This window comes from Mustela nigripes, chromosome 9, assembly GCF_022355385.1.
Source record: "Mustela nigripes isolate SB6536 chromosome 9, MUSNIG.SB6536, whole genome shotgun sequence".
Lineage (NCBI taxonomy): Eukaryota > Metazoa > Chordata > Mammalia > Carnivora > Mustelidae > Mustela > Mustela nigripes.
The window spans coordinates 34,066,425-34,208,065 of NC_081565.1; the positions used below are offsets into that span (position 1 = coordinate 34,066,425).

A 141,641-nucleotide genomic window follows, 5' to 3' on the forward strand; every position below is an offset into this window, starting at 1 on the left:
TCTTTCCCTTCTTTGAGAGTAGCAGGGTTTGGTGCCCTTCCCCCAGCCGCTTCAGCCTTGTTGGGCAGGAAGCTTGGGGAGAAAACTCCAAGGGGGGCTTAGTGCTCTTTCCACAGTGGCTGTGCTAGTTTTCCCCATGCCTGCACCATGAGGGAGGCTGTCCCCAGTCTTTCCCCGTGAGCACCTAGCAAGACCCCTTGGAGAAGTGAACAGACCTGCCTACTCGCAGAGTTTCCGCACCCTCACTCTAGTTCACACTTGGTCTAGTTCGCTAAGACGCGTGGCTGGATTCTTACTGGTTACTGGGGCACCTGCATCTGCGAAGGCAAGCACGGGCTCACAGCTCGTCTCCCAGGAGGGGCCTGTGGTCCTTGGATTTCAGGCTCGTTGGTTGTCCTGCCACCTCAGTTCTCTGATGGGTTCCAGAAAGTATGTGCTGTTGTACATTATCTGATTCTATCCTTGGAAGTGTGGGAGCAGTGAATGCTCTACCGCCTTTCTCTATCCTAAATAGAAGGCTTCTCTTGAATCACACTTCCGTTCTACTTTATCTCTCCCAGTCTTTTATTCTAGTGTAATCTATCGTTAGTAGCACATGGTTTATCCTAATATGATATATTTTTACTATGAATACACAGTTGCTTAAAATAATACAAGTTTATTCTTTTAATATGCTTATTAAATAGGGCAAGGAAATGCAAGTGGCAGTACATGCCCTTAAATGAGCTGTATGCTGGGTTGTGGTACTTTATTTAAGGGAGGCCTCCCTATACCAATACTCCTAATGTCTTGTAGTTTAGAGTATCGGTGGTTTTTCCACCCCTGGATCATACACCCAAGAAAGATTCAGAGTGGACAAGAGTAGGACTCTGTCTTACAGAGTGGAAGAGAAGGTAGGTTATTCTCGGTGTTTTCTCAGGCACGTGAGTTTCAGCAAAGACACATGTGGGAACTTGATTCCATTCATTGTAGCTGTGCCCTTGGAAACTGGGGAGATCTTCATGTAACCCCAATCCACATAGAGTTTGAAGACCACCAAATCCCTTCTTCTCTGAGGGCCCCTTCCATCCCATCATTCAATTATTCTGCTTGCAAGTTGTGAATACAGGGCACAGGCCAACCTTCAGTCCAGGTTTTCCTAAAAAACAAACAAGCACACAGCTCTGTGGTTGGTAAGGAGCCTGCCGGGCAAAGCTAAGCAGGGCACAGAGCTCACTCTGCTCCTGGGAACACACAAGGTGGGAAGAGGCAGTCCTTGCCTGCGGGCGGAACAGCAGATGGTAAGAAAAGGACTCAAGTGTTCCCCAAGTGGTTTTTTTAAAAAACCTATGACAAGAAAACAAATGACTTTCTCGTTTCTGCTTAGATCGTCATGCTCAGGAATGACATTCACCGCTGCCGAGCGTCAGGCATCTTTCTTCGCTTGGAGGGCGGAGGCTTGATCGCTGGGAACAACATTTACCACAATGCGGAGGCAGGCGTAGACATCCGGAAAAAGTCCAACCCACTCATACTGGTACTCCTCTCTGTCTTCATGCTCTTTTCGGAGTGGTGCTTGGTTCTCAAACCTTTTCTAAAATTATTTAAATAAATGTTGCCATCTTGAGCTTATTTATTTTTAAAGACTTTGAGAGAGTGCAAAAGGGGCGAGGGTCAGAGGGGGATGCAGACTCCCCGCTGAGCAGGGAGCGCAGGGAGCCTGATGCCCGGACTCTGGAACCATGACCTGAGCCGAAGGCAGATGCTCAACTGACTGAGCCACCTGGGGCCCCACTATCTTGAATTTATATTGCTTCCTCTTTTCAAGTGGCTCATACCTTTTTCTCTACGTGTCTTTGTGACTGTGCCTCGCTCTTTCTGTATTAGGAATGGCTTTGAATATGTCACCTCTCTTCAGTCTCCTTGTCAGTAAGAAACAGGACTGGGTAGACAGGGAAATTTCACAGAGCACATTCTCAGCCCTGACAGGCTCTGGTTGGCTTTGAGTTTGATGAAAATAAAGATATATCTGCCCCACCAGACATCTGGATCAAAAGTCAAGCACCAAGTTAGGTCATTTTTCATTATAAGAAGGACATTTAAGATACTTAGTTCTGAAGATTCTTTGTTTCATGGGTACTGTGAGGTCATGTAAGTTTGATTTTACACCATCGCGAAAGCCACTTAAGATGGTAGAATATGGGGCCAGTGATATGAGAGAACAGCCCCTTTTTCTACTCTGGGCTTCCCCGAGAGACACATTTCCTAGGAACTAGGAGATGTGTTCTACTTCTCATGGGCTTGAAAAAATAATAGCCACCCTATGCGTAGTGCTTATTGTTTGCCATATACTGCTCTAAGCACTTTGTATATATTTACTTATTTATGGCTTAATCTTTTCACAACGCCTTGTGGTAGAATTGCTGTTATCCCCACCTTACAAATGAAGATACTGAGGCACAAAGAGACTAAGGATGTTGCCCCAAATCATACAACAAATGACAGAGCTGACAGTTGGTCTGACTCAGGGCTGATGTTCTTGACCCATTGTATCAGACTGCCCTTGCAAAATGCAGATGAAGGAAATTCCTAACTATATTTAAAGACCTGCCTAGCCAGTGTCCTCTTTCAGCCCCTCCTCTCACTGCGCTTCTGCTGTGCAGCTGGCGTCTGATGCACAGCCTTGGCTGAAGAAATTATTGCCACTGTTGCCAGAGAGATGAGAGGAGCTTGCCTCCTAGGGACAGAGGGGACAGGCAGGTTTAGCCAAGGGAAGGGGGTGTTCTGTTTCTGCCCTGGCTTGGAGAAAGAGAAAGGGTGTGGGGGATGGAAATGCCACTGCTTACGCTTCCCTCTCCGAGCTTTCCAACCCTGTGAGGGAGTTCTGTTAGACAGTGGTTGCCTGGGTTGAGTCTGCCAAATCCTTCAGGAGAAAATCTGGAAAGTGAGTAAGAATAGGAGAGCTTACGGTGTGGAACGTTTTCAAGCAAGCTAGAACTATGTTTTTGTGAAATCATTTTGGAAGAGAAACCGCTAACTTCCTGGTTTAAGTACAGGAATGTATTTAGGCTGTAAATTAGCATTTTGTTATCATTTTTTATGATCTAAAATTTTGTCCCTGTGCAGAAGCAGGTAACTGGGAAGCTAAGTCTCATATCTGGCTCTGCTGCACACTGTGTGACCCCGGGCCTGCTTCCCCATTCGTACAAAGAGATATTTGAAATAAATCTAAGGGTCTTTGTAGTGCATACACCCTCTGTGATCTCATGCCCCGTGGAACAGTGAGCTCCCCAGAGCCGCGCCATTCCACAGGCTCCCTGAATGGGAAGTGAGGCATAGGAGCCATGGCTCTCCCCTTTCCTTGAAGGTGGCCCAATTGGGATGACACATGGCCAACATTGTCGTGTAGTGGGGTGCTCCCTTCCCTGAGAGGTGGGCTCCCTGGCCCCGGGGTGGTCCAGGCTGGCCAGATGATGGGAGGAGGCAATGCTGGTGGAGGGTGCTCTGGAGGCTCAGCAGCGTTCAGTGGCATGCTTTGCGGGTACAGAGCAAGGGGCTGGTTGGTGAAGGCGCCTGTGTCCAGATTGTCCCTTACAGCTGTGCATGTGTGCAGGGGCCAGCAGCATGGTCCGTTCACTTAGTCCCACGTTAACAAGGGGTCTTCAGCAGCGCTGTCCTCTCTGTAGTGTGTGTTCACCCTGGCCCAGCTGAGGGGCGGCGCTTGGGCACTCAGCTTCTTGCCGACTTGTCTGATCTGTCTTCTCTGCTGTCTCGTGTTCCCTTGCAGTGTAACCAGATCCACCACGGCCTTCGTTCTGGCATTGTCGTCCTCGGCAATGGGAAAGGTATCATCCGGAACAATCAAATCTTTTCAAATAAGGAGGCTGGCATTTATATCCTGTACCATGGAAATCCAGTCGTGAGGTATGTGTGCTGTACCTGGGCCATCCTCACCCGTGGTCCCTTCTTTCCTCTCCTGTCTCTCTCTTTCCTGCTCCCTGGCTTTCCTCCATTTGAAAACATTTCTGTTTATGAATATGGCTGTCTAGGAGAACAAGCGAAGACCAGACCCCACCCTCATCCCACTGTAGTAACGCAAGTGCTTTCATTTGCGTTCCCTTCCAGTTCATGGTGTAGCCATTCCATTCAGCAGACATTACTGAGCACCTCTGATAATGGTAACGAAGGTGTCCCCCTCCCCCGCAGCTTACTCTAGCATGGGGGACACGTGGGACCAGACATAACTCTAAGATAGAGATGGCATAAAGGTTTGAGCTTTCAGACTGACAAGTCTGTTGGGTTGAAAGTGGCCACCTAGGATGTTTTGTTAAGATCCGGCCTCAGCACAGAAGCATGCTGTGACTGACCAGCGGGGCGAGCTGTAGGTGCGAGGGGCAGGGGCACCGCCGGCACCAGGGAGCTGCCATCCCAGCTCTCGCATGCGGCAGACTGTGACAGATGCTATCAAGGGAATCCTTCTACCTGGGGGTGTGGGTTGGCCTCGTTTCCAGGAGTGCATGAGAGTTGGACTCTGACATCTGGGTAGCACATGGACCGTCACGGAAGTGGGGAGTGGACATTCCTACTAAAGTAAACCACACAAGCAATGAGACCAGATTCAGGGCTTAGCTAACCGTCCACTGTGGCTTGAGAACACGTCTGACACGACGTGTTAGGTCTTGCTTTAGGAAAATAACTGGCTCAGGTGTGCAGCAAATATATTCTGAAGTGGGTTTTTTTCCCTTGATTATTCCATATGCATTCTTCCATATTGTTGTGTGGGCTCCATCAGTTTTAGAAAGTTTCAGAACATTCCATTGTTTTGACATTCCATTATTTTTTGGACCAGTCCTAGTACTGTTAGGCAGCTATTTTCACCACTGTTAAAGCAGCTTCTAAAAACAGTTAGTGGTCCCAGAGCCCTTTTCCCATCTTTGCATGTGTAGGTGTATGTGTTTGTCCGTTGTTATTCCTTTAACACACATTTAAGTGTTTACTCTCTATGTAAGGGGACAGTGACGTAGTGTCTAAGAACAGTCTCTGCTCCATAGAATTTAGTCTCATGCTGAAGACAAACATACGAATAACCAGGAGGGGAGACTCACCAAAATGGGTGCTTCACTAGGCCTTCGTGTAAGTACCAGAGGAACCCGACACAATTCCAGCTAGGCGAGTCGGGGAAGGGCATGAGGGGAGCTGACACTGAGCTGTGGGTAAGTCGGATTTTGTGGCCAGGAAGATGGTATTCTGGGCCCAGCGGCAGTGAAATTTAGCGTGTGTCCTGGAAAAATGGGAACAAATGTGTGTCTTCCACAAGATGCGGGGGCGGGGGGGGTGAGTAGATCAGCCTACAAAACAGGCTCCTCCTGGAACACAGAACCTCAGATATTGAGTAGGATATGCAGCATAATGGCTTTCCAGATCATCCATTTCCTGATCCGTGGAGCCTGTGAACATGTGCTCTTACGTGGTAAAAGAGAGGTTGCAAATGTGTTCATCAAGGACCTTGAAATCAGGAGCGTATCATGGATTATCCAGGTGGGCCCAGAGTAATCCTCAGGATCCTTAGAGGGAAGCAGGAGAATGAGCTGGGAGGAGGAGGTGGGACAACAGAAGCAGAAGTCAGAGGGATGAGGCTTGAGGCCAAGAAAGCTGGGAAAGACGAGAAATGGATTTCCCTAGACCTTCCAAAAGGAACACACATCTGCTGACACCTTGATTTAGCCCTGTAGGACCCATTTTGGACTTCTGACCTCCTAAACAAGAAGGTAATGAATCAGTGTTGTTTTAAGACACTGCATTTGTGGTAATTTGTTATAGCATCCCTACACCAATCTGGGGAGTTTGGACTTGACCTTGTGGGTGCTGGTAACAGTTGAAGAATTTTGAGTAAGGACTGGTTACAGTCAGATTGGTGTCCTGGTTTTTCAGACAGAATCTGTGTGAGGGGCGCCTGGCTGGCAGGATGGTGGGAGAGTGTGATCTCAGTCTTACAGCTGTGAGCTCCAGCCCCACCCTGGGTATAGAGAACACTTAAAAGTAAAAATGAGATCTTTTAAAAAAAATAACAGCAACAATGACAGAATCTTTTTGAGAGAATACGTTTGTTTTTTTGTGATAGAAGGTGGGGGTCTGGGGGAGGGTAAGAATCAAGTTTGAGATCCCTGAAGTGGCCTGGATAAGGCAAACCACAGGAGTTTCTTTGCCTGCGAGAGTTGTGTTACCTCTTATGTTTCTCTTTTTGCTTTGGCTGCAAGGAAGCTCAGGGCTCAGTAGGGCTCATCCTCAGTAAATATCCCATCCTTGGTTCTTAGAACAATCATCTGTCCCCTTTTCCTAAACGTTTTCTGATACCTCTTTTATCTTTATTTTGTCCTCCCTGTGTACACACACATACCTGTTTCTCCAAGTGGCCATGGGGTCTTTCTAAAGGTAAGTGAGAGTTAAAGTGAATAGTGAGAACCCACCGCCCATGCATTTGCTTCTAAGGCACAGCTTGCAGAAATATGGATGAGGCATGCCCTACCCTTTGGGACAGTCTCTGACTATGAATTCCAGAAGCCCACAGTAACCATCTGCTGATTGAATTGTAACCAGATCAAAGTACACTCCAGATCTAAGGGCAAAAATGGCGATGTTTTTAACAGAGGATTTCACTTGTTCAACTCAAATGCATGGTGTGGGCAGTTGACATTTGGCTTACCCAGCATCAACATAATTTGCTGGGTATTTTTCCCAAGGACATAAACCATTTGGATTCTGCCCTCAGAAATGGAAAGCTTAGCTAAATCCTGCTCCATGAAGTTCTGTGGGGTGCCAGGCCCTGTATCAGGCTCTAAAGAGCCAGGTGAATTCTTGGACCGAAATCCAGCCACATGACAGGAGTTGGGAGGGTTGCCTCCCAAGACAGGAGGCAGGTACCCTTCCAGGAAGAAAAGAGGTCACAGCATTCCTGTCAGTAAAAATAACAGAGCAAATGTGTGTTCTCCAAGGATAACCCAACTGTGCTGATGTCTGGGTGTGACCGGCCTTGTTTTAATAGGAAACTCAAGTTGCAGAGACTGGGAAGCAGTGCATGTCCTTCAGATGCTCGGGTTTTTCATTCACAAGGCCTTTCCATGGCTCTGCGATTCTCTGAACAGGAGCGTGTTTTCCTGTATCTTCCTCATGTGGAGCCAGCCCATGAGGTTTCATGTTGGTTACACATTCTTTTTTATTTTTTTATTTTCGCACATTGTCCAGTATTCTTAAAACCCCATTTTTTTAAATCCTGCTTTTCTTCTTTTAAGGCATGTCATCATTTTATGTTGTCATTTGGTGCATAGAGGTGATGGTTAAGGTAACGGGAAAGGTCACGAGTAGCTGTTGGATACAAACAGAAGATGGTAGGGTCTCTATACGCAGAGAACAGATTCAGGCTTTGGACACAAATCATGCCCAGAGAAGCTTAACACAGTCTCCTAGGAATTTTTGATGACACTACCACGACTTGTCGCCTGTGCACCACAATGACCTGTGTTTCAACTGGTGTTTAAATGTGAGTGATAGTCAGGAGAGGCCACAGAAACGTGAATATCATTGTGCTTGTATCGCCTAGTTGTAGCTTTAGTTCTGGATCAGGTTGTCTCTAGGATAACTGACAATTTTTTAAATGCCTGGCTTTTAGGACTTGAGAAAATACTTTATGCCCCTGTGGACTTGAGTCATCTGGGGAAAGCCACAAAAGAAAGAAGTCACCTTAGGGTTGCCTGGGTGGCTCAGTCAGTTAAGCCTCTGCCTTCGGCTCAGATCATGATCCCAGTGGGATCAAGTCCCGCATTACGCTCTCTGCTCAGCGGGAGCCTGCTTCTCCCTCTCCCTCTGCCTGCCACTCTGCCTACTTGTGCTCTCTCTCTGTCAATCAAATAAATAAAACCTTTAATAAAAAAGAGAGAGAAGTCCCCTTGGGCAGGCATTGGCTTTGACACATGACATCGATCTGGCCTTACTCTCTTCTTCTTCTTCCATTTTAGTGGGAACCACATTTTCAAGGGCCGTGCAGCTGGCATAGCAGTGAATGAGAACGGCAAAGGCCTCATCACAGGTAGGAGTGGGAACTGCCTAGAGCTGTAGCCAGCTGAGCAACCAACAGCCAAGCCAACATCCCTGACCTTGCTGCCAGCCAGTCCTTCCCCTTGACAGACTGGCCGCTGCCTCTGGCTAGTGAACGAGCACTCTGGGACGCTGGCCCCATGCACTGGCCCCACTTGTCCCAGAGAGGGGGTATCTGTCTGCTCTTTGTCAGGCCCACTGCTTACAGATCTCCCTGGATGGCTCACATAACACTGTCAGAAACACTTAGGACACACAGACCGAACCCTTCTTCTTGTCTTTTCTATGGACTTGTGCCTGCTCTGGAGCCCCAGCCCCTTTTCCCCGCTGCCGGGCTAACTCCTTCAGGTCTCAGCCTACATGTCCCTTCCTCGAGGAAGCCTGCCCTGCCCTCCCGTTGCGCACACACTCACTGTACCCAGCAGGCATGCTCTGTAGGACATCTTACTTTATTTGTGGTCTGTGTAAGGTCAGTCTCCTCTTCTGTAAGGCAGCAAATTCTCTATGACCAGGATCAGGTCTATGTAGTACATGACCATAGGCTCCGCACAGAGCATAGGCATACCTGGGGCATGAGAGACCGGTCCAGTCCAGTGCAATCCCTCTGACTGCACCCATATGTCCTTCATTCATCAGACATTCATTGAGCACACACTGTATGCAGGAGCTGGGGATACAGCAATGAACAAAACAGAATCTGTGAAACTGCTGCCTTTGGGTTCCTGCTGTCAGGAACTGATATTTTAGGAGGGGAAAACAAACAAAACAACACACACATACACACACAAAAGAAACATATCTGAGTGATAAGTGCTTTAGAGATTAAATCTCTATATAATTAACTCTATATAATTAACTTTATATATTTACATAAATCTATGTTATATATATTTTATTTATAAATATATAATATGTAAGCTATATATAATTTATTGAAATTAATTAAAATAAGGTGATGTGGGTATTTAAGATTGTGTGGTCAGGGCAGGCCTGACCTGAGAAGGTGACATGTAAGCCAGACCTGAGTGATGGGACAAAGCCTAGGGAGAGAATCAGAATTCCATGCAGGGCTGCCTGTGGAACACCGTCAGTATGCCTGGGGAGCAGGGAGATCGCTCGTGTGACTGGGTATGGTGAAGGGGGCAAGGGGTGGGATGGGGTCACAGAGGCAGGAAGGGACCAGTCACACAGGGTCTCCTGGGCCATTGCACTCCAGTCCCAAGAGCCTGAGAGTCTGCCCAGCCATCGTGCCAGGGGCGTCAAGGTCCCAGCACAAGCCCCCCGACTTGTGACTCCCAGAGAAGTGGTGGATGAGGAGAGGAGAAGAAAGCTGTGGTCAGTCCAGAGCTGAGACTGAGAAGGACCAGCTTGTGCCTCCCCAGGCTGGTGGGGGAAATGGCTGGAGTCTGCCTCAGCCCTCCCAGAAACAGCCCCCAGGACAGGCAACCCTGCCTGGCCTTGGTCCAGGGGCTCTAAAGCCAGTTTATTTTTAGTCATTGGTCCTGAAGGCCACTAGATACAGTGGAACCTAGAGATATAAGAGAGCACAAGATAGTTAGAGATGTTGCCCTTGAGGAAAGCCCATAGCGCTTGGGTCCTGAAAAGTCACACAACAGGCAAGATTCAGAGTGGTGACTGCTGACAGTGCAGCCTGGGTGTCCTGGTTCAGAAGGTCCTTTCTCTCAGCTGTCCCAGTCTTCCTGGCCAGTGTGGGTGGCCCTTGGTCTTGATCTCTCTTCTGCCTCTCCTAGAAAACGTCATCCGTGAGAACCAGTGGGGAGGCGTAGACATTCGCCGCGGAGGAGTCCCGGTCCTCAGGAGCAACCTCATCTGCTTTGGCTACTCAGACGGTGTGGTCGTGGGGGATGAAGGCAAAGGACTGATAGAAGGAAACACCATCTATGGTGAGGCACGTTCCCAGGGGGTGGGGTCCGGAGTCCGGCCCAAGCAGGGAGGCAGGAAGCCCAGGTTCCATCTCTAGCTGGTGGATCCTGAGAAAGTCACTGCCTGTCCCTGGGCCTCAAAGATGCCCTGAAGGACAGTGTCAGTCTCAGGCCACAGACACACAGCCCCTCTCAGAATGCAGAAGCCTCTCCTAAGCCCCCTTGTGACGCATGGGGTCAGCCAAGCAGGGAGCTTCATCTTGATTTAAAATAGCAAAAGGTGGGGGTTGTGTGAGGACAGGGCCATGTAGGCTCTGACACGTGGGCATCTACCTCTTACCCTTTGTTCTGCTCCCGAGAACTAGAAATATAATGGGAGAACTAGGATAGCCCTGGAAAGGAAACTGTTCTCACTCATGCTGTGCCTTTGAGCAAACCTTACTCTCTGGACTGCATCTCTAATAGTCACGAGAGCTAACGTGGGTTCTCAGCTAGGTGCTTTAGCTGCACATTCCGTCATCATGACTGCCTGCTGAGGTAGATACGGTTATTAACTCCATTTTAAAGATGAGGAAACCGAGACACAGAGAGGTTTAGTAACCCACTCAAGGTTACGCAGCTAGGAAGGGGTACGGCTGGGACTCAGACAGAGGCCACCTCCCTCTCTCTGCAGGACAGGGTTGTGCTGGATGAACTCTGAGGACCCTTTGGTGCTGTCCCTCTGGGTTTGTGTCTTCCAACCTGGAAGTGTGGCCTACACAGTTCTCAGAGCACTTTTTTTTTTAAGATTTTGTTTATTTATTTGACAGCGATCACAAGTAGGTAGAGAGGCAGGCAAAGCGGGGTGGGGGGGAGTAGGCTCCCTGCTGAGCAGAGGGCCCAATATGGGGCTCGATCCCAGGACTCTGGGATTATGACCTGAGCTGAAGGCAGAGGCTTTAATCCACTGAGCCACCCAGGTGCCCCAAGCACTTTTAAACCCTATGGTATGATCCTGGTTGTGAAACTGACCTGATAGTTATCCCTCTTGTATGAAGGAAAGGCCTCCAGCCATACAGAAGCTTGTCTGAGGCCATTAGCACATCAGGGCCTCCGTCTCCCAGGCCAGTACTTCCCCCCTCGGGGAGACACTGGGTGCTGCCTCTCTGCGGCTCAGTGTCCGTGACCAGCTCCTTTCCCTGTCCCAGCTAATAAGGGCTGTGGCGTGTGGATGATGTCATCCAGCCTGCCCCACGTCACCAGCAACCACGTCAGCTACAACGGCCTGTACGGAGTGGCAGTGTTTAGCCAGAAGGACGGTTCTGGGGAGTTGCCTGGAGGGCACGGGGCGCAGGAGAACTTCAGCGAGGACGGAGATGCCGTCCTTTGGGAGACGGAGCTGGAGAAGGATGAAGACCCCCTGCGCCGGCCGGTCACCACAGCTCTTGTTGAGTCTAACAGTATTAATCACAATGGAGGTGAGTGCCTGCCCGCTCCAGAGCCTTCCGTGCTCCCACCGCCTGCCTTAGGAGGCACTCTTCTCGCTTTGTGGCCTACTTTCAGCCACTCCGCCAGCCCTCGGGACATCATCTTCCCTGAACTTAAATCCATTCTGTCCTGCCCCCAGCTCCACTAACTCATGCTGTTTCTCTTCCCTGAAATTCCCTTTCCCCTTATCCACACATCCCAAAGAACTTGAAGTTCAAAGCCCACTCTGAATGTGCTCTCTCTCCCTTACTCTCGTCCCACCGGCACTTACAGGGCCTCGGATGGGATCTGTTTCTGTGGCTGTTGCAGCAACTAGGACAGGGTATGAATGCGAGACAAGGAGCCAAACCCCACTCCTGTCAGCACCGCTGCCCCACCAAATCCCACACCCGGCATCAGGTTTCTAATCCATTCTGAGATACATTATCCACATTTTAACATCTAAGGACATGCATTTGTAGTTGATGGCATATCATGGTTTAATTGTTGATTTTTCTTTCTTATGTCGAGAATAAGTGTGTTTTAAATCCACTGGTTATCTTAAACTGGATAACAACTGATAAATACTCAGTGTTTATTGAATTGAGAAGCATATGAAGTTGATCTAAGTCCAGGGTTCCCAAACCTGGCTGACCGTCAGGACCACTGTGGCGGCTGATGGAGGCAGTCTTGTTAAAAGGAGGCTCCTGGGCACAGGCGAGCTCTCGCCCTGGGACTAGCAGAGGGCAAGGAGCGTGGGAGCCAACCAAAAATGAGTTCTGTTCCCTCCCAGTTCAGGGCTTTCTCCATGTGGCCCTGCTGTCTGTAGGACAGGCAAAGCCACATAAATTCACAGATCCTTGATTTATGTTCACCCTTCCCACCAGGCCAGGAGAAGCAGCAGGCATGTGGCACCAAGAAGCTGGAACCTGCAGACTCCCGGCCCACTGCACTGCTGGTGTCTCTCTTGCTCTTGTGGTGGGCAGATGTCACCACTGGGGGGGTCCTCTCCTCATCATCCCCAGGTCCCCCTGCCCTGCTATCTCTTCCTGACCAAGTCATGTGGCTCTACACCTGCTGAGTTTTATACTTTTTTTCTAAAAGTATGTAGTGTCTCTAAGTATATACAACCCCAAACACTTTTTTCTTTCCAAAATTTCTAACATATTTTAGATATTTAGCTTGTAAATTTTTCTATTCAAAAATTATGGGATTTCCCTTGTGAAGGAAATGTCCCAAAACAATAGAGAGGCTTAGAAAAACTGAGCAACTGTCCAGCTGGTAGCTCTGTGTGGAGGTGGAATGGGCAGGTGTAACAGGTAGTGTGCACCCCGTCACAGGAGGTATGCACAGCAGTAAGATGGTGACAGGGGACACATGTGAGCAGGGAAGGAGAGCCTGGGTCTTGTGAGCCCCTGAGCTCAGGGAGTCTTGTGTCACCTTTCCCTGTTTACTGAGCACTTAGTTTAGAAGGAACAGAGCTTCCTTGATGTTCCTGGGTTTCCGCCTACTCAGTTTGTCTACATCTTAAAAGATGGAACTCCCAGGGGCTGGTTCTGAGTGTGGGTGCCTCTTCTTCCTCACCTCTCTCCCAGGGTGCACAGCACAGTTGCATGGAGGTTTTTCCTGACTGGTGTTGTCAGGGCTGACCCTACTCCCAACCCCTCTACCCGTAGCCTCAGGCCTCTACGTCCAGAGCAGTGAGGCGCTGCACGTCCTCACCAACGTGATCCATGCTAATGGGGACAGAGGTATCACGGTGGCCCAGAGCAGCCAGCTCACCCGTGTAGCCAACAATAGCATCTCCTGCAACCGCCAGAGTGGGGTCAAGGTCGAGGCCCAGTGCAAGGTGGAGCTCCGGGGCAATGGTATCTATGACAACAGAGGCCATGGCATCATCACCAAGGGTGACAGCAGCGTCGTCATCGAAAATGACATCATTGGCAACCGGGGCAGCGGGCTGCAGCTCTTGCCCAGGTCCGACACAAAGGTGTGTATGTGTACGTGTGTCTGACTCATGGTGGCCGCACAGGGCTCAACCCTAGGACAGTCCTCACACTCTGTCCACTGAGAAGCCCAAAGCATTCGGTACCATCAGGGACATCCTTCCTCCTGCCCAGACACAAGTGAGGCTTCCCACGGGAGGGGGCAGGTGGACTGAGCCCTGAAGGAGGGACAGGAGCTGCCAGCCAAAAGCTGGGGTGGGGGTGCCACTGGGGGCATCTTGTGGTCTCCAGGTCAAGCTTAGAGCTCTTTCAGCCCTTCCACTCACAGAACTGCCTCTCACAGGACTGAGTGTGCAGTAGGTGCTTAATGTGGAGAGCCTATGTACACACTATTTCCTGTATATCCTGCATACCCTTCTCCCCTTCTCTCCTCAGTCCTGCACCTGGGCTATCACTTCCTTCAGGAAGCTTCCCCTAATTCCCCCAGGCTGTCTGAGGTACCCCTTTTCTGGACATCAGGGGTGCTTATGCTCACCCCCACCTCACAGAGCACTTCCCACAATGCTTTGCACCTGCTCTTCTGCCTATCTGTCTCCCCCAGAATTGTCTGCAAAGCACTGCGCTGGGTGCTAGGGTTTCAGTGTTGAGCCGGACTGACTCAGTCCCTGCACTCATGAAATTACCATCCCAAAGCCTTTTTTTTTTTTTTGGCTCTGCAGCTTCTTGAGTAGTGACTTGGGCAAGGAGGAAAGAATTCCTTGGCTCTACATCTGAAAACTGTGGAAACAGAGGAAGAGGGGTTGGGGGAGACACGCTGTGGCCTCAGGTTGCCGATGGTTCTTGCCTCTGGTACAACCTCCCCTCTGTGCCAGGCCTTTGCATGTTGTTCCTTCTTCCTGGAACAGCTGTCCCCTGCTCTGCATCTGGTAAGCTCCGACAGCTTACCTGTTATCCCCTTCAGGAAGCCTTCCCTGATTCTCCCCACTTGGATCTCGATCGCCATTCCCTGAGCTCCCATGGCGCAGTGCTGCCCGAGCATGCTCTTACCACTCCGTTTTAGAACTGCTGTTGCCCTTACCTGGCCCCCTCACCAGTCAGGGAGTCCCCAAGGTATGACAGGCTCTGATGGTCTCTCCCAGGTAATCAAGAACCGGATCCATTCGTTCCGGGCCTACGGCATTGCAGTGCGGGGCCGCGCCAAGGCCCTGGTGCAGGAGAACATCATCTTCCAGGGCAAGACCAGCAAGACCATCTTTCAGCAGATCTCCAACAACAGGGAATGTGTCCTGCAAAACAACAAGTTCTTGGTGTTCAAGAAAAAGTAAGTGTCTGCCGTCTGCGGACACCCATCTTCCAGAACCACAGTGAGGTCACGGGAGGAGCCAGGCCCCGTGACTGTGGCAGCCCCTGCTCCCCTCAGTCCCGCCAGCTCTCAGCCCTGGTCGGGTTATTCAGGCCGATGCTGAGGCCCCGCACCCGCCTCCCTGGGAGGGAAGAGGCTTTAAGAGTCCATGGTATGGGGGTGCAGATCTCAGCTCCGCCGGTCACTGGCTGTGGAACCTTGGGCAAGTTACTCGGCACCTGGAGCCTTAATAAAATCCAGTTATGGGGCACTTGGGTGGCTCAGTGGGTTAAAGCCTCTACCTTTGCTCAGGTCGTGATCCCAGGGTCCTGGGATCGAGTCCCGCATTGGGTTCTCTGCTCAGCGGGGAGCCTGCTTCCCCCTTTCTCTCTGCCAGCCTCTCTGCCTTTCTGTGATCTCTGTCAAATGAATAAATAAAATCTTAAAAAAAAAAAATCCAGTTAGCAATGTCTGCAGTGTAGCACCAAATTGAGAGAAACTCAGGTCACATGACCTAACAGCTGGAGGTAGTCCCGAAATGTTAACTGCTGTGACTGCTGCTGTCACTTATTTTTAATACCTCTGCCTCCATGTAGCACTCTTCACACTCTTCTGCCCTAATCTTCCTTGTCCTTCCCTGCGCCCATTTCAGTGACCTCACCATCCCTCCACTCTGTTCTGGCAGCAAAACCTCTGCGACCAACTTCTCCCTAACATCTCAGTTCAGTCAGTCAGTTACTAGGTCCCCTCCTCTTCCCAACTGCCATCACCCCTGTTCCCGTCTCAGCACCCATCACCCTGACCCTGTGGCCCTGCTGCCAGGGTGCTGTCGCACTGGTCTATGGATGGACCGTGTTCTGCTTGCTTCGCTGCCGTGCTGGTTCAGAAGGCAGCCATTGCTGTAGGCCTCACTCCTGCACTCTGATGGCCCTGGCCTGCAGCGCCAGCTTCCTGCCTTGTGTCCTTGCCCCGCCTCCGCAGGCTGTCCTGTGCATCCTACCAGGTTATTCTGTCTGTCAGCTCTGGTCCTGCCACGTCCATGGTCAGAATCCTCTGATGGAGCCCCTTTTTCCTCTGTTCCTTTCTTAATTATACATTTTCTATAAAAATAGTTTTTGAGGAAACGCCATATATGTATGTTTTATATATTCTTAACTTATGACGTAGGAAAAAAATAGAAGTTCTAATCTTTTTTACCTACGTCCCAGCAGATCATATTGTGGACTCCTTGAGGTCTGCTTCCTCCTGCCCCTTTGGGGACCCCAGGATACAGAAAGCACAGAGCTGTCAGCCAGCCATTATCCCCCAGGCATTGTTGGGCCCTGATTTTTCTTTCCAGGCTTCCTGGCTGCGGCCACACTCCAATGCCAGCAGCTCCTGGAGCACACCTGCAGGCTTCTTGCTCACCCACAGCAGCCAGCTTCCAGCTCTCCATGCCTTTACAGTTCTGCTCATTGCAAATCGTCATAAAAATGCACAGAAGGCATGGTCACTGGCTAAAACAAATACAATATGGTGTTAAGAGGTCATTCCTTGTAACTCAGATGACAGGAAGCCCTGAGCAAAGCTTTCCCCGACCCTTCATAATCTCCATAAGAACTTGGGGGACTGGAAACTCTCCAGCTTCTGTCCCCTGTAGATTTACAGGCTCCAGAATGTCATGGGAAAAAAATCATACAGAATGTGGTCTTTCTGGTCTGGCTTCTCTCACTTACCCTAGTGTACCTGACATGTGCCTATGGTGTCACATGTCACTCTTTTTGTTGCCAAATGGCATTCCATTATGTGGATGTACCACACCATTTATCTGCTCACCAGCTGAAGTTTTGGGTGATTAGGAATAAAGCTTCTGTATATATGCATGTCATATATTTGGGCAGGGGGTTGGTATGAAAAAGAAGAGAAGTCACTGATGTTCTCTACGTCCTGACAGAGATGGGGAAATTCAGGCTTCTAGAGGGAACTGCTCCAGACTTTTGTGCAGAATCGCAAGTATAGCTGGAACTAGAATCCAGGACTTTTGTCTCTTAGCGTCACACGTGTCCCACCACCTACACCTGGATCCAGTGATCCTGAACCAGAGGTGAGATTGTGTGGGGCATTCAGCAAACGCCCCAGGCCCTCAGTTCATGGACTGTCTTTTTGCACCTCCAGGTCTGACACGTGGCGCCTGGTGAACCCACCGGCACGGCCTCACCTTGAGAGCTCTCTCCGAGGCCCCTCTGCAGCCCACAGTGGGCAGAAGGGGACAGCCATGGCGACTAGGATCACAGCCCGCGTGGAAGGTGGTTACCACAGCAACCGCAGCGTCTTCTGCACCATTCTGTAAGGATGGGAGCTGTGGCATGGGGCGGCTGGAGGGCTGTCCAGACTCCCAGAGCAGCAACCCCGTACCCTGCGCTCAGGCTCCGATGGGTGTTCAGCTGAGCTGAGAGGTAAAGGCAACATTGGGATGGAAGAAGCAGCATCTGAGGGGCTCTGGGCCCCGTCTCGGTCCTCCTACTCACCATAGCCCAGAGAAAACAGGCTTCCAGACTTCCTGGGGACTGAGAAAAAGATACAGATTGGTGGGCTTCCTGTCACTTGAGCTCTCATAGAGGTGATGAAGGTTTGGGGAAAATTGATACTAAAGCTGCAGTCAGGTCTTTCTGTGTGACTGACAGGGAAATGTGGTTTTACACACCAAACCCTGACTCGAGTCAAGGAAGAGCAGATTGACTCCTGAGGGAGGAGGTGAGCCTAGTGAGGTGGAAAGAGCCCCAGAATTGTCCCCTTTCCCAGGCCTCTCTTGATCTGTGCTGGGCCACACCCTCCCAGCTGACTGCAGAGGCTGCAGGAGTTGAGTTTGGTTCCCTTCAACTTGAACTGTGATGGTGAGGGAGCCTCTCTGGAAGAGCTGCCCCAGGGATGACAAGGGACATGCTGAAAACACAGGCTTCCTTTGAGCAGCCCAGGCACTGCGCTGGGCGGGGGCGGAGACGCAGGAGACTCCACTCTGCCCTCAGGGAGCTCCCACACTCGGGGATGCTGGCTCGGGGCATGCCGGGCAAGGGTTCAGGTCCTGCGCACACCCTCACCGGCTGCCCCTCTTGGCCCCACACTGGTGGAGATGAAGGTGCCCGGGGCCCCTTGTCTGTGTCCGTGTTCTCACATGGGTAACTGTCTGCCTTTACTGACCCCACTACGGTTCCCCACTCTGTGCCTTGGCCCACACACTGTCCTCTTCTTGGCATGCTCTTCTCGCCGTCTGCACATGTCACGTCCTGCCTAGTCTTTGAGCTTTAGCGGAGACATCACCTCCACAGAGCCCCCTCCCTGCAGCGACCATGCTCTTCCCCGCTGAGGCTCTGTTGCCCTTTCTCTGCCCTCCTCTCAGGTACTGAGCACTTTCTGCCTTGCTTCGGGGTTTTCTAAGTCCATCCCTGTCCCACCTACTTGCCTGTAAACTCCCAGAGAGTAGGATCAGGGTTCCCAGTCCAGGGTTGGGGTAGGGTCAGTAGCCTGAGTCAGATGGGCTTTACTGAACCATACTGTGAATGTGTGAGGGTTCCAGAGCCAGGTGGGCTCAGAAGGCACCTGCCTGAGGATGGGGACTGACTGCAGGACTGGCTCAGAGGGAACAACCCCCCTCCCACTCGGCCTTTCATGCGTGGCCTGCACCAGCCTGCTGGGGGCACTGTTGTGCACCTTGCCAGTGGCTTCCCAGGCTGGTTCTGCCAGGCCCTCGGTGCTGCTCTCCTGGGTGGGGTGGGGGGGGGGTGGCTGGAGGGAGCCAGAAGCACTGGCTTCCCCCTGAGGACTGTGGGCACCGATCCCCGCACTGTCCCAGCACGGTCCTTTGCACTTCTCTGGTGGCCCCAATGTGAGTCGCTGTACAAAATGCTGCCTTTGTTATTTTGTAATGACTCTTCTGTAAACTTATGCTTATGAAAATCTCTGCAACCAAAATAAAGTTCTATATTTTAAAAGAAACCCTCTCGGGGACTTTTCTTGGTCTGGGTATGTGCTAGAGTTCCTGAGCGGCTGGGTGCAGGCACCTGCTCGGCCTTCCTGAGGCGCTGCTCCTGTGGCTGAAGGAGACCGAGGCCCACAGTCTCCTGTCCCTTCAGCTCGTGCCCACGCTTCTGGGTCCCAGGATCTGGATGGCCACGTGTCAGGGATGGCACCGTGCCCCCCTGCGCCGTGGACTGTGTGGAGATGAGCAGAAACAGTACCTGGAGGAGAGGACTTGACAGCGTACAGAACGTTCTGAGATCATGAACTCCTTTTTCCCCGTCTCTGCATGCCACCTAAGGGGAAAGGTGGTACTTAATTTAAAAAGAGGATTTGAAGAAAAATATTAACTTTTTTAGAAGAATTTTGGATTTACAGAACAAGTGAGCAGACAGGTAGTACAGAGTCCCCGTATTACCCTCCCCCACCCAGCATTTCCCTGCTTTACCATCTTACAGTCTCACGTGGTGTCTGTCAAAATCAACTGATACGGACTCGTTATTACCTGAAGTTAAAGTACTTGTTCCCTAATGTCCTTTTCCCATCCAGGATCCTAGCCAAGAATTTCTTCGCTGAACTAAAATGTTTACATCACTATTAAATGCAAAGTTACTGTTTTCTAATGCACACATAAAACAAACTATTAAAATGAAAATATAATGCCACAAGCATAAAAACCTTTATGGAGGGCGACTGCCTTCAGCTCCAGTCATGATCCTGGAGTTTCGGGATCGAGTCCAGCATCAGGCTCCCAGCTCCGCGGGGAGTCTGCTCCTCCTCCTGACCTTTTCCTCTCTCATGCTCTCTCTCACTCTCTCTCAATAAGTAAGTAAAATCTTAACAGAAACCTGGCAAGCCAGAAAGGGCTGGCAAGACATATTCAGGGCACTAAGTGAGAAGAACATGCAGCCAAGAATACTTCATCCAGCAAGGCTGACATTCAAAATGGATGGAGATGTAACGAGCTTCCAAGACTGGCAAGGTTTAAAAGAGTATGTGACCACCAGCCAGGCACTACAAGAAATATTAAGGCGGGGGAGTTCTATAAAAGAAGAAAGAACCCAAGAGTGACCAAGGACAAAGATTTACAGAGACAATCTATAGAAACAAGGACTTCACAGGCAACATGACACCAATAAAAACTTCTCTTTCAATCACTCTCACCGTGAACAGCCTAAATGCTCCCATGAAACAGCACAGGGTCGCAGCCTGGATAAAATGACAGGACCCGTCCATATGCTGTCTACAAGAGACCTATTTGGAGCCTAAAGTTACATCCAAACTGAAAGTAAAGGGATGGAGAAACATCTTTTATGTCAACAGGCCTCAAAAGAAAGCTGGGGTAGTGATTCTCATATCAGACAAACTAGATTTTAAGCTAAAGACTATAGTCAGAGATACAGAAGGACACTACATCATTCTTAAAGGGACTCTCCACCAAGAAGATCTAACAATTGTAAATAATGGGAGCCCCCAACTACATAAGCCAATTGTTAATCAAAATAGTCATATTGATATGAATATATTAATTGTAGGAGATCTTAACACATCAGTAACAGATCATCCAAGCAGAAAATCAATCTATAAGTAAATAAAGTCTTTAAAAAAAAAAGAAAAAAAAACCTGCATGGAAACCAGACATTTGGGGGAAATATGTTAGTGCAGTTTATCCTAACCGGCAAAACCTCGTGTATTTTGATGCATTGAAATATCAAATATCGGGGCGCCCGGGTGGCTCAGTGGGTTAAAACCTCTGCCTTCAGCTCAGGTCATGATCTCAGGGTCCTGGGATCAAGCCCCACATTGGGCTCTCTGCTCAGCGGGGAGCCTGCTTCCTCCTCTCTCTGCCTGCCTCTCTGCCTACTTGTGATCTCTGTCTGTCAAATAAATAAATAAAATCTTTAGAAAAAAAAATCAAGTATCAACAGCATGCCAAATGCTGACTGGGTGAGGTCATTGCCCTATTTTTTACCGAAGGAACTAAGGCTCTGAATGGTAATGCTTGTTAAGGCCCAGCAGGTAAAAGTTCACTGCCGAATGTTCAGAGCTTGTAGGCAGGAGAGGGGTGGGTAGAGCTGTTAGCTAAAGCTTTGGCAACAAAAAAAAGAACAGCAGAGACACGCATGGTGCCATCTCCTCCCAAGTGATGTGGTGGTGGGACACCCATCCTTGCTCTTCCCTGGGGTGGGGGGTGGGGAGAGCAGTGTGGGAGCGAGCCTGCCCTGCAGCGGCCTGCACGAGTGGGCGGGGCTAGCCATCCCACACAGCAGCCCACACCTGCCCAAGAGAACCTGTTCTAATTTCTTTTGTCTCCTCAAGTGAGCCAAAATCTATCTCCCTAGCTAAACCATACCCATATTTCAGGATCTTACTTCAGTATCAGTCCATTCCTGATCCCTTCAAATCTCGATAGTCCCCCTCTCCCCATGTTACCCCATGATGGCACTGAACCCTACATACTGCAAAAATCAGTTGATTTGTCTGATCCCCTACCCCATGCCCTGTGAAATCAAGCCCTGTTGATCCTCTACGCCCAGCACAGACCAAGACTCACTAAGTGTTGGATATGTGGGTAGATGGATGAATGAATGGAGGGATGGATGAAGAAATAAACCCACCCCCACTCCCAGCATCTCTACCTTCTGGAGCCTCTGGAGGACCGTCTTCCCTGTGTGACAACCCTCTAAAGATTTGCAGACAGCAGCCGTATGCCTGCTGGGGCTGCCCTGCTCCCGGCCTCCTCTTGTATGTGCCACTTTGCAGACCATCGCACCACCCTGGTCACTGCTCGAGACCCACTCCAGTGCTCTGGCTGTGTCTGGGAGAGCCCAAAGGCAGAGTGGAGGAGTCCTGTCCTGCATCTCAGGATGGACCTCCCAGCTCTCTGGGTAGCAATTACAGATCTGAAGATAGGATTCTCCAAGGGTACTGTGTTTCCCTGGGTCATCTGCTTTCAGACTGCAGTAGTAAGGGTCCCCCTCCACTGGGTTGTCACAGGTGAAGGCTTAATCCTGGCCCAGCACCCAATAGGTCTCAGCTGCCCCCCCCACACACACACACCCAAACCGCTTAAACTGTGGCTTCCCTGGCCTTTCCTGCTGGCCAGTTAGGCCCAAACATTGATGCCTACTGGTGTGAGTGTACGAGCACAACAAAGAGCAACACAGCTTTGTCCAGGTCTCCAAATCCTGTTGAGGCCCCTACCCTAGTGGCCTGAGGAGGTCCTGAGTACAGGGAGTGGTGGACAGGGTGTGGCCAGACTAGATACAAGCCAGCATTGTGTCTTAGAATAGCACATGACCCTACCCGGTCCTCAGCAGCCTGGGGCCCATTCCTTCCAACACAAAGAAAGCCTCCTCTCCAAATGGTACCTCATAGTAGGCTCCTATGGGCCCTGATAGACCTGTTCCAGCCCTAAGCAGTTTCTCCCGATTCGAACATGCTCATCCCATTAGCTCTTTCTCCCTTGTCAAGAATTTTGCAAGGTGCAGTTACGGCCGTGGGGCTCCAGAACCAACCCACTGTGATTAGCATCATTTTTAAGTGAAGTTGAGCCTAGCATGGCCCCCCTGGTGCAGTCTCAGCCACTCACAACACAGCCATCAGCATCTGCTTTGAACACTATGCTTGCCTGAGCACAGCTAAAGATTCCTTCTAATTGTCAGGATGGTGTTTCACTTCCTGGTTTTGGCCCATCGTTTGTGGTATCTTCTCGGCCTCCTGATTCCAGGGTTACAGCAGGAAAAGTACAGGATGGCTGGAATATCTTGGGCCAGAAAGGAAGAACCCTCAAAATGATGGGGATACAGGAGCTAGCTTGAAGGAACTAAGAATGGCCAAGTGTGGTACAGTCTGAACACCAAACTAAATAATAGTACCAACGTTCATAGACTAAAATGAGAATCTAAGTCTATCCTGATCACTGAATGAACAAAAACTATTTTAACAGGAGAGAAAAGAGGGTTTCCTCTGTATAAGAGAAAATAATTTTGCAACCATCCTGGTAATTGATTCACCAAGAATCCTCAATGGAGGCTAAAACTCATGGTGACTTCATGATGGAGAGAACATAACCTAACCAAGTCACAAAAGTTCACACCACAAGTACAGGACAAACAGCACGTGCCTCTACAGGGACACCCCGCCCCTGGAACACAGCAGCAGGTCTAGTTTTCCTGCCAGAAATGTACATCCTGAATCTAAACGCAAGGAAACCCCAGACAAACCCAACTTGAGGGACACCCCACACAATGTGGGGTCACACTAACTGACCTTAGTCTTCAAAACATCAAGGTTGCAACTGTTTTCTAATCAGGACATTATGTAAAAATAAAAGTTTTTTTTTTTATTTTTTTAAAAGATTTTATTTATTTATTTGACAGAGAGAGATCACAAGCAGGCAAGAGGCAGGCAGAGAGAGAGGAAGGGAAGCAGGCTCCCTGCTGAGCAGAGAGCCAGATGCGGGACTCCATCCCAGGACCCTGAGATCATGACCCAAGCCGAAGGCAGCGGCTTAACCCACTGAGCCACCAAGGCGCCCTTGTTTTTGTTTTTTTAAGATTTTGTTTATTTATGTGACAGAGATACAGCAAGAAAGGGAACACAAGCAGGGGGAGTGGGAGAGGGAGAAGCAGGCTTCTCGCTGAGCAGGGAGCCTGATGCAGGGCTTGATCCCAGGATTCTGGGATCATGACCTGAGCCGAAGTCAGATACTTAATGACAGAGCCACCCAGGAATCCCTAGAGGGGACACTTTGAAGAATTTTATCTAATTAGCTCTTTCCAAGTCAGGGCTCCTGTAAATGTGTTATATATAACTTCTCTGACCTCATCACTGTCAACAGCATCAACCCCTGAGAACATGCCCCCTGCATTTGGCAAGGCCCCCTGCGGTGGGCCCACACGAGGATATATTTGCCGTCCTAGACATTGGCCCATCAGTCCCACACCTCTGTGGGAGCGACTGAAGACAGGCTGCCTCCCCACCGGCACAGAGGTGGTTCAGAGTCCTGCTCACACGCTATGATGCCATCATTCCTAGAAATTAAGTCTCACGGTGTCACACCCATCAGAATCTACAAGTATTCACGGAAACACATTCTGCCCTGTGAGCCCACCAGGAGTTCTCTTCCCGGAGACAGATCAGGATATCTCTTTTCCGATGCACACATACTTGATTTTCACCCCCGCTTAAAGGAAAACAGGGTATTTCGATCTCCTGCTCACACCTCTGTTGGAGGGAGACAAAGGATGTATTGATGCCCCTACCCTGGATCAGACACAAATGACACACATCAGAGCAGAGCCTGGAAAACACATGCAGGAGGCATGACCTCGGCTCGGAAGCAGCACACTAACCAATCCCAGAGCACAAAGAAATTCAATGACAACCTGTCCCGAATGAGTTATTCCAAGACTCATCTCCACCAAGTCTTCTTTCACGGTGGGCCCAGCTGCTGTGTGAACTTCCTCCCGTTGCATTGTCGCAAAGAACTGAATTTTCTCTTCCCTTGGGTCCTGGTTCTGGCTCCTCAGTGCTGCAGAGCACAGACCTCGGCCACTCCCACTGCCTCAAAAGCACCCTGAAGATGTCACTTTGAGTGCTAACCCTGTACCTGTCTCTCCAGGCTCGTTCCTGCTCCTCACAGCATCCCTCCAGACACAGACTTCCCTGTCGCCCCAGTGGCAGGTAAGGTTGGGTGACAGTCAGTGTTCACTGCCATCTCCTGAGGGCCCCTTCCTGTCACTAGAGGCTGGGGAGCCACACTGATTACCAGAGTGCCTTGCTTAGGGTTCTAGGTACAAATCGGGTTCCTACCTACATACACAGTCAAGCCTTGAACAACCTGGATCTGAGCTGCACAGGTCCACTCATACGTTTTTTTTTTTTTTTTCAAGAAATACAGTGCAATATTTTAAATGTGCTTTAATATGATTTTCATGATAACATTTTTTCTCTTGCTTACTTTACTGTAACAGTACGCTACATAATACATACATTGTGTGTTCACAATATATGTGTCAATCAGCTGTTTGGGCTTCGAGTCAACAGTAGGATACGAGAAGTTTGGGAGGGACGGCTTTAGACTGCACAGGAGGTGGGCACCCCAAACTTCCACGTTGTTCAAAGGTCAGGTGTATAGTCACGTGACCAGGTGAACCTCAAACATGTAGTCTAAGTGAAAGAAGCCACACAGAGGGCCACATTCTGTGTGATTGTGTTCACATGAAACATCTAGGCAAGTCCACAGGGACAGAACACAGATGACTGGCTGCCAGGGACTCAGGGGAGGTCAGAACAGGGTGTTTCTGCTTGACTGGTACAGGGTTTGCTTTGGGGTGATGAGAACGTTCAGGAACCAGATCGCAGTGATGGTGGCACAACGTTGTGAACGTACTTCATTCCCCTGAATGGTGTATTCTTAAAAAAAAATAAAAAAATAAAAAACCATTTAAGATTTTATTTATTTATTTGACAGAGATCACAAGCAGGTAGAGAGTCAGGCAGAGAGAGAGAGAGGAGGAAGCAGGCTCCCTGCTGAGCAGAGAGCCCGATGTGGGACTCGATCCCAGGACCCTGAGATCATGACCTGAGCCGAAGGTAGAGGCTTAACCCTCTGAACCACCCAGGCACCCTTAAATGGTTTTTTAAAGGTAAAGTTTATATGTATCTATTTTACCAAAAGAATACGTGACCAACCCATGCCAAACACAGCCAAGACAGCCAAAAGATCCACCCTGAAAGGGGCCACACACCTGGCGACTGGGACTCTGGTGATAACAGCTGTCCCCTGCTGCTGCACAGCCACAGAGGATCAGGGAAGGCTCCATCCCAGGGAGGGCCTTTCCAGCTCAGACACCAGCAGATCCCAGAGTCTTTGGTGCGCCCTTGACATTCAGTATGAAGTTCTTTCCCTCCCTGTAGACTTGTCGGTTTTTGCAAACGCCCTCCTCTGGTTCAGAAAAATTCTCTTGACAACCACCTGGATGTAATTCACAAAAGGGTGGAGCTTAACCTCCAAGCCCAGACTTGTTTTTCACTATCCACCGAGTCATCAAACATCCTTACATGCCAACCAATGCTGAGTAGCTTCTGGGCGCATTTGAGAGCGCAGGTCCCCAAATCGAAACCCACAGCAAGTATACTGCCCGGGAAATTCAGACCCAGGGCGCCACTGCTGCTCCAAGGAAGGCAGGATCCCAAATCCATCAGCTGACACACGGTGCAGCCCAGAAACAGAACTGCTTCCAGAACCGGGCCTCACCCTATCCACAGAGCTCCAGCCTCTGCGACCTGCGACATGGGGCTCTGTCCTGGCTGGAGAGGTCTCTCATCCTCCCACAGAGTCAGCTCTGGCCGTGGACTGGGGGCCCTAGGCTCTGCAAGTCTAGTTCTGAGTCTTCAGATTCCCGTCTGCAGCCAGTCAAGGGATTGGGTCCCAAATCTACGCCTTTCGTTCGACTCATCCAGTACCGCCTGCAGCTGGGCCTCGTGCTGGCCGCAGTCGAGGAGACAGGTTCATCAGACAGTCCCCACTGTGACAGAGCCCACGAGACACCCAGATAAGTAACTCCTAGCCAGGACCAGGCAGGGGGTGGGGCCCACAAAACAAGGACATCTAGAATGTTCTGGGGAGCCTACGGAACAGCTCCTGCTCACCAGTGGGATGGCGTGTGTCCTGCCCATCACCACCCAGGGCTTGGGAATGGCTGATGGCTGTCACACAGCCCAGAGCGCCAGGTGCCGCCTGTCCCTCGGGATCCCTTGTGAGGGTTCAACAGGCCACTCTGGTGGGCTTAATTAAGCCCTAATTAAACATTCTGCCCAGAACCCTCTTCTCTCTCCTGTACAACTGCCCGCCTTAGAGCAAACCACACAGGAAACCACATCAGCTGTTGGGCGACGGCAGCCGTTGGCAGCAGTGCCGACAATGGTCAGTGAGTGCCACCCCAGCTCTGAAACCACAGAGCCCAGAAACCGGAGAGCAGCACTCAGGAAGCCTTCTGCCTTCTGGCTCTTCCCACACAGGGAAGTGCACAGTTGGGGTCACCCCTCTCTGAAAGGACAGGGAAACTGCCGTGGCTGGAATTCTGCCAAAAGAAGGGAGGAAAAGCCGAGGCCACAGGAGCTCAGTGAGGCACCATCTCGAAGGACGAGAAACTAAACACTGACTACAGAGAATGGGTAAGTCACCGCTCATCCTGGGGGATGATGCGCCAAAAAACATCAAGAAACTGTAAAACATTCCAGAAACAGCAGTTACTTTAATGTCGGGTGTGAACCACAGGCGAAAAGGCCACATCTATGCTCTGGGTACAACTGTAAAGTGACACTGGGCAGAGCAGGCAGGAGACGTAAAACAACTTTGATCTGGATGCTGGCTATGGGCAGTAAGGACTCATTTTCTTTAAAATCTTCATTATTACTATTTGCACACAATGACACCTGTCTTAGGATCAGAGGGTCTCTGAGAAGAGAATCAAAGCCCCAGGACAGAACATGGGCTCCCAGGGGAATGGCACCGGGTGAGCCGGCGCCCACCAGCAGCCCTGCCCCTTCCCCTTCTACCCCCTCTTCTCCCCTCTGCAGACCTGGATGGGGTCGAAGGTCTGCACCTCGGCTCCATGCTCCATCTGGCAGAGAGCTCTGAGGTCAGATCGGTTCTCCTGGGATGGCCACAAACCAGCCCACCTTGGGGCTCATCTGATCAGAACAGGATGAACATGTTCATGCAGTTCCCCAGCCCGAAATCAGGGCATTGTTGGTCTGAGAGCCACTGTACTATCTCTCCAAACCCAACCACTCTACAGCCCCTGCTGCTGTGACCGCCCCCCCCCCCCACCACATCTCCCGCATTTCCACTTCTGCCACCTCTGCTGCCATCATACGCATTCGGGCTCTTACGTGGTCTCTTACATGGGTCACGGAGCACATGCTCTCCCTGCTTCCGTCTTGTTCTCCTGCCAAACCATTTCCACACCACAGCACAATCTCTTTTTAAACTTTATTTATTTCAGGTGTGCCTAGGTGGCTCAGTGGGTAAAAGCCTCTGCCTTCTGCTCAGGTCATGATCCCAGGGTCTTGGGATGGAACCCCGTATCCGGCTCTCTGCTCAGCAGGGAGCCTGCTTCCCTTCCTCTCTCTCTGCCTGCCTCTCTGCCCACTTGTGATCTCTGTCAAATAAATCTATAAAATCCTTTCAAAAAAGATATAATTATTTCAGAGAGAGAGAGAAAGAGCAAGTGAGCATGAATGAGGGAGGGGCAGAGGAAGAGAGAAAAAGAATCCTCAGGCAGACTGAGCAGGAGCCTGACTCGGGGCTAGATCCCAGGACCCTGAGATTATGACCTGAACCTAAACCAAGAGGTGGCTACTTTAACCAATGAAGCCACCCAGGTGTCCCACACAATTTTTCTAAGATGCAATTCTGCTGCTGCCTCAAACCCTATGATGTCACCCCGTAACTTTTAGGATAACTGATTAGGGTCTGCAGTGCAACTCTGGAGCCAGTCCCGCTGGCTCAGATCGCCAATCTCTCACTTACTAGATCTATTCCTCAACCCCTTGGTACCTCAGTCTTCCCAGCAGGGAACAAGCTTGTTGTGAGGACTGAGTTAATGCGTGGAAACCACTTACCACAGTGCCTGGTGAGAAGGATTCTCTAAATGGTAGCAACTATTTTCACAGATTGGTGCTTTTTTAGAGACCTTCAAGGCTGCCCCACTCGGCTCTCCAGCCTCTTTACTGTCTTCCAGCTCCCTGAGCTCTACCTCCAGGGAGCTCCTGCCCCGTGGACCCTCTTCCCTCTTGTTCTTGCCACTGAGGCTTTGCTCATGTCACTGTCATTGCCAGGAAGTTCTTGCCTCCACAGCTTGTCTGCTTGTCCATAGTTTCCCTCTTCCAAAACTATCTTCAACTATTTATGGATGTTGCTTGCGGGAATGGAACATCCTTGCGAGCAGGGCCTGGGGGGTCTGAGTCACCAGGAGTCTTCAGTATTTAATCAATGTTTCATGAATACTGGCTCAATGACTGAAACCAACCGAGCAGACCAGCCAAAGCCCAGGCCGCAGAAATACCGCCCTTCTGAAACTGGCAACAGAGTCTTCTCTACAAGACAAATCCTAGAAATCATGGCACGTCTGTAACTTCACCACATGTCTGTAACTTCACAACATCCCAGTTTGCTACAACTATTCCCACTGGAACCACCACCAGAAGAAGGCAGATCCTTGGGAAATGAGCGAGGTTCAGGTGCTTTGACAAAATCAGTCCACAACTGAGAGGGAAAACAGCTTTGGAGGCAGAGGAGGAAGGAGCTACATTGCAGGTGCTTGCTGTTTAGATTTTATGTGACCTGACATTACCAGGCCATTACTGAGTAAAATGAATACAAACACTTTTTGTTTGAAAGAAATGTTAGAAACGAAAAATAAGGAAGGATGGAGTTAGTTCTGGAAGTTTCTATAAAGCCTTTTCATCTAGCCATTTCTATTTTCTTGCAGATTCCTCATTATGGAGTTAGAACTGTGTTCCCCTGGACAATAATCTAGGCCCTGGAAGTTTATATCAAAATCTAATGACCACCATAAGAAAAGCAATTACCTCCTAATTAAACATTAAGATGATGGTTCAATGTATCAACATACTGCCGCAAAACAGTTACAAAATAAAAACAAAGCCTCCCCACTTCCCCTTCACCTCCTAACTCATACTCTGATGGCAGATTAATGTTACTAAAAGCATAGGTCTGCTCATGCCTTGCCCTCATTCAAAACCCTTCAATGGCTCCCCATTGCCTTCAGGATAAAGAACAAACTCCTAAGTGCGTGTTTGAAGATCCTTCTCCTTTTGGCACTGACCTACTTGAATAGCCTCATTTCCTTCGAATCACCTTCAAATAACCCCTGGTCCCAACAAAATGTACTGAGAGCCCCTGCCATGCCTTTATCTTTTCCCACCTCTGCCCAGAATGCCCTTTACCCACCCCCCAAACTCCCCATGTCAAACCCCCGCCTCCCTGTGAGACTCACGCCAATGCTACCTCCTCCATGAAGTCTTCCATGATGCCCTCCTCCACCACACCTGCCCACCATCTCTAGGCTTCCACTTTTCACTACAGATGATTCGCATGTATTTATCCCCAGCTGGCTTGTCTTACCGCTATTTCTTTTTTTTTTTTTTTTTTTTTTTTTTTTTTTTTTTTAATTTTTTTTTTTTTTCTGAGAGAGAGAGAGGGAGAGAGAGTGAGCACAGGCAGACAGAATGGCAGGCAGAGGCAGAGGGAGAAGCAGGCTCCCTGCTGAGCAAGGAGCCCGATGTGGGACTCGATCCCAGGACGCTGGGATCATGACCTGAGCCGAAGGCAGCTGCTTAACCAACTGAGCCACCCAGGCGTCCCGTCTTACCGCTATTTCTGAACATACTCTCTACCTCCTGGTAAACTCTAAACCCAAATACAACCTCCCCTCACACCAAACATATGTCATGCAAACGGAAGGCACTAAAGTAACAAATGGCAGAAAACAGTACAATACGGTCAGCAGCAGCCAAATTTATCAGGGTGCTTAGAGGGCTAGCAAGTAGGAAACATACGAACTCCATCCAGTGTTTGGGACGTTTGGTCAACAAACCCATTTCTACTGAAATCTCCTATTTACTATCATTATTTACCCACGGATCTTTCACTCACTCCTGCGGGGTGTGTGCGGGTGAGCGTGTGCTTGTGGGTTGAGCAGAAGGAAGAAAGCAGAGGAGATGAAGGGGAACGATCAGCAAAAACTGGCAGCAGCAAAAAAACAAACAACAAAAAAACCTGGCAGCAGCAAGAGAGAATCTCCTTCTTCAGTGAGGACAGCGCAAAATCTACAAGAGCCCCCCACGTCCCTGCACTAGTGTCAAACACCGGGGTGAGGAGGGGGCGGGTTTAAGTCCTGCCAGGTGTGGGTTCTGACTTTACCAAGGAGCTGAGGAGCTTGTTACAACACAGATGGGCCCCAGGCCTGGAGTTTCTGTGTCTGTAGGTTGGGGTGGGGCTCAGCTTTTGCATTTCTACCAAGCTCCAGGTAATGCTGATCGGGACCACACTTTAAAGATCCTCGTTCTAGGTGGGCAAATGAATCCAGGTAGGAGGACGAACTGTGGTACAAGATACAGGCATTTCTAAAGCTAAATAACTCATTTTTAATCAGATTAAGGCACATGGAAAAGCAAAATCATAACGTGATTTTTCATTCTCACTTGTAATTCAGACACTAAATCCTATAGCATAGACAAGGGAGTTAGGAGACCGGGTTTCGAGTCCTGATTCTGTCACTGGTTATGGGTAACCATGAGCGCTCCTTACCATCTCAGAACATCACTGCCCCACCAAAACCTCAGAGAGGCTCAGTCTGAACGATGTCCAGGGCCAGGTCTTACAACCTATGATTTCATCATTTTGAAACCCTGTTGGCAATTTAGTTCTAAAACAGTATTATGCATTTCTATAAAAAATGCTCAAAGATACCACAATTTGGAAACTGAAAACATGAGAAATAATTAAGTTAAGCTGGAGAAGATAATTGCAATAAATTGTTGTAATTATGAAAACTGAAGGAACCTTCACTTAAACAGGTTTCACAGAATAAGAGCTCAAGAATATACCATGGAAACAGATTTTTAAATCTATAGGAAAAACACTAAAGTTAGTAATATTACTCGCCCATGAAACCAATGAAATCTTGCCCTTCGCAATGATGTGGATGGAGCTACAGAGTATGGGCTAAGTGAAATAAATCAGATAAAGACAAATACCATATAATTCTATTCATATTTAAGAATTAAAGAAGTTTAAGAATTAAAGGAACAAAACAAATAAGCAAAGAAAACAAAAGAAACCAAGAACAGACTCTTAATTATAGACCACAAAATGATGGTTTCCAGAGAGGGTGGAGGGATGGTGACACAGGTGACGGGGATTAAGGAGGGCACAGGGTGTCGAAGGGAAGTGCTGAGTCACTTGGTTGCACACCTGAAGCTCATACAGCACTGTATGGTGACTGGAATCACAAACTTAATTTTTAAAACGCTACAATTTTTATTTATTTTTTTTTTAAAGATTTTATTTATTTATTTGACAGAGAGAGATCACAAGTAGGCAGAGAGGCAGGTAGAGAGAGAGAGGAGGAAGCAGGCTCCCTGCTGAGCAGAGAGCCTGATGCGGGACTCGATCCCAGGACCCTGAGATCATGACCTGAGCAGAAGGCAGCGGCTTAACCCACTGAGCCACCCAGGTGCCCCAAAACGCTACAATTTTTAAAAGCCCAGCTCCCTTACTGAGAATAATCTACAGAAAGCAGGATGTGTTCCAGAAGGAGAACACAACTTACCAGTGGAGCAGAGCTGAGGGGAATCGTCCAAGGAGAGAAATCAGCCGCTGCCCTTCCTGGAGCTGGCACCTCCCCTCTTCCCCACGCTGCTCCTCGGCCTCCCAGCCGGTTCTTTTTAAAGAGAAAAAGCCCCTTCTGGGAGATCATAGCCACAAGGTGAGTATCCAATGACCTTCCCATCGCTTGTCAATGACACCAAGTAAAGCAAATCGCTGGGCCACATGGCCAGGTCGGACGGTCCCCCAGTGACCCGGCACCCCCTCTCCTGCGGATCCTGGGCAGCCCCAGCTGTGCCCCCGACGGGGGTCTGGCTTCTCCCCCTTCAGCAGCACAGCTCCAGAAGCCCTCCAGATGCCACTCTCATCTCCCCACCTCGGCCACCTGAACCGGCCCAGGGAGGAGAGCCTACACGTCGCTGACAGCAACCTGGCTGCCACTGGGCCACGGGCCACAGAGAACGTGACACCTGAGGTGTCCCGAGGTGGCCACGGGCCAGTGCAAGGCTGTAGCGCTGAGTCTGCACCGGCCAGTCTGGTCTGCCGGGTCTGAGTGAATAGCTTGGCATTAAGTCGATAAGCCTCCCGCAGAGGTAGGTCACCCTCAAACACATCATCCCCCCTCAACAGATGGGGGAATGACACCACGAGAAGATTAAATGAACTGCCCAACCTCGCACAACCTGCCACAGGTGGAGCACGTGGCGGTCCCAGCCTGGAGCTGGCTCAGGAATGGAGAAGACTCTGGAGAGAGCCCTTCCAGCCAGAGGAGGCCTTGCACAACAGAGGTCCACGAAGATCGAGAACACTTCCCGTCTCTCTTTTCTCCCGTTTCTCCAGATGCCATGGAGAGAATGACTTTCAACGTAAGGATGGGGTGGAACAAGGTGTGGGTGCTGAGAGGACAGACCAGGCCTGTAGGCCACCAGGAGCCTCAGGGATCAGCACCAGAGGAGGGGGCAGGCCCAGCAGGGTTCCTTCGTTGCCCCTGGTCCTCTGCACCTCCCCCACCCCCGCCAGTTTCACTCCTTTGTCCAATGAATACTTGCATATCTAATGGGGGCAAGTCACTAAGAGAGACACAAGGATGAACCGGACCATCTCTGGTTGTCATGAATGTCCATGATGAGCAGGAAATCACTAAAATACCAAGGAGAGGGGCACCTGGGTGGCTCAGTGGGTTAAAGCCTCTGCCTTCGGCTCAGGTTATGATCCCGGGGTCCTGGAATCAAGCCCCGCATCAGGCTCTCTGCCTGGCAGGGAGCCTGCTTACTCCTCTCTGCCTATTTGTGATAACTGTCAAATAAATAAAATCTTTAAAAAAAAAATACCAAGGAGAGATTAGTAAGGGCCACAGCAGAGGAGCTGGCCATATTTGGTGTTGGAGCTCACATCCGGCTGTGGATACAGTGAGGTGGTGTCAGGGCAGGCTTTGTGGGCAGGGGATAGGCCATGAAGGATAGGACAGGGACACCAGCAGGGCTGGGGAGAAGGGCACAGATAAGTGCACAGAAGTGGAGAAAGCACAAGGCAACCCTGAAGACCAGGAAGAGGAATGTGGGAGACCAAGGGTTGAGGGACTTAGGGTGGGACCGGCAGGTAGAAGCCCAATCACTGAAGGCCTAAAGCATGGGAATAAGGAGATTAAACTTCACCTCCAATGACAGTGCTTAGCACTGCACCTTGCTCACAATAGACCCTCATTAATGCCATGAAGCAAAATGTAGGAAGGCAAGTTCATGTGTGTGAAATGTACAACTGTAGAAGAATATTATATTGACCCAAAATGTCTCGAATCTTATCAGTCAGTGTCTGGTCAGAACCACTCCTGACTTCAGCTCCACTATCTGAAGCGCTTGCTACGTTCTGCCCCAAATGGAGACCATAATACGCCATCAGCTTCTCACCCAAGAACACTGAAAGTTAACGATGAGGTAATGTCTGCACTGCTCTGAGATCTTTGGAGATGTGTGGCAAAAGGCATCACTATTATCAATATTTAAAGAGACTCTACCCAGCTCTCATCTCTTTTTCTGCAGACTATTATGTCTCCAGGATAAGGTGATGCCAGATTGGCCTCCACATAAACCTTTCCAACAGACAGCGCCTGATGCACGTGCCTCTCCCTGAGCCCCTTACCTGGGGCTGATGGGGACCTCGATCCCAATGATGCCAGGCTGGTTTCTAACCTGTTATCCGGGGTTGCCAGAGCACAGGGGTGAAACCAGGCAGAAGAGCAAGACAGATTTTGGAAGGTGCTCTTCCTCAGGATCCCATTTTTTAAGCTCTCAAGAGAGTCCCGTGAAGACTTCAAGGGAGGTCACTTTAGCAAAACCCACATCCTACACCAGTTAACATTTTTAGGTCTGACGCAGTGCCTGAGAGAGGAAGAAGTAAGAATACCTCCACGGGCTCAATTACAAATGGAGTAGAAAGAATAACTTCAAAAGTTCAGGAGAGAAAAAAGAAGTCTATTTCCTTCCCCCAAAACGTCTATAAATACACTCACACGAAGGGACCCAAGACCACTCTTCCTTATGAAAACACTACCTCTCTGGTATTTGCAAGATAAACGATGCGCCCATCTTGCTCTCAATGCCCTGACACTCCCAACAATATCCTCCAGTAGCTTCTCTCTTCTTCTTAAATAAAACTCATTTACTCCTGCGAATTAGGGAAATCACACATGTGCCTGGTAGAAAATCATGAAATTACGGCTGACTCTTGAACAGCATGGGCCCACTGAACAAGTGAAGTTTTTTTTTCCAATAAATAAAAGCACTGTATTTTCCTACCATCTTCTTTTTTCTATCTTACTTTAAGAACACAGGATGTAATCCGTGTAACATTCAAAGTATGTGTTAACTGTTTACCAAAGTTGGGGGTGGGGGTGTCAAAACGACATAAAGATTGACTCTGCGAAGGGATGGCGCCCCTCACCCTGGGTTGTTCGACAGTCAAACGTTCACAGGAGGAAGCAAGATGGAGACCAGCTTCCCGGTCTTTGGGCTGTTTGTGCTGAGCAGCCCAAGAGTGGAAATGGGGTGTTGAAAGTAGGGGAGGTTGCCCTCAGCACTGTGGGGCCCAGTCACCAGCCTCAGGAGGCCCAGCGGCAGTGTGGGGGAACAGTGGGTGTCCACGCCTGCCTGAGGGAGCAGCTGCAGCTGTGCGCCCTCAAACCTCACAGCTCCAGAGGCCGCCGCCTGACTCCCACACGTGCAGCCTTTCATAATCCTATAGCTTTCTGTCCACACATTAAACCCCCTTTGAAGGAGAGCTAGAATAATGTGTTTTCCATCCTTCACTCTGATTCATTTCTCTCAGGAAGGAGCTTTCAGGGCTGCCCCCTGCCTCTGTGTGGCCTGAGCCAGGCAGAGCGACCGAAGGGGCTGATCACATCCTCTGATTTGGCTCCACTTCTGATGGCAGCCTCAAGTTCACGGGGCCCCTTTGGCAGCCCCATGGCGGGGCGGCCCATGCTTAGCTACTAATGCCTAAGGCCTCTTCCCAGCCCAGCTGGGCTGTAACCTCCTCACTATGCACTCCAGGGGCCCTTCACATTTCTCTTTATTAACATTATCCATTAGATGTGCCCCAGGGTGCAGCTGGTAAGATCTGCCAACTCTGACCTCCCCAGGCCCCACCCTCCCACTGAACTGGCTGCCATTCACAATCACAGCCGCACCAAAGAGAGGTCAAGTCCAACAGGGCCATCACTGTACACAGCACAACTTGAGATGCTGCCTTCTGGCTTCATACCCACGCCAAGGCAAGGCTTCTTTTTCTTTTCATTTTAAAAATAAAAATGGAAATGAAAAGAAGTAGTGGCTGTGTGTGGCCAAAATGCTCCATGCAGAAAGCAAGCGTCTAGGTGATTCTCCTCCGCTTGGACTGGCGTTCCGAGGTCTGGGCTGGAGGCAGTGGGATGGACAGGGTGCCCATTTTGTGATCCTCCTCCCTGCCAGCTGCTAGAGACACCCTTCTTTTAGAGATCTTCAGTCTCATGGCTTTCGCGATCTCCATCATCCTAAGGAACAAACACAGAACAAATGGGGGAGAACGTCCTCAGGTCTGCTCAGGGAGGCTTGACAGGAGGGAGCAGCACATCATGCTCCTGGCCACGAAGAATCCCCAACATGGCCCCCAGAGCAAAGCAGAGAAGGAAACAAGATCCAGAGTCATCAGAAAGACAATTTCAATTTGATGTCTCGTCATTAGAAAATATCCATATATGTGATGGAAAACCAGGCTATCCTGACACCATTAACAACTCTGTTTACTTCTGATAACCAGGACCGAGCATTTGCTAGAATTTTGGTAGAGCTTTTACAGGCTCCAAGTACCTTTTTTCTCTTTTATTTTCAAACTCACTGCCTGTGAGAATGCCTTCTATGGACAGCCCTCAGGAGAATCCCGCCAGGGACTGCTACAAGAGTCCAGACAGAGGTGTTCTCAGAGGCTCTCCTGGAACACTGGCAGCCTTGGATGCCAGATGCCCCGAAACCACCGACAGAGGCCAACATACTCGCAGTTCATGATCCTGGAAGTTCGGCCTCCTACTTAGTCTGAATTCCTCCTGGCAGGGCTGGAAAGGGCCCAAAACCACAACTCTGCCAACTCTTCCAGGACCCTCCCAGTCTGTCCCTGCTGCTCAGCAGGGCTGCCGGGTCACAGAAGCTGTGTGACGTCCCTGGCAAATGGCAGACCCACTGTGCTTCCCACACCGCGCCTGGCAGCCCCTTGCATCTGACTCAGAGAAAGTTCTTTTTGCTAAGCTGAGATTGGGTTCTCTTACAACGCCCAGCCCTGGGCTCCACCCCTTGGACCATATAGGCCTCCTCTCCCCAGTGACAGTAATTCCGAGATTGCTTGTGTATACAGGGACAGAATGCTATGGGAAGCCTCAGGCCTGAAGGCCAACTATTCCCCTTCTTGGCTGTGTGAGCCTGGGAAAGTCACCGACTTCTCTAACTGAGGGTTCTCCTGTTGTTTTGTAGGGAAATCACTGAGATCATCACAGACTTAACACTACACCTCACAAGACAAGGCTTACTCCAAAATGTCTGGTTGCTCATCTGTTTACTCACTCGGGCACTGACAACTGTCCCCTGGTCCCAAATCCTGCCCATACAACACATCCCCAGTTCCCTCGATGGCACATCCTGCTTTCCGGTAGTACTAGAAATACATCAAGCCCCCGCAGGGATTATAATTCCGTGCCACTCACCTTCTCTCACTGAGCTTCAAGTCTCTCTGTAACACTGTCAGGTCAATCTGGAAGTTGCTTATGTGCAAGGCAAGTATGATGACATATGCAGTGATCTTTGCCTTCATAGAATCTGAAATCAAGTTCCGCAGGCTGCAAAGGCAGTGGCAGTAAAGGAGAGACATTGCTTGAGATGACTATTCTGAGAGCAAAATAAAAACACCCAAGCCTGTTCTCATACACACGCGATGTCTTCCCATCTTGGGGAGAAGAAAAGAAAGTTGAGCACCATTCGAGGTCCTGTCATGGTGCCCACGCCGTCACACACAGTGGAGCAGTGAGGCAACCCAGCATCCCCTCCAGGTGGGACAAAGAAAGCCACATGTATACTTTCCCCAGGCAGAGTTAGAGTCTTGCAGTTGTAAGGACGGACCCTCAGAGCCTGACCCCACTGCTCAGCTAGGTTGCTGGGAAAACAGTCATCCCAAACCCAGTTGCTGATGTTTCCAAGCACACTCAGAGCAGGAAACACATTCCGAGCCAAGGGCAGGAAAGAGCACCAGATATGCTGCTCTGAGTCCTTTCCCCAAACTCATCACACTGGCCTATGCTTTTCTGCTCCACTGCCTTCCCATGGAACACTGGTTCTGTGGGGTATGAGGAAGGATTCCTCGAAAGAAGTCTCCATGGCAGGACTTCCTAGAGCTGCTCACGGGAACTTCTCCAAGGGGGCACAAAGCATGTAATATGTAGGGTTTCCTCAACTACCTTGACCCCCGGCCCGGGCAAATGGCCATGAGTGCTCCCCTCAGCAGTGTCTGTGGCAAGGAAGCCAATGCATGCTCTAGTGCCCCTGCCCAACCCTTCCGGCCTGCTTTCTCCTCTACAGGCAGAAGCCCCGGAAGTCAAGCCCCGGAAATCAAGCACTGACCTGCCATTGTTGTAGGTCAAGCAAGTAAAGTGCTTCAGCAGTTTGCTGTTGATGATGTGGGGGACTCCAGGTCCCAGGGCACCTGCAACACAAAGGTGAGTTTGTGCATTTCCAAACCCTCGTACCACACCTCCTCCGTGAGCTGGGACAAGAGGACAACAGCTGCGCCACCACAAGGAACAGAACCATGTGGGAAGAGAAGCAGGGGCCCGTGAACCAGGACAGCCACCTGCCAATGCAAATGTGCTCAAGATACTTCAGCCTGCAGGCCGCCTGCGCGTGACAGACATCTGTGACGGGGCAGTGGTGAGAAGGAGGAACAGACTCTGATGAGGCCTGAAGTCACAGAATTCATAAGATGCAACACAGACTGTGGCAAAAGCCCAGGGAGAGGGAAAGAAGGGCGACTGGAACATGCAAATGAGCAACAGCCAAGTACCGACAACATACAACTCTTGGGAGCTCCAGCACTGTAATGAGACAGCACCAGCTTGGGCCTGAAACCACAGGTGGTTTTCCAACTCGGGGGAGATAGGATTGTGGGGCACCCCCCCACGCCTGCTGTGGCCCTCACTGTAGGTGACACAGATCACCAGGGGGAAATGGACTCTCTTCTTTCTCAGTCGGAAATTAGCTGACACAACACAGCCCTTGCCACTGGCCTTCATGTGAACAAAGCCGATTTTTCTCCCCACAGGATTGACATTTGTCCAACCGTCTCTTAAAATTTTCATCTGATTTGACTGGATACATACTTTTCCCAATGCAGAAGAAAGAGCAGTCAATGTGAGCTCTGAACACTCGTACAACCCAGCCTGCCCCCACTTTCAGATGAGGAAAGAGCCAGGGCAATCGTCTCGGCATGCTGGTGGCACCCACAGGAACCCGTTACACAGAACTAAAGATTGGCACAAGCACAGGCATTTTCTTCTCTCATCAGAGCCGGTCTAAGAGACAAGTAACAGGCTGGAAATAACTAGAATAAAATGTCTACTTACTTTTCCGCTTAATCACTTTCTGTGCCCGAAATTTGATGAGCGTGTCCAGAAACCATATGCATCGGGCCTGGCGGTCTCGGCTCTCCTCATCTGATGGCAAAGACTTCAACGCTTCTATGACAAAGGAGCAGTGACTAAAAGAAGGACGGTGCGGGGGGCAAGGGAGGAAAATTAAGACCAGCTGTCAGGAGCCACTCCCGCTCTCACAATGAAAACAGCGGGCATCTGCCACAGCTGATACACAACAGTCGAGGAAGGGACATTCTGCTAATGTTCCTTGTAACATGGCAAGCACAGGGCTAGGGCACTAAAGGGCTAGACAATAAATATTCCAGCCTCTGTGGGCCCTATGGTCTCTACTGCATCTACTCAGAGCTGCCCCTGTAGTGCGAGAGCAGCCATTAATCATACACAAATGAATGGCCACGGCTGTGTTCCAATAGAACTTTATTCGTAGGCAGCAGAACAGACTTGGCACAGTCCGCCAACACAGTTGACTGCCAGACAGTCCACCCCATCCTGATGTTGTGCTTGGGGGCCCAGGCTCTTGAGTTAGACTGCCCGGGTTTGAACCCCCTCTCTGCCATTTAGTGGCTTAGACAAGTCTCTATATTCTATACATCTCTGTACACCATCTCCGCCTAAAAATTTAGGATAAAGATAGTAGCCTCCTCCTAGGATTTTTTGGTGCATTGAACGAGACAATGCAAGGAGAGTGTTTAGAATAGTACTTGGCACACGTAAGAGCTCCTTCAGTGTTAGCCGTTATTTTTATGTACTGTTCCACCACCGGGAGGATCCTGGACTCAGAGGTGAGAAGGCTCTTCAAGGTCATCTTACAGCAGCCTCATTTCACAGATAAGAAAACTGAGGCTCTGAGAGGAAAGATCACGCAGTACCTCCGGCAGAGCTCAGGGACTCTGTTCTCCAGACTCTCACCCGAGAGCTCATTCCTGCACCTGCTGTGCAGCCACAGTTACACGAAGACAACCAAGAACCAGGAATAAGCTTTTCTACACATGTATCTTTGGAACAAAAACCAAAAAAAGCACTCTTGAAAACTTGGGAACCAACTCAGGGTTGACAATTTTTCATTTTCTCAAGATGAAATTATTAAAAGAAAAAAACGCAAAAAGTAAGAAAATTCCACTGTCATTATAAAAGAAAAGCTGCTTGAAGGACTAAAGGAGACAGGGGAGATAATCTGAGTATTTTAAAATACACACTACTTAAATTAGTTAACTTTTTTAAAAGATTTATTTATTTCTTTTAGAGGGCGAGCACGCACACAAACGGGGGAAGGGCAGAGGGAGAGAGAGGGAAAGCAGCAGACTCCCTGGTAAGTGCAGGGTTGGAAGCGGGGGCTTGATCTCACGACCCTGAGATCGTGACCTGAGCTGAAATCAAGAGTCAGACCCTTAGCCAACTGAGCCATCAGGGTGCCCCCATAAATTTGACTTTATGTATAAAGTGTGTAAAGTGACTTGTGTATAAAGTGACTTTATGGGGCGCCTGGGTAGCTCAGTGGGTTAAAGCCTCTGCCTTTGGCTCAGGTCATGATCTCAGGGTCCTGGGATTGAGCCCCGAATTGTGCTCTCTGCTCAGCGGGGAGCCTGCTTCCTCCTCTATCTCTCTGCCTGCTTCTCTGCCTACTTGTGATCTCTGTCAAATAAATAAATAAAATCTTTAAAAAAAAAAAGTGACTTTATGTATGAAGTGTCCACTGGCACCTAGTCACAGGTTGGCACCTGGGCCCTGCCAGGGACAATCACTGTCAACATAACACTGGGGACACCAGGCCAGCTCCGGCTCCAAGCCCCACACCACAAGGCCTCACCACCCTCTGCTCAGCCAAAGGCGCCATGCACTCAGAAGCTACCTCTCTTCCCACTGAATGCCACCCACAGCTTTGGGACAGAGGCCTGAAACATTTTCAAGAAAACACTGGCTCATTCATGTTCAAATGTTGAAAAGACATACACCCCTACCAACGGACATCCCTAAAGATCCGCTTCATGTCTGACTACTGTCGTGTTCTGACATCACTGCCTCAGACACTCCATCTACCCCAGGGTACCTGTTCTCTTCAATCATCTTCAGTATTTCCTCTGAGGAGACATTCCTGAAAGCTTCGGAGGGGCTCTGAAGAGCTTCATACTCCGCAGTGGACAGAACTAGTGACAGGTCAAGATCATAAACTGACCAAAAAGGAAACATCTAACGAGCTTGCTCACCTCAGAGTGGCCCCATGTTAGAGATGGGAAAGTTGAGGCCCAGACTGGGGAAGACCACACAGTATGAGGGGGCTGAGCGCAGGGAATCGGTTCTCCAGACTCCTAGCCCAGAGTCCATTCCCTGCTAGGGCTTTTCTGCCTCCTCAGCTGATTACAAAGCCACTGCAGTTATTTTCCCCGACTAGACTGACCAGTAGGAAAATTCTATGCTCTACCTTTTACAGATCCGTTTGCCCTAGACTTAGGGCTGATGTGAAAGTCTTATTTTGACCACCCACAGAGAGGGCCCCCCTCATCCGCCAAGGCTGAGCTTGAGGGTATCTGGCACTTTGCTGAGGAATGGGCTGGACTCCCAGGGGCTGAGGGCCGGTCCCAGAGCTGGTGAGGAAGTCTAGCTGACTTCCCAGCAATGGCGCCAGGGCGAGTACTTCTGTGAGCGTGATGGGACCAGCAACGTCCTCAGAGAGCCTGTCTGCCCACTCATGTGTGCGCCTCTCAACTTGGGAAATAAAGCAGCATTTCTACTGCAACAAGGATACGGTCTTCAAACTTATACACGTCTTCAGGCTTGGCGGCATCAGCGTGGCAGGGAGGAAGGTAGAGGGAATCATCCTGCAGGTCGTCATGGATGGCGTCATTGACCAGAGCTTTTCAATAAAGGAAGAGATGGTGCTGTATCATGCTGTTTGGGTTCAGGCTCCCCAGTACTCTATAACTCATGTACTCAAGATTAATTGGCCCAGAAACTCCCAATCGGGATGCTTCTGCCAATGCGGCTTGACCAGGCTGACATCCACTCATAACACAAACCTAACCAGGCCCTGGAGAAGGCACACGCAGCACGGCTCCCCTCAAGCAGCCCACACAATAGCTGGCAGGGACAGGTGAGCTAATAAATATTTACAATATAAGAGAAGCTAAAAGTGAGGAAGAGAGCCATCCATGGCTTAACGTCTAGAAAACCCCACAAACTGTGAGTAAAAACGAAAAATCAAAATATAAAACCGTGAACGACCCTATAAGAAAAACCACATAAGGACTAAGTAAGCCAGGGTGCCTGGGTGGCTCAGTCAGTTAAGTATCTGACTTCAGCCTGGGTCATGATCCCAGGGTCCTAGGATTGGGCCTCATATCGGGCTCCCTGCTCAGCAGGAAGCCTGCTTCTCTCTGCCTGCTGCTTCCCCTGCTTGTGCTGTCCCTCTCTCTCTAATAAATAAATGAAATTGTTAAAAAAAAAAAAAAAAAGAATTATTTGGGCATCTGTGTGGCTCAGTCATTGAGTGCCTGCCTTCAGCTCTGGTCATGATCCCAGGGGCCTGGGATCGAGCCCCATACTGGGCTCCCTGCTCAGCAGAAAGCCTGCTTCACCCTCTCCCACTCCCCTTGCTTATGTTCCCTCTCTCACTGTTGTCTCTCTCTGTCAAATAAATTTTAAAAATTTAAGAAAGAAAAAAATTGTATTAAAAAAAGAATTAAGCAAGTCCATATAAACATGGAAAGAGGAATACAGGAACATTCTAATAGTTCATCTGGTAAAATGATGAGAAATGAGTGAATTCTTTTGTTTTTTAAGATGTGTTTTTTTTTAAAAGATATTATTCATTTATTTGACAGAGAGAGATCATAAGTAGGCAGAGAGGCAGGCAGAGAGAGGGAGAAGCAGGCTCCCTGCTGAGCAGAGAGCCCAATGTGGGGCTTGATCCCAGGACCCTGAGATCATGACCTGAGCTGAAAGCGGAGGCTTAACCCACTGAGCCACTCAGGCACCCCATGGGTTTTTTTTTTTTTTTTTAAAGATTCTATCTATTTATTTGACATAGACAACAGCGAGAGAGGGAACAGAAGCAGGGAGAGTGGGAGAGGGCGAAGCAGGCTTCCCATGGAGCAGGGAGACGGATGCTGGGCTCAATCCCAGGACTCTGGGATCATGACCCAAGGTGATGGCAGATGCCCAATGACTGAGCCACCCAGGTGCCCCTGTTTTTATTTTATTTTATTTATTTGGGAGACAGAGCACAGGTAGGGGAAAGGGCAGAGGGAGAGGGAGAAGCAGACTCCCCACTGAGCAGGGACCCATGTGGGGCTCGATACAAGGATCATGGGGTCATGACCTGGGCTTAAATCATGATGCTCAACCAACTGAGCCACCCAGGTGCTCCTTTTTCTTTTCTTTTTAAATGTCCTTTGACAGCTGAGAGTCAACTGAACAAAAAAATTCAAAAGTTTATTTATGCTTTCAAATAAGTAGAGACACATACTTCTATGTTCCAGATAAGAAAATATAATATTGTAAAGAAGATGTTGATTCTCTCCATATTATTCTCAATGGAATTTTGAGGCAATTTGACAAAGTAATTTTTTTTTTTTTAATAAAGATTTTATTTATTTATTTGACAGAGAGAGATCACAAGTAGGTAGAGAGGCAGGCAGAGAGAGAGAGGAGGAGGAAACAGGCTCCCCGCCGAGCAGAGAGCCCGACGCGGGACTTGATCCCAGGACCCTGAGATCATGACCTGAGCCGAAGGCAGCGGCTTAACCCACTGAGCCACCCAGGCGCCCGACAAAGTAATTCTTAAGATCACCTGGGAAAAAAAAGGCATGCTACTCTAACCAATGTTTGTCAAAAATAAGGAGGGATGGAGGAATTTGTCCCATCAGAAAACAAGCTGGAAGATGAGGCTACTGAAATCCAGAGCCTGGTGCTGCCCTAGGAACAGAAAGGACAACTGAACAGAACAGACAGAATGTGCTCAAGTGAAAAGGATGACTTTTTAAATCATCTACCAAAAAAGGAGCTGGGGATAGCTGGCTAATCCTTTGGAAGATATAAAATTAGGTCTGTACCATATGCCAAAAAGACTTCATTAAGATTTAAATGTTAAAAGTAAAATTGTGAAAATACTGAAAGAAAACATAGGGAAATATTTATATAATCTCAGGGTTTAAAAAGATTGTCAAAAACTACTAAAATTCCATTTTATTTTATTTTATTATTTATTTTTAGGTAGGCTCCTCGCCCAGCATAAGAGCCTAGCACAGGGCTTGAACTCACAACCCTGAGATGAAGACCTGAGCTGAGATCAAGAGTCATCCACTTAACGAAATGAATCATCCAGGCACCCCTAAAATCCCGTTTTACTTTACTTATTTTTTTAAAGGTTTTATTTATTTATTTGACAGAGAGAGATCACAAGTAGGCAGAGAGGCAGGCAGAGAGAGAGAGAGGGGGAAGTAGGCTCCCTGCTGAGCAGAGAGCCCGATTCAGAGCTCGATCCCAGGACTAGAGATCATGACCTGAGCCAAAAGCAGAGGCCTAACCACTGAGCCACTCAGGCGCCCCTAAAATCCCATTTTAATAGAAAAACTGCTCTTATGTAAACTTTCTTTTATGTTCTTACAATGCATCTGAGCAATAAATACATTTTTAAATAATGTAATTAAATGCTCAAGCTGCTCATTAGTTTAGGAATAGAAAAAGATCCGCTGATCCCATAGTGAAGCACTGTCTCAGTTCATCATCCTCACACCAGTTTTCTTGCCCCAAACCTCCCTGTGACCACCCCGAGACCGAGGTCTTCTCCCTCTGCACCCTGCCAACTGGAACCCTGGTGCCCAAGACACAGCGCACACACACCCGTCCCTGCACTGGTCTCCTCTACCTGACTGTGACCTCCCTACAGGCAGACGTGTCTTACTATATCCAGAGTCTGTTCCCCAAGGAGGCACGCAGGGAAAGGCAGGAAGGAATCCAGCCCTGATGCCCATTATTTCCATCTGTGGGGCAGGTAAAAGATCTCAAGAGAAGAGGAAGCAGGCTCTGTGGGCAGACTCTTATCCCGAGTCCCAGCCGCTTACCGGTCACACCCTTTGCATCAATAATATTCTCCGCAGCTTTAGCGACTGCACAGTTGAGAGATTCACTGCCAACTTTGTTCATTCTTCTGGAGTTCAAAGCCCGCTTCTGTTTGGTGGTTCCAAAGGCTTCGATACAAGAATCCATCTGTGCAGCGACAAATCTGGTTTGTCTGGGGACAGGCTGGGCACTACTGCTCCTAGCTGTGTGACTGTGGGGAAACTCTCCACCTTTCTGAGCCAGGACTCCCTCACCTGTGAACTGGGGGGACTCATACCTTTCTATCGCAAAGGCTTGTATTAACAGATCCAAGTACTCGCTTTGTAAACTGTCATGGGCTATTTATAAATCAATGGTGTCCATTTGCATGGCGAAAGCCTGGACTAGACTGAGGATTGGTAAATTCCACGCACAGCCTACCATCTTCCAGCCCTACACTCACAGCAGATGTTGCTTATCACTCACTCTCTCCCACTGAGCCTGAGGACAGTCTCACGTCCTTCTCAATACAGTGCTCCAGGCAGTGCTGAAGCCTCAGCTGACTTGCCATCTGGGGTGAGATCACCCACGCTGTAAATCCTGAAGTTTACTTTATTTTAATGTGAGAGCTTCCAGGCTACAACCAGTATTTTCTGCAACTTGCATTAAATCCAAAATCAAGTGTTACACTACACCTATGTCAGCCCAGTGACCCAGTTCTGAACACCGGCATGGAGCTGTGTCTAGCTGCCCCAGACGGAATGACAGTGCTCCGTGAGGCTGAGAGGTCTCTGCAGGTAGACTATCTGGGGAACCACAGACCCAATGAGCTGGGAGCAGCCCTCTGCTCAGCCAGCTCATTTTGCATGGAGAAACACGGTCCTAGAAGGAACGTGCTTCAGCTCCCATGTCTCAGTTCTGTCACACTTACCTTTTCTCTAAAACTTTTGGTCTGACTCTCTTGTGTCAATTCACTCTCAATTGATTCATCTGTCAAAACACAAAACAAGCAAAAACAGAGAGGGGGATAAAAAGCAAGCTGTAAGAACCACGGATTATAACAGTGATTAATATTTACTTCAGGGTGAAACTAAGAAAATCAGATTTCTTTACTGCAGGATTTCCCAGAGTTTAACATGATGGATTCTGTGAACATTTAGTCTGTGCCTTTAGTATACAGTTAGAGGATATGGAGAATAAATTAAGGAGTCAAATGAAAGGTCATCTAATCCAACCTCTTCGTTTTACAAATAAGGAAAAAGCCTCCCAATGAAATGATGTGTCCCAGGTCAGTTCACTAGGCAGTGGCCTAGACAGGATTAGAAATCAAGTCCTCAGCTCTTTCCAGTAAATAGTTTTGCCTTCCTTACAAAAGACCTAAAGGCAGATATAAATGTGAGGTATGTGTTACTTACATGAAGCTCTCTCTGATCTCCCATAAACTACTCACACAGGGGCAGGACACAGTAGTGGATAGGAGCATAAGCTCTAGAGTGACCTTATCTGAATTGCACTGCCAGTTCATATATATGAGATATACATATATATATAATATAATATAATTATAACTTAACATAATGTAATTATAATATACATTATATTAATATTAATAATGTATAATTACAGTTGTATAATTATATTATTACTAATATATAATTATACTATTTGTACTAAGATATTATAATTATAACATAAGTTATATTATATTGTATTATAACATACATATATATATCAGCAGTATGTCCCCTTCAAACTGTGCCAGTTTCATCATCAATAAAACCACCAGAGGGTTATTACATGAAGTAAATGATGACATGCACTGAAAGTGCTTAGAACAGTGCCTAGTACATAGTAAGGATCAATAATGTTGCATTTGTGTATGTATGTGTATATATTTATGCTCGCTAAAATAAACCATTACTTACAATTTTTTTACATGTAAAAACAAAAATCTGTTTGATCAACAGGTTAATGAATAATTTCCTCTGCCTCCTTAGAAGTCAGAAAAGGATTTGGAGAATTAATTTAAATGTAGTTGTATTAAAAAAGCAAGGAATTCTTAACCTATAGATTCTGGACCCCTAGGAAAGTCACAGATGGGTTTCAGGACTCAAGAGCCCTTTACAATCATATGCAAAATCTCATATATATGTTCTTAAATATTATATAAGTTTCCGGGAAGTAGGTCCATGTCTTTGAGATTCTTAAAAGGACTGGCACCATTGCGCTGAGGGAATAAAGCTGAATTACTACCTCAGAAGGTATTAGGTAGATCTACCATGACAATAAACAATCCTTCCTCATCCACACCCCCCACCCCACTGTGGTTCTCAGTATTTAAGGTTTAGGGAACAGGAGTTCCTTGGGTCTGACCCTCTGACCTATCATTCTGGAAGATTCCACTCTACCTGAGCATTCTCAGATGCCAAAGCAGAGAAGCAGTACAAGCTCTCCCACTGAATTAGGGGAAAAATGGATTCTCTCCTAAACAGAAAGTATAGAGACTTCTCATCAACATGAAAATTACTATCCAACTTGTAAGTAACTTCCATCACCTGATAGAGACCCTAAGACCTCTACTCCAACTAGAACAGCAAAGGGTTAAGAAAGGCCTTTGAATGAAAAAAATATCAGACATGCCCTCCAATATTCTGCTCTGATCACTGTTCAAGTAGTTTTTTAAAAAAATTAACATATAATTAATTATTAGCCCCAGGGGTACAGGTCTGTGAATCGTCAGGTTTACCTGTTCAAGCAGCTTTAACTAAAACATTTTTTGTGGGGGGCGCCTGGGTGGCTCAGTGGGTTAAAGCCTCTGCCTTCGGCTCAGGTCATGATCCCAGGATCCTGGGATCGAGCCCCGCATCGGGCTCTCTGCTTGGCAGGGAGCCTGCTTCCTCCTCTCTCTCTCTGCCTGCCTCTCTGACTACTTGTGATCTCTGTCTGCCAAATAAATAAATAAAATCTAAAAAAAACAAAACAAAACACCTTTTTTTTGATTCACTGAAATATGTATTGAGCAGCTAGGGAGATACAAAAGTGACTAAAACATCATTGAAAAGGTAAGCAGATGCACACAACAGAGAAAGCCACGTGTAAGGGGTCACTGCATCACAGCAGTCAAGAGAAAAGTGCTTTAGGAGATCAAGAATGAGATTGCTTCCAGAAGACTATTTTCTGATCTCAAATCTGTAAATGCTGTACAGACAGGACCTGTGACTGTTTTGCGATGTCTCCAACCCCTAACTTGTGCCTGGAGCATAGTAAGCCACCAGTAAATATTTGCAGGAAGGCACCCTTTAAAAAATAACTACAAAATATGTTTTACAAATCAAAAACTAACTCATCTAACAAACCTAAAACATGCAGTGTTTTTGTGAGCCTTCATGACTGGGCCCTACCTGAAAACAGTGGCTGCATGTTGAACAACTCAGCATCATACACCTCCATCTGGCCAGAAGTCTTGTTCAGAATTCCCACAAAGTGCCTGAATAAAGTAGAAATAATATCAGTGACAATCGGTTATTCAAACATACTGCTTATACAACTTCCTTTTTCCTATTTAAAAGTTCTCACTGGTCCTTCTGCCCCAATCAATACACTTGAGGAACACACCACTTGCTGCTGAGGAACAGTAATCCCCTACAGCAGCAATTCGTAGCATGAGAGGGAAAGAAGAGAATGAATGAGGGAGCTCACGAGGTGGTTCTGGAAGGAAAAAGAGGGGAAAAAAAAAGCTCCGAGGTGATTCTGGTAGTCAATTATACTTGGGCTCACTGCCGTAGTGGGAAACCCTTTGGGGTTTTTAAATATAAGAATCTAGAATTACACTAACATTTATTGCACACATAAATTTTATGGAGGCAAAGACAAGTAAAACTTTGGGAATTATGGGGAGACAAGTCTGAACTAGAGAATCTTTGGAAAGGCATGATGTGGTGTTAAAACAGTTTTAAGTATATACAAATTAATCTGACTTCTATCAGGGTGGTTCCATGGGGGCTTTGAAAGGGTCTGTTTTGTGGTTCACTGCTGGGTACTATGAGAGGGACACTGTCTGCGTTACACCAGTGCCTGACAGTCACAGGCTGCTGGGGTGGACAATCATCACTGCACCGATGGGGAGCCTGGGGCTTAGGGAAGGCAGAGTTGCCCAAAGCAGGTGATCAGTGGCAGGGCTGTATGGAAACCCTGGAGCCTTTGACACTACCAGGTCCTTTTCCTGTTAGTTCCAGCAGAAACTTCTGGCAAGCTTTGGTCTATTAATTAGGCCGCCTTTTGGGAACCAAACAGTTATAAAGAATATTGCAAAGTGATGAAGGTGATCAAAAGGTACTTTCAGTTCAAAATAAATAAGGGGATGTAATTAACAATACTGTATTTAACAATATTATATTATATATATATTTATTATATATAAATGAATAATATCATATATGTGAAAGTTAACAATATTACATATGTGAAAGTTGCTAAGAGAATAAATCTTAAAAGTTCTCATCATAAGAAAAAATAGACTCTGTGTGGTAATGGATAACTGCTTATTGTGATGACCATTTTGCAACATATATGAATAACTAATGGTTATGCTGTACACCTGAAACTAATGTCATGTTATATTATGTCTCAATTAAAATGTTTATTATTCAGAATTTTTTTAAGTAATCTCTGCTCCCGGGGCGCCTGGGTGGCTCAGTGGGTTAAAGCCTCTGCCTTTGGCTCGGGTCATGATCCCAGGGTACTGGGATCGAGCCCCGTGTCAGGCTCTCTGCTCAGTGGGGAGCCTGTATCCTCTTCTCTCTCTCTCTGCCTGTCTCTCTGCCTACTTGTGATCTCTGTCTATCAAATAAATAAATAAAATCTTTTTAAAAAATAATAATAATCTCTGCTCCCAATGTGGGACTCAAACTCACAGCCCTGAGATCAAGAGTTGGATGCTCACACTGACTGAGCCAGGCAGGCACCCCTAAAAAATTATCTTTTTTTTTTAAAAGATTTTTCTTTATTTGACAGAGAGATCACAAGTAGGCAGAGAGGCAGGCAGAGAGAGAGGGGGAAGCAGGCTCCCTGCTTGAGCAGACAGCTCGATGTGGGGCTCGTTCCCAGGACCCTGGGATCAAGACCCAAGCAAAGGCAGAGGACCAACCCACTGACCCACTCAGGTGCCCCCTAAAAAATCATCTTAAAGAAAACTACAAATAAATGAGATTTTAGGAAATCCTACAAATGTAACTCATTTTTTTCTTTTCAGGCATGTCCGCATGCTGGTGTGAAGGCCCCTGATTCTGGGAACACAGGACATGGTAAACCTCTCCAGATTTCCCCCACTACCCCTAAAATAAAGACCAAAACCAGCAGTGCCAGGCTCACCATCACTCTCCTCCCCTTCTCCCATCCCTTCTCCTACCTGCACAGAGTGTTGCACTTGAGAGCTCCAGTCCCAAAATTGTTTCCTACGTAGGACAGTCTGTCTGTTTCAGCAGCCTAAAATGAAAAGGGAAAAAGCACCACTAGAACCAATGTTGAAACGTATTACGCATCTTGTCCCCTCTTCCCACATTGGCAAAAGCTTTAGAATCCAAACCGAAGTGGATTAGAACTAGAGAGCCTGGGTGGCTCAGTGGGTTAAAGCCTCTAATTCGGCTCGGGTCATGATCCCAGGGTCCTGGGATTGAGCCCCGCATCGGGCTCTCTGCTCAGCTGGGAGCCTGCTTCCTCCTCTCTATCTCTGTCTGCCTCTCTGCCTACTTGTGATCTCTGTCAAATAAATAAATAAAATCTTTAAAAAAACAAAACAAACAAAAAACCTAGAGAGCCTCTGGGAGATGATCCAGCCCCGCTCTCCAAGTGAATCTGGGGCATCTCTGGGAGAAAGGCAAGAGGACTTTTGAAAGGGAAGGCCCAGATAATGCTGGGTTCTAGCTGGTTTTAAAAGTTCTTGGGGGAGCTGTACCTCAGGCCTTAGGAGAGAGGTCCTCAGCTCCCAGCACTTAGAGGTTTGCAATAAAACAGTTCTGTTGGGATGCCTGGGTGGCTCAGTGGGTTAAAGCCTCTGCCTTCGGCTCAGGTCATGATCCCAGGGTCCTGGGATCGAGCCCAATATCAGGCTCTTTGCTTGGCAGGGAGCCTGCTTCCTCCTCTCTCGCTCTCTGCCTGCCTCTCTGCCTACTTGTGATCTCTGTCTGTCAAATAAATAAATAAAATCTTTAAAACAAAACAAAACAAAAAAACGGTTCTGTCAACTACCTCCTGGACCCAAAGTCCAAGCCCTTCCTGAATTTCTTCGCCCATCTCTCCCATGACTGCTCCCATCCACGCTGGCTGCACTACGCCAACTGGCGATTCACCATCTCAATCACAGCCAAGCTTTCCTGCTTCCCTGTGTTTATCCTTGCTACTCTCTTCACTTGGACTGCGAAACCTCAGCTGTCAAACCGTCCTCCATCCTTCAGAGCTCAGCTCTGCCGCGTCCCTCCCCCAGGAAGGCCTACTGGAAAGCGGAGACTTCTTCAAACTCACCTTCCCTCCCTCAGCTCTTGGCTTGTCTGCTTGTATGAGTTGCTGAGCTTAAAACCAGTTCTCACCTCTCTAAAGCAGCCATTTTGAACCCAGCAAATCCCCTTGGGGGGCATCTGGGAACGTGTGACATTCTAGGTGTCACAAAGAAGAGGTGCTGAACATCCTGTGAGGCACCAGTCTGGCCCACAACAGAGAATTCTCTCGGTCAGAAGGACAATAGTGCTGAGGCTGAGAAACCCTGCTCTAGAGTAAGAGCTCCTCCGGAGTGTGGCCCGGTGCGATTCAGCGGTTCCCTTTGCACCTTACAGCACCGGGCCACAGTGGGGGCTCAATAAAAGCTTGCTGAACGAACAAATCAAGGAAAGGGCACCACTTCACCAAAAGTATGTAACTGAATGGAGCCTATCCCATACCCTAACCTGCTGGGGACTCACAGGAGTTCTTTAAAGGCTCATCTGCTATCCCTCCACTCCCCTCCCTCCCTCCTGCATCCATCCACACCCAGGGCCCTCTGGGCCAAGACCAGCCCAGGGGAGACAGCTGGTTACTGCAGCACTTACCAGGATGCGCTGACTCTTCTTCCTGGGGTTTGTGGAGTCACTGCTCTTGTACAAAGTAAAACGCATGTTGCCTGGATTCTGCAACTTCCCATTGGAGAACTGGACTGTAAGATGGCAGCCCAAGAATGAGATGAGAGTAGATGGACCCACGGTATATGGTAGGGAGGAGCTGGGCTGTTTATTGGGAGGGAGTGACTGAAGGAATGGGAATGGTAAGGAAGTCCAGGTCCTGACCTAAATAGGGACTGAAGGAGGTCCTGGTTCAGCTGGGAAGACGTGATGGGGAAGTGAAGCCACTGCTGCCAAAGGGCTGCGACGGACGGAAGGAAATAACTAGGGGAATGGAGCTGAGGCCTGGCCCAGACCTAGAGAAACGGGGAAATCTCTGCCTGGTGGAGAATGAAGCTGGGCAGGTGCGAGTGAGTGACGGGGTGACTAGTACAGCCCTGGGGAGGAGGGTGTCTGGGAATGTCCTCATCCAGCTGGGAGGTGGTGACAGAAAGCTGGTGGGATGACAAAGGAGCCCTGGCCAAGTCCCAAGGTGTGGAGGAGACTGGAGGGGGTCTTGGCGCAGCTGGAAAAGGGGCAAGACAGAGGCAGGAGGCCTGTAGAGGCATCCAGACCCAAAGGGAGGGAGTTCCGGGGAACTCTGCTCCGGCTCCGCAGTCTTTACCCAGTACTGCTCTCTGGCTCTCGACGGGATCCCCACAGTACAGCCACCTCGCACTCGGCAACACCTCAGCCGCCATCTTGCCAGTTCCGACGCCGCGAGTTTAGACAGACCCGGCCCGGGGCCTGTCAACCCTCCACGCGCTGTGGCAGAACGGCGAGGCGGAAGAGGCGTGGCCTCATCAGCCCCGCCCTGCGCGTGCGGAGACGGCGTGGCCCCGCCCCACCCGACACCGCCCTTTTCCCTCTTCCCCAGAGCACGGAGGCGTGCCATCTCCGCCCACTCTTCGCCCCGCCCCTCCGCTGGGAGAGGCGGTGGGGGCCCGGGTTCTCTCCTCTGCCGGCTTCTCTGATACGCCGCAGCTCGCCTGCGCAGAAAGGGTTCTGTGACATCAGGGCAGTGACGACAGCAGAAAGGCCAAAGCAGGACCCTAGAACGTGGACTCGAAGCAGGGTATTTTTGAAGGACAAGAGCTCAGGTCCTTTCATCTCTGCTACCCACATTGTCTTCTTTCAGGACTCAACAAATGACGTCACCAGTTGTCCCTATAAAGTTTTTACAGCAGAAAGAACCTTTGTACCTGGCCCTTATTTTGTGGGCAGATACTTCAAAACTAGATAAAGACCCTGTTCATCACACTACCAACTTACTCATTTATTTACATCAGTCAAGACTTGTAGATTCCCATTTTATTCAACAGATTAGAATCTGCTACTATCATTTATTTTCAAGTTCAAGTTTTATCAGATTGAGCCGGTGGGAACCCCATTAAGTTGGCTTCTGGGTACTTTTAGCATGTCCACATCCTTTTTTTGAACAAGTCCTTACTTTCTGGCACAAGGTAATTCCACTGGTCTTGGAGTTTCCCTGTCCCAACCCTTGAATCACCCCTTTCTCCAAGGAATTCTGGTTTCTTTTGGTAGGGAGTGGTATTTAAAAAAAAATATTTTATTTATTTGACACAGAGAGAGAGATCACAAGTAGGCAGAGCAGCAGACAAAGAGGGGGAAGCAGGCTCCCTGCCAAGCAGAGAGCCTGATGCAGGGCTCAATCCCAGCACCCGGAGATCATGACCTGAGCCGAAAACAGAGGCTTAACCCACTGAGCCACCCAGGTGGCCCAGGGAATGGTATTTTAAAAAACCAAGATCTGCGCAGTAGGTAGGGACTGCTTTGGGGATGTCACGGCTCCTAGGCTTGAATGAACTGAATTAGGGAATATAGATAAGTAAGCACACTTTTACAACTACCAGTGATTAATTTATAAATTTAGGATGTCTAAACCCATGTATTTCTAAAATTTAGGATTTCTAAATCCATATTGAAAGCCCTGAGATCATACTGACTTCTAATTCCAACTGAGCACCACAGGGTTTATTCTGATTTTCCTTCCTCCCATTTTTGTAACTTCCTTTGCTGACACTGAGAAACCTGGTTTCCATTAGCCTTAATATGCTTATCTGATGATATATGAATACACTTATTTGATCAGTCCTCCTGCAAGTAACACATCCCCCATCACTACCACCACCATCACCTGACATGGAGGCCTAGTAGCCCATTCAGGCTCGAACACTTTAAACCAAGCCCAGGCTTCTGCATGGATACTGTGTTAGTTTAGATTTCTCCAGAGGAGTGGAACCAGTAGACGATCTATATCTATCTATATATTTAGAAACACACAGAGAGAGTTTTGTTGAGTAATTGGCTCACACAATTATGAAGGATGAGAGGTTCCACAATTTGTCATGTGTACACTGGTAGGAGAGCTGCTGGTGTAAGTCCGAAGGCCTGAGAACTAGGGAAACCAATGGTGGAACTTCAAGCCCAATAACCAGAGAAGATGAGATGTCCTAACTCACAGATAGAGCAAGAAAAAAATGGGAAAACTCCTTTCTCCACCTTTTGTCTATTCAGGACCTCAAAGGAATGGATCATCCTCACCTACATTGCTAAGGGCAGTCTACTTTACTGAGTCCACTAACTAAATTAAATGCTAATTAGAATGCTAATCTCATCCAGAAATACCATCATAAACACACACAGAAATAATGTTTAATCTAACTGGTACCTAGAAGCCAGTCAAGTTGACACATGAAACTGACCGTCACAGATGCTCCCTCCTTACTCTGCTCAGACTCTGATAACCCTCACCAGGGTGTCCCCCTGCCCAGATACCCTCCTCACTCTCTCAGGCTCAGACAGTTTGTACCAGGCTACACTTTCCATATGGATAACCTGCTCGTCTTGCTTGGGCTCTACCACCTCTGTTCTCGATTACTGCAGACTCCCATATTTCTCTGAGTGGAAAGCTACTTTGCTTGATCCCCTAAATGGCTTTTGGATTGAGTTGTTCCAGAAAAGAAAAGGAAAAAGGGGGAGGTGGGAAAGGAGCTTAATTGCCTAATTATTTACTTGTCTCCCCTACTGGAGACAGACTTACTTGAAGTTAACAATTAACAAGTTGGGAGTTAAGCAATAAACTCATTTATGGGTTATTTTGTTTTAAAGATTTATTTATTTATCTGAGAGAGAAAGAGAGAGCACACAAGTGAGAGGGCAGGGAAAGGGAGAGAGAATCTCAAGTAAACTCTGTGCTGAGCACAGAGCCAGACATGGGGCTCAATCCCATGACCCTGAGATCAGGACACTGAGATCACAACCTCAGCCAAAACCAAGAATCAGATGCCCAACCAACTGTGTCACCCAGGCACCCTGATTTATGGTTTTCTTTACTGCTGCATCTCCAGCTCCTGGAGCAGTGTCTGGTACATAAGTAGATCCTCAATAAATGTTGAATGAATGAGTGACAGGGCAAGGAATGAATCTGAATCATCACTAATCCTAGGAACCTCGAGACTGGAGCTCCAAGATCCTTACTAATGGTGCTTAAAATTAACTGGCATTGGATTTACACAGAGTAGATTCTCTCTAAATGTTGATTGGTGGCATGAAAATATTAACAGTTAAGTCAAAGTTAAAGGGTTACTTATAAGGAATCCACTGTAGTTGAGAGGTATCCTGCCCCCTCCTGATACAGGAACATACCTATGTATAGCCCTGCTACTCAAAGTGTGGCTCTTTGGCCAGCAGCAGCAATGTTATCTGGGAACTCATGAGCAGTGTGGAATCTCCAGCCCTACCAGATCTTCTGAGTCAGAATCTGCACTTAACAAGATCTCCGGGTGATTATTGTGCACTGTTGTAAAAGACTATTTCCCTCTAAGGCATATCTTTAGCAGTCAGATGAAGTTTGTGAAAGTCCTCAGAATTGGCTGCTTTTATCGCTAGGTAGAAGAATGAAGAAAGCACCCATGGATTGAGAGCAAAGACTCCTAGAATTACAGTTAAGAATTCAAAGTGACAGCACCTCTATTTGGGGAAGCAAAGTGTTAATGGCAGGGTGACTGGGAAGGGGACTGTAGTATGCCCCTATGTTGTTTAATTATTTTAAAATGATTCAAAACACGTGTACACCATATATGTATAAATGCATGTGTATATAACAGATGAGGCAGGGCGAAGGGAGCCCTACTCTGGCAGTGACCAAAATGTGAAAAACTACAAAAGCCCCTTCTAAATTAGAATCGGGGATAATCACAGGTGACATCAAATGTTTGTTTATAAGCCATAAAATGTTTGTTTATAAGCCTAGTTTGGAAATTCAGAGACTTCTGGAGTTCTCTCTTAGCTTCATTTTTCAGGCGGGGGAACCAATGTTTAGAAAGTAAGTAAAAGAATAAGGCCTGCGGCTGGGTGCGGTGGTCGTGGGAGGCTGTCTTTTCCTTGGGTGATATCTCCACCTGCTGGCGGTTCAGGATATGGCTACAGAGGACCTGAAAACGCTTGCCACAACTTACTGTGTTCTCTCTAGGTGATGAACTTTTTAAGCATAAAATTGTCTTGCTTTTTTTTTGAGGTCTTCCTTTGGAAGGAGTCCTAGGATTTAAATTAATATATACTAGAGCATGGGCATTTAAAAAAAATCCTTAAGACTGTTCTTGTGATGATGAGCAGTGGGTGTCATGTGAAGGTATTGAATCACTATATCGTACACCTGAAACTAATATAATGCTGTATGTTAACGATACTGGAATTTAAAGAAAAACCTTAAAAAAAATAAAGAAATGAAAACAAATTAAGAACATCAGAAATAGTAAATGTTTTAATAAATGTAAAATATTACCTTCTTCATTTTGTTCCTTAAGCTAAAAATAATTAAGACAAAATTAAAAAAAAATCCTTAATACACACTGTCAAATTTTCCTCCAATCATTTTTCAGATCTTTTAAAATCTTCATCAAGGCACTTTGGGAGATGATAATGAAAATACACCATTCTTGCCCTTAGGACTTAATTACCTAGGAGGAACACAAAAATGGAAAGAAAAGCATACTCAACAGTGGGTGCTATTAAAAGTCTTTGGAACTTCTCTTTTTAGTTCTGTCAGTTTTATTGCCTTTCTTATGAAGCTTTGTTCCTAGTATCATATTCATTCTTGTTATCTCTTTTTGATGAATTAACCCTTTTTTTTAAAAAAAGGATTTTATTTGACAGAGAGAGACACAGTGAGAGAGGGAACACAAGCAGGGGGAGTGGGAGTGGGAGAAACAGATTTCCTGCTGAGCAGGGAGCCCGATGCGGGGCTTGATCCCAGGACTCTGGGATCATGACCTGAGCCAAAGGCAGATGCTTAACGACTGAGCCACGCAGGCACCCCAAATTAACCCTTTTATCATTTGAATTGTCCTGCTTTATCTCTTATATCTTGTCCTAGAGTCCACTATAGCTGCATTAATATAATCATTCCAGCTTTAATATATTTAAAATCATTTATATAATCACTCAAAAATCATTAATATAATCCCTATAAATATATAAATATTTATAAATATATTCATAATATAAATCACATTTAAATTATATTTAAATATCATTAGTATAATTTAAAATCATTAATATAATCACTCCAAAAAGATTTAAAATCTATTTTATTTTTTATTTTATTTATTTATTTTTTAAAGATTTTATTTATTTATTTGACAGAGAGAGAGAGGTCACAAGTAGGCAGAGAGGCAGGCAGAGAGAGAGGAGGAAGCAGGCTCCCCGCCGAGCAGAGAGCCCGATGCGGGGCTCGATCTCAGGACACTGGGATCATGACCCGAGCCGAGCCAAAGGCAGAGGCCCAACCCACTGAGCGACCCAGGTGCCCCTAAAATCTTTTTCAAAAAAGATTTTATTTATTTGAGAGAGAGAGAGCATGAGCTGGGGGAAGGGCAAAGAGAGGGAGAAACAGGACTCCCCACTGAGCATGGAGACCCATGTGGGGCCTGATATCAGGACCTGAGCTGAAGTCAGACACTTAACAGACTGAGCTACCAAGGCGCTGCCATCATAAACATTTCTAAGTGCACAGTTCAGTGGTATTAAACAGTCATTACGGTGTGCAACCATCACCACCATCCACCTCCATAGCTCTTTTCATCTTGAAAAACTTAAACTCTATACCCATTGAACAGTAATTCTCCAACTGACTTTCCTCCCAAATCCTGGCAAACACCATTCTAACTTTCCATTTCTATGATTTTGACCATTCTAATTACCCCATATAAGTGGAATCAATTATACAGTATTTGTCTTTATTTTTTTTAAGATGTTTATTTATTTATTTGACACAGAGAGAGAGATCACAAGTAGGCAAAGAGGCAGGCAGAGAAAGAGGGGGAAGTAGGCTCCCAGCTGAGCAGAGAGCCTGATGTGGGGCTCGATCTCAGTACCCTGAGATCAGGACCCAAGCCGAAGGCAGAGGCTCAACCCACTGAGCAACCCAGGTGCCCCAGTATTTGTCTTCTTGTAACTGTTTTATTTTGCTTAGCATAATGTTCTCCAGGCTCATCCATGTTGTAGCACAAGTCAGAATTTCCTTCCTTTTCAAAGCCAAATAATATTCTATTGCATGTATATACCACATTTTGCTTATCTATTCATCCACTGGGCTCCTCTCATGATTTAGCTATTATGAATAATGCTGCTATGAATATGGGTGTACAAATATCTCTGTAAGACAGTTTTCAGTTCTTTGGGGGTATATATCCAGAAGCAGAATTTCTGGAACATATGGTAATTCTATTTTTAATTTTCCAAGAACTGCACTACTGTTTTCCATATTGGCTGCAGCAATTTACCTTCTTACCAGTAGGGTGCAAGGATTCCAGTTTTCCACATCCTCACATGTTATTTTTTATTTTTGGGGCGGTAGCCAATGGGTATGGGTATGAAGTGGTATCTCATAGCATTGTTTTGCATTTCTCTAATAAGCAGAGAGGTTGAGCATCTTTTCATGTGCTTATTGGCCATTTGTGTATCTTCTTTGGAGAAATGTATATTGAAGTCTTTTGCCCACTTTTGAATTGTGTTTTTTGTTTTATTTTGTTTTGGGGTTGTTGAGTTTTACTTCTCTGTATTCCAGACATTAGTCCTTTATCAGATATATGATTTGCAAATATTTTCTCCCATTCTGTGGGTTGCCTGTATATTCTGTTGATAGAGTGTTCAGTGCACCACATTTTTAAAATTTTCATTAAGATCAATTGTCTAATATTTTGTTTTGTGGTCTGGGCCCCCGGTGTTATATCCAAAATATTGTTGACAAAATCCAAGGTCATGAGGCTTTTGTCCTATTCCTACGTTTTTCTATTGGTAGTTTTATAGTTTTAGGTCTTATATTTAAGTCTTAGATCAATTTTGAGTTAATTTTTTTAAAGGATTTATTTATTTATTTGACAGAGAGAAAGAGCACAAGCAGGGGGAGCGGCAGGCAGAGGGAGAGGGAGAAGAAGGCTCCCTGCAGGAACCCCAAAGCGGGTCTCTCCCCAGAACCCTGGGGTCATGACCTGAACAGATAGAGCCACAAAGGCATCCCACTAGTTATAGGTCTACTCAGACTTTTCTATTTCTTTTTCTTTTTTAAAAGATTTTACTTATTTATCTGCCACAGAGAGAGAGATCACAAGTAGGCAGAAAGGCAGGCAGAGAGGGGGGAAACAGGCTCCCCGCTGAGCAGGAAGCCCAATGAAGGGCTCAATCCCAGGACCCTGAGATCATGACCGAGCTGAAGGCAGAGGCTTAATCCTCTGAGCCACCCAGGTGCCCCTGGACTTTTCTATTTCTTTGTGATTTAGTCTTGGCAGGTTTTGTATTTCTAGGAATTTGTCCATTTCATCTAGGTTATCTCTCTCTGTTGCTCTCGCTCTATCTTGGATAAATAAAATCTTTAAAAATAATAATAAAATCTACTGAGACTTAACTTGTAGCCTAACAAATGTTCTATCCTGGAAAATGTCCCAGGTGCACTTGAGAAGAATGTGTGTGTGTGTTTGTTGGGTAGAGTGTTCTCTATTAGAGAACATGTCTATTAGACGTGGTTGGTTAATTGTGTTAAGTCTTCTATTTCCTTACTTCTGTCTCACTGTCCTATCCATTATTGAGAAAGGGATACTGTAATCTTTAACTATTATTGTAGAACTGTTTCTCCCTCCAATTTTGTCAGTTTTTGCTTCAAATCCCCTGGAAGTTGCTCCAGCTGGAGGGCTTGCAACAATGGAGAAGGGGGGTTATGGTACAACAACGGGTGCCCGTCTCTTCTTCTGCTCCTCTGTATCAAAAGCAGCAATTAGTGATGCCAAAGATTTGGAGGACAGAGTCCTCTTTTGCCCATCTTGGTTCCCACAAGCTGATGCAAGGGTCTCCAGGAACCAATGCACAGTGCCTGACATGTGACTGAGGGGAGAGGGATGGGTAGCTTCTACTGTGCTAAGAGCCAAAACTGACCAAAATTGACTGCAATTTATCATCCAAGCCTTACCCTAGAGGTTGCCTTCAATAGATTCCAGAGTTCCAAAATAGTTACATCAGACAGATTCTGCAGTGCAATTACTGTCTGGGTGAGGAAACAGATTCTTGGTGCTTCCTTCCCTGTCATCTTCTCAGAATCCATTCTTCAAGTTCCTTTTTTTTTTCTTATAAAATAATGCATTATGAAATATATTTGTAATTGTTAGGGCTATACCTGTCTTATAAATTTTTTTCCAGAATTTTCATAGCTAATCTTCCTTATGAGTCTTCCCTTATGATCTCAGAATCAAGTGTCTACTTTCAAAAAGAATCTTGATACTTCCATTGAAAAAATTGTATCTTAATTTAAAAAATATATTGTCAATGATTTAAAAACCAGAACAACCTGAAATTCCTGGATTTCATAAATACTATTAAAATAATAAAGATTATTATAAAAAGTAAATTAATACAGGGTGCCTGGGTCACTCAGTCAGTTAAGCATCTGACTCTTGATTTCAGCTCAGGTCTTGATCTCAGGCTTGTGAGTTCAAGCCCACCACAGACCCCACTTAAAAAAAAAATTAAATCAGGGCCCATGGGTAGTGTCAGCCTGGGGCTCAGGTCTTGATCTAGGGGTCCTGGGATCAAGTCCTGCTCCCTGCTCAGCAGGGAGCCTGCTTCTCCCTCTCCCTCTGCAGCTCTCCCTGCCTGTGCTCTCTCATTTTCTCTGTGTGTGTCTAAAAAAATAAATAAATAAATCTTTAAAAAAATAAATTAATACAGAAGTACATAAGGACTAAGAATTAAACACAAACATTTCCTTATCACTTCCTCCTTCGCTGAGGTAACTACTGTGAACAGTTTGATTGAATCCTTGATACTTAGCCGTATCTTTACAAACTTTTATGTGTACCTCCACAGGCAGGTTTTTATTAATTTTGTTTTATATGTATTGGGATCATTAGAGATGAAGGAGCAATATTATGTATAGATCAATTTTCTGTAATCCTCTGTAGATGCATACTCAGATTGTTTTCTTTTTCCTTCTACCAGCAGCTGTGATCAAAAACCTCTTGTATATATTTCCACATTTGTATATTTCAGAATACATTTCTAGGACGAATTGCTAGCTAAAAGGGAATGAACGCGTATTTTAAATTTTGAGAGATACTACCAATTTTCAATTAGAACATCAATGATACTCCCACCAACAACATAGCAGGGGTCTTTTCACGCTTTCCTAAATTATAAATACATAGATCTTTTTAATTTTTTCCAGTTTGTAAATCCGAGGTACCTAGCTCACAGCATTTTTATAAGAATCCTGTATATGAAAAGACCTCTCACATGGCCTAGGTTATTGTCAGAATTCCATACATATAATTTTACTGCTCAATCTGCAGTAAAATACGTGTGGAGGCTCTAAAACGTCAGGCAATTTATCATCAGACTTCATTGAGGCCTTAAAGAAATAAATCCAAAGGGCAACTTTTCCAACCCATAAGGCCCGAATGGATGGATCGGCCATAATGGTACTTAGGTATTAAGTTCTTAAGAAATGGGGTGCTCCATTTTTAAAAGTCTCCCCCTACCCCCGCCCCACCCCACCCCAAAAAGAACCCAGCGGCGATCGCCAGCCTGCCTTTGTCTCCCGAGCCACGCACAGCTCCCGCCGGAAGGCCCCTCACGGGCTTGCTTCTCTCTTCACAGAGGAAGGAGGGCTTCCTCCCCGCCCAGGGCCCGGCGACCCCGGGACGCTGCTCGGGCTCTGCATCCGAGCTTGCCGGGGAGCTCGGGAGCCGCCCCGGAGCTGGCTCTCTTCTGACAGCGTCCCGCGTAAGTCCGCGCGAGCCTTGCACATCGGTTCTGGAGCCGGCAGGCGGATCCCACCTGCAGCACGGACTGCGGAGTGAAGGGACCCCCGCCGGACTCCTCGGGCACCCGCGGTGGGAGACGCCGCCGCCGGGACCGGACGTGGGGCGGGATCGCACCCAAGTGCTGTCAGACGGACCGTATTTTTGGGTCAGCGATTTTAGCCTGGATTTTGGCCTAATTCCACCACACAGCGTCTCGGGATTTTGTTTTTCCCAAAGCCTGCGAGATGGGAGGGTATCGAGCCCCGGCCCGCTGCGGCTGCGGGCTTCGGGGAGCGAGCGGGTGGTCACGGAGCGGCCAGCCGCCGAGAGGGTGGGGAAATCCTTCAGGTCCAGCCAATGGTGGGACACACTCCCCGGCGGCCTGGCCTCCCGGCTCGCGCAGACCGCTGGCAGCCGCGACTGCGATTGGCACAATGAGGCGGAAAACCCGCTTACCTCAACCATAACGGCTCTCGATTGGCTGCAGCCCACGGTCTCTTTTCCACAGTCCAAACCTAGAGCCGCTTAGTGATAAATCCCGCCTTAAAAGGCGTTTGATAACAGTTTTACGTGTTGTAAGGCAAATGGTGATTGGTCACAGCGCTCACGGATTCGGTCGGTAGTAAACACAGCGAGCTCCTGGGGCCGTCGATTGGTCGGCGTTCCGGGGGGCCGAGTAAATTCCTCCGGATTCCGCGCGCCGGCTGGCTGCCCTTCTGCCCCGGCCCCGCCCCCGCCCCTTCTCATTGGCTGCAGCTCGGCCGGGGGCTGGAGGAATGGAGCGGAGTAGGCTCTTTCGCGGGCGTCACTTCCGTTTACTGTCGGCCGCCGCCGCGGTGTTCTCAGAGTGCGGCGGCGAACGGGCTGAAGGAGCTGAGGGACGAGAGGCGGGGTGGGCGGAAGGGGGAGGAAATCCCATCGCGGAGACGCCGGCCTGGACGTTCCCGCCTCCTCCGACTCTGTCAGGCCGGATCGGAGAAGGGTCACCGCCTCCTCCAGCGAGCAGGGGGGCGGAGCCCGGCTCAGGTGAGGCGACCCTGTCAGCACCGGCGGCGGTGGAGCGCGCGGGCGCGCTCACGTGGAGACCGTTGAGGTCCGGGAGAGCTAGGCGGGCGGCGCGAGCCGGCTCGCTCCTAGGCGTCGGGGCGCGCGCAGACGCGGACCGGTGACCCCCGCCTACCCTGCCGGTCTTTCTGAAGGGGTATTGTTACCCCTCGGAGCCGAGGGGCCAGGCGGGTGGGAGGCGGGTTCTTCTGCGCAGGCGTCCCCCAGGTCCCGACGCCAGGCTGTCTGCCGGGTGGGGCGGGGGCTCTTGCCCCCACGGAGACGCGGGCTGGCGGCGTTGGTTGCCGGGATGGGGTGGACAAGGCCCAGGACCTACAGGCCGGCGGGTTAACAGAGGATCTGCCGCCCAGCGGGATGGGGTCGGGTGGCTTCGTTGCCCTCTTCTGGGTCTGTGAGCGTCGAGGTTTTCTTTCACCCGAGCGAGACCAAGGCGGTCTGGAATCGGGACCGGCGGTTGACCCTGCAGGGGTGGAGCCAGCCTTTTGGAATGCCCCAGCTTGTTATCTGAGAACTGAACTGTTTCTGGGCATTTATTGAATGTCCACTTTTTCCAGGCTTCGTGCTAGGAGCTGTGGGGGTTGGAGCGGTAAAAACAGCCGTTCCCCCTCTTCCCCTTGTTTGAAGGACGGATTTGGACGTAAATGTTAACATCGGGCAGTGAATTAAAGGGGAGGGGGGAGGGGGGAAGGTCAGTCTTTTGCCTTACAAAAACAAAAAAACGGGGAAAAAAAGGTTGTTATAAAGTCAGTCTGCATTCTGCCCTGGTGGAGAGTATTGTAAGGAACTAAGTTCTCTATAGGAGACAAATCCTAAGTGTTTATTCGGAGAAAAATGTTTACGGAAAAGAACAGTAAAGTCTTGATCAGTAAGGAATGTGCTTCGGTTCTGGTTAATTTGAATGAATAGAAGGAACCCTTCGCCTTCAAAATTGAAGACAAAACTTTTCCCCTAATACATTCATATACTTTTTGGTTGTAGTACGTAGAAGATACTGGGATCTTTAGAGGTTGAAGAGACTGCTATGCGTTAGTCATTGATGATTTGTTATTCTTGTGCAGACTCTTGAGCCCTAGATCGCTAAAATAGGTGTGCTGGCCGCCTTGTTTGTCCTCCAGGGCTTGCTTTCATTTGCTAATCCTGCGATTTCCGAGAGGAGGGTGGTTGGCAGCAAGCTAAAAGAGCCGAGGTGGGGGAAGAGACCAGTTGCGCAGAAAAAAAAAGTTTTTAGAGAATGGCTCCTAAACCAAGGGAAGGCCTGCTGCTATTGCTTTAACTCTAGCTGGAAATTCCAGCAAACTTGGGAAGACTGGCCTGGGCACCACTGCCAGCTTGGTGACCTGCCAGGTGAGACTAACTCGTTGGGGACCTGTTCTGGGCCTTTGTGTTTTGCTGAATAAATGAACCCAGACTTTTTAGAGTTCTGAAGTCTTGTTTTTGATGTGCTCCTTTTTGTTCTAAAAATTGTCAAAACGTAGTTAGCTGGGGATGCTGGCAAACTGTATTCTGGTTAATTGAGGTAGGTCTAGCAAAATTCTTAATGTGATAAGATTTGGAAGAAAAGCATCTAAAAATAGGTGTTTTCCTAAATTTAGAGATCAGTGCTCTCAAAAGAGACTTTGTTGAAATATTGTTACAAGAAGGTGAAGTCATTTTAAAAAATCACTTTGATAAAAAGATGCATCCGAATATTTTAATACTTAAAGTACTGAGCACTGAGGTACCTGGGTGGCTCGGATAAGTGCCCAACTTGATTTAGGCTCAGGTCATGATCTCAGACTAGGTGCAGTGAGATTGAGCCTGGGTGGGGTGGAGCCTGCTTAAGATTCTCTCTCTCCCTCTGCCTTTCCCTCCCCTAAAATAATAATAATAAAATTAAAAATATTAAAAAAATAAAGTAGTTAACATAAATTATATTGAATTGGAATTCTTCGGTGGGGGTGCAACTTAAAACTGTATTACGTAGAGTGAGATAAAGCTTGCTGTAGTGCCCACACAGTATCTTGAATTTTCCTGTTTCTCCTTGGAAAGGGAAAAAGAAAATTTAAGATATTGGGTCAGTGTTAGCTTTCAACTTGTATTTTTTAAATGTATATTTGTTGTGAACAAATACTTCTCTCCTCTGTCAGTTTTAAACATATTTCTCTTTTACTGTACTGAACATTTCTCAAATATGGACATTGAACAGTAGGAGCCAAATTTTGTTAGTGTAGCAGGTGGGCTGCAATGTAACACTACACTGCACCTTTTGTCTGAGTATGAAGTGAACTTCTCATATGCTAACAGACCAGCTGTTTCTGAGTGAACTGTGGTTCTTACAGTTGTTTTCATCATTTTCATCACTGAATAGTGGCTTTTCATCTCAAGGTCCAATTTGGGGGGGAGCCTTTCATTTGATTATTTATACATATATATGCTAAAAGCTTTGATTTATCTTTCTGACAGCTCCAACAGATTAGGAATTGTGTTGGAGTACTGATTTTTTTGTACTGTAATAGGCATATTGTGCTGTACCCTGGAAGGAAGGCTCTATGCACGGCTCATATCAAGGAGCTGGGACTTGGGCTCCATCTATCTCTTTGAGGGTAGAGTATTTATGTAATTTACTTGGGATTTTTCTGCACAGGAGATTTGACACTTCTCTCCCATTTATTTTTGTAAGCAGTCTATATCAGTATGGATCTATGGATATTTATATATTGGGGTATAATCCAATGCTATTTTATTTATCTTTTTGCTCATGTTGTTCCAGTTTTGGCCTTTGGGAGCGCTTCTTTTGGGTCCCATGTCCCTTTCAAATACTTCCATTTTCATGTTTGTTTGAAGCATCTCCTGAGTTTTTGACACTGTAAGATACTGCAGGCTTATCTTGTATATTTTCAGCCCCAGTACTAGAATCAGCCATTTCTCCAAAGAGCACTAACTCCTTTTGTTAGAAAATTGTCCAAGATCTGGACACCAGGATTTTCAGTGGTATTGATTTACATTTCTTTGAAAATCTCTTCCATGTCTAGGTTAAAAGAAGACAGGTGGATTCTCTTACCTGCTTTTGTATTCAATTTGTTGTGATACAGTCTTGATTAAAGTATACCAAAAAACACCCAGAGTCACACAGATATGTACTTGGAAAAGGGAAGAGTATTTTCGTAGCTTTTTCAAATAACTCTGGATGTTTTGGTACTGTAACAGAGCTTAGCAAATGGTATTTTCTTAAGTGCTTGGTTAGTAGCAGTGTGTAATCTGAAACCATGTCAACAAACTTTTCATATTCTGTTACATTGAAATACATTCGTTTGTATCTTGCACTTTGAATTTTTTTAATCCATAACTTATTTTTTAACATCACACTTTATAACATTGGTCATTTGGAACATACTCATTCATTGGCTTATGCAGATCTTCCAAATGTTGATGCATTTATAATATTAAAAAAAAATCACCTTCTATTAATATCACCAGTGATCTCACTGGGTTTGAGCACTGGGAAACTGGGAAACTCTCAGTAACATAAATTTCCCAAATTTCCAATTTTTACCTGAAAGCTGAAATTTTATCATAGGCAACAAATACTATAATGTATTATTATATCTATAATAAAATGTAAGTTGTTTTCCTTGAAATGACAAGCTCATTTCATTCCTCCTTAAAGAATGTCTGGCAAATATCCAAGTCTAAATGTCTAAATAACCATAATTTATCGTTCTTCTTCCAAGTTATAATGGTGCTCCATTAAAAAGGCAATTAGTTTAGCTTACAACTCAGAAACTGCACAAGGACTTTTCCCTGCATTGCATTTTAGTGTGCAGCGCAGTTACTTCGCGTGTACTTTCCATTTCATCTCACATAATGTTAAAAAAGACACGTATTCGAGAACTGAAACAATACGAAGGGAAGGGGAGATTTGGTCCCCTGTAGCGTAAGCATTCTTGTAGAAGTGGCTGTGGCCACACGCAAAGACAGCATTCTGGCCAGATTGTTCCTGCTGCACAGTTCAAGCTCAGGTGTCCAGTCTTGCCATCAGTTCTTTCAGCAGCTTACTGTTATGCTTACTGTTATGCTTAGGTTAGCTAGAAACTGTTGTTGCAACCAAGAACCCTGATTCTTATTGTGCTCAAGCCATCAAAAATGGAATTTAAACAAATTTTTTTTTACAAAAGTTACCTGAAAAGTGATGATAGTCTTCAGTTGAAAGTTATATGCCTCTTTGTTAACTTTTCCGACAACATGTGGTGATCGTTAATATCAGTTATGAGCATTCGCTATCCAATACCTGCCTTTCTAGCCTTACCTGCTCTCCAGCCAGAACAGATGCGCTGCCTCCCCCACCTCAAACCTCTACCCACTTTTGCCTCCGTTTGGAATGTATTTTATAGCTCCTTTTATCCAAGTGCAAACTTGTACCCAGTTCTGTTGTCAGGGCCACCAAGAAGCTGGAAATAACGTCTGCCTTCTCTGAGCCACTGAGCACACTTCAACTTAGGTGGCACTTAGTGCTCTCCACTTGGTAATAGTTATTTGTAGGTGTCGTGTTTCCAGTAAGCACCCGTGACAGGACTATGCTATATCAGTCTCTGTTCCATAGCACTTAACCTTGAGCAAAGCAAGCACTTCCAAACATGGAATGAATGAATTTGTATACCAGTTACACAAGCATCTTCATGGGCTGCTGTGATCTCTAGAGTTGTGTAGCGCCTCCAGTACAGGGCTCCCAAGTTGCTGGGCTTTTCTCCTTTAGTGGGTCAGCTGTCGCCCTTTTTTTGCAGCTGTCAACGCGGAGCCGCCTCTTGCCCTCATTCTGGAATTGCTGTTGCTCATCTTTAATCAGTTAGGAAACTAGAAAAACTTGAATTTTTTTTGTTTCTAAGACAAAAGACTATGTAAACGCTTGAGGGGCTTTCCTATGAGGAACTCTTTATATGTAGACTTTGATCTTTATTTTGGATATTCAGAGACTTTCTGAGTTTTGGCTGATTTTAGAGTAGTTGGGACTCTCAGGAAAATGACTGTTGGGCAATATGGTGGTGTCGTTCATCATTATACAGTCCGTGCTCGTTCAGTAAATAATTTAATGAGCTGTGTATCAGACACTTTGCAGGGGGAGAGAGAAAATGCAATCCCTGCCCTCAAAAAGCTGTTTTAGTAGAAACAGCATTTGAGTTTGCACTAGGAATGTAAGTAGGGCACTAAAACATTTCCTTATTCAAACAGAATCATGAAGTTCTAGGTCAGCTAATTGTCAGGAATTTTGAACTGGAAAACAAGGTGGCAGAGCAGGGAGAGTTGGAGGGTAGGGGAGATGGTAAGGGATCGGGCTCTGGCTTGAGTTCATGCTTTTTAGTCCTTGATACAGTCCCTTTTCCCTAGACCTGATCTGTCCAGTTTCTGAGCCAGCCCTGACAGAGCGGCAACAGAGATGATAAAATGAGCCAATGCTGACAGATCGAGTTCTGGGGTTGACGCTGGCACCTATGTGCCCACCTAGTCCTGGCCATTCCCTACTTCCACTTAGTCAAATCAGAACAATGGGCAAACGTGCCAGGACTCCAGGACTTGGAGCTCTGTCAAAAATCCTAGACTGCTTGTCTGGGACCTTGCCTAGTTTTGCTCGCTTACACTTATTTTTGTTTATATCATCTCTAAAAGTGGAGGAAAAGTTCTTTTTGGTTATTCTTTTCTGCTAGGGTCTTATCTAGATTAGGGATATTGAATGTTAAGAATCCCTTAGACTGTTAAGACACTTCCTGCAGGTGGCAACTTTGCAGGGCCTGCCTGGCATACAGGCAGCAAATCACTCGATACGGTATTATATAGATGGTATTTGAGTGTAGGTGTGCTTTTCCTTACCAAGTCAGTATATTATTGAAAAGCATGTGGATAAATCAATATATAAGTCAAATAGTTTAAAATGTGCTATTAATTGGTTTATTCTCCTCAAACACAAATGAACTTTTTTATTAGTCTAAGTAAAGCATTATTAGGAAAGTAAATCTATTGAGAAAACAGTCACCTCTTGATTATTCATGTTAATAAAATGAGAGTGGTATAAGTGTATTTTCTTAATTATATTTAGTTTGGAAATTACTAAAAATCTGTTCCTGCAGATAACAAATATTGTACTGTATATTTGCTATGAGTCAGACATATACAAATTGGCAGATTACTTGCTGTATCTCTTCCAACTCTATAGACTCAGATTGTCACATTTTGAAATCTTTTAGAGAGACCTGAAGCTTTTTTCCTTGGCATGAAGGCTTCAGACAATAGCTCTTGGTAAAGCACATATTTTTCCAGCTCGAGCTCTTTTTTTTATGGCTTTTACACTGGACCTCTGAGTTGGCTACATATGCTTGGGAGTTTTGAATAACCATGATCTTGATTCACGATTCTCTTCCATCAGAGCTGAAAGTAACACATTTTATATCTCCCAAACTAACAGAATTTTTTTTAAAATACCCCTTCTAGATCCACAAAGGTTTTAAGATAGCCATGTTACTTAGGTTTTTCTGAAATTGTGTTAAACCTTATGTTTATCTTGACCAGGTTAAGATAAAAGGGGAATTCACTGGCTCATGAAATAGGAAATCCTAGGGTGATGGCACTTACAGTCATGGCTGGATCCCAGGGTCTTGCTGTCATCAGGACATTGTTTTGGGGGTATTGCTTTCTTTTGTATTGGCTTCCTTTTTAGACAGGCAACAGTGGCCACCATCAGTGCTAGACTCACATCTATCTTGTAACTTGCAAGCTGGGTGAAGAGAGTCCCAGGGCAGATGCTAGTTGGCATGGCTGGGGTCACATACCCATCTCTAAAATAATCACCGGAGTCATGGGGCCAGATCTCCCTGGATTATTTGTTCACTCCTGAAACTCAAAGGTTCAGGGCAGTCTGGTCTGCACCACAAGCACTAAAAATGGGTGAGAAGTGATTTCCCCCAAAGACGTAGTAGGCTGACCGTCCCCCACCCACAAGAAAAAGTGTCCTTTGGAGGTAGTATTTAAAGTGTTTGCCTCTTTATCTGTGAGGAAGCATTAACAAGCTTCATGTTACTGTAGTCACTTGGTGCTGTGTAACAGCTCACTTCCATTCAGCGTTCCATGGCTTGAGACAAAAATCATTTTATTACTACCTTGAACAGTTCTAGGGGTTGCCTGGGCTCAGCTAGATGACTCTCTCTTAAGGTCTGTCATGGGGTTGAAGTCAGACCGTGACTGGGGCTGAAGTCACCTTGAAGGCACACTCCTGCCTGGGAGTGAGTGCCAGCTGTCACCTAGGCTTCAGCTAGGCTTCCTCGCGGCATGGGCGGCTGAGTTCCAAGAGCAAGCCAGAAAGAGCAGACAAAAGCTCTGTTGCCTTTTACGACCCAGCTCCCAAGTCAGTGGGAATGGAAGAAAAACACTGTAATTTCTGCCGTGGTCCTAGATTTGTCTGGCTTCAAGGCAAATGAACACGGACCCCACCTCTGGATGAGAGGAGTGCCAGTGTCACACTGCAAGAAAGCATGCTGATGCGTGATCTTAGTATGGCCAGGCCTCTTGGAAAGTACAGTCTGCCTTACACATTGCCTTATTTCAAGTGACTAGTTTTTATAAAGAACATGAAACATGAATTAGGTGTGGGTTGTCCTTTATACTGACCAGATCACTTTGTTGCCTAGTGTCTCATGTAGGCTCTCTGTCTTTTCTCCTTTTCTGATAGCAGTCTCATTTCCCGTTTGTGAATTATCTCAACCCACTTTATGCATAATCATGTTAGGTGGATAAATCAGCATCTAGCCTGTCAATAGAGAAGAATAGAAAAACAGAAAAAACAAAACAAAATCCTCCTTCTTTGCTTCCCTAAAACAGTCGTGGGGATGCAGGTAGGTCCCTAAGCCCAGCACATAAGAGCTCTCCTAGAGCTTCCAATAGGTTGTTTATTAGATTTCCAGCCAGTCCTTCTGTCTTGGCCCTACCTTTAGTCTGCTTCCCTGGCACCCCTGCAGCCAATTCCTGAGCCTTTGGGTGGGTAGGGGGCTTCTATGTAAGTCAGGTGGTTTTTCTCCACTGCCAGGTTTGCATTTAGCTCTCTGGGTATGCTGAGTCAGTTCGGACTCATTCCTTTACCTGGTCACCTGCTACCAAAATGCTACTGTTGCTCTTCCTTGTGGGATTGTATCTTTGAAAAAACAGCAAATCCAAAAACTTTAGTCCTTTTAATGAGGGCAAATGCATGTGTGCAATCTACCGTCCTCTGTAACTGGAAACCTTACCCACTAATACTGATCTGCCTCTCTCACTCTTAAGGTTGCTAGAAGACTGGAATTTCATGGAGGTTATTCACTGTCCTTAGGGAGTGCAGAATTGTAATTCACGTCCATAGGATAGCCATTCCACCACTTACACTTTGGTCTTTTCTAACATGGGTCCCTAAGTGTTAAAAGTGGGTCCTGCGAAGAGTGAAGGGGAGCCTGTAAATAGCCAGTAGCTGATACCATGTGTCTTCTTGCTTCTGGGCTTGTTAGCTGAATTGGCATTTGTTCCTTATTTGACAGGTTTTTAGTCTGTGTGCCATCATGAGAAATATCAAAAGCTTTAAAAGGCCCAAGCTTGGGCGCCTGGGTGGCTCAGTGGGTTAAGCCTCTGCCTTCGGCTCAGGTCATGATTTCAGGGTCCTGGGATCGAATCCCGCATCGGGCTCTCTGCTTGGCAGGGAGCCTGCTTCCTCCTCTCTCTCTCTGCCTGCCTCTCTGCCTGCTTGTGATCTCGCTCTGTCAAATAAATAAAATCTTTAAAAAAAAAAAAAAAAAAAAAAGGTCCAAGCTTGGCTGTCCACGTCTCTTTTCATCACATCCTCTGTGCTCTGACTTTGGCTTCAGCATTTCTAAGGTCTTAATGCTTTCTTTCTTTGTTCTTTCTATAGGATCATGGATTTTCCTGGACACTTTGAACAGATCTTCCAGCAGCTGAACTACCAGAGACTTCACGGGCAGCTCTGTGATTGTGTCATTGTCGTGGGGAACAGACATTTTAAAGCCCACCGCTCGGTACTGGCGGCATGCAGCACGCATTTCCGAGCCCTCTTCTCAGTGGCAGAGGGAGATCAGACCATGAACATGATCCAGCTGGACAGCGAGGTAGTGACAGCGGAGGCCTTTGCCGCACTGATTGACATGATGTACACCTCCACGCTCATGCTGGGGGAGAGCAATGTTATGGATGTCTTATTGGCAGCCTCTCACCTGCATTTGAACTCTGTTGTTAAGGCATGTAAACATTACTTAACGACAAGGACGCTGCCCATGTCTCCCCCCAGCGAGCGCGTCCAGGAGCAGAGTGCCCGCATGCAGCGCTCCTTTATGCTGCAGCAGCTGGGGCTAAGCATCGTGAGCTCAGCCCTCAATTCCAGCCAGAGTGGCGAGGAGCAGCCGGCCCCCATGAGCTCCTCACTGCGCAGTAACCTGGACCAACGGACGCCCTTCCCCATGAGACGCCTTCATAAGCGCAAGCAGTCCGCAGAGGAGCGGGCCAGGCAGCGCCTCCGGCCTGCCATGGATGAGTCTTCCATTGCTGACGTCACGCCAGAGAATGGGCCATCGGGGGTTCACTCTCGGGAGGAGTTCTTTTCACCCGATTCCCTGAAAATCGTGGACAACCCTAAGGCTGACGGAATGGCCGACAACCAGGAAGACAGTGCCATCATGTTTGACCAGTCTTTTGGTGCTCAAGAAGACGCCCAGGTGCCCAGCCAGTCCGACAATACTGCTGGCAACATGGCCCAGTTGTCCATGGCCTCTCGTGCAACTCAGGTTGAGACTAGTTTTGAGCAGGAAGCTGCCGCCGAGAAAAGTGGTTTTCAATGTGAAAATCCCGAGGTTGGCCTTGGAGAGAAGGAGCACATGAGAGTGGTGGTTAAGTCTGAGCCCCTGAGCTCTCCTGAGCCTCAGGATGAAGTGAGCGATGTGACCTCCCAAGCAGAAGGCAGTGAATCCGTGGAAGTGGAAGGGGTTGTGGTCAGTGCCGAGAAGATAGACCTCAGCCCTGAAAGTAGTGATCGGAGTTTTTCAGATCCCCAGTCTAGCACGGACAGGGTAGGTGACATCCATATTTTGGAAGTCACGAATAACCTGGAGCATAAATCCACTTTCAGCATTTCAAATTTTCTTAACAAGAGCAGAGGGAGTAACTTTAGTGCAAGTCAGAACAATGATGATAATATCCCAAACACTACTAGTGACTGTAGGCTGGAGGGGGAGGCCCCTTACCTGTTGAGTCCAGAGGCTGGGCCTGCGGGCGGGCCCTCTTCGGCCCCTGGCTCTCACGTGGAGAACCCGTTCAGCGAGCCTGCAGACTCCCATTTCGTCAGGCCTATGCAAGAAGTGATGGGCCTGCCCTGCGTGCAGACCTCAGGCTACCAAGGAGGAGAACAGTTTGGGATGGACTTTTCCAGGTCTGGTTTGGGTCTTCACTCCTCCTTCTCCAGGGTCATGATGGGCTCCCCGAGAGGAGGAGCCAGTAACTTTCCATACTACCGACGCATAGCTCCCAAAATGCCAGTCGTAACGTCTGTCAGGAGCTCACAGATCCCAGAAAACTCAGCCAGTTCCCAGCTAATGATGAACGCAGCCACGTCCTCCTTTGAAAATGGCCATCCTTCGCAGCCTGGCCCTCCACAGTTGACCAGGGCATCTGCCGATGTCCTGTCTAAGTGCAAGAAGGCCTTGTCAGAGCACAACGTCTTGGTTGTAGAGGGCGCTCGCAAGTACGCCTGCAAAATCTGCTGCAAGACTTTTCTGACCCTGACGGATTGCAAGAAGCACATCCGAGTTCACACAGGGGAAAAGCCCTACGCCTGCCTCAAGTGTGGCAAGAGGTTCAGTCAGTCCAGCCACCTGTATAAACACTCAAAGACCACGTGTCTGCGCTGGCAGAGCAGCAACCTCCCCAGCACTTTGCTCTAACCCCCACCCCTCGATGTCGGGCTGGTGCCTGTTGTCCGACTGAAGCGGACGGCTCTTCTGGTTGGTGGTGAACGCCATCGGGTTTGAGGCTTCCGGCCCCCCCCCCCCCCCCGACGGCTCGTGCAAATTCCGGTGACTAGTAAGTGGAGAATTCACATGCGGAGCACTTGTGCCGCTGCTGCTTCTCGGAACGAGATGCAGGCTTTTGGAGGGACGTGATCCCTGAAACCGAGTTCTTCCTTAGGGCTGAGTAAAGCAGTCAGAAAGTAGTTTGTAATTCATGGCGTTAAAAGTGGCACATTTAAAAAATTAAAAATGGAAGTGCAAAAAAATTTTTTTAGCAATTTTTGTAAAACTCTGAAGCATTAAGTAACTTTCCTATATCCTCTGAAGGGAATATTATATACCTGTACAGCGATGCAGAACGCACTTACGTGTAACTAGTGGCGAGCTTGTGCCTGTCTGAAAGGAAGGCCCTTAAGGACATGCCTGTCCACCACGAATGCTTTAAAGTGTATCATGAGCTAGGCCTAGGCCTCAGTACTGTATTTTTAATTTTCGTCTCCACTGCAGTCACAGGCACTGCACTTTGATGGTGCTGACACTGGGTCCAGAGCGAGCATTCTCTGGACTGTTAGGTGTACATACTTTTGAAAACACTACTGCTGGCTAGATGTTTTAATAGTTTTTCCTGGTTTTAAAAACACAGTTGTAAATTGAGTATGGACTGTAGGGAGTGGCAAGTAAGGTGTTGTTTCTGTATGTGCTGTTTTAGCGGTATTTTACCCAACTTGTATTACATATGTTACAGTTCCATGTTTGGAAGTCAGAGAAGAGCTAGTGTTTGTCTTTGTTCTAATAATGTGGAGTCCTGTTTTGTGGGATCTTTTCATGGTGCATTCACCCTTCGCTGCGTCCAGGCTTTGGGGTCCCATCCAGCCTGACACATCTCACCTGCGACAGGCCCGCTCTCTGCTTTGCTTCTCCGCGCTCCCTGCCCCACGTGGCATTCTTGTCCAGGCCTGCATTAACTGTTTCTATTGCAAACTAACCAAAAATGATGCTAATCTCTTTCCACCGTGGGTTTATCACTTTTATATACTGTAGTCTTAAAGTCTAGACCCTGAGCTTTTATCATTGTTGCCCCAACCTAAGACCGAGAATGTTTCAAATTGTTTAAAATCCAAACATAGTAGTGTTATTCCCAGATAAATATTTTCCAGACTTTATAAGAAAGTTTGGGAGCCCAGAACATGGAAGTCACCGAGTAGCACCCGAGATGGAGGACACAGTTGGGCCGCTGCCCGGGGCCTCCGTGGGTTCCGCTGCCTCGCTTCTCAGGGCTGCCAGTGGCACCTGTGCAAAGCCCAGCCTGGGCTTGTGTGCATCCGGGGGTCTCTGGAGAGCTCACGGATTCCGCCTAATTCATGCGAACTTGAGTTCATGTTTTACACAGCTCTTTCAGAGACACCAAACCACTGTGCGTAATCAAAAGAAGTCCTTCGGTTCTTACTTAGAACTGTTTAGAAAGCAAAATACGTGTAGCCCAAAACAATCAGCATGCGTTTTCTTCCCTTAATCTAGTGTGTGCATTTACACATCTGTCTGTGGATAAATTCACATTGTTCATAGTCAGGCTTAGCATCTCCTGTGAACGGATTCCCAGGGAGGAAAGCCAAAAAGGAAACTTCTGTGATTCCTCTCCTTTCCAGCAGACGTGGGAAAGAGACTGCTGGAGGCTAACGGGATCACGTGTGAAATGCAGTTGTGCGTGTGGCTGTTGTTAGAGTCGTGTTCTGATTGGATGTGGGGGGGTTCCTTATCCACACCTATACTAGATGTGGGGACCAGCGTCTTATGGGAAGATTAACCTTGGGAGGCAGGTGGGTCAACGTGGAACACAAGAGAGTCCCTGCCTGGGCCTGGGGAGAGGAGCCAGTGGCAGCGGGAAGAGCAGGGGTACTCTCCTTCCTTCCCTTCCATCTTGGCGGGGAGAGGCCAGGCGGCTGCGCCTCACCTCAGTTCAGCCTCAGTGGTCCTGGCTTTCGGGACTGTCTCTGATACAGCGCCTGGAGCCCCGTCTCTCCACTGCTAGATGGATTCTGGAATCTCTCATCTACCTCTTAGTTGATCGGTCTACATGTGAGAAGCAAGCTTTTGGGCCAGTGTCCTCATACATGCTATAAAACTTAAAAATAATTCAGAGGTTCCCTGCAAAACCAGTCTCAGGGTTCCTGTGATCCATAGTTTCTACCTGAATTAGAACTGGTTTTGGGTACCTGAATTTTGATTGGTTAGCCTTAATTATAGCCTGGCATGGTCATTTCTGGTGGGCAAGTCACAAGGTTCTATCAGGGCACCCAAGTCAGTGGTGCTATGCTGGTCAAAATTCGAGATTTTGAAATAAAAAATTTGTCACATTCATGCCTCTAACTAACTACGTGTTTTTTCTTTGCTTAGGTTATTAAGGTTGAAAGAAAAAAGGGAAGTATGGCTTTCTCCCCTAACTCTGCTTTGACCAGTACTTTTTTAAAAAAACCAAACCTCCTCCAAAACAGTCTTAATGGTGTCCATCACAATTATTGTCACTGCCCTCAATTCAGTCCCTCTGCTCTCCCTGCACTGTCTTTGGGCCGAAGCCACGGGTGTTCTCAGCACACCCAGTCCTCCTCTTGGACAGCCTGCTTCACCCTGCGCTTTCTGCTGCTCCCATACCTGCCTGCCGGGGTGAAAGCTCCATCTGCTGGTGGGGCTTGGCCATGGGGAGGAGCCGGAACCTGAATCCCTCGGCAGGAGCAGGGCTCTGGCCATGCAGGAGGCCTGGCCTCAGGAGGAGTAAAGCAGTAAGCCAGGTGGTGATCTGAACAAGGGCATCCACCTGGGGGCAGGGGCGGAAGGGATGGACAAAGAGAGCAAAGTGTGAAGGTGCTAAAACGGGTTTTAAATAAAAATTAAACTCCCCTACTGCCAATTATTCTTGGCCAAAACAGTAAGAGTACTGTGACCTTACCTGGTTCTCTTGGCCATGTATATTAATTGGATGGTCTAGATAGCAAGTGCCATGGTCACCACTGGGCCACGGTTGTCCCATCGCCGGTGAGGGACAAGTGAAGGAGTCGAGGAGGACATGAGGGGTAAGGTGGTTTGGACAGGTTCTGATAGCTCACATGCTGGCAGGGGTTGCGGGGGAGGGTTGGGGGCAGGGCAGAGCCCACACATCACCAGATGCCCTGATTTTAGAAAGGTAAGCAGATGCCCTTGTTAGCTTCTCCCAGTTACGGGCCCACACTGTCTCAGAGAATTATTTAATAGGATCACATACTTTTGGCTCAGATGTTTCCAACCACAAAAGCAGCAAGCCTGTGTATCAGCACCAGTCTTCCTTCTGCAGGATCAGAACAGATCAGACTTTTCCCTTGGCTCCCATCCTGTGGGTCCAGATCAAGCTTCCGCTGACAGACTCCAGGGACACAGTGGGCCTCCTGACCCTCAGCGGCTCCTGTCCTATAGCTTGAGCTCCCTGGGCATCGGCTCCCCTCGCAGGCCAGCCAGCAAGTTGTTAGCTGCCAACAAGGACATGGTATTTCGGGTTCCATAGGTGGCGCTACCAATGTGGGGCAGGATCACTGGAAAGGGGAGGAACAGAGGGAGGTAAGGGTGTTTCCAGAGTCTTAAAGTGGGCCCTGTTTTCCTGACCAGGGGTTGTCAGAATAAAGAGAACCTGCTTAGTGCTCTTTGATTTGGCCACTGTCCTTATGCGCTCCACTCCTATGGGGCTGAGGGTCAGGGGAATTATACAGGGACTTGGGGCTACTGAAACCCAGATACGAGTGAGGTCACTTGTCCCCAAAGAGCACCTTTCAAAAGCAGTATCCAGGGCACTGAGCTGAAGTGCTGGGCCTGCGGGGATGGGATGGTTTTCCCAGCTGTGGGCAACAGCCCAGACGTGAGCGCCAATGTTCCTCCTTTCAGCCTGGTGAGGACGGTGGGGACAGCGGAATTTCCAAGGGCTACAATAATGGGGGCATTCCCCATGGACAGGCAGCTAAGGACCTCCATCCCAGAGTGTACACAAAAGACAGGGTCTGGCTCAGCCCCTATATGAGTCTGGAGACGGCACACTAGCTCCCTGGGGAGACAAAACTTAATATAAAGAGCTGTTAACCAGGTAGAGTAGCTGGGGAGGCTAAGAAGCATCCAGGTGTGATCCTCAGCCCCACAGCATCAGTGCTTAGGATGCCCCGCCCCGTGTCCGGTGTCACTAACAGCCTCAGTATCTCCCGTCCGCCTGTGTCCCCGTGCTTGGTGCCGCTCACGGCAGCTCTGCACCCAGCACTTCCAGACCACCTCTAACTCCCTCGGGCCCAGGTGACTCCGCATCGGGAAATCACAGTTCTCACCGCAGTTCTTCAGGGTCAGGAGCGGGTGGTCTGTGGGCAGCGGTTCTGGGGTCGTCACATCCAGCCCAGCAGCCGCAATCTGCCCGCTAGTCAAGGCCTCGTACAGGTCGTCCTGGTTCACCACTTCTCCCCTGGGAAGGACAGTGGTGCCTTGGCTGCCCCCAAGCTCCCTCCCTGCAGAACCACCCACGGAATGGATTTCCCCACGGGACCAGGCACTGACTCTTAAAGCAGAAAGTCTGATAAGCTACTTCTTTACAGTAAGTCTGTACAGAAACACTGAGAAGCCCAGCCCTACCACTCGGTAGCTATGTGACCTTGGGCCAGGGTGTAACCTGCCTCTGTAAGACGGGGAGAATACACCCCACTCCTAGGCGTGCTGGGAGGATGAGAGCTTACCGACCCACTAGTGCTGGAACAGGGCCTCCGATCTGCATCAGTGTGGGGCCCTGTCCAGGAGTGTCTGCCTGAGAACGTGCAGGAACCATGGCATCTAGTTGTCCTACATCCGAGTCAGCAGCCCTCCCTCCTGTGACTGAGCCACTGAATTGTCACTAACGATTGGCTCAAGACTTCATGCTGCACCCAAAGTAATATTTGTGCAGTCAGCAACAATGCACAGGACCCCGCCCAGTCCTGGGTTCATGCAGGTGCTCTGCACACAGAGACTGAGACATGCTCAGTCAGCACGAGCCCTGCACCCCTGCATGTTTCACGCCCCCTCCAGGTCACCTCCTTTGTGGCTAGACATTCATAAATACAGGGGCCTCTGGAGTGACATGAGGGGGACCCCAAGAAATCCCTTCATTTGCCTTTACTTGCCTCCAAACTGACTTAAGCAGGTTCAAAGGGCACTAACCAGGCTGTGTCTGGAGCGGCAGAAAGGGGAGGTCTGCCTCCGTAACATGCCCAGTGGCCTGAAGGCACCCTGGGGACACTGTGGTAAACCGAATTAAGTTGGGTTTGAGTCTATCTTTCCAGAAGCACCAAGGTTCAAGCTGTCACTAACTCGGGCCCAGACTTAGTGTATAGGTGGTTGGCCTCCAAAGGACTGCTAAGATCGTTACACCCAACTCTTCGCAGTAGAGAACACAGACTGCCCGAGGTTGGCTGGTAACTCGTTGCTATCATGCCTCCACTCCCTGAACCACGTCTGCCACGTGCTACTGCCAGACCGACAAGCCACACCTGCTCTGTGGCGACTCCTCCCAGCCCAGGGCACTCTCTGGTGGCCTTTACTGGACTTCTGAGCTGGGTCTAGCTGATGGGTCGGTTTAGAGAGGGGGAGGCTCCACCCAAGGTGTCACGGACAACCCACGGGGATCACGGCAGCAGGGACAGCCCCCCTCTATGCTTTCTCGGGGCCCCAGGGAGCTTGGGCGGCCGCAGTGAACCTGCTGATGTTGACAAACACGGCTGTGCTCTTCATCTGCTGGAAGAAGTCCTTGTTGCAGAGCCCCTTGGTTGCAGGGGTTAAGGAGCAGGCCACGATGATGAAATCAGACTCAGCAGCCAGCCTGGGGGTGGACACTGGGCAAGGGCAGGGCTCCATGAGACGCCAAGTCCCAGGATGGAGACAGCAAAAGGATGGGAGACCAGACCCTCGCCTCCCCCTGCCAAACTCCCAAGATGCTTCCTGAAGGCCTTGCGTCCCTGCAAAACCTCTGATAACTATCCCTCCTGGTGGGCTTCTGGTATACTGCATCATTTATCCAGCCTTCTGGTCTTACAGATGGGGAAACTAAGGCCAGAGAGGGGCGGGAAGGCCCCAGTGTGCCAAGGGGGTGAGGAATGGCTAAAATCCAGCTGCCCTCTGCTCACAACACTATGCCCCCTGACAGGGGGCTAGATCCATGGGACACAAGGCTGGGGAACAGTGCTCACCGGTTTATTAGAGAAACTGGGTGTCAAAGCTCCCAGCAATCCCTTATATCTGTCACCATCCCTGGTGCTCTGCCCAGGCAGGGACAGTGGTGACAAGGAACTCTGAGAGACAGGAAGCCTGGAGAGCCCTCAGGCACAGTGAGAACTCCCTGTGTGGCCTGGGTGTATCCCTGTGCTCTCTGACCAGGCCCCAGTTAGCTAGGTTAGCTAGTACCTGAGCGAACCACGGGCCCCAGCTACACCTGCCCAAGATGCTGCCGCTACGGAAACAGACACCCCTCTACTGGGCTCAGATGGGGCTCCTGCGGAAATAAAGGTTTTACTTACCAAACTCGGCCTGGAATTCTGCAGCTTCCTGAGGCCTGGGCTGGCGCCCCGTGTACAGGAATCTTTGGACGCCAAATGGCTTCAGGCGCCGAGCAATGGCCTGGCCTGGAGGCAAAGAGAGTCCTGGCTTGTCCCTAACCCCTCAGAGGGCAGGAGCAGAACTCAGCAGCTCCAGGGACAGAGAGTCCCTGGGGTGGTGGTGGTGGGGGGTGTCCTTCCATCAGCACACTTCTGACTTTAACTGGTCCTGTCCCAGTGTAGCCAGCCCCCCAGAGACCCATGCTGCCCTTGGGGGGCCATGTGACAGCCCTTCAGAGACCTGGAGACAGCACCAGAGCTCCTCTGTGGCTATGACTTGGCCCTGGGTACCATGAGAGCCATTTGCTAACCATCCCTGAGAACTGGACCTGGCACCCCAAGAGTAGTCTGACAAAGCAGTCCCCTCCCTCCTTCTGGACTGTTTGCTTTTATTAACGCAGCCCAGGACTTCTTAGGACTTCTTCTTAGGACTTAGGACTTTCCAGTGGCATGCCAACTCACCCCAAAGCTTTTAAGACATTGTCACATGTCCTGCTCGAAAGACAGGCTTGGGTTGCTGGGTTTCCAGAATCAGAATGTGCCCCAAAGCTGGTGGGTTCCTCCAAGCAACTCTCCAGCGGGAGAGGCACTGCTAGCTGGCCGGACTGTCCATCCTCTCCACCCTCACCCTCGCCTCTGGACCAGGAAGATGCCGGAGAACCACAGACAGCTGCCTGGCTGAGCTCAAGCCTTCAGGCCAGACTTCTCCAAGCAGGGACCCCTGGGAGAAAACTAGCTCTGGCCCGTCTGCAGAATCACAGGTAAGCTCTGCCCCCAGATCCTCTGGTTCCCAAGTTAAAGCTTTACAAGCAAAATGCCTTCCGGCAGGCTTGGGGGAGCTCGAGCCTTGAGGAAGCCCTCCTCAAGGCCCCAACCCAGCCATTACTGCTTTCCTCCATTCTGTATGGAGCTGTGACCATAAAGAATCCCGACTCAACATGCTTCCATCACCTAGCAAGTTCTTAAGGAACTCTTGCTTTCATTTCTTTTATTTTTTGCTTTTGCCTGTGTTTTAGGAAGCGGGGTCTGTCCATTAGATGTCCCTACTGCATGCAAAGTGCACTGGGAACAGCCCAGGGTGGCCACTCTTTCCAAAGGATGGTCAACACCCAGACCCCAGGCACCAGAGACACAGGCGACACCAAGGTTGCTGGGGCGGGCCAGTGGGAAGTTGGGGGCCTCACCGATGCGCCCCAGCCCGATGATGCCCACGGTGCTCTGCGTGAGTCCATAGCCACACATCCACAGGGGTTTCCACGAGCTCCAGCCACCGCTGTGGGGAGAGGATGGGGGACGTCAGAGCCCGGCCTCAGGCAAAGATGAAGGCTCTCTGTGAACACACAGACCCAGGACCCCCAGGCAGGGGCTGGGGCCCAAGAGGTAGAAGACTCTGCTCTCCAGCCCACAGGACAGCCCATAGCACGAGTTACACCACAGCCACTGAGCGCTGTGGATGAGCAGCTCTCGAATGACTCTTCCCTTAATGGCACTGGACGGCACAGCCTCTGAGGGCTGGGAGCGGCCTTTGAAGTTCTCATCCCATTTTGCAGATAGGGAAACTGAGACCAGCAAGGGTGGCCTCCCTGAGGTCACACCCAGCCAGGGCAGAGGTGGGAGCAGCAGGCTGTGAACTCAGGATCTGGGATTCCAAAACCAATATTCCCAGTGCCCCAGGGAAGCAACACAAAGTAAAGCCCCAGGCCCACCCCACGGCCCTGCGTGCACACCAGGGGGACAGAGCTGCCTTAAGCCACCTCTGAGAAGGGTGCCGACTCCTGGGGCAGCAGGGTGAGCAGGATATGATGCTCTCAGTGTTTGCCTCAGCCCCGGCCCTGGCCCGGGGCCTCAAACCCTGGTCCACAAGCCCCGAGGGCCTGCACTGGCCCATCTGCCCACCTCCCAGCAGCTGTAGTGCCTTTCTAAGCCTGGATGCACAGACCCAAACCCCTGATCCGAAACCCTCAGGCCAGGCATTGCAATTTTCCGATTTCAGAAAGGTTTCCTGGTGCATATTGTCTGTTCTATCCCATACCCTCGGCAGCATCTAGGGTGCTGCCTGTTATCAAACACATGGGTTTACCGGCGGCAAAGCATGAACATTCACACAGAGGGAGAGAAATAAAGGCCTTCGATGGCCTCCTGTCATTTCTGGCCAGGTCTCACTACCAAAGGATTTGTGAAACCACTGTCAGCTTTCCGAGCTACTGGCATTGAGCGATGATGCCCACCGGCTACTTCTCAGGGGAAGCCTACACTCCATGCTCCTGCCCCTGCCCCTACTTCCTCCCCAACCGGACAAGACTGATCTATCTCTCCCTATCCTTCTCCCTCACGATTTCCCCTCAAAGCCACCATTCACACACACGTGTCTTTAGCTCAGCTCTGCCCCTCATCAGTCTGGCTGGGTCTGTCCCTGCTCACTAGAAGAGGCCCCCCTGGGGACAGGGATCACATCCAGGCCAGGGGGACGCCAGGGCCTCAGGCACACAGCTGCCAAGCACAGCCAACTTTCCCATTGGGGTTCACTCACTTCTTCACCTCCTCCATGGCTTCTGGCAAGCGGCGACAGGTGGTGAGCAGCAGGGACATGGCAAGTTCTGCCGTGGTGTCTGTCAAGACATCTGGGGTGTAGCCCACACGGATGCCGCTACGAAGCAAAGATCTGGTGGCAACACAGGCCTCAGGCACCTTCACCAGTTTCTACCTCTGGGACCTCTCCATGCCGCCACTCTCCTCCCTCTTTGCACTGCCCACCGGGAAGCTCCGAGCTGTAAAGGAGCACTCAGGAACTGACTGCCCTCCTTCCGGTTCGCTTATCTCCCGCCTGGCGCAGGACACAAAGATGAAAGATCAGGGCCCCAAGTCTGGGGCAAATTACTACTCGCCCTTTCTGAATCTCCTCACTTAATGGGAGAATTAATAATAATACGAACCTTTCCTACTTCAAGGGGTTGTGGTCAAGATCAGCCACCAGGCTGAATGGGCAAGGGGGCTACCTGACAGATGTAGTTACCCACAGCGTCCGACCGTTCGCGGCCTGTCGTAACTGCCCTGTGCTCACGCGGACAGAGCGAACGGGCAGGCCCCTCACAGTCTCACTGGGGGGCGGAGGAGGGTACGAGCAAATGAATACTCAGTGCCCTTTCCCACTCTGGGGGCCGGCCCTCTCCCCTGACCCTTCCAGAGCGTAAGCTGCTTTTACCGCTTCTTGATTTCCTCCAAAGCCAAGTGGTCAACGCCGACAGACATGGTGCTGATGACTCTGAGATTGGATCCTGTGGTGCAGAGAGAGCATTGTTTGTATCTCTCCTCCTGGAGTCCAGCCCATACCCCCAGGGATATCACAGGGCCATCTGCTTATTTTTATTTTTTGAGAACAAGAGGAAAGGCTGACATCTCTGTTCCTGGGCTAGAATCCTAAGCAACCCTACCTGACAGACTCAACAATCCAACGTGACTCCTCTGTGGGCAGACTCTGCGGCTCAGGGAGCGGAGGTGGCCGGCCCCCAGTCACAGGCTGCCGAGTGACAGAGCTGCGGTTCGCCTTGAGGCCTCAGACACTCAGACCTCCACGCTCACCCACGGGACTGTCCCTCAGTGAGCCTCCAGCCTCCTATGACCGCCCCCTGGGGCCTTGCTGTGGACACACTGAAGTGTCCACTGAGATTTGGCTGGGGGTGCGACCCTTACACACATTCTCCACAGGGCCGGGCGTGGAAAGCTCCAGGGCCAAGGCTGGGGCATGGACTGGCTCGGCACGGACTCACGCAGGCCCTCCCCATCCAGCAGCCTCGATGTCTGAGCCTTTCCTCCCAAGAGCTTTCTAGGGTGACATTTGCCCTGGCCCAGGGCTGGGCCCCATGGCTGGAGCTAACATTCTGGGTGCCTGCTGGTGCCTGGCCCTAAGCTGGGCCCTCCTGCACGATACAAATGCGCCCAGAAGGGACGGGGACTTTCTCCAGGTCATAAAGCAAGGCTGGGGCAGGGCTGGATGAGGGCCTAGGGACTCACACGCTCCCTCCACACCACAGTCTTTGCCCTCCTAGCTCCCTCCAGGGCTTTGTGGCCAGGAGGGGAGCAATGCCTGTGCCACACGGAGCTGCACACACTTGCTTCCTCAGGACTAGTTTGGCAGTGAATGCCTTCGGAACTCAGACAGGTCCCTGCAGGGGTGTGTGAGGAGCCAGCTGTAGCGGACTGATATGCCCTATGGGGCCAAGACGCCCTCGGAACCCTCCCCAGCCCTGCCCAGCACATACCTGCAGCATCCAGAAGCCTCTTGTCCACTCGATCAGTGAGCAGGCAAAGCAGGCCATGGGCCCCCGCCACACCTTGCTCCAGCTCCTTGGCGGGGATTGGTTCATCCGAATCCCAGTGCTCTACCTCACAGCTGAAGACACAAGAAAGATCACTCAAAAGCAGGGCAGCGCCACAGATGCCCCCAGACTTCCAGAGACCCCCTGGGACTACACTCCCTCTCAGAGTGAGAACCACTGCCTTCTGCTTGCTCCCGCCTCAGGACCCCTGGGTCAAGGTCAGGCACGGGCGGCCTCAGAACTGCCTCAAGAGGGTGGCTGTAAAGGGCTGTCACAGAGTGGAGGTCACCAAGGCCTGACAAGAGCCTGGACTAAAAGGAGAAAGTCATGGGGACAGCTCTCAGCTCAAAGCAAGGAAGAACCTGATCTCCCTCACAGGAGGCCTCATGGCCAGTGGGGAGCCCCGGTTTGAGGTGGGCCATTCCTGCACCAGCTGAGGCTTGAATGTCCTGTCCTTGGGAGTCCATGCAACGGGAAAGTCTCCGACTTGCACCCTGCCAGGAAGGCCACTTCTGCCACAGTTCATGAGCCGTGGAGGTGCTTCCAGAGGAGCTGCCCAGCCTCCCAGTCCTTGCCATGTAAATCAGTGCAGCATCACATGTGGCAACACACGGGACGGCGGCTGGTGCCTCCCAGAGGCCCTTGCTGCAGCACCTGGCAGACCAAGCCTGGGCACAGGCCTCCATGTAGCCTCCTTCCCATGGGCACAGCACTCAATGCTACAGCTGCCTTCTGCCCTCTCCCTTCCTCCTCAGTGCCTGCAACTTGGCAGGCCGGCAGCAAAGGTTTCGTTACATTGAACAAAACAAACAAATCTCTTTGCATGGCCCTGGTTTCTGAGCCTGGGTTCTGCCTTCTCGCTGCCGGACACTGGCAGTGCAGACCTGGAGGACACAGTGCTTCCGCCGCGGTCAGACAGAGCTGAGTTTAAATCCCAGCTCGGCCACACTGCAGCTGTGACTCTGGGCAAGGCACTTAACCTCTCCCAGTTTGCTCATCTGTAAAATGGGAATTATAGGACCAACTTCAGAGTGTTGCAAGGATTAAGCATTTATGTCTAAGAAGCACTTGAAAACCTAGCATATGATCTTCAGTTTAAGGGTCACAAGAAGCCCCTGCCAACTGTCCAAAGGGACCAGGCCAGTGACTGCGAAGGTCCCTGACCCTGCCAAAAGTGAGCTCTAGGGTAAAGGATTAACAGTCTGGATCTTGCATCACCCTCCGCCTCCCCTCTCCCCAGGCCTTTCCATTCACCCGCACTGCACTGCACGTGCCCTGCAAAAAGTGCCCGCAAAAAGTTGTGTCACTGCAACAGGATTGGACAAGGCTAGGCCACAGAGAACTTTCTTTAAGCCTTCCCAAACTCCATAACCGTCCAGGCCAGGCACGACTTGGCAAGGCCGGCTAAGACGCAAGCGCAGGATCCGGCTCCCTCCGGTCCTTGCGCCGCCGGGCCCTCCCCACCAAAAATAAGTGGGGTGTAAGGATGCCGCCCCCAGCCCGCCCCGGGCCGCCTGAAGACGCTGAGTCACCCTGTGTGCGGGGTGCGGGCAGCCAGGGAGGGCTCGGGATCCGCAGTCCCTTCCCCGACACCACCCCCGACCCCGGGCCGGGCCCGGGGACTCGGCGTGCCGCGGGGGCGCGGGGCTCTTACTCTGCTGCCCGGGCGAGTGCCGCCCAGCCTTCGGGGGGGATCCTGCGGGTGACGAACACCTTCATGAGTCTCACTGGCCTCATCCACCTGGCAGCCGCGGGACACTGACCCGGAACGCCAGACGCAGGCGGGACGCCACGGAAGACGGGGCGGGGCCTCGGAAGGGGCGGGGCTTGAGCTGGGCGACCTGGGGAGGGAGAGGCAGCAGGGGCGGGGAGGGGTGAGGAGGGAGGTGAGTGGGGGCGACAGAGAGGGGGAAAGGTTGAGGGGGCGTTGGAGGGCAGGCAGAGGGAGCCTGTTGGCCTCGAGGAGCGGAGGCTGTGTGTGTGCAGGGAGTGGCAGTGGCAGTGTGACTCTATAGGGTGAACTGTGGAGCCCTAAGTGTGTGCCTCGTGATACTGTGTGTGCGTGATCAAGCCCTCATGGAACTGGGACTTGTTCTGGGGGGCCTTGGCCTCTGAGCACTCACTGCCACAGAAGCTCAGGGATTGGCAGGCGTGTCTGGAGTTGGAGTTGGGGTGGGTAAAGGGGCGTCCAGGAGAGTCCTGTGTGAATATGTGTGGACGTCTGTAGGGATGCCTGTAGCTGTGGGAGTGTGTCTGTGTCCCGATTGGGGAGATGCAGTTAGGGACCATCCTAATTCCCAGGACCTAAGCGCCCCCGTGGTCCTTGCTAGGTCTGTTCCCTTATAGTCACACTGTTCCACACAGTGGTCTTTGGTCACAGACTGGGCTCTGAGCCAGGCCTCTGCCTTATATACTCAGGAGGCCGGACCAGGGCAGTCTGAACCCAGGAATGGCCCCTTTAGTAGCTGCCACAATTCTCCCATATGAAACCCACAGTGGTGGGGGGAGTTTAATTGGTTAATTGGTTGCGGGCCACCCGGTATGAAGACTGCTGCAGGCCGGCCGGAGGGCTGCAGGCTGCAGGGCTGGAGGGCCAGGGCCAGGGTGCTGGAGAGGGCCATGTGGAGTCACAGGCAGACCTGGGCTTTATAGCCCAATAATGTCCCTGGGTCTGATCCCAGCTCTGCCACTTACAAGCTGTGTCCTTCACATCATCTTTCTCAGCCTCAGTTCCTTGGTTACAGAATGGGGTAAGGAGCACGTACCTGTCAGGGTCATTGTGATGATTAAACCAGTAACGTTGGCGGGGCCCTGAGCCATGGCAGGTCCTCACAAGCGCTGAGGCTGTGGAGGGGAGAGGTGAGGAGATCAGGCTCTGGAGCCCTCACTGACCACAGGTCATTAAACTTCTGTGTGCCTCAGTTTCCTCATCTATGAAATGGTGTCATGGTTTGTTGAAAGGATGAACTATGTATGGTCCGGTGTGCTCCCACAGCGTGTAACACATGGAGTCTGTGCCTGACAAATGGTGGACCCATGCCCTGGTGCCCTGAGGTGGCAGTTGGTCAGAAATGGAGAGGCAGAAGTCCAGCTGAAGATAAGTGAGAGGGGCCCAGGCAGAGGAGCACCCAGGGGACAGAAGCCCAGCCTAGCGGTCTCTTCCCTGCCTGTTTTATCTGAATCCATTTCTTCCCCCTCAGGGCCCGCACAGAAACCAGAGACAGGCATGGAGAGGCGACAGGCCCAGCTTGGGTTCACACAGTAAGTCACTGGAGAGGCCAGATCTGGCCCTCTGCGCCATGTGCAGGCCCAGTCAGAGCTGCACCCTGCCATCCCCCTAAGTTAAACATTAATAAATGTCTAACCCACAGATGGTTATCTGCACTGCAGGGCCATCTCAGGGACAATTTCTGAAATAGTTCAAACATTGACACAACGAGGTGTTTTTCTGTCTCCCGCAAGGCCCTTGGGAGAATGACACAGCCAGGTGGCTCCAAACTCTGTTACTCAATGATGATGCCTGCACGCAGCTCCTCCCACACCCCAGGGCACGGGAGGACACTGGGTAAGCCTATCCCTGGGGAGCAGGAGGGGGCATGACCCATTAATGGGCTCGCCCCTAAGGCAGAGCACCCTCTGGTGCTCCAGAAGTCCTACTGGGCCGTAGGTGTGAGCCAGAAAAGAGAGCCGGCTGAAGGTTGGTGAGGAGGGAACCTGTGAAATGGTAGGGAAGGAAAGGATCTGAGCTGGAGAGGGCTTCACTGGGTACAACTCATCAATGGAATGAGTCGCTGATACTGATGAGCTCTTACTAAGTTCCAGGCATTGGACAGGGCAACTCACAAATTTAAACGTCTCAACAACCCTTGAGTAGTGCTGTTTCTGCCCACATCACAGATGAGGAAACTGAGGGCAAGCATGATGAAGTTCAGGGAGTCTGGCTAGCTCGATCAGTGGAGCGTGCGACTCTTGGTCTCGGTGTTGTGGGTTCGAGCCCTACATTGGGTGTAGAGATTACCTAAAAATAATATCTAAAAAAAAAGAGTGCTGAAACTATTTGCTTAAGATCATACAGCTACTAGGGGGCAGGGCTTACATTCAAGCTCCAGCACCCGGACTCCAGACCCAGCACCGGCTCCAGACCTAGGCTCTTAACCACTGTGCAAGCCTGTGCGAGTGGACAGGGAGTCTTAATCTGTTAGGGCTGCTATAACAAAATGTCATATATTGGGTGGCTTTTTTTTTAAGTATTTTTTTTTAAGATTTTATTTATTTATTTGACAGAGAGAGACCACAAGTAGGCAGAGAGGCAGGCAGAGAGAGAGAGGAGGAAGCAGGCTCCCTGCTGAGCAGAGAGCCCGATGCGGGACTCGATCCCAGGACCCTGAGATCATGACCTGAGCCTAAGGCAGCGGCGTAACCCACTGAGCCACCCAGGCGCCCCTAAGTTTTTTTTTTTAATTTGACAGAAAGAGAGAGCAGGGAAAGCAGCAGACAGAGGGAGAGGGAGAAGCAGGCTGCCTGCTGAGCAGGGAGCCTGGTGCAGGACTTGATCCCAGGACGCTGGGATCATGACCCAAGCCAAAGGCAAATGCCCAACCAACTGAGCCACCCTAGTGCCCCATTGGGTGGCTTAAACAAAAATATTTATTTAACATAGTTCTAGAGGCGGAAACTCAAGGTCAGGGCACAGGCAGATTTGGTGTCTGGTGAGGGCTTCCTAATTCATAGACGGTTGTCTTCTTGCTGGTCCTCACAGCATGGAAGAGGCAAAGGAGCTCTCTGGGGTCTTTCTTAAAAGGACACTAATCCCACTCATGAGGGTGCCACTCATGTTCGCGCCTCATAATACCATCACATTGGGCATGAGGATTGCGAAATATGAATGGGCTGGGGGGGACACAAACATTTCAGTCTATAACAGAAGGTAAAGAGAACAAGTGAGGAGCTACAGTTAAGGTATTGGCTTAGAGGGACTCTTGGAGATGGCTGTCACATTGACTGTCACTATCCATCCAGGAAGAGGTACAGTGGTTGGGGCAGGGAAGGGAGAGGTGCCTGAGTTCACCTTGGCAAGGAATGAGTTCAGGATGCCTAGGAGAGTTCTGAGTTTCCAGTGGAAGAGCCCAGGAGGGAGGTGGCGTCCGAAGGTCAGGGGCAGGTGGAGCCATAGTTCCAGAGTCAGCAGCAGGCAATTGGCAGCCCAGGAGACACCTGGGTAACTGAGAGCCAGGGCCCTCGTTCTGGCAGGGAGATCGAGACTCAGAGCACATGGAAGTTCAGAATGACAGTATGAAAAGGAGATTTTGTAGGACTTTTCTAATTTCACTTTTCCATTGAATCCATTTGGAACATTTTGTGTATATGGTTTGAGGAGGTGCTCACCTGGATGTCCCAGATGGTTAACCAGTTATTTAAGTACTATTTTTAAATGAATGTTTTAATTTTGGAGTAATTCATGAACGCACAAGATGCAAACTTCCAAAGGCACACGAGGGTATAAGCTGGAATCTTTTCTCTTCTCCCTGGTCCCCCGACTCAGATCCTCTCCCCAGAAACAGTGACATCTTTCCAGATGGTTTTAACATCTACAAGAATATGCGTATCCTTTCACAGAAATGGCAGTCTGTACCCACAATTGGCATCGCCTGGTTTTTGCCGAATGGTGTATCTTGGTGGCCATTCCACATCAGGACACGTCATTGTTTTTACTGATGCAGAGCACTGCGCTGTATGAGCAAACCATAAGCAATGAACAATTCCCTATCAAAGGACACTTAGCTTGTTTTTCCACCTTTTACTATGATGATGCCCCAGAGAAGAACCTTTGGTAGATGTCATTGTGTGCAGGTGTAACTGCAGATGTAGGAGAAATTCCTAGAAGCAAAATTGCTGGGTCAGAAAATATATGCACTAGAAAATTTGACAGATTCTGGTAAAATGCTTTTCAGGGTTGTTCAGTATATACTCTTACCAGTAACGTATGAAAGCACTTGTTTTTCTATAAACCATCTCCTGGAATGCTTTGCCTATGCTAGGCATCTTCGTCTTAGTGATTTGCAGGCAGTATCTGTGCAATAAGGAAATTAGTCCTCTGTCTGTAATACGAGTGCATACATGGTCTTTTCCACAGTTGGTGTTAATCTTATGATTTTGTTAATTATTTTTAATGCAGACATTTTTTATTCTTTATGGCTTCTACATTTTGTCACATGGAGTGTATCAGGTGTCTATTGCTGTGTAATGAATTATTTCAAAACAGTGGCTTAAAACAACAACCATCATTTTAGTATCATCTCTTATGGTTCTGGACAGAGCTGCTTTTTAGGCTCTCTCATGGAGACCAGTGGTGGCTGGGCTGCACTCACTCCTATGTCTGCTCATCGATGCTGGCTGTCAGCTGGGCCCTCGGCTAGGCTGCTGGTCTGGACATCTACACAGGACCGCTGCCTGTGGCCGGGACTCTCCCCAACCCCCACCCCGGAGCCTGGGCTCCAAGCCTGGGCTATTCCAAGAAACAGAAGGAGAAAGCTCTCAGCCTCTTAAAGTCTGAGCCTGGGAACTGTGCTACGTCCCTTCTGCCATATTCCATTGGTCATGCAGTCACGGGGTCTTTTTCTTTTTCCTTTTTTTAAAGATCTTGTTTATTTGCTTGAGAGACAGAGAGCACAAGCAGGAGAAAGGGACAGAGGAAGAAGAGAAGCAGGGTCCCTGCTGAGCAGGGAGCCCAGTGCGGGGCTTGATCCCAGGACCCTGAGATCAGGACCTGAGCTGAAGTCAGAGGCTAACAGACTGGGTCAGTCAGGCACCCTGCAGGAGTCTTTTTCATATTGGGTTTAGTTTAGTTTATTTATTTATTTTTTAAATATATCTTGTGCTTTCTAGGCCTGATACCTTTATGGTTTAATTTTTTTACTGAAATTTTGATCCGTATTTATTTTCCAATAACTAGCACGTTGTTCAATACTTCTAATGAAGCAAGCCAGGCCCTCCCACTACCCTAGACTAAATTTGCATCTATTCGGGGCTATTTCTGCACTTGATATTCTGCTCTGTTCAGCTCTCTAGCCAGTCTTACGTGACTGGTCATATGTGAGGTAGTAAAGGGCTGTTGCTTTGTGGTTATTTGTTATGCAGGCGTACACTAACAGAGGTGAGGACGCTTCTCAGGGCCCCTTAGGGCCCCTTCAGAAGCAGAGTTCAGTGCCTGCGGCCTGTTTCATTTTCGAGGCTTTGCGAGAATCGGGCTGGCTCAGAATATCTACTTCGCCTTCGAACTAGCCAGGCAAATCACCTCTGATGGATCCTTGGTTTCCAAACCACAAGAATGGGGACCGACCACTGGATGTCATGGTGGTCGGTGCTCACTGAGCCCAGGGCCAGAGCCTGGGAAGTGCATGGGAAATGTTGGCCAAATGGGATTGACTTTGATCCTCACCTCTTTGGTCAGAGGAAGACAATAGGCCCAAATCATGCCCATGTCCATGTCAGGTACTGCCTGCCTCCCCAACTTCACCCCCCCACAGCACTTGCCCCCTACAACCCCCTCCCCTGCTCTAGGCCCTGGACCCCTCCTGCCCTTGGTCAGAGGGGTGTAGAGGACTCAGGGGTCTTGGATTAGGTCAGCCTAGCTGGGGGTCTCCTTGGTCCTCAGGATCTTTTCTAGCTAACTGGCTACCCCATCTCTAAGACTTGTCCCCACTCCAGCCTCTGGAATCTTGAACCCTGAACCTTGAACCTGAGCCAACCCAATAACCCTCCTGAGCCCTGACCAGCTGTCCTGGGGGCCTGCCTGACTCTCTGCTCCTCTGTTACTCCCAGCCCTGGCTAGAGTCCAGCCTTGGTCCCCTGGGTTGGGGGCCCTCTGCAGCAACCCCCTGCCGACCTTGCAACCTAGTCCCCTCCCCCCACCCACTCAGGCATAGAGTGACTCAACCTGGGCAGGCATCCCAGAGACACCTGGAGCTAGAACCGCTGGGGAGCAGCCGCAGGCTGGGAGGCAGGGAGTATGGCTGCCTCCTCAGTGATGGGGAAGGATGGCAAGAGGGAGCAGAAAGAAAAGTGCCCGCAAGTTGGGGGCACAATGCAGGTGCCCATAAATGCTAGTCAGAGCTCTGATTCAGGGTTACGTGCTGCCCAGCTGTTCATGCAACAAATGATTGGTAATATTATTCCAACATGTCATTAGAGCTAACGCTTACTGTGTGCCAGCGGTGTGGCTGTGGCTGTCCTTCATGTCACCGCACGCAGGCCTCACAGCAGTCTCTGCAGAGGGGTGCTCTTAGTATTCCCATTTTGCAGATGAGGAAACTGAGGCCCAGAAAGGTTAAGAAACTTGCCCAAGGTCTCACAGCTAGTAAGTGGCTGAGGTGATACTTAAACCTAAGTACTGAAATTACTCTAGAGCCTGAGGACCGTGGCCACCATAGAACGGGCACGAGCAGGCGGAGCCGCTCTGAGGGGCATCCCCAGCCACAGCCCAGGCCTTGACTTCTGTGCTCTCTGGTGGCCCCTCTAGTGCCTGCTCACCTGCCAGTACCAAGACCACCAAACTCATAATGGAGATGACAAGGAAAGACTTGGGGACTTGAGATCGGTGCTCAACTGCCAGCCCAGCTCAAAGCCTCATAGCACCCCCATTGGGTCCAGGAACCCCTCAATTTGTGCATGGGATAGGGGCAGGAAAAACTTCCTGTTTCCTGCACTGACCCCCTCGAAACCCTCTCCTCCCTTCAGGAGCCCTGGGGGCCCCACTTTCTCAGAAAAAGTCCTACTATCAGTCAGGTACACTCTAGAAAAAGGAACCCGGTTCTCCTATGGGTACCCACATCTCATTCTAGACTTCAAACTGGCTTCATTTGAAATGAAAATCTCATTGAAATGTCTTGAGTACATCATAAATCTTAGACAAGAAAGTTTTCAACAAGGCTATCACTGCAAACGCAGAAAAGGTTCAAGGGTCCAAACCAGAGGCTCTGCAAACAGGGCCTTGAGCGGTGAATGGAAGTATGAACAGGGCTCCTAGGAGGCCTCGACAAGCTCCTCTTCTCTCTGAGCCCCGATTTCTCATCTGAAGAGGATGCACTTGACCAGGGATCGGGAAGCTTTTTCTACAAAGAGCCCAGTAGTATATATATGAGGCTTTGTGGGCCCTGTGGTCTCTGTGGCACCACTTGGCTTTGCCGTCATAGCCTGAGAGCAGCCACAGACAGTCTAAACGAATGGGTGAGGCTGTGTTCCAATATAACTTTATCTACAGGTATTGAAATTTGAAGTACCTGTAATTTTCCTGTGTCATAAAGTGTATTATTCTTCGGAATAAAAAAAAATTACTTATTTTAGGGGCGCCTAGGTGACTCAGTCAGTTAAGTGTCTGCCTTTGGCTCAGGTCATGATCCCGGGGTCCTGGGATGGAGCCCCACATCGAGCTCCCTGCTCAGCAGGGTAGTCTGCTTCTCCCTCTGCCTACCTCTCCTCCTTGTGCTCTCTCTCTCTCTGACAAATAAATAAATAAAATCTTCAAAAAAAATTATTTAAGTAATCTCTACACAAAAACATGGGGCTTGAACTCAGGACCCCGAGATCAAGGGTCGCACGCTCCTCTGAGTGAGCCAGCCAGGTGTCCCTGGCTGTCCCTTTTTAAACAAGACCCTTGTTGTATGAGAGTGGGTAGCCGGATTTGGCCCACGGCTGTGGGTCACCCCTACAACTCTGGACCGGAGCAGAGCTTCTCACTTTCACGTGCGCACGCATTATCTGAGGATCTGGTTAAAATGCAGATTCTAATTCAGGAGACTGGGGCGAGACCTGGGACTCTGCATTTCCTATAAGCTCCCACCTGCCGCTGCTGATCCACAGAGCACACTTTGAGGAGCAAGAGGCTAGGGAAACTTCCAGCTCGGCCCGGCCGTTCTCTGAGCTTCTAAGTGACACTCTGATGACAGATCCTGCTGTTCCCTGAAGAAATGCTCACTTGGTCACTTTCTGTGCAGACTTCGCCTCTGTCCCGTGGTTTTCTTGCTTGCCTTCCTTATTTGCTGTGTCTTTTCTCTACCTCCTGCCGTTAGAGCATAAGCTTCTTGAGAGCAGGGCCTTTGTTGCTTTGTTTGCCACTGTCGTCCTGGTCCTGCCGGCTTCCTCAGGCCTCGGGAAACATTTGGTGAGGGAATGCAGAAATGATGCTGGCGGCGGCGCCTCAATAGCCTCCCTGGTTGCTCATCCCCGCGGGGACATCGTCATTGTATCACCACCTAGTGGGCACTTTTGTGTACTGCGGGGTGGGGGAGAGAAAGGCTCCGTGTGTTGGATTCTGACCCAGGCAGAAGGTAGAGGCCACGGTGGGCAGAGAGTTGCCCCTTCGGCTGCCCATATTATCTGTTCTTGTCTGCTGGCACAGAAGGGGAGCCTTCCTGGAGGAGGTGGCATTTGAGCTGAACAATGAAGGCAATAAGCTGCGGGAATGAGAGAGGGAGCAACCGTGTTCCTGGCAGAACAGATGCAGTGACTGGAGGTGGGGAGGCTGGCAAGCATGGGCATCGGTGAAAGGGAAGAGAAGCAGAAGCAGCTGGGATGGGCAGTGTAAGATGAGACAGGGATGATCCAGGAGGAGGTGAAGAGGCCCCAAGGAAAGGGAGCTTCCAGTTAGTGAGTGTTTGACACGTGCCAGGGGCTTCCCGCACACAGGTTTACTTAATCCCTGCAAAGGCCAATGAGGCAGATCTTAGGACCCCCATTTTACAGATGAGGAAACTAAGACATAGATCAGCAAAGTGACTTGCCCAAGGTTGCACAGCTCGTAAGGGGCAGAACCAGGTTCGAATTTAGGTCATCCACTTGTCTTCTCCCAGATGGAGTGCCTTCCTGTGGCTTGTGCTCAGAGGAGGGTACATATTGGTGGGTGCATGCAGGAAGCCAGGGGCTGGGTTCGAAACACCCAAGATGTTTGTTCTTCTTCACGGTCTCAGGACCTGACTGCCCATCACACAGAAGTCTCCCTCTGCTCACCTGCCTGGTCCTAGACCCCCTGGTCTGGGAGGCAGGACACCTGGATTCTGGTCTGTGCTTCCCTCACCTCTCTGGCCCAGAGGACAATAGTTATAATGACTTGGAAGAGGCAGAGATCTCTTGCTCACCCATTATACAGATACGGAAAATAAGGCCCAGAGAAGAAAAAGAACTTCCCTGACAATGTGCACCAAGCTAGGCTCAATGCAGCTTTCATCCTGGCCCTTGCCTGAGATCCTACCTGATGGCCTGAAACCGAGGCTGCCATACAGAGGGCCCGAGCCCTGGCCACAGAGGGTAGCAGAGTCTAGCTGGGCCCCCTTGGCCAGCCCAGGCCTTCGGGAAATGTGTTTGAATTTCATTTCCCAGTGAGGCATATCCCCAGGGAGAGGGTGAGTGTGTGGTCCTGCAGGCTGGAGTGGGGGCTGTGGCCTCTTTGAGGAAGGAAGGGAGGCTTAGCAGGACTTGTCCCACAGGCTTTCAGGAGACCCACCAGGGCCAAGGGAAAAATGAGGGGTCAGCCAGTTCTCGAAGCAGACCTGGCTCACCCTGGACTTTCAACTCTGCTGTAGCTCTCCATCTGGCTCAGGAAGTGACCTGCCCCTTTCTCAGCCCCTGGGCCAGCTCTTCTGGAAAGCAGAGGACCTTGGCCTGGACACCTGTGCACAGGGGAGCCATGTTCACCTAGGAGCCCTACTGAGCCCAGCTCTGTCAGGCTTCAGGCAATGGGATCTTCACCACCAAACAGGCCTGATAGTGGGCATTGTTACTATTCCTCAAAAAAACAGACACAGAGAGACAGAAAGAGTTTCCCAAGTTTACCAGATTTGAGCCAGGCCTCAAATCCAGGAAAGAGTGACACCTAAGCATTTGAGCACAACACCCATGACTGCCTTCACCCAAGCCCCTGGCCAGCCCCAGTGGCTCCTTCCACCACCTCCCCAGGGACCGATTTATCCACAGCCTCAGGGCATCTCTTGGAGCTTCTGCTTCTGCCCAGAGCCCCTCTCTACAGCCTGGGATGCTGGCTGTAAGCCTCTGGTGTGTGTGAGTGACCGGTACCATACACAGCCCTCTCCTCCGGCCCTCACACCTTACCTCATCCACTTGCCCACGAACCAGGAGCTCCATCAGCACCAGCACACACGGGGCGGGGGATGGTGTCCAGTTGGGGTGGATAGTCCATAAACATGTTCTCTGTGAGGGGGCCTCCTGCAATGGTGGACACCCCATTCTTCAAATGGGGAAACAGAGTGTTAGCAGGAAACAGTAACCTGCCTGGGTCACCAGCAGGCTCCAGGCAGAGCAGTGACCTGCCCAGGCCTCTTGGTGTCCAGACTCAGGTTCCCTCCCAGGACGATTTGGCTTAACAAAGCCCTCCCCCTGCACCAGCTGCTGTGCTGCCCCAAGGCTCCATGTGGACCCACAAGCTGGCAACTGGGCCACCATTCTGCCTTCCGGGCAGAGACCTGTCACCCAGCTGCCAGCCACCCCAGCTGGTGCACAGATGCCAGGAATGTGCTTTGGTGGGAACGGAAAAGGAAAAGGTCACTGAACATTAATGTAATCGATTTCTAGGACTCCCTATGGTGGGAACGTGTTATTTCTGCTGGGGATTTTTTTTTTTTTTTTAAACCAGAGCCATTTCCTTAAACCTTCTCAGGGCATGGCTGGGACTTAGTAAAATAGCTGTAACTGTTGGAGTGTTTGGTTCTGGGAGCAGGGAAGGGAGGTTCATTCTTGAATGCGCTCTCTTGATGGCTGAGCTCAGCTATGGCAAGGACGAGAGGCCAGCACCCCCATTAAACAGATGGAGCCATGGAGGCCTGGGAAGGGGTTGGGGATGGCACAGGTCCATGTGCCATCTGGACTGCGGGTTCAACGGGGTGGAGCCAAGGAGAGGGGGCCATCTCCCCAGAGCCTGGGCTGGCCATCGGGCTCCTCAGGACCTCGGGGCAGGGCCAGCCCACTGGAAGGTTCCCTGCAGGAGGAGAGGCGATGTGGGACCTGGCACGCGGCAGTCTACTTTGTAAGGAAGCTGCCGTGGCTGATGGTCTAAGAAAAGGAAACAGCAGGAGTAAAAGCATGGAAGCTTTTTCAATCAGTTCCCCGGGAGCAGGCTCTTAGCTGAGAATCAGATCCCATGCAAGTGGTTTATCCAATAAGTGTTCCCAGAATGAGCCTAGGAAGGAGACAGTCACTGGAGGGGAATGAGAGGAAGGTCAGTGGTGCTATTTCTGGCCTAGTCCCACAGAGGACTTGGGTGGGGTGATTGGTTTCTGGGGTGTAAGTTATATCTCAGGGTTGTTGAAACCCCAGGCCAGGGAGCTGGGTTTCCTTACTCCCTGCATACCATCAGTCAGCCCATCCAAGGAGATCTGGGCTGAATATAGCTTCCTAGAGGAGGAGGTGACATGGCCTCACCATGTGATATAGAATGGGACATGCAGGTTCTGCTGAGGGAAAGGGTTTGAGCAGGACCTGGGAGAGGAGCTCAGGTCCACTGCTGGAAGGCCAAGGTCACCGTGTTCTCTGTGGATGAGCACCAGGGCCCCATCCCTGATTGAAGACAGGCCAAGGGGGAGCATGGAGCTCGGAGGGATGAGTGGGCTCCCTACACGATGCGCATGAAGGTTGCTCAACTGTTTCAGCAAAAGTCCCACAAACTGCTTCTGGAAGTCTCTCGCTCACCTGCTGCTGTTTGGGCTGAAAACCCTGATCTGGGACAAGGAGGGACAAAGAGCTCAGGAGAAGTGGAACTATGATATTTAGCTCAAACTGTTCAGAAATGAGTTATTGGCCTGACTTGGGTCCCAAGAGACTGCGGTCTACACACAGAGAGGAGCCCAGGGCCTGGACGAACTGGGCATCAGGTCCAGACCCAAAGGGCAGAGCCACAGTTGACTAGGAGGAGCTCAGGGAGGTGGGCTCAACTCACCCTCTTGAGTTGACTCCTCTTCCCTCCCTTCCTCCCCACTCCAAGGCCCCACCTGGACCTCCTGACCTCCAGCCTCACCTCCTCCAATCCAATTTCCTAAAGCTGCTAGAGGGTCTCCTCTGGAAAGCAAATCAGGCCCTGCCCCTTCCATGCCTGCCACCTTCCATGGCTCCCCATTGCCCTGAGGAGAAAGACCAAAGCCCCAGTGTTCTCTCATGTTCTCCCTGGTGATGAAGATACTTAACCCGCAGGGGCAGAGAGCACAACCTTCAGCCAGAAATCAGGAGTCCCAGGGGCTCCCAAGCCGCAGGCAGCAGCCCGTGGTCCTGGAAGAGGAAAGAGCTGTCCCAAGGCCTCCCTCCCAGCTTTCCTCTGTAATTAATTTATGGAAAGCATCTAAACTGGAAGTCAACCTGGTCCTACAAATCTCATCTAATCCTGCCTCCGTCCCGGGGGTGGAGCTTTTCATCTGGGGATTACATTTAGTTTAGTTTTATTTGGGGGTAGGAGGGAAAGGGAAGGTTTTTTTTTTTTTTTTTAAAGATTTTATTTATTTATTTTACAGAGAGAAATCACAAGTAGATGGAGAGGCAGGCAGAGAGAGAGAGAGAGAGGGAAGCAGGCTCCCTGCTGAGCAGAGAGCCCGATGCGGGGCTCGATCCCAGGACCCCGAGATCATGACCCGAGCTGAAGGCAGCGGCTTAACCCACTGAGCCACCCAGGCGTCCCGAAAGGGAAGGTTTTAAAGTCTTATTTCTGCAATCACCTGAGGAATGAAGGGACTCCCAGGTACCACTTGGTGAGGTTACAGGAAAGGCTACTGTCCTGTGGCCCCAAGAGAGTTGTGGAGGGCAGAGTCCAGCTCAGCAAAGACTTCTCTTGGCTCTACCTTAATGTGCACCTAGAACCTGACTTCTCCCCTCCGCTGCCTCTACCCTGGTCCAAGCGCCATCTGCAGTAGCCTCTGGACCTGTCCTTGTTTTGCCTGGCCCTGTGGGGGGCCTCTTCCAGGTGGCTTGTCTCCCTGGGGGTCATCCCAGAGCCACACCCCAACCCATACAGCCCGCACTCCCCTCTTCTCCCACTTCCCTGGGGTCCTGGTTGTCTTAGACTCTGTCAGGTCGTGGGCTCCTGCTCGCCCGGGACCTTGGCCTGGAACTCTCTTCTCTGCAGATCTCACTCTCCAGCCAGCCCTTCGGCAGATTTTCCTGATGGCACCCCACTGTACGCGCCCCATGCCCCTCAGCCTGCTTCATTTCTCCCCTTAGCGCTCACCACGAATCGGATTTATCCTGTTTTTTGTTTATTGTCCTGTTTCAGTCTGTTCTCCGCCAGAACATAAACTCTGAGGGCAGAGGATTTGCTTGTTCACTGACACATCTCCAGCTGGGAGAGCAATGCCAGATGCTCAATGCGTATTTATCAAATGAATGAGTGCCGGGCCTCTGTCACTGGGCAGAAAGCATGTGCAGAAAGCACGGGCAGAGCTCCCCAAGATGTGCTGGGCGCCTGGAGCCCGCCGGCTGCTCCCTCCGCCGCTCGTCTCCTGCCCAGCTTCTAAATGGAAGTTCCAGCTGCAGACAGCAGTTCGGATCACTCCAGAAAGCTAGTGCCAACTCTGGCTCTGCTGGTTCCCTCCCAGCACCCTCCGCTTGCAGCCTGATACCCTCTTCCTGCTGGTGTGTTTGGCTGTGGGTGTGAGGCCCAGCTCCCCAGCACACAGGAGTCACAGCTGGGAGCTCCCGCAGCTCCTCTCTTGCGTGGGGCCTCAGTCCCAGCCTCTCCTAATGGAAGCCTCACAACAACGCGCTCAGCTAGTCACCATCATCCCCACTTTACAGAGGAGGGAACTGCGGTCAGAGGTCAGAGGTCAGAGGCCACAGAGGTGACTTAGCCCAGCCCCAGGCCTGTGTCCCAAGGCAGAGAGCAGCGGGCTCCTGGGCTCCTGGGGATCTAGGGCCAGCAGGGCCCAAGTTCAGTTTATGCTCAAAACGTGTTTGGAGAATGAAGAAAAGGGCAAATCTGAATCCTGGAGCTCCCGAGTGAGTGATGAAACACCGCGTGTACCAACCCACCGCTAGGTGGTCGGGGTGGCCCCACCATGCTCCGCTGAGCCCCGAGAACGTGACTATCCCAGTGTTCTGTGCCGAGATAGAAAAGCTGGTATCGGTCCTCCCCGGGGGGCCAGGGAGGAACCAAGATGACGGCGCCCATCCTTAGCGCTTGGCTTCTCTTGGACAGAGATGAGGTCCAGAAGGACCAAATGATAACCTAGAGGCGGGGACAGAGCTGGGGGCAGGGCTCCTGCTTCTGGACACCAGTTCTTTGAGCACAACAGCTATGTCCATAGTGACTCGATCCCCATGACTTGCATCTCTGTTTCCTTATGGGTAAAGTGAGGCCATTGTACTAATCTAATAGAATCAACGATTAAACAAAATAACACAAGAAAGTACCTGGCAGAAAGCAAATTCCTAGCAAATGAAGCATTTGGCTATGAGCTGGTTCCTTCCTGTGTTACAGAGGGACCTCACAGGCCTGGAGCTGCAGGCGTGAGAGTTAGAACAACACTTACTTGTTTGGGGGGGGGAATAAACAATTAAAAGTGCCTGAATGGTAGAGATGATGGGGCCAAACTAGCCCAGTGTGGGAGCATTTTGTAAGTACTTTAAATGTGCACAGTAAATATGTTACGAAATGTTAAATATTAATAAAGGCTCATTTTGTCTGAATTCTCCCACCTTTAGAAATGTATGTCAGGAAACAAACAATTTCAAGGCTGTCCAGTTACGTGAGCTATAAACTGGATTTACAATATTGCCAAGTAGGGTATTTTTCAAACAAATGTGTCTTTTTTCATCTTTTGTCAGGATCAGCCTTGAGTTTGGTGCATTCTGAATTACACGTGGCAGGAGGGACACTTCTTGGCATCAGACGCAGGAGGTCCTGTATACACCTCCAGGTCCGCAGGGCCCCCCACTTGGGAAAGGGCACTTTGACAAACCATCAAGAACCATAAGGACCCTTTATACACTTCCACTAGTTATTTCCTCTGGGATTTATCCTAACGAACTAATTCCAAAAAAAGCAAAGCAAAACTTAAAGAGCATAAGGATGTTAATTACAGGGTTGTTTATAGTTCAAGGAAATGGTCCCCGCACTCAACTTAGAACAACAGAGGGTGAGTTAGTAAATACACTTGAGTCCTTAATGATTCTTCAGCCAATAAAAATGATCATTTGGGGGACACCTGGGTGGCTCAGTGGGTTAAAGCCTCTGCCTTCAGCTTGGGTCATGATCCCAGGGTCCTGGGATCGAACCCCGCATCAGGCTCTCTGCTCAGCAGGGAGCCTGCTTCCCCCTCTCTCTCTGCCTGCCCCTCTCTGCCTATTTGTGATCTCTGTCTGTCGAATAAATAAATAAAATCTTTAAAAAAAAAAAAAAGGAGAAAATGTGAAATTGCGTTGAGACTCTGGTCTCTGGCTCGGGGAAGTTTTCTTTGCTTAATATTGATCCTCATAGCAGCCCAGAAGGAGACAAAACAGGGTGGTTACTTACTGTCTCATCCTGGGGAGGAGAGGAGACTGAGCAGGGAGAAGTCACAGGGACCCAGATTCAGAGCTGGGACAACTACCGGGTTTCCTAACACAGAACCCAGGGCTGCCCCAGAGGAGCGTCCCTGACAGGGGCACCCCGCAGCAAGCCTCTGGTCTCTGGGGAGAGGAAGCCAGGCCCCCTTTGCTGTGGCAGTCCCCAACTCCCAGGTGAGGACAGGGCAAGACAATGCCCGCTTCTCACGCAGCCTGCCCCCCCCACCATCCAGGAGCTGTGACCCCTGGGCTGTCCTTTCCTCTGTCTCTGGCTGGGGTTTCCCCCTTGGCAGATCTGGAAGAACCCTCAGTCCCAGGCCCCACCCTGCTCTGAGCTGGCCTAAGGAAACCCCTTCTGTATTCTCAACCCATGAGATCATGTGGGAAAACCCTTAGAAACTCTAAGAACCACTGCAGGTGCTTGTTGTTCCTATTTACTTAAAAAAAAGTTGTAAGGTGAATTTTTTTCCATCATGCAAAAATTGTTAATCATTGTGTAATAAATACTTCCGTCTCCACTGCCCAGCTTAGAAGATAAAGCCATACAGCGACGCTTGAAGTATCCTGGCATCCCTTCCTGATCCAATGCCCTACCTCTGTCCCGGGGGAGGGGAACCGAACCAGAACTGTTTATCTGCAAATATTAAGTAGTATTGTTCTGCATGTTTTTCAACTTTCAGTATGTGGTTTCCTACCATCTAGTATTCACTCAACAAACATTTACTGAGTGCCTGCTGTATGTTAGGTATCGTTTGAAACCCTGGAAATATCAGTGGACAAAATAGACAAACAAAGATCATTGTTCTCATGGCAGGTACAGTCCATGGGATAAACCAAACAGTAAACAAAAATTTATGAATTATAGTTGAAATTTGGTCTTCGATAAATTATGGTATGTTAGAATGCGAGAGGAGCAAAGGAGACAAATAAAGTCAGAGAGGTGGGGGTGGGGTGTTGGAATTTCGAGTAGAATGCTATCCTTCTCTAGCTTCCTTATTTACTCAGTGTTCTGTTTCTCTTTTTTCCGAATGCACCAATTTTACTCATTCTCTTATGGATCAACACTTAAGATTTCTTTGTTATTATAAACAATTTTGCCGTAAGTACTTTTACAAATGTTTCTTTGTACACACTCAGATTTTCTGGAACATGTACATTGGTATAAAACCTCTGGATTCAAGGCATCTTAGACTGAACTTGGCGAGATGGTACCAATGGCTTCCCACGGTGGTTGTAACAGTGACTCTTCCCAGAACCCTATGAGCTTTCTGCTTAATTCAGCTCTTCTCCAGTATTGGCTGTTGTCAGATTTTTAAAAAATATTTGCTAAGCTGGTAAGCATAAAAGGTTATGTTTTTATTTAAAACCGAATTTCCCAGATGACTACAAAGGTGGAACATATTTTCCCAAGTTTATTTACCATTTGTGTTTCTCCTTTATTTTATTTTAAAGATTTTATTTATTTACTTGACAGAAAGAGAGACAGAGAGAGAGGGAGTACAAGCAGGGGGAGTGGGAGAGGGAGAGGCAGGGCTGGATCCCAGGACTCTAGGATCATGACCTGAGCTGAAGGCAGGCGCCTCAAGACTGGGCCACCCAGGCACCCCTGTGTTTCTACTTTAATGACTACGAATTTCATTGACTTTTGCCTATTGATTTTATATCCAGTGATGTTGTTAAGCAATAATTGGTCTGCAGATTCCCTTGGGTTTTCTAGAGAGACAGTCATACCATTTTCAAATAATGAGAGTTTATCTCTTTCTTTCTTTCTTTTTTAAAGATTTCATTTATTTACTTGACAGACAGAGATCACAAGGGGGCAGAGAGGTAGGTGGAGAGAGAAGTAGGGAAGCAGGCTCCCCGCTGAGCAGAGAGCCCAATGTGGGGCTCAATCCCAGGACCCCGAGATCATGACCCAAGCCGAAGGCAGAGGCCCAACCCACTGAGCCACCCAGGCGCCCCTATCTCTTTCTTTTCAAAGGTATACCATTTACTGGGATGCCTGGGTGACTTAGTCAGTTAAGGGTCTGCCTTTGGCTCAGGCCATGATCCCAGGATCCTGGGATCAAGCCCTATGTGGGGCTCCCTGCTCAGCTAGGAGTCTGCTTCTCCCTCTGCCTGCTGCTCCCCTGCTTTGTGCTCTCTCTCTGAAAAATAAATAAATAAAATCTTTTTTTAAAAGTTCATACCATTTTTTAAACTTCTATTAATTTATTTTAAAACTTTTAAAAAAGAAAATGTATTATATTTTCCCTCCAGCTGCTTTTTTTTTTTTTTTTTAAGATTTTATTTATTTATTTGACAGAAAGAGAGATCTCAAGTAGGCAGAGAGGCAGGCAGAGAGAGAGGAGGAAGCAGGCTCCCCACCGAGCAGAGAGCCCAATGCAGGGCTTGATCCCAGGACCCTGAGACCATGACCTGAGCTGAAGGCAGAGTCTTAACCCACTGAGCCACCCGGGCGCCCCTGCTTTTTTTTTTTTTTTAAAGATTTTATTTATTTATTTGAACAAGAGAGAACAGAGCTAGAGAGAGAGAGAGAGAGAGAGCAAGAGAGAAAGCGCATGAGCAGGGCTAAGGGGGCAGAGGGAGGGGGACAAGAAGACTTCCTGCTGAGCCGGGAGCCAATGCAGGGTTAGATTCCAAGACCCGAAGATCACGACCTTAGCCAAAGGCAGATGCTTAACTGACTGAGCTACCCAGGCACCTCTATTTAAAAACTTCTGCCATTAAATGTTTTAATTTATTTGAGAAAAATAAATTCAGAAATACAATGCTGAATAAAAAAGGCAACCAGGAACATCCTTATTTTTTCCTGATTTTTTTTTTCTTTTAAGTAGGCCCCATGCCCAGTGTGGGGCTTGAGCTCATGACCCTGAGATCAAGTTAGATACTTAACAAACTGAGCCACCCAGGAGCCCCTGTCTTTTCTTTATTTTAAAGGAAACATTTTGGGGTGCCTGACTGACTCAGTCGGTGGAGCAGGTGAGCCTTGATCTCAGGGTTATACGTTCCAACCCCTGTTGAGTGTCTAGATAACTTTAAAAATAAAATCTTAAAAAAAAAAAAAAAGGAAGAGGTGCTTGGGTGGTTCCATGGGTTGGGTGGCCAACTCTATTTTTTTTTTTTAAAGACTTTATTTATTTATTTGACAGAGATCACAAGTAGGCAGAGAGGCAGGCAGAGAGAGAGGGGGAAGCAGGCTCCCCACTGAGCAGAGAGCCCGATGCAGGGCTTGATCCCAGGACCCTGAGATCATGATCCGAGCTGAAGGCAGAGGTTCAACCCACTGAGCCACCCAAGTGCTCCAGCAATAAAGTATTTTTATTTTTTAGTTTTTTTTTTTTTTAAAGATTGTATTTATTTGAGAGGGAGCACACTAGAGAGGGAGAGCAAGCATGAGTGGGGGGCAGAGGGAGAGAGAGAAGCAGGCTCCCTGCTGAGCAAGGAGCGCCATGCAGGATTTGACCCCAGGACCCTGGGGTCATGACCTGAGCCAATGGCAAACACTTAACCAACTGAGCCACCCAGGTACCTTGATAAAGTATTTTTAAATTACGTACATTTTTTTTTAGATATAATACTATTGCACACTTAATAGACTGCAGTATAGTATAAACACAACTTTTATACGCACTGGGAAACAAAAGAATTAATATGACTCATTTTATTGTGATATTCACTTCTATTATGGTGGTCTGGAACCAAACCCACAGTATCTCCCAAGTATATCTGTATATACTTTTGTCAAATGCCTTTCTGCATCTACTTAGGTTATCATATGTTTTTTCCTCTTTTATTTATCAATATGGTAATTTGCCATTATAGATGTTCTAATTTTTTAAAAAGAATTTATTTATTTTTGTGAGAGAGAGCACAAGCAGGGGGAGGAACAGGCAGAGTGAGAAGCAGCCTCCCCACTGAGCAAAGAGCCTGATGTGGGACTCAATCTCAGGACCTGGACCCAGGATCCCAGGGTCATAACCTAAGCTGAAGGCAGACACTTAACCAACTGAGCCACCCAGGAATCCCTAGATGTTCTAATATTAACCCATCTTTGTATTCCTAGTATAAATTCAACTTGGTTATGGTAGGTTATCTTTTTCATACACCACTGGATTATTTTAATAATGTTATTTAGGATTATTATCCCTATACTCATGAGTTAAATGGGTCTATAATTTTCCTTTCTCGTGTTTTACGTTGTCTAATTTTGGTATTTAGATGATACTGACCTCAAAGAATGAATTTGGAGTATTTTTTATTTTTCTGTTTCCTGAAAGAATTCATATATAATTGGGATTATCTATTCCTTGAAATATTGGTAGAATTCACCTCTAAAACCATCTGAGCTTTGAGTTTTCTTTGTGGAAAGTTTTCAATTATTGCTTCAATTTCTTTTGTAGTTTTAGGACTATTGAGAACATTTTCCCCCAGTTTTGGTAGGACTTTATCTATTTCTAAGACTTCAAATTTGTTGGCTTGAAGTGGTTGAGAGCATTCTCTTACTTTTTAAATTTTAATAATAATCTTATTTGCAAATACAGTGACATGCAAAAGCAAAACCTTCAGATATTTGGCTGTCTTAATCTTATCTTTTAAACCTCCATTTTAACTGTAGTTGTGTTTTTCTTTTCATTTATGATGTTACTTACTGTAGCTTTCTTTTCCTTGATCAGTCTTCCCCAAGATGTGGCTGCTTTGTCTATTCATAGAATCAGCTCTTGGCTTTGTTGGTTGCCATTGCATTTCTGTGTTTTATTTTGTTGATTTTGTTTTGTATCATCTCCTTTATATTGTTTTGGGATTTATTGTATTTTTAAAAATTTTCTTAGTTTGGACACTTTAGTCATTATTTTGCTCTGAGAGTATATATGCCTCCCAGCTGAACTCCAGCTGGTTTTGAGAGAATTGTGAGATGGGGACCCCCGACCTGCCCCAAAGCAAGACTCCAAAGACCTAACCTTGGTTCAATTTTACTTTCTCCCCAAACCATAGTAGCATGATTTAAAAAGAAACAAAGAAACACACACAAAGAGGAGGAGAACAATAGAGGAATCATTAGCCACAGTAATTTGGAAGTTGGAAAGTTGATGGACTTAAAAAGCCCAAGAAAGACAAATCTCAAACTTAGAAAAGAAGCTGATGTATAGCACAGAACCATGAAGAGGCCCCAAAAGGCCGGGCTGCCGATTATCTCAAAGCTGGGAACAGGCCTTAATAGAGGGTGGGGGGGCGCCTGGGTGGCTCAGTGGGTTAAGCCGCTGCCTTCCGCTCAGGTCATGATCCCAGGGTCCTGGGATCGAGCCCCACATCGGGTTGTATGCTCTGCAGGGAGCCTGCTTCCTCCTCTCTCTGCCTGCCTCTCTGCCTACTTGTGATCTCTGTCTGTCAAATAAATAAATAAAATCTTTAAAAAAAAATAGAGGGTAGGGGGACAGAGGAAAGATCTTACAGGTTTGCAGAGAAAAAGTAGATTTGACACAAAGGATTATGGCTCAAAATGGCAACAGATATTTCAGATTGCATCAGTGGAAGCCAGAACATGATGGAATAGTAACATGTTCAATATTTTCATTGGAAGAAATTGTGGTTAAATTGGTGATCAATATTAGCAAAATAAGTCAATGAAAAGAACAAGTTAACTGTTAACTTAAACAAAATATTATTGGGAGGGGGAGGTAATATTCTATATGACTCTTTTGACAACAGATTTATAGTCATAAGAAGGCGAATAATGAATATTGATCTAATCAGAATTACAAACAACTGTACCGGGAGGCTGATGAAGGAGGCAGGGAGAGGTATGTGCATGTTCTGTGGGGGATGTGTCTAAGGGCAGGGGGTTGGAGAGAGACCAAATCCTCCCTTTCCATGATGGGAAATCATTATATAATGACAAAACTGAGAAATCAAGTAGTAGCAAGTAAACATGTTATTTAGAGAAAACACAGTAAATACCAAAAGGACTGAAAGCAGCAAGTCTGGGACTGAGAAAGAGGGGGTACAGGGTGAGATGGAGGGGGTGGAGTAGGTAGGGTATGGGAGGGGCTTCAAGGAATTGCTAATTTTCCTAATAAACCATGTAGAATTTTTGTACTCTGAAAATTATGTGCATGTATAACTTTAGTAAAAACTAAATTTTAAAAACCTCTGTGATTAACAGCCTCGTATATATATCTTTAAGATATCTTCATTTCTTCCCTTGGGAGAGATTCCAGAAGTGGGGCTGCTGGGTTAACTGGCATGCATGGACTTAAGATCTTATCCACAGCCCTAAACAGCACATCAATCTCATCCTTTTCTGAAGGGTAATGGTCTCTATTTTCCAGGCTTTGCAAACACCATTATCAATTTTCAGATCTCTGTCCACTTAGTGGTTAAAAAAAAAAAGGGTAGCATACTGGAATTTCAATTTGCATTTCTTTGACTACCAAATAGTTTTATATTTAACATATTTAACCATTTTTAGTTCTTCTTTAATTTCCTGTTACTGTTCTTTGTCCATTTTTATCTTGGAGTGTTCATCTTTTTCACTATTGATTTGTAAGGGCTCTTAAAATAGTGAGCCTACTAATTCTTTATCACACATATTACAAATATCCGCTCCCCCTTCTGTAGGTTCTTCTGCTTTTAATTTTCTTTTTTGATGTGAGGGAGTTTTCATTTTTATGTAATTAAGTCTCTCTTTTATGCTTTTTGCCTTTGGGATCACGGCTGGACAGTCCTCGCTCATCCTTGGGCTATGACAAATACAGCATTTCGTATAAGTTCATCCAGTATTCATATATAATATTTCATTGTCTTTAAGTTTTTCACATTTTAAATCTCTGACATTGGGACATCTTTATAATCACTGGTGCTCAGGCGGCAGTCGCTGCCTGCCAGCCAAATGTGCAGAGAGGATCAGTGACTTGTAAAACAGTCCTGGAGATGAGAGGGAGCAGTCTTAGCTGTATTATCACACATGTCCTTTTCCTGTTGGGTGCAGAACTACACTGTACCTCCCAGGCCTCCTCACAGGTAGGTATGGCCTGTGACCGGGTGCTGGCCATTGGATTTTGGGTGAAAGTGATGTATTGGGCTTCCCTGCCGGACCCATAAGACTTCCCATGGGATTCCTCATCTCTTTCTTTTGTCTTCGGATAGACGATGTAGCAGGGGTTCTAGGCAATGGGAGAGCCAGAGGCAGAGAGAGTTTCAATCACCAAAAGGCAACATAGGAGGTGCCCACTGACCAGGAATGCTCATCCTCCTTTTTGTGAATAAGTAATAAACTGTTATTGTGGGAAGCTTTTAAGATTTGGGTGTTTGTTTGTTATAGCAACTAGCATTGCTGACACCTAACTGACAACACTTGTCTTAATTCTGACTTGATTCTGAATCCCTCCAGACTAGAGCTTTGTGTCTTATCATGAGTACAAGTGTGATATTGGCTCTTGATTTTTTTTTTAAGATTTTATTAATTTATTTGACAGAGAGAGAGATCACAAGTAGGCAGAGAGGCAGGCAGAGAGAGAGGGGGAAGCAGGCTCCCCACCAAACAGAGAGCCCGATGCAGGGCTTGATCCCAGGACCCTGAGATCATGACCTGAGACAAAGGCAGAGGCTTAACCCACTGAGCCACCCAGGCGCCCCTTCTTTTTTTTTTTAAATCAAGGCTTGGCACTGGAATTATTCTAAGTGTGTAAAATTAATTTAAAAAACTTTAATTTAATTTTTTTAAAACATTTTATTTATTTATTTGACAGAGAGAGATCACAAGTAGGCAGAGAGGCAGGCAGAGAGAGAGAGGGGAGAAAGCAGGCTCCCTGCTGAGCAGAGAGCCCGATGCGGGACTCGATCCCAGGACCCTGAGATCATGACCTGAGCCGAAGGCAGCGGCTTAACCCACTGAGCCACCCAGGCGCCCTAAAAAACTTCAATTTTTTTTTCCTGAGCTCTGGAAAAACATGGACATGAACTGTTACAAGAAACTCTGACAAGATTCGTCCTGAGAACCACCTGCAAGAGAAGTGCTCCAATAAGCTTTCCTTTCATTTCTTTTTCAAATTAATTTTTTTAAGACTTTTTTTTTTTTTAACAGTTTTAGGTTTACAACAAAATGGAGAGGAAGGTAGAGTTCCCATATATCTTTTGCCTCCACATGTACAACCCTTCCCAACATCACTCACACCATGGTTCGCTCTCCACTGAGGACAGACCGGCGCTGCCACGTCATCGTCACCCAGAGTCCCTACTGCCCACTAGGCTCCTCTCTTGCTGTTGCACATTCTCTGGGTACGGACAAATGTATCTACCATTATAGCGCCTACAGAGTATCTTCATGGCCTGAAAAGTCCTCCGTGCTCTGCCTATTCACCACTTCCTGCCCCCCACGCCCACCACCACTCCTCTTCCTACTGTCTCCATAGTTGTGCCTTGACCAGAACGTCATAGTGTTGGAATCGTGCGGGATGTAGCCTCTCAGACTGGCTTCTTTCACTTTCTGACCTGCACTCAAGCTTCCCCCACGTCTGTCCGTGGCTTGATAGCTCACTTCTTTTTAGTGCTGAACACCACTCCCTTGTCTGCATGGGCCATGGTTGACTCATCCAGTCACCTCCTCCAGGACCTCTGGGTGGCTTTCAGATTTGGAGCAGTTGTGAATAAAGCTGCTACAAACATCCGTGTGCAGCTTTTTGTGTGGACGTCTGTTTCCACCTCCTCCGGGTCAAGGGCAAGGAGCTCGAATGCAGGACTGCACAGTAAGACCGTGTTTGGTTTTGTAAGAAACCGCCGAACTGCCCTCCAAAGCAGCTGCCGCATTCTGTGCTCCCACCAGCAGTGTGAGGGTTCCCGCCGCCCCACGTCCTCGCCAGCATTTGCTGTGGACAGTGCTTCAGACTGGGGCCATGTTAATAGGTGTGTAAGGGTATCTTATTGTCTGAATTTGCATTTCCCTCATGACATATGGTGTGGAGTGTCTTTTCACAGGCTTATTTGCCATCTGTGTATCTCCTTTGGTGAGGTGTCTGTTAAGGTCTTTGGGCCATTTTTTCATTGGATTGTTTGTTTTCTTATTGCTGCATTTCAAGAGTGCTTTGGGTATTTTGGATACAACTCCTTTATCAGAGAGGCTTTTCGCAAATATTTTCTCCCAGTCAGTGGCTGGTTTTGTCATTTTAAAGGGCTCCTTGGGGACACCTGGGTGGTGTAGTCAGTTAAGCATCTGTCTCAGCTCAGGTCATGATCCTAGGGTCGTGGGATGAAGACCTGCATTGGGCTCCCTGCTCAGCGGGGAGCCTGCTTCTCCCTCTGCCCCTCCCCCCCTCATGTGCACACACTCTCTCTTTCTAATAATGAAATAAAATCTTAAATAAATAAAAACAAAGTGTTCCATGGATCAAATAAGAGGACTCCAAGCACTCACGGGGCTCTAACAGCCCAGAGAAGGTGGGGAAAGGAATGCCTGCTTTCTCTTCCTACTCTGTGTTCAGAGGGCACCAGTCCTCCTGAGCTGGAATGGGCAGGGCTGTCCGGGGTACATCTCAAGGGCCACTGCTGGTGATTTTCTAATGCATTGTAGAGGCCTTAGGGATAGACCTGGCAATGTCCCGGTTACAGACTTTTCCTGTCTGGTCTTTTGGAAGAGGTCTTTCTGACTTTCTGTGCTGGATGTGTGGTTTTGTTTGCAAGTTTCCTTGAGAGAACCACTTGTCTCCAACTCAGCGAGGCTGTCCATGGTGATGGCTCTGTCCTCTGACTCTGGCCCTCTGAGGTAGATGATCTCAAGGATGGCTCTGCCCTGCCTCCTCAGCACCGTGATTGGTTTAGGAGTGGACATGTGACCTCAAGTAGCCAATCAGTATCTTTTTCTGGGATTATTCTATAGTCCCTGGGACAAAGTGGGGTTCCTCCAAGAGATTGGGAGAGACAGGGCCCTACAGCACCACCTGATCCCCCACATCAAGTCTTGCCTTGTTGCACGCAGACTCCTACTTTTCAGGAGGCACTGGATTCCTTGATAGGCCTGAATGAGTTAACGATCTCTCACTTTCAATTAAGAGTCCTTCAAGACTGACTCGGGTTTATGGTGCACAACTGTAGGGGGTGCCCTTGATTTCTATAACACACAGTCTGTCCAGCTGAATGCAGTAATGATGTTCACTCATCACTTCCTCTCAGAAGCCCTCCTTGATTTCGCCAGGCAGAGTTAGTCACTCCTTCCTTTAAGCTTCCAGGTATCTTGTAAAAAATATACACTGTGGAGCTCTATACTGCACTTTACATACATACACATCTGCATGTTCAGGGTAGGAACTAGATCTGATTTATCTCTGTTTACTTAGTGACCCAACCAAGAAAGTGCTTAGGTGTTTATTAAATGAGTTACACTTATATCTCTCTAGAACAGAAAAATGGGAAATCCCATCTAGTCTGTTAAAAGAAAATTCCCCTTTGGGACACTTGAGTGACTCAGTTGGTTAAGCATCTGCCTTCAGCTCACATCATGATCCCAGGGTCCTGGGCTGGAGTCCCATGGGCTCCCTGCTCAGCAGGGGGGGCTGCCTCCTCCTCTCCCCCTGCCCATGCTTTCTCTCTCTCTCTCTCACTCTCTCTCTTTCAAATAAATAAAATCTTTAAAAAGAAGAAGAAGAAAATTTTGCTTGTAATTCCCACAGAAAAGTATTGTAGATCAAGGAGGGGCTGACAAACTTTTTCTATAAAGAGCCAGAGAGTAAATATTTTAGCCTTTAAGGCCACATAGTCTCTATCACAACTACTCTGCCATTGTAGCACAGAAGTGCCACAGGCATTGTGTAAATGAATGAATTTGAATGTGTTCCAATAAAACCTTATTTATAGACACTGTAATCTTATATAATATTCCTGTGTCACAAAATATTCTTCTTTTTTTATTGTCTCCAGCCATTTCAAAATGTAAAACTCACTCTTAGCCCTTAAGCCATACAAAAACAGGTACCTGGCAGGATTTGGCCCACAGGCCTGAGTTTGCTGATTCCTGGTGTAGACAGTTACTGGACATCTCCATCTGCAGGGAACACTGGGAGGGAGTTGGCACCTCTCCCCTGTATGTCCTGGGGCCAGAATGGCTGTCACCTCCCCTTGCTATGTGGATTAGAGATTTGGGGCAGCCTCTGTGTGATTCACAGGCTGACAGCGAGGGCCAAGGTAGGGCAGGAAGGTCCTTGGGTGACCAAAGCACCACCTCTTTACTGTAAACCCAGGGAACAGAGGTGACTTAAGCCTGCCACTGGCCCAAGGACAAATATGTGGGGGAGTCTGGGTCCCATGGGGCTAGCTTTACTGTCCTCTGGGAGGCTTCACCAAACCACCCAGATGTGGCAAGAGGTTTCCTTCCTTCCTTCCTTCCTTTCTCTCTCTCTCTCTCTTTTTAAGGAGGCTTCATGCCTAGTATGGAGCATAACATGGGGCTTGCACTTATGATCCTGAGATCAAGAGTTGGATGCTTAACCCACTGAGCCACCCAGCTGACCCCATGAGGTTTATTTCTTAAAGCCATACCCCTCCAGGTGCTGGTTTCACACTCATGTACCCTCACCCATGTGACTCTCAGCTGCACCCGCCTCCCCTCATCCCACATTCTACCAAGCTGCAACAGTGTGACGGTGGCCCTCCCCAGTCACCAGTGAGGCCCCGTTCTCTGCGACATGCTGTGTGCCTCACATTCCAGGTCTTTCCCAGCCCCCTGCAAATGCTGCTCTTGGAGCCAAGAAGGCACCTTTGTATAGAAGGCTCCAAATATGTCTTCTGCATCTGCAGAAGAAAACGGACGTGCGTTAAAAAAAAAAAAAAAAAGGAATAAATACATATTTAAAGATTTAGCTTAGGGCACCTGGGTGGCTCAGTTGGTTAAGCAACTGCCTTTGGCTTGGGTCATGATCCCAGAGTCCTAGGATGGAGTCCCTCATCAGGCTCCCAGGTCCGTGGGGAGTCTGCTTCTCCCTCTGACCTTCTCTGACCATGCTCTCTCTCACTGTCCCTCTCTCAAATAAATAAATAACATTCTTTAAAGAAAAAAAAAAGATTTAGCTTAAGTTGCTGGGCAAATATTCATTTTCTTAAAATGTTAATACATAATTCACTGATAACAATATTGGTAGAACATTCTAAAAATAATGCAGTACCTTATTACATGAGGTAATATAGCTATGTCAAAAGAGGTTTCACTGTTCGCAAAACTGACAAGTCTGCCAAAACAGAAAAGGGCAGGGACTTTGTCAAGCCACTGGGTAGGGATCTGGGGTTGGGCTCCCTGACCCACCCCACTGTGGCAGGGTGTGAAAGTGAAGCCTGCCTCCTACAACTTAGCAACTTGACAGTGGGTTTAGAGAGCCTCCTAGTGTCCACCCCAGCCTGGCCAGCACACCCCTTCGCCACCACCAATTCCAAAGGAAGAAAGAAAGAAAAGAAAAAAACCCCATCATATACATCCTTTCGTTAGATTATAAAAGAGAAAACTTGCAGAGACTTCATGAACTCATCCCTTCTACTGGTAATGGCCAGACTCTGGGTTAGAAAGGAGGGGAAGCTGCCTAGCTCTGTCCTCCAGGAAGCCTGGGGTGTTTAGGGAAAGAAGATCTGGACACAACATTCCCCTAACAACTGCAGAAAGAAGTGAGCATTTCGAAGTAGGGAGTGGTCTCAGAGGACAGGGAGGTAGTCTGACACTGGCTGGGAGATGGGCCTTCACAGTGCAGATAAGGGAGGAACAGGGCAGAGAACTGACTGGCCATCCACAGGAAAGAGCTAGGGTTTGTTCTGGCTGAAACAGGATCCAAGAAGGGTGCGGTGACCAGGGAGGCTGGAGGGGCTGGCTGGGAGAGGGGATCTTGGGAGCAGAGGAAAGCAGCTTGGCTCTGGCCACCATGCCCAGATAGCCAGCCGCAGGCTCTGGGTCCCACTGTAGGCCCTCCCTTTTATTATTCATCTCTCTTGTGAATTCAGGTGGGGAAAGGTCTGCTGAGAGTCATGCCAGAATTCACAGGAGAAAGATTCTGTAATTTCTTTTAGCTCTGTGACTCTGGACAAAGTAGTCAGTATTAATGCAGTTGACCATGACGTCTTCTGTGTGCGGGACTGACAGACCAAATTACCTTTCCTTATCTCCTGGGGAGAAAAAAGGACCATTTATTTGACATATTTCATAATCATTTCACCTGCTTGCCCCCTACAGAGAGCACCGGTGACCTGGCTTCCTCCCTCCCGTGCGATGCAGGAAGCATGTCGGCTAATAAAACCCAGGTTCTAAAGAATATTTTTAATCTTGGAATAGTGAGCGTGATTTTCAATTGTAATTTTAATTCTCTATCTACTTTTTTAAAGCCCACGTTTCCATTCTCTCTAGTTCTCATCTTAGTTTATCAGAGCTGGGAGGAAGCTGGGACACAGGCTCCTATCTCCTTGGCATTTGCCGTGTGGAGAAGGGAGTGGGGAGCAGGCTCTGTGCCCTTGGTGCCCACTGGACACGGTTCTCTAGGTGGTGGTGTGGAAATCCCCAGCTTGGGCAACTAGAAGCCCCCCAAAACATTTTCTAAATTATGGCAAAATACACACAACAGAAAATTTACCATTTTAACTATTTTTTAGGGGTAGAGTTCAGTGGCGTTAAGTACTTTCACATTATTGTGAAACCATCACCAGCATCCATCTCCAGAGCTCTTAACATCTTGCAAAATTGAAATTCTATACCCATTAAGCAGTAATTCTCTAGTAATCCTCCTCTTGAGCTGTGGCAACTGCCCTCCTGCTTTCTGTCTTTATGAATTTAACTACTCTAGGTAACTTCATGTAAGTGGAATCATACAGTATTTGTCTTTGGGTGACTGGCTTATCTTACTTAGCATAATGTTCTCAAGGTTTATCCAAGTTATAATATGTGTAAGAATTCCCTTCCTTTTTGAGACTGAATAGTATTCCATTGTGTGTATCTGTACTACATTTCATTTATCCATTCATCCATGGGGGACGCTTGGGTTAATTCCATATTCTGGCTATTGTGGATAATACTGCCATGAATAGAAATAACCCTTTGAGTCGACGATTTCAACTTTTTTGGGTCTTCTGCCACTCCTCAGGCGGGAGACCAAGCCAGGCAACCCATGAGAGTTTAAGAAAATAACACTCCCCCAGTATCCTGGGCCCTCCTGGCACTTTAGGGCTTGTCCAACAGAAGGGAAAACCAGCTGTGTGGTGGTGTACATCCACCTGCCAGGTTCTGTACGTGGCCTCTCAGGGCTTCCATTGTGGAATTCAAGCCCGTGTTTCCTGGGGCCCTTTAGACCCTGGCTCTGGATTCTGCCCTTGGGAGCTGGCAAGGGCTACATTTGCACATCACATAGAATAATGAGCTCTGGGGACCTTCCCTGCAGTGGGTCATTTAATTCTTACTTTAACCCCAGAGGTAGGTGTGATCATTTTCCCATTTTACAGAGGAGAACCCTGGAGCTCAAGTGAAAAGAGAGCCCAAGGTCCCCAGCGACAAAGTGGCAAGACTCAGATTCAAGCCCTGCTCTGGCTGCATTCTTCCCATTCCTTTCCGCTGCCTGTGTTGTTGAGCGGCATTCATGAGAGAAGCGAACTTCACTCCGTAGGAAGGAGTGTGTCGGGGCAGAGATGGGGGAGACTTAGTTTGTCCAAAGAACTTGGAGGCCACATTTTAGCAGGACCTTTTGAAGAAAAGGTTGATGTTGGAAGGTGGAGAAGGTGGAGAGAACTATGTGAGGAATTCCTCGGACAGATGCAAAGAATGGTGATAGATTTTACGTACGGTAGGGATCTGTGTTTAAGACTAAGTTAATCGATTTTGAGGTTAAGTTAATAGATTTGAAAGGTTTACAAAATGGATAATTTTCTACGGAAATAAATATTTATAATATTGACTCAAAAAGATGTGGAAAGCATAAAGATGCCATTAAAGACGTTGGAAAGCTTTTACTTTCTGCATTGTGCATTTCTGTAATTAAACTGTATAATGAACATATTTACTTTTGGAACCTGAAAAACAAATATATAAAAGTTAAATTTTAAAAATAAATGAATAAATATATTATTATGGAAAATATGTATGACATATTTTTAAGTATAAAAAACAGATTGCAAACTGATAAAATGGGGACAATGGGACCATTTATGTAAGTAAATGTGTGAACCCAAGTGCATATTTGAAAGGATATTACACCAAAATTCTATCAATATTCATCCCTAAGAAGTAGAATTATGTATGACTTTCTTTTCCTATTATTTACATTTTACCACTAAGGGAAAGAGAATAATTGGAAGAGAAAACCTAGATGAACTTGGATATTGTGATGCCTTTTTATAATCCATGAAAGAAAGAATTGATAAGCAGGTCTTTATTAAAATTAGAAACTTCTGCTTTAGGGAAGACAATATTAAGAGAATTAGAGGACAAGCCACTGACTGGGAGAAAATATTTGCAAAAAACCTCTCTGATAAAGGAGTTGTATCCAAAATACCCAAAGCACTCTTGAAATGCAGCAATAAGAAAACAAACAATCCAATGAAAAAATGGCCCAAAGACCTTAACAGACACCTCACCAAAGGAGATACACAGATGGCAAATAAACCTGTGAAAAGACACTCCACACTACATGTCATCAGTGAAATGCAAATTCAGACAATAAGATACCCTTACACACCTATTAACATGGCCCCAGTCTGAAGCACTGACCACAGCAAATGCTGGCGAGGACGTGGGGCGGCGGGAACCCTCACACTGCTGGTGGGAGCACAGAATGCGGCAGCTGCTTTGGAGGGCAGTTCGGCGGTTTCTTACAAAACCAAACACGGTCTTACTGTGTAGCCCTGCATTCGAGCTCCTTGCCCTTGACCCAGAGGAGGTGGAAACAGACGTCCACACAAAAAGCTGCACACGGATGTTTGTAGCAGCTTTATTCACAACTGCTCCAAATCTGAAAGCCACCCAGAGGTCCTGGAGGAGGCCCATGCAGACAAGGGAGTGGTGTTCAGCACTAAAAAGAAGTGAGCTATCAAGCCACGGACAGACGTGGGGAAAACTTGAGTGCAGGTCAGTAAGTGAAAAAAGCTAGTCTGAGAGGCTACATCCCGCATGATTCCAACACTACGACGTTCTGGTCAAGGCACAACTATGGAGACAGTAGGAAGAGGAGTGGTGGTGGGGGTGGGGGGCAGGAAGTGGTGAATAGGCAGAGCACGGAGGACTTTTCAGGCCATGAAGATACTCTGTAGGCACTATAATGGTAGACGCGGGTCAGGATACATTTGTCCGTACCCAGAGAATGTGCAACAGCAAGAGAGGAGCCTAGTGGGCAGTAGGGACTCTGGGTGACGATGACGTGGCAGTGCCGGTCTGTCCTTGGTGGAGAGCGAACCATTCTGGTGCAGGGCTTTGGTAGTGAGGGGGGCTGTGCCTTCGTCGGAAATGGGGTATGTGGGAACTCTGTGTACGTTCCTTCCAATTTTACTAGGTTGAATCTAAAACTGAAATGAAATCTAAAACTGCTCTAAGAAAATAAACTCTTTAAAAATGAGAACGAAGGGGCACCTGGGTGGCTCAGTGGGTTAAAGCCTCTGCCTTCGGCTCAGGTCATGATCCCAGGGTCCTGGGATCGAGCCCCGCATCTAGCTCTCTGCTCCGCAGGGAGCCTGCTTCCTCCTCTCTCTCTCTGCCTACCTGCGATCTCTCTCTGTCAAATAAATAAAAATGAGAATGAGAGCTCATGAGCTAGAACGCACACACCTTTCTTTTAAAAGCTCCTCTGCTCAGCTGCAAACCACAGGAATTAAATTTTATAGTGCATTTTACAGACAATGAACATGGAGCAAGGTCACAAATACATGTTGAGATTACAAGACAAGACACTGAACAGAGACCAGCCGTCATCGGCAGCCCTGTGATGGCTGCCTGGCCTGGAAACGCCCATCTAACATCACCCTCAGCCCCACCAGCCGGCAACCCCTCTTACTGCCCCCTCTGCTCCATACACACCATTTCTTAAAGGTGGGTCACTGCAGGGCAGGAAGAGTGATACAGGTGTGCTTTGTGTGTTTCTTGTGTATTTAAAAGTACACATAAGAAGGATGTCACAGATACCTCAGTGACATTTCGACCTGAGTGACACTGTTTGCCAAAAGCAGTTCTTGTCCAACTCCCCACCCCCGCCCCACTGCCCCAGCCATTTAGTCCAACCTTCTAGTTTTATAGATGGAAAAGTAAGGCCCAGAGATGGAAAGGGACTCTTGTAAATGGTTTCAACAGCTAGTACTTGCTCTGAGAATAGACACATTTGAATTTGGTCAGATAAAGAACATAGGAAGGTCTGCAGGTGGTGTTGCTTATATGGGGCCTGGGGAAGACTTTGGCTCCATCTTCTCATTTAAACTTCGGGGGTTTTTTAATTAATTTTTTTTTTTAGAAATCTCTATATCCAACATGGGGCTTGAATTCACAAGCTTGTGATCAAGAGTCACATGCTCTTCCAACTGAGCCAGCCAGGTGCCCCATAACCTTGGAGCTTTTTTTATTAAGGTTGGGAAATAGTACTGTTCCTGACCTCAAAGATGAAGACTATAACACATTGATTGTTTAGGTGTTATTAGAGAAAATATTAAACAAATTGAATGTGGTACATCGCCATGTAATGGTGCATCTATGAAAACCTCTACTGCTGTGCAACATGGCAGCTATGAAAATGAGGAACGCAGTAGGTTGATGGCAAGCTTTGATGCTGCAGTTACTGACCTCCTTATATCCATGTCCTTGACCCTGAAATTTGTACTCCCTTTTGCTCTGACTCTGGATGCTCACAAGACCTGCGTTGACCAACAGAATGTGATGGCAGGTAAGACCCATGGTGCAGTCACCCTTGCTGCCCAGACAGTGGTTGCCCAACCATCAGACATGTGAGTGAGGCTATTTTAGACCAACCAGCTGAGCCACCAGCTGGGCCCAGATGCATCAACACCCCCAGTCAAGACTAACTAAGCCTGCTCAGACCCGTAGAATGGCCCGTTTGATCCACAGACTCAAGAACAATAATAAAACTTGTTTTAACCATGAATTTTGACTTGAGTTGTTATTCAGCAATCGCTAATGGGTACAAAGGTGTTACTGAGGGGGACAGGGAAACACATGGAAAAAGTTGGATAAACATGTGCATGAAATATGATCTCTACCATGTGATATGCAGAAAAGATACACAGCCCATGCCCACCCACACTTATGGAAAATTCTAAATGGAAACACACCCAATATCTCAGGGGTGGTATTAAGGGATGTATGGGGGTAATTTTATTTTTCCCCTTTTCTCTTTTTCAAATTTCCTGTGATGGTCTTACGTTACTTATGAAAAATGCCTTTTCCTAAAATAAAGTGCAGTCTGGTCCCACTCAAGGCTCTCCTGTTCGAGGTGGCAATGGGCCCCTCAACTTCTTTTTTGGAGGATTCTACCCTATCACTCATGCCACTATCAGAACAAGCCCCTATTGTAGTCAAAGACCGCTATTGACACGGGGCAAAAAAAAAATCCTTTCTTCACACTTTGATGCCACAGATGAGCAAAGCCCAAACAACTGTCTTCCCCACTCCAGAGTACTGGGGCACCATGAACTTCATTTGTTTTTCCCCCTGAACCATTTGCTGGACTCGCTGAGGGATGCTGAGTCTCCCACCCCATCTGCCTCTGCAGAAATTCTCTTTCCTTCTGTCTCAGCCCATGCACATCCTCCAAACATGACAGGCTCAGCTCTAGTCCTGCCTCCTCCAGCTAGACCCTCTGGGCTCCTCAGCTGGAGAAGATCCTCCATTCTGAGCTTCTGGAACACTTCCTTGGACCACACAAGTCTCCCCCCCACCATGTGGTATTCACACCCACATTCACCTCTTTATCCAAACTTTGAGCTCAGTGAGGACAGGGTCACCGTATGACATGACCCTGGGGATTTTGGCTTCCCCTCACTCCAGGGGCTGCGAGGCCAGGAATAAAGGAAAAATCGTACACAAAGAAATTTAGAAAAGATTGGTTTATCAATGGGGAAAGTGAGGGCAAGAGTCAAGGTGTGCCTTGTTCACACATGGTGGCAAAGACAGAACATGGACTCACATCTATTAAGAATTGTGTCCAGTATTCCTCCCACTGGGCGCTCAGCTTCCGGTAAGGTCATGGACCAGGGGACATTCAAGGATCAGAGATGAAGGAGGCACTCCCTCCCAGGGCAGACTCTGTTTCCCCAGCCAGGAGAGCACGTTCCTCTCTTGCACCACCCTGGGCCTCAGACTCCTGCGGGCTGAGTGCCCCAATGAATGCAGGGCAGCATCCATGCTGCCCTTCCAGTCCACAGCCCTGGACCTGGACTGGCTTCACTGTTTTGCAGTAAAGACTACCACAGCCCAGTTCCCATGGGCACTGAAACGCGGCAGGTGAGAACACACGTGAATTTGACATTGAGCACAGCTGCCTTGGGAGATCCACTGGAGGAGCTAAGGACACCAGCTCGCCACCACTGAAGTACACTTTTGTTCTATTCTATTTGTTTTGTGATTGTTGCTCTTGCTGATGCTATGACCCTCCCACCACACACACACACACTATCCCACTGGGATGGCCTGAGTAAGGTGAAAATGTGTCAGGATGGTGAAATCAGGAACCTTCCGGAATGATGAAGATATAGCCTTAGTCTCTTCAAAAACTGAAGTCAGACATTTAAAAGATTTTTGAGTATTGGAGGAAGGGTCCATCTCATCTAAGAAAATGACAGAGCAGAGTAAAATTTTTATATTTTAAATTTACATTACCTCTTCAGGGTCCCTGGCTGGCTCAGTCAGAAGAGCGTGCGACTCTTGATCTCTGGGTCGTGAGGTCAAGCCCCACACTGGCTGTAAAGATTACTAGAATAAATAAATAAATAAATAAATAAACAAACTTAAATCTATGTTACCTCTTCAAATGGGTAAAATGTCTTCAGAATTTTTTAGAAGGATACATTTGTACCTCAATTCATAGATCATTTTCTTTGTTAGCAGGGGTGATGCACTTAGGAGCCTCAGAAAAGCAGGGAGAGAGATCAGGGGCGATTTGGTCAAGGTCATGCCCTAGAGTAGAGGGGAAGTCAGTCCCCAAGAGGAGGGGCCTTGTCCAGGGCCACACACAGGGCTTAGACTCCCAGGCCAGAAGCAGAGAGCAGAGCCTGTGGGCAGGGTGACACTAGTTTCTGACATCATCCATTCACGCCACAGCTGCCATTGGGTATCTCCCCTGTGCCAGGCACTATTGCAGGCATTATGATGCAGCTGTGAACGAGCCAGGGCCCAATCTGGTGGACTTATGTCCTGGAGGCCCAATCTGGTGGACTTAGGTCCTGGAGGATGGTGGTGAGCTTGGTGAAGGAAGCTGAGCAGGGTGAGGTGACAGGGTCCATGGGGGAGGCTCGTCATTCCAGGAGGTCAGCAAAGGTCTTCCCGTGAAGGTGATGTTTGAGCAGAGACCTAGGTGGCAGGAATGAGATGGGCTCTGAGTTTAGAGGCCAGCAGACAGAGGCTGGTGTGGCTGAGGGGCACGGAGTCGGTAGGTGATAGGAAGAAAAACAGCTAGAAGGTGGGGTGGGCTAAGTCAGGTGCTATGGACGGCTCATTCCCAATTCTGAGACTGCTTCTCCCCTCAACAGGGTAGCATGGAGGCTCCCAAATGGGAGTGCTTCTCAAGAGAAAATGTGCTTCTGTGCAGGGGGCATTTAGAGGGGGGCCCTGAGAGTATGTGTGCAGGGAGAGCCAACCTTGGGGGTATGGGAACCTGGGGAGACCTGCCCAGAGCAGAGACAGCCCAGGGGGCCAACCAGGGCCCAGTGGGCAGATGAAGGACATGTGACTCTGGAGGCAAAGCCAGAGCCAGTGCAGGAAGTCATGGGGAGGCAGAGTCCAGTACAATCCAAAAGAGTTTTGTCGTGGTCAGAGCTGTCCGACAAAAATGGGGCAGCTGCAGTGGGAAAGAGTGTAGCACCTTCTCAAAAACATAAACCTAGAATTCCCATATGGTCCAGCAATCCCTTGCCTGGGTATATAATGCAAAGAATTGAAAGAGGGAACTCAAAGAGATAGTGTGCGTTCATGGCAGGAGGGACTCACCCAGCCCAAGGCCATCCCCCTTCCCAGGGCTGGCCCAGATCTGGGGACTGACCTATGTGAGCTGCTAAAGTCCTGTCAGCTCAGTTCCCTGAAACTGGGGACACCTTGATACAGTCCATTTTAGCCTAGGAGACCCCAAGTTGTTAAACCTGCCTGCAGCTTGACTTTCCTTCTGTGCACGCCTGCTGGCTCCACTCCCTTCCTCAGCTGTTGATCCTCGGGACCCCTTGTTGGCTGTACTCCAGTCAAGGTCAGCTTTAAGAACCAGCAGGGTTTGTCAAGGTCAGTCAGCTGGGTCGCAGGGGGCTGGGGCAAGTTCTGAGAGAGACAGAAGAAAGCTTACTAACTCTCAGGAGTGGACATCAGAGCTCCTTGGATTCCCCCCACCTCCACACCCTGGTCCTCAGCACCCAGCCCCCCTGAGGACCCAGACTTTAGACACTGGGGCTCCTCAAGGCAGCTTGGCCTAGCGTGGCTCATGCCCCCAATATCTCCAGGCCCCTGGCATCACAGCAGAACCACAGCACAAATGACTCGAGCTAAATTCTAATAGCTGGCCTGGCCTGTTAATGGCCTCTTATACATTTAAATTGGGCGTGATCCCTTTGGGAATTGTAATTTTATTCATGGAGAATGTGCCATCTCATTTGAATACAGAAAACTGTACTTAAGAGATAGGATGACTCTGGTGGTTTCTTCTTTCCCTCCCCTGGTCTGGCTTTGCCGCCCTGGGCTCTGCCAAGGGCAAACGCTATGGCACTGCCAACTCAGCTCTTTTTGTCCCCACCGAATAGAGAATAGAATGGGGGTGTTGAAGTCAGGGGAAGCCCATAGAAATCAGACCACACCCTGAATTGCACTCTGTGCTACTGTGAGCTGTGGTTTCCTCATCTGTAAGTGATGAGAACACTTAGTTCCTAGGGCTGTAGGACAGTTACACACCGGTGAATACAGAAAAGTGCCCCACACAGAGGCTTGCTGTCCTGCTTCCACACCCTGGGCCATCCAACAGCCCGCCTGATGGAGCTCTGAGGAGCTCTGGCCATGGCTAGAAAGGCAGGAGGACAGCTGGGCACCTCTTGGACACACTGTGGTCCTTTGGCTCTCCGGCTCAGCCTCTAAGGCTGTCCTGGGGTGGAGGGGTTTGCTCAAACATTCCATGCAGTCATCTCAGCCCATTGCTTCAGCCGTCACCCCAGCTGAGGAGCAGGGCCTCTCTGCTCTCAGAACCCCCAGCTCATGGGGCCATGAGCCTCCGCCTCTAGGCCAAGCCCTGGCTGAGTGGCTGAGGGGCCAGACACAAGGACCCTTCTCAGAAGCCCCACCAGCCTCTTGCTTCCCCTCCATTCCTCTTCTTCTCCAGCCTGGAGGATTCTACTAGTCTTAGGAGCTGGGGGAAGGTAGAGAGAAACTGGCTCCCTTCTGGGCAGTAGCCTTCAGATCTAGGGCTGAGGGCACACAGCTGATGCTGAGGCCTCCAGAATTTCAGGCTTTTTGGGTAGGTGGTGAATTTCACACACCAGAGCTTTGGGTTTCGAATCATAAAATACAACGTTGTTGGTTTTTTGGTTTGGTTTCATTTGGTCGTTAAGTTTCTTGAACCACCTGCTCCTGAAGCATCAAATATTTGAAGTATTGGAAACAAAAATTCACATCAGTTTTTTGTTTGGACCACCTCAATCCTCATTTTTTAAAACTGTAAGTAACAAGAGGAAAATGGGCAGGAAGGTACTTTTTCTTTTTTTCCTCAAGAATAGCACTATATGCATTGTGATTTTGATTTTCACTGAGTAATATATACCCAAACATCTTCCCATGTGAATAAATATTATTGAATAAATCATTCACATCAGTTGATATACCAAAAATTTGATACACCTGTCCCCCGCAACCCAGCGCAAACACTGATCTTCTTCTTTGGGGCTGAGTGTTGTGTTGTGTAAAAACAGCCCCACACATGCTGATTTGCCATCTTTGTCTTTCTCCCAAATTGTTCCCCAGGCCTCCTGGAGGTCCCCTGGGGAAGACGCTGTGGGACAGAAGACCAGAGGGAGCCCAAGGGGTCTGCTGTCACTTGCCCAGAGCTGGAGCTCCATGGTGGCCACAGCTGAGCCACCTTGGCTTGGGGAAGAGGTTTCTGGGCTGTGTGTGCTGTTGCCGTAGTTGTTTAGTAAATCTCATCAAGTTCATGTATGATTACCAGTGCATGGATTTAAAGGAGTGTCTTCACGAAGCTTTCTCAACACACAAGTATAAATGAACCCTCCTTTAGACTTGTAATGAAAATGGAGCCTTGGGGAGAAGGAAAAGGCATTGGTGGGAGACGTCCTCAGCAGCTCCATCAGTGGATAGAGGGTTTCCCCGGAGGAATTTGAAATATCTGGTATCGGGATGTATGGGGGGATGGGCATAGCTGGGCTGTGCTGTCTGGCTGCTTTAAACTTGATTTGAATGCCTGACTGGGCAGTGATTGAGGTCAGCAATAGACACAACTCAGAAGGGCCTGAGGCGCATCCGTCCCGCACAGGTGGGGAGCTTCCTAGAAGAGCTGACGTGGCAAAGGGTTGTGGGCCAGGAATGAGCACTCCGTTGCCACAGGCGTGGGAGAATTTGCCCAAAGACAACACCTCAGGATGTTTCTCATCTCTGCCATCTTTTAAGAGTCGGTGATCTAGCTCTGAAAAGGCCCTGGCTAGGCGCTGTTTGCTCCTGGACACATGAACAGGTTTGCACAAGCTGTTCCTGAATGAGGCTTCAGAACTCAGCCCGAGCTTCTTCCATTTGATGGGGGCGAACCTCCACCCCAGCAGCACACAGAGCTCCCAGAAAGAGGGCCTCGGCTGCTGGACTGGTTCCCCTATCCAGGTAGCTCTGGATGACGGGGACAGAATCACAGAACTCAGCCTCTGAGCTGAAGCAGCCTTGTACAACTAACCTCACTGCTCCCTTACAGAGTGGGATCTGGAGGCCCAGAGTGGGGGTGACCCGCCCAGGGACACACAGCCAGATCAGAACTCTGGTCTCCTGATGCTGGCCTGGGCCTTTCTCTGTACTAGCTGCCTCTTCCAGCACCTGGCAGCTCTTAGGAGGTACCCCCTTGTTAGTTCAAAGCAGAAGAGAGGAGATGCAGGACAAGGGGCATCCAAGGACAGAACAGGCTACTGATCTCACTTGGCCCTCCGGGCAGAGGTGACCCATGAGGGGCTTGGCTGGGGCCTCCATCCCTCCACCCACATGGGGAGGACACTAACGGCCTCCTCCTGTTCCTGCCTCCTCATTTCTTGGATGGGATAAACTATTTGGCCTTTGGAACAGATTATTTTTGCATGAAACAGGATTGTTATCACTTAATTGAAAATAATTATCCAATGCAAATTGAGTTCAGTTTGTCTAGTTGGAAATAAAGAAGTGAATATTTTGGGCAGTTTCACTGCTGCAAAGCAAGTATTTTAAGTAAATGAAAGTAATGAGAATAGACTTCGTTCTCTGCAGGAAGCCCTGGGAAGTCAGCAGGGTCTTTCCTGAGTAGCCCCCATGGCCGGGAAGTCTGGCTCAATGCTCTGTCCAAATCAGGGTTTGTTTTTCCTCAGGGGTCTGGAATGGAGGAGATGTTCCTGCAGAGCCAGAGGCCACGAGGACACTAAGGATGGCAGGGATGCATGTCACCCTGCCCAGTCGTTCAGCCCCCCAGGGACTCATCCTGACAGACACAGGCCCTGGTCTCCTTGAGAATCAAGGAAAACGAGGAAGTCAGAGGAAAGGAGAGAAAGCCACGGGTGCAAGTCTGATGCAGGACGTCACTTCCTGTCCTCCTCTTTCTGTGCTCTCCATCCCAGGCCCTGCACCTTCAACTCCGAGTCCTCTGACACTGCGTCAGCTACCCTGAGTCACACCGTCAGTTCCACCCAGGTGGCCACTAACACCACCTGCTTTCTGAATTACTTCTTGGTTTTGCTAACTTCTTTCCATTGCCTCTGTATCAGCTCCCTATTCCCAAAGCAATGCTTTCTAGCGAACCATCACAGCATCTCAGCAGCCTACAACAGCAGGCAGTGCCTTCACATGGCCTCGAAGCTCTACTGACCTCAGATGGGCTCACTTGTGGGGCTGCAAGCAGTGGCGGCGGCTCTGCTCCACGGGTCTGTCATCCTCCAGGATCAGCAGACTAGCTGGACACGTCCTTCTCTGGGGGATGGCAGATGCACAAGAGAGCAAGCAGAACATGTGAGGCCTGTTGAGGTCAAGGCTCAGAACTGGTATCTAGTCACTTCTGCCCCATTCCACTAACCAAAGTAAGTCACAAGACCAAGTTCATAGTCCAGGGCTTGGGGCATATGCTCCTCCCATGAGGAGGACAGAGGCTGCTGTTCTAGTCTTGACCTTCCCACTAAACTCCTCAACTTTGGTCTCATCCCCTCTACTCTCCATGGAGTAGTTTGCTCCTTCAAACATGAAAACCTGACCGTGTCACTTTTCAGCTTCAAATCCCCTGAATCCTTCCTTTGCCTGATGGTCTTATTCCTCTGTTTTGAGTTTTTAGAATAATTGGCATTCACTCGTAAAAGTGCTGCATTTAACAATATTCTAAGGGTCTTATGAGAGCTGTCCCCAGTACAATTGTTACCATGGCCCCTGATAATGGAGTTGCCCTGGCTCTCCTCCCTTCTTGGGGCAGCCTTGGCTGTTCCTACTTGTAAATGACAGTGCATGGGAGGTCTATAACCTGCAAAGACCCTTGCACCCTGGCAGAACACAAAGCAAATGCTCATAGGCACAGGAGCAGCTGTGAGGCAGGGCGTCCTCTGTATGTTGCTACAAGGGAAGGCCCTGGCACAGCACCAGGTTCTTGGAGGGACTGGTTTTCTCTTCCAAAACCCCACCACACAAATTACTTGTCTGTAATAAACAACATACACTTTTTTTTTCCCTCATAGCAAGACTTTCTCAGTGAAGATAACAGCGTGCTGCTTTAATCTCTAGTACAAGCTCCTTATCTTGTGCAGACTGGTAACAAAGTTTACCACCCAGCTAAGAGATTTGAGATTATTCATCTCTTCTCTGCTTCTGGGGACACAGATTTGTGTTGCCCAAGAATCTCTGAATGGTACCTCAGAGTAGAATTATGAAGACAGTGGGCAAGAGCTAGTAATGAAAAAAAATTAATACAGTGCTATAATACAAAAAGGACCTTATAATGCTCAATATAATATAAATTATATTATTATATATGATATAATATAATATATATAATATAATAATAGCAACAGATGATTGGCTAAATAAATTATTTATGTCCTCTTAATGGAGTTGATTTCACTCATAAAATAATAGTTTGGGGACTTTATAATAGGTTAAAAAGAATTCTTAGAGTATAACAGTAAGTTTAAAAAAAAAAGTGCAAAATTGTGTGAGCAGTCCACTATGTGACATGTAGATAAGATAGATGGCACATGGAGTACCTGGGTGGCATCTGACTGGACTACCCGGTTAAGCATCCGACTCTTGCTATCGGCTCAAGTCATGATCTCAGGGTCATCTGAGGCTTCATGCTCAGTGGGTAGTCTGCTTGAGATTCTCTCTCTCCTTCTCCCTCTGTCCTCTCCCACTCCCACACATTCTTTCCTTCCCTAAAATAAATAAATAAATCTTAAAAAAATAATAGATGGGCACACACTCCCCTACTCCGAAGGTACAGCAGAAAATACATATCGGTTGTATTAGGGTGGTGCAATTATACTTTTTTCTTCTTTTATCTATTTTTCAAACTCCTGAAATACTAGTTCTGCTACTTTATAATGAAAAAAAAAAAAATAGGGATGCCTGGGTGGCTCAGTTGGTAAAGCAGCTGCCTTTGGCTCAGGTCATGATCCCAGTGTCCTGGGATCGAGTCCCACATCGGGCTCCTTGCTCAGCAGGGAGCCTGCTTCTCCCTTTGCCTCTGGTTGCCATTCTGTCTGCCTGTGCGTGCTCTCTCTCTCTCTCTCTGACAAATAAATAAATAAATAATCTTTAAAGAAAAAAAAAAAAGGCCCAGTGATAACACATTTCTATGTCCTGTTCAGTTGGTACCCTCTAATTCAGGGCCTCCTTAGATTCCTAATGTTAATGCATTAAAATATTAATTCAGATCCACAAATTCAGAATCTGTGATCACTCAGATTGGGTATTCATTCATCCATCTCTTCATTCATTCATTCATTCATTCACAAATATTTAGTGAGAACTCCCTAGTGCCCTTCCAGGCGATGCAGCAGTGAACAGCATCGCATCCTTGCCTCACGGAGGGATGGCCAGGGCTGACCCTTTCACTGTGTGGCCTTCACCTAAAAATGCTTGTCCACTTCATGCTGTGTCTGACACTGGGGGACAGAGGCAGGTCCAGCCAGGAAGATGACAAATGTAAATGCAGGAAATTTCTCTTTGTCAGAAACATCAGTTAAAATCTTAAAAGGATAATACATGCTCATAATGCATTCAAACAATACTTGATATGACAGTAAACCCACTGTCTAGAGATAAGCAAGAGGAATGGTTTGATATGTATCCTTCAATTTTTTTTCTATGAATCTACAAAAAGACATATTCCTCTATGTATATGCACACATTCCTAAATATCCACACGCCTATCTATCTAACCGGCAGTTCTATTTTCATTTAAGAGAATGGATCTTAGAATGCATTTCATTCTGCAACTTCAAGGCTTACTGTTCTGAGGCCAAGCATACAAATGTGCAAAGCACTGGGGGACCGCAGAGGCCGTGTGGCTGGTGGAAGAATGAGATGGGCCTGGTGGTGGAGGGGACTGCGGAATTTGCGCAGCAATCCTGAAAGGACTGTGCTGCGCTCTCATCTGGCCACGGTATGGCTGCACTGGCTGCAGTGCATGGTAGGACACTGATGGATGGGGAGGTGGGAGAAAGGGATGCCGGGGGAGAGGGGGTGGCAGAGGTAAAGGTCTGGAGGTGCACGATGAGGATGTCTGCTCTGTGGGGCATTCCTCTAGGTTGGAGACGCTGAGCAAATGATGCGTGAGCGGCTGAACAGACTCACGTCTTGATTCACGCACACCTTTGTTCCCTGTCTTCCTTCCAAAGCCCCCACCCCACCCCAGTGGTCTCGAACTTGCCTGTCCAGTCCCTTCAGCATCAGGAACCAGGGTGTGGCTCCACTGAGAGAAGACGGCTGGTTGTTGGGTTCCCAGATCATCATGAAAGCAGATCTTGAACTTACACATGAAAGAGAGAGTTGCATTTACCAAGCTCTGTTGTTTACACAGTAAGGAGAAATTAATTCCTGGGAAGGTGGAGGGTGGGGTTTGGGGGAGCCCCATTGGCTTCTGCCCATTAAGCACTCCAGCTAATGGGCAAACCCTACATATGCCCACTTCCACTTTGACAGCTGCTCTTATTAAGTGGGAGCTCTTTAAACACAGGAATCCACTGAACACTAATCTGGATAATTGAAAAAACAAAAACAAAAACCCCAACGAAAATACCCCATAGAAATTCAGCAGGAACTGCTGCTGATTGCTGTGAATACACCAGGCACGTTTCTGGGTTTTACCCTGGTCACACTTCTGCAATGACTGGCTCAGGGGCTTCTCCAGGCAGCAGCAGCAGGGTGCCTTCTGAGAGTCTCCCAGTCCAGCCTGCTCTGAAGTGAGCCCGAGTGGGTCTGCTGGCCCCATGCTAAGCTTCGGACACCTGCTATGGACACCTGCCAGACCCCTTACCTGCTTGGGTTCCATTACTTAACCCTCCCACATTCTCCTTCCTCTTCAGCTCTCTTCCCTTCTCTGGGCCTCAGTGTTGCCCTCTGTAAATTGGGGTGAGGGTGGGGTGGGGACAATGACCAATCATTATGAAACAAAATAAAGCAGAAGAAGGAGGGGAATCTCTAAGAGTCCTTCCCAGTCTGATCTTATAAAAACAAAGGGAAAACAAATCAGCTAAGAACCTCTGAGCTGGCCTGAGTTCAAGGCCACAAACAAAGACCTTGTCCTGAAATCCCCTCACTCTCCCCCCTACCCCAGGACACATGTCTATGTTCTTTGTTCCTAAAGGTTAAGCTCCCTATTAGTATTCACCTTCCACACACACACACACACACACACTGTAGTCTAGCCTGTGCCTGGCCTATCCATCTGTATCCCAAAGTACAGTGACTTGGAACCTCCAATCTCATGTGAACTTGAGGGCCACCTCCATCCCACCTGCTCTCCCCTGCACCCCACAGCTAGCAAGGCTACCCAACCTTTCTCTGAGGTCATGGACAACACAGGCTGCCCTCACCGACTATGCTAGGAACCTTAAGGAAATCACTACAACTCCCTCTGCAGCCCGGAGGCCCCATCCCGGCCCTTGTCCCACCACACTCTACACCCCAGCCCCAGTCAGGGCCCTCCACTTTCTCCACCTGGATGCATCCTCCACTGGCCTGCCTCGGAGCCTTTGAACGAACATGCATGAGATGTTCTTTCTCTCCTCCTTCATTCTGCCTTCACCTTTGAGCTCTAGTTTAAGAGCTGCCTCTCAGGCAAAGCCTTCCCTGATTCTATGCTTCCAACTTAAGTCAGAACCAAGCCTCCTGCCCCCGCCCCTCCCAGCTCCACAAACCAGGTACCAACTGCCTGTGTGTGTATCATATTAACTTCCAACCTTTCTACACCACATTTTAAAATACTTCATGAGTCTGGGATACAGTTGGGTAGGTTGAGCCATAACTGGGAAGCTAGAAGATCCTTTGTGGGTCTGTGTGTGTTGGGGAGGGGCTGGTTACCTGTGGGTAACTTGGGATCTGGAGATCAGAGAAAGTAGACACATGCCTTTAATCCTGGGGTGGGGTCAGAAGATCTCTGGATGGGGTTCTTGATCAAGATCAGTGCATTTCTGCACAGGTGTGAGGTCATGCTGAATGTGCGACTTTAGAAATCTTGATAATGTAAGTGCTTCTTCATGCTCAGTTGAACTGATTGCTATCATTTACTTCTCTAGTGTTCCACTGTTGGCCATCTCCAATATCTACAGCCATAAAGAATATTCCATGGACATAATAGATAATTCTTTAAAGGCGTTTCTGGTTCGTGGAGATACTGGGTGGGAGGAGTGAACCTTGTGAGAATTTTCACATATGGCCAAAGAGCTGAAATGGAACTTGTATGAGTTTACTAGCCCTGCCATAACACGATACCACAGACTGGGGGGCTTAGACAACAGGAATGCATTTTCTCACACTTCTGGAGTCCAGAAGTGCAAGATCAAGGCGCTGGCAGGATTTGTCTGAGGCCTCTTTCCTTGGCTTGCAGATGGTTGTCCTCTGGCCACCTCTTCACAGGTCCCTCTGTGTTTGTGTCCTCTGGTGTCTCTTGGTCCCATTTCCTTTTTTTACAAGGACACCAGTCAGACTGGATTAAGCCCCTCCAAACAGCCTCATTTTACTGTAATTATCTCTTGAAGGACCCCGTCCCTAAATAGTCGCCTTCTGAGGCACTGGGGCAGGGGGGTTAAGACTTCGCCATGTGACTTTTGGAGAACAGTTCAGCCCATTAACAGAACTCTTTTGCAGAGGCTGGAAATGTCCCTTTGTGTCACCTGGCTTGGCTGCTGGCCCCCTTGGTTCCTTCCAAAGCTGAAGGTTGGATGTGAAGACCTCGGTCTCTCAGCTGTATCCTGTTTCCCTCTCTTCCAGTCTCTCATGCCATCCACTGCGGACGGTTGTTAATCAGAGGTTCTCAGCCTCTGATGCTCTTCCCATTGGAATCACCTGAGAGCTTAGAAAATGATCATGGTGTCTGGTTCCCAGCACTACAGATTCTAATGACCTTGCAACCTAGGCACGGGGAACGTTAAAGCTCCCAGGGTAGTTCCAGGGGTTGGCCAAGCCCTCCCGTTCTTGCCTTCGCAAAGCATGAGATGGGGCACAGGGACTGTTTCACTACCGTTTTCCAAAGTTAATTAAAGCTCCATATTCTAAAGCCTGTTTTTAAGTCCCCTAAACAAGTTCATTTTAAAGCGTGGTGGTAATTTGGCTCCTTTGTTAAAATTAAGTCCTTAAAGTAGAAATTAAAAGACGAAATGGAAAACCACTGGGCATAGAAAATCCACCCTGGGTTTAATAGAGTCTCTTAAGTCAGGGACTGGAGTGAGACCCTTGCTGCTCAGTGTGGGTGGGGGCAGCGCTATACATTGTGGTCCTTGAGGCTTATGTTCTGTGTAAGCTTTTGAAGGAAGAGGATAAAAGCTAATTTTCATGAGAGCCCAGCTTCTGCGGTGGGGTGATTAGGAAACTGTTGTGTTAAGTTTGGGCTCCTCCAAGTTTAGTGCCCCAACTCTCCATGTTTGAAACAAAGCTTGACAAGATTCTACCCCTGGGTGAATCTCACAGACAGACTGAGCTAAAGAAGCAGAGGTAAAAGGAGCTCCTACTGCATGATTCCATGGAGATGAAGTTCAAGTACAGGTCAAACTAATCTATAGTGACTGCAGTCAGAACCTGGGTGCCTCTGAGTGTGTTTGCGGGAGACTCTGATCCTGAATAAATGGAGAGGGGCACACAGCTCAGCCGGACCAAGGGAAGAAGTCTGCGATCCGGCTCCCCTTCAAACTGTGACCTTCATAAGTGGCCCAGGGGCCCCATCGTCGGCAGGAGGCAGTCACAGCCCAGCCCCTGCGCCTTGGCACAGCCTGCTCTCTCTCCCCACACTGCTTCTGCGCCCACCGTCCTCCACCCAGTGCCGGCGCCACCTGAGCTCCCTCCCTCTGTCCTTACCCGTGCTGTGCCTCCTGCTGAGATGACCTCCCCAGTCTTGTTCTCCTGGCATTTGGTCAACCTTTCTATCATGGCCGGGAAGCTGTTCCTTTGCCTCCAGGGATGACATTAATCATATCTTCCACTCCTCACTTTATGTGTCTGCTTTTGCCATTAGGCCAGGTGTGCTTTTGGGAACCACGCCGTCTCTGTATCTGCAACACCCGGCAAAGAGCCCAGGCACTGAGTAGAGACCAAAAAACGGTGTTTACTGTTGAACTGTGTTAGTTTAGGATGGGAAATGGAGAGCTGTAGACAAATGTCCTTTGTCACAGCCATCCGCTTATGTGTAATAATATTTGAAACACGATGGAGAAACAGGTCATTGAAACTGCTCTCGGGGAAAGACGCTGTTTGGTGAGCTGAGATTTGCAGGGACAGCAATGGACTGTCTCCAGCTCCAGGGCAGGTGGCAGAATGGTTGTCCGAGACAAAGGGACAAAAATTTGACACTGGGGTGGGGCGGTGCTAGAGGAATGGAGGCAAGAGATGGGGAGGAGACAGAGACAGTGGGTAGAGGGAACCACAAGGACAGTCAGAAGCTACGCTTTGTGTAATGGAACATCTCCCTGTGGCCCCCAAATCTTCTCTGAGCTTCCAGAAACTCACAAAGTGTTTAATGCGAGCGTGTTTGTGTGTGTGATGTGTGCATAGGCGAGTGGATGTGTAAACATGCACACACGTGTGAGCACGTATGGATGTGTATATACACATGAGTATGTGAGTGTGTGTATTGCAAGTGTGTATACCTGTGCGAGCATATGTGAATGTATTTGTGGGTGAATAGGTATGTGTGTGCGCACATGCAGGCTGAGAAAGACACTGCATTCCCAGTCTGCACTGTTTTGGGAGTGTAGCCGAGGGAGCATGAGGGCCGCAAGAGAAACCTCTAAGGAGCCACAGAAAGCACAGACCAGGGGTTGGAGCCAAATCTCTGAGGGGCCAGTAGCCCCTAGTTGCGTTCCGAGCCCCGCCTGTATTGCCCCACCACAGGGATGCTCACCAGCATCGTCAAGAGAGCGCATCTTGGCTGCCCAGGCAGAGCCTGTATTGAGGAGTGAGGCCTTCTGAGATGCCAAGGGGAACGTAATCGTGGCTGATTAGCCATGTCTGCCCTGGGCTTTGATTGGGAGGGCGGCAGCAGGCATGCCTGACATTTGCCATCCCTCGTCTCCGTGGGGCCAAGCAAAGGGTGTGGGTTCTAGGATACAAAGGTGAACCCGACTCAATACTCTTGCTCGAGGGGCTCTCAGGATGAGCAAATTCTCACAGGAGTGAAAAATGTGAGGGTTTCTGGGTGTGGGGGGTTAAGAACAAAAGGGGGAGTGGCAGGAGATAAGCAGGACCGTGAATCTGGAGCTGATTGCAGACAACTCAGAGTGTGGTTCCTAGCAGGGGTGGTCCCTGGCAGGGTCACCTCAGCCAGGTGCAAAGGACGCCTGCTCTCAGCTCAGCAGACCCTACAGAGGGAACTCGGGCATCCCTGCACATCCCTCCCAGAGCCAGGGAGGACTCCCTGCTCCTGTTCTCTGGAGCACAAACCGTGGGAACCCAAGCCCCATCTGATCGCTGTGTTGTGTATGTGGTGAGCTGTGCAGGTGCAGGACTGAAGGCCACAGGTCATTTGCATGGCATGGAGACCACATTTCAGTTTCCCCTCACAAACGGCAGATTTCACTTTCACAGTCCTCCTTTCCCCATCACAGCCACACTGGTTTCTCCACTGTGCTCAGGAGTCTGATGTTACACACCCCAGCTTTCCTCTGTGGTGTTTGTGCCTTGCCGGCCCTAGGACTCCAAAAGGCTCAATCCCCAACCATGCTTCATGCCTCCTCCAAACCCTGCCCCCACACCCCATTCCCAGCTCATGGGGAGTCCCACACTGGGAGGCAGGCACCTGGGTGCCAGTCCTGGCTATGCCCCTAACTCACTATGGGATTTGAGACTGTTGGGGCATCAGTTTTCCCATATGTACTACAAAGGGTTCTAGACTTGATAATTTCTGAAGATCCTCTAAGTTGTAGAATGGTGACTCTCTGATCTTGAGAGTTTTTTTGTGGTGGGAACCCTGAGACAATATTTTACAGCAAGTGTTGGAACGTGTGTTGGCCCCCGAGGGTCCAGGAACCTGAGGGCTTGCAGGTGTCTCCTCCCATTCCATGAAGTACTGCTGCTTCCCACATCCGTCCCAGTTTTCTTTCCATCCTCAGGTCGGGTTCCTGTATCTTTGTGTTCATTGGCTCCCTGGCTCCTCGTGGTGACTCTGTGGGGGATGTGTTATTTTGGAGGTACCCAGCCCACTGCGCCCAAGAGCACCTGGCCAGGAAGGATGTCTCTTCTCCCTCCGGCCCTCTGGCTCCCAGGGTACTGCCCAGCTCATGGCTATACCCAGAGCTTCCTGTAAACAATAGCCCGCTGAACAGAGGGTGTCTGGAGGGAACAAAGCTGTCAAGACTCAAATTTTGAACACTGAACACCTTTTCCACTCACTCCTATCCTGAAGTTTGCTGAGAAGCTGTTTTCTGTTGACAAAGTATAGCAGAGGGAGATAGAGGGATGGAGGAAGAGGGCCCCAGTGTTTAGGCCTGGCTCTTTCTCTGACTTGAGATATGACCTTGCACAAGCCTGTTCCTTCCTTGGGGCTTAATGTAAGAAGGGAATGGAGTAGGGTGGCCTAGAGTGTGCTAGACTATCTTTTAGGCCCTTTGCAGCTCTGATGCCCCCCAGAACATCAAGATTTCTTCCACGGCATCTCCCTATCCCTTGCAGGATGGTCCTATGTGCATAAACCTGGCTTGCTGATGGGAAGGGGAGGCTTGTGAAGAGACAAGGACCCCCCCTAGAGCACAGACAGGCAGGTTTCAGAGGCTAGGTGTGTGGTGGGGTGGCAGGGGAATCCAGAGTGGCCCAGGAGACCAATGTTAATTGAGGCAATGAAGCCAGAAAACTCCCCTGAGCAGCCAAGTGCAGGAGGGTTGCCATGCAAATCACCAGGAAGAAATGATTAGGAGGGTGTAGAAGAGAGGTGGTTGGTGACCCATGACTTGTCCAGGCTGATGGTAGATCCCCTGGGACCACGGGGCTCTGCTTGGGTGGGTGTGGAGGATGAGGTGGAGTGTGAGCAGAGGCTGAGACAGGGGCAAGTCTGACAAGCCCCCCTCTCAGAAAGGTGACCCAGGCAAGGCTGGTTGTGTGGATGGGACTGGTGGAGGAAGGGTGAGAAACCCAGATGGTTTCCATTTCGGGGTTCTGCATTCTGCCCCAACCTCTGATGCTTCACTTGGGGGTGGCGGAGGGGTGCAGGGAGGAGGAAGAGGCAGGGACCTGAGAGTGCTGCTCATTGTCAGCAGCATTTCGAGTATGAAGGGAGTGACCAGAACGCAGAGACCCTCTGGGCAGCTTCTTCCTGGCCCTTGGCCCCACTCTCAACAGGCACCCAAATTTCCTCCAAGCTGTGGTCACTCACCTCCAGGGACTGCAAGCCCACTGCCTCCCAGGCAGCCTGTCCCACTGATGGAAACTTCAGTCAGGAAGGGCTTCTTCGCACCAAGCCAAAGTCTGCATCTCCAGTGGCCTTGGTGTTCAGGGCAATATACCTGAGAGACGTTCCTCTTGGTTTTGCTCTGTGGGGAATTTTATGAAGGAAGCAGGAATAAAATAAAATTACCAAAGTTCTGGGGCGCCTTGGTGGTTCAGTGGGTTAGAGCCTCTGCCTTCGGCTCAGGTCATGATCCCAGGGTCCTGGGATCCAGCCCCACATCGGGCTCTCTGCTCAGCAGGGAGCCTGCCTCCTCCTCTCTCTGCCTCTCCCTCCAACCCTCATGTCATCCATAAGTGTGCCTAGATTTTCCTATAGCCAGCCTGTTGCCCATCCCTGGCTTCCTCCTGGAATGCATTTCCCCTTATCCTATATCTCAAGGTCTTCCCTATGGTCCAGGGGCATATTCTGATGCCACCTCCTCTGTGAAGTTCTTTTGGGTTCCCACTGCTGCTATCACTGGAAGTGACCTCTTCTTCCCGCACAGACCCGTCTAGGCCTCTAACTTGAGGTACTGCCATCCATTTCAAGGCTTCTTGCTCCCACTCAGAATGAAGCTCTCTGAGGGCAGAAACACATATGATGAGGTAGGACAGATGAGAGTACTAAAACCCACTGACTTTCTCTCTAAATCAGTGAACCTTGATTAGGAAAAAAGTTAGTCTTCCTGGACTGAACTTCTCTAAGGAAGTACACATGGAGCTGTTTTCTGAAAGATGAGGGTGGTTTCTGTTCCAGCATTGTCCGTGGACTTCCATTTTCTTAGCTTCCATTTGAATGACAGACCTCCCACTGACAATTTACAAAGTTTGGTCTTGTTTTGTGCGTCTGAGGCTTGATGGAGCACCACCAGCAAGCTCTGTAATTCCAAAGCCTGCAACGTGAGCTCCTACTCGGCCTGTCCAGCCTTGAAGCCACCTTCCTGACAGAGTCACTGTGGACCTCTTCATTTAGAAGTGAAACTTTCCAGTCCAGTGAACTGAAGCTTTAGTCATCCCTGTCTTGGTAACACCATGTACAGAACGGGGTTGGGGACTAGTGAATTAAATGCATTGACTGAATCTAACTGTAGCAGTTCCCATGCTGGGCCCTGTGAGAAAGGATCAAGATGAGATGGCCTTTAGCTCTTGAAGCTCTTGATTTTCTCAACGGGTGACGTGAGGCTCTCTTCCACATCAGGAACTCAATCACTTGCACTGCATCTGTTTTCTGTGGGCTGGGGGTCCCATGAGGGCAGGCATCCTATCTGTCTGGACCATCGCTGGATCTTGGCTTCAGTGCAGTGCCTGGCATGTAGCAGCTATCCTTTAACATTTGTTGTAGAACTGAATGGGGTGTGCATCTGTCTCACCCACTAGAGAAAGCTCCTCCATGGGAAGGAGGCCTCAATGTCCGCACATGACCTGGCGGACAAGAAGTGTTTGTGGAAGTGGATGGTCGTAGCTCAGGGGAGGTCTGGTGGGACACACCTGACCAGGACATGGGTTGGAGGTGGAAATTCTGGGCTCTTTTTGGGTTCCCATATGATCCTGCTGAGAGAACTGTGGCTCCTGTTTTCTCACGTGACCTCTTTTTCTTACTTGTGACTTTGGGGACTGAACTCTTAATCACAGGTAAGCTAAACATGGAGAATTTCCTCCAGAAGTTTCTACAGAATAGCCAGTTCTGAGCACTTAAGGCCAGCAACGTGCTCAAAAGGGGGCTCTGAGGGGGATGAATCCTGCCGAAATGGGGTTTCCCTTTGAAACAGTGTCTAATGGAGGAATTATGTTTCTTATCAAGGGATTAGGATACCAAACTTTTCCTAAAAATGATCCCAAGTGTGACATATCGCCAACATATCACCAACTCTAACTAGCGAGTGGCTTTGTGGGGCCATGAGGAATTAGTCAGAAGACTCCTGGGAGAGCAGCTAGAAAGATGGGCACAAAGCAAGAAGGTCCTCAGAGGCTTGCTCATGGAAGACAGGGTAATGCTCACTGCAAGGGCCATGAGTTGCTAGCCTGGAAACAAGGGGCACAATTAGGCAGGCTGGGACGTGCGCTGCTCTTAGACCAAGAGTTGTCCATAGGGAGGCAGTTCTGAACTCTTGGTCATCAAGCCAAGGGCTACTAATGACCATTAGACCACAGAATATCAGAGCAGGAAGTACTGAAAACTCATCCAGGCTGATCCCACTGTTCTAATTCTGTAATGAGGAAACTGAGGCCCAGAGAAGTCACATGTTATCAGCAGTAAAAATTTCACATTTCCTTGTGGTAGTATGTGACTAGCAATGTGTTTACACTGGTTTGTCATGTATAAGTGGCTGAGTTATATGTGGTAGCCAGACAGGCAGGGAGGTGTATGTGGAAATGTAAAAGGACTAGTTATTAGTCTATGATTGAACTGATATTTAAAGTGAAGTAGGTTAACTCAGAAAGAAGGAAGTGATGGTCTGATTTTTCCACGGGAAATCCTTCCTTCGAGTGTGTACCCTCCTCCTCCCCTCACTTGGGCAGCTGGGCATTTCTAGAGAGAACCATTCCTCATGTGAATAGGAGACTCCTGGTCTTCAACTTGCCCAGGGTCCCCAGCACCACTGCAATGACCCTCAGAGACCTCCCCATTTCCCTTTCCCTTTGGTGGTCCTTCCATACCTCCCCTCTCCCTTTTCCATTTTCTTATCCTCTGTCAAAAGGAAGACACCGAGGATACCATTTCCTCACCTTGTTTCTCTGCCTGCATACCTGCTTCGAAATCCTTTTGCTCAGCCCTCTGGATCCATCATTTCGAGTTTTCTTCAGTTTTCCAACATCCCTCTCTCTTTCAGCACCTTCATGTCAACAGCAACCTGACTGCAGCCAGAATCCTCTGTCCTGTCAACCTTTCCTATGCAAGGATTTAAAAAGAGGCATACATTCTCTCCTCTTCCTGGTGGCTCATTCGC

The 141,641-nt window shown here is 48.6% G+C and overlaps 4 protein-coding genes across 9 annotated transcripts in view; 2 read left to right on the top strand and 2 right to left on the bottom strand.

Annotated features, from left to right (window-relative positions):
* FBXO10 (F-box protein 10) overlaps positions 1 to 18,645 on the top strand; it is a 68,545-nt gene extending 49,900 nt beyond the window's left edge. For all 3 annotated transcript variants that reach the window (XM_059411286.1, XM_059411287.1, XM_059411285.1), the window contains 8 exons: positions 1,367 to 1,516; positions 3,767 to 3,903; positions 7,992 to 8,062; positions 9,822 to 9,974; positions 11,141 to 11,410; positions 13,076 to 13,389; positions 14,485 to 14,666; positions 16,842 to 18,645. In XM_059411286.1, coding sequence (XP_059267269.1) covers positions 1,367 to 1,516; positions 3,767 to 3,903; positions 7,992 to 8,062; positions 9,822 to 9,974; positions 11,141 to 11,410; positions 13,076 to 13,389; positions 14,485 to 14,666; positions 16,842 to 17,016 — 1,452 coding nt within the window. In that variant the 3' untranslated portion in view covers positions 17,017 to 18,645. The remainder of the gene's footprint in view (positions 1 to 1,366; positions 1,517 to 3,766; positions 3,904 to 7,991; positions 8,063 to 9,821; positions 9,975 to 11,140; positions 11,411 to 13,075; positions 13,390 to 14,484; positions 14,667 to 16,841) is intronic.
* Positions 18,646 to 34,496: 15,851 nt separating this feature from the next.
* POLR1E (RNA polymerase I subunit E) lies at positions 34,497 to 53,178 on the bottom strand. The gene is made up of 12 exons (XM_059411290.1): positions 53,000 to 53,178; positions 52,327 to 52,430; positions 50,655 to 50,731; positions 48,649 to 48,734; positions 46,179 to 46,237; positions 45,271 to 45,415; positions 41,955 to 42,062; positions 41,259 to 41,355; positions 39,182 to 39,315; positions 38,184 to 38,265; positions 37,274 to 37,405; positions 34,497 to 36,073 (listed from the first exon to the last, which is right to left on the bottom strand). Exons 1-12 carry the CDS (start codon positions 53,073 to 53,075, stop codon positions 35,914 to 35,916), a joined length of 1,260 nt encoding a protein of 419 aa, XP_059267273.1. The 5' UTR covers positions 53,076 to 53,178; the 3' UTR covers positions 34,497 to 35,913.
* A 10,342-nt stretch (positions 53,179 to 63,520) lies between these two features.
* ZBTB5 (zinc finger and BTB domain containing 5) lies at positions 63,521 to 77,123 on the top strand. 3 transcript variants are annotated; one of them, XM_059411291.1, is made up of 2 exons: positions 63,521 to 63,713; positions 72,649 to 77,123. In XM_059411291.1, exon 2 carries the CDS (start codon positions 72,653 to 72,655, stop codon positions 74,684 to 74,686), a length of 2,034 nt encoding a protein of 677 aa, XP_059267274.1. In that variant the 5' UTR covers positions 63,521 to 63,713; positions 72,649 to 72,652; the 3' UTR covers positions 74,687 to 77,123. The 3 variants fall into 3 exon arrangements, with proteins under 3 accessions (XP_059267274.1, XP_059267276.1, XP_059267275.1); XM_059411293.1 differs by lacking the exon at positions 63,521 to 63,713 and adding an exon at positions 63,727 to 63,780; XM_059411292.1 differs by lacking the exon at positions 63,521 to 63,713 and adding an exon at positions 63,789 to 65,096.
* An 854-nt stretch (positions 77,124 to 77,977) lies between these two features.
* GRHPR (glyoxylate and hydroxypyruvate reductase) lies at positions 77,978 to 87,503 on the bottom strand. Of its 2 annotated transcripts, none has more exons than XM_059411295.1 (9): positions 87,346 to 87,500; positions 85,635 to 85,765; positions 84,578 to 84,650; positions 83,906 to 84,022; positions 82,560 to 82,648; positions 81,298 to 81,402; positions 80,481 to 80,616; positions 79,087 to 79,217; positions 77,978 to 78,312 (listed from the first exon to the last, which is right to left on the bottom strand). In XM_059411295.1, exons 1-9 carry the CDS (start codon positions 87,426 to 87,428, stop codon positions 78,191 to 78,193), a joined length of 987 nt encoding a protein of 328 aa, XP_059267278.1. In that variant the 5' UTR covers positions 87,429 to 87,500; the 3' UTR covers positions 77,978 to 78,190. The 2 variants fall into 2 exon arrangements, with proteins under 2 accessions (XP_059267278.1, XP_059267277.1); XM_059411294.1 differs by lacking the exon at positions 77,978 to 78,312 and adding an exon at positions 78,482 to 78,696 and having other exon boundaries at positions 87,346 to 87,503.
* Positions 87,504 to 141,641: the final 54,138 nt, after the last annotated feature.

Bases quoted from the DNA above. Each gene is read 5' to 3' on its own strand.
- GRHPR (XM_059411294.1), bottom strand. From the start codon at position 87,428: ATGAGGCCAGTGAGACTCATGAAGGTGTTCGTCACCCGCAGGATCCCC. The intron at 85,766-87,345 runs GTAAGAGCCCCG...TTGTGTCTTCAG, and splicing joins GCACTCGCCCGGGCAGCAGA to CTGTGAGGTAGAGCACTGGG. The intron at 81,403-82,559 runs GTGAGGCCCCCA...CTTTGCCTCCAG, and splicing joins CATCGGGCTGGGGCGCATCG to GCCAGGCCATTGCTCGGCGC.
- ZBTB5 (XM_059411291.1), top strand. From the start codon at position 72,653: ATGGATTTTCCTGGACACTTTGAACAGATCTTCCAGCAGCTGAACTAC.
- POLR1E (XM_059411290.1), bottom strand. From the start codon at position 53,075: ATGGCGGCTGAGGTGTTGCCGAGTGCGAGGTGGCTGTACTGTGGGGAT. The intron at 45,416-46,178 runs GTAAGTGTGACA...GTCGCTGCACAG, and splicing joins CCAAAAGTTTTAGAGAAAAG to ATGGATTCTTGTATCGAAGC. The intron at 42,063-45,270 runs GTAAGCGGCTGG...TTTATTGAAAAG, and splicing joins TGATGCAAAGGGTGTGACCG to CTCTGGTCAATGACGCCATC.